This window comes from Gavia stellata, chromosome 6 (assembly GCF_030936135.1).
Source record: "Gavia stellata isolate bGavSte3 chromosome 6, bGavSte3.hap2, whole genome shotgun sequence".
NCBI classification, from domain to species: Eukaryota; Metazoa; Chordata; class Aves; order Gaviiformes; family Gaviidae; genus Gavia; species Gavia stellata.
The window spans coordinates 50768420-50912598 of NC_082599.1; the positions used below are offsets into that span (position 1 = coordinate 50768420).

Consider the following 144179-nt stretch of genomic DNA (forward strand, 5'->3'; position numbering starts at 1 on the left):
TGCGCTTGTGATCCTTGCTCGTAGTTTTATACATGCACTTCCATAAGCTATTTCAGATGGGAGGTGGAACTCTGGATCACCTACACATCAGTACGCTGAACGGGGTGATACGGATCTTGGCTTACAAGGGAAAAGGTTTTAACTTTTCGCAAATACTGAAGACTTCTCCTTTCACTCCTCCTAAATACATGCACATATACTACATAGTTTATAAAAATGTGCGTGTGTGTGTATAAATAAAACAAAACATATAAATGCATGCACAGAGAAGGACAAACGTATTTGGCACATGCAGTTGTAAACGAGGAATACGCACTTCACAAAGTATCTCTGACGGGCTTTAAAGTTAGTTTAAAAACGGGTGCAGAAAATCACATAGTGCATTAGGACACAATTACTGACCAAGTCCCTGCTGTTTGCTCTAACTTCGTAACACCATCAGGAAGACAGAGTACTGCAATATTGTCTTCTGTGCTGCTGGGCAAAGAGGTGACATAAACACCATGTAAACATGGTCAGCTATCACTCCTGCCCAGTATCCCTAGGTTAGCATCGGTAATTGCTGTGAGACTAATCCCGTGCAGCAGCAACGGTATACTCTTGTGCCTTGTCAGATTTATGAAGAAGGGAAGAAGGGAAAAAAATCTATGCTATTTGCAACAATAATAGGTTTTTAAAACAAAATTAAAAAAAAAAAAACAAACAATGAAGTGTTCCTAGTGATGCAGCTAGTAGTAAAACCGGGAAGAATTCTATCCGGTTTACTGTACCATTGTGTCTGCTGAGACTGTGGTTTCAGTAGAAGTAGGTTTGGGAACAGAGAGGCTGCAGGAAAGTTCGTCGACAGAAACTGAGAAACTTTGAAGTGTGTTTCCAATTACCCCTTGTTTTCCCCCCTTCCTCTTTTTCCCATCCCTGTTTAGGCTAATAGTCTTCCAAAAGCTTTTGCAGCAGCTCACACATTTCTTCCAAAGCATCCAGAGGATGAAACGATGCAAAGAAATATGGCCTACTATAAGAGCATACCTGATGCTGAGGAGCGTATTAAAGGCTTGGAGACAAAACCTTATGAGGTATGCTTTTTATTCAGAGTCTGGTCTTTTGGAAGTGTTCTGTTCCTTCTCCTACTGGCTGAGATTCCAGGGTCTCATTTGCTTATGTGTTGTCAGTTCTTACTCTTCTTTCCCTCTTGCTGTCTTCCTGAATCGTCTCTGTTCTGCCTTTCTGACGCATTCAGTAATTCTCACCTCTTGTGCTTTTCCCCGTTCCGTAAGTCACAGGAAATCATAGGCAGTGGCATACCTGAAAGCTACTGCATGCAGATCCCTACTGGAGCTGAGCAGGTGCCTAGAGTTATTCAAATGCACGAGTGCTGTAGGGGCACAGCTTAAAATAACAGGACATTATTTTGGGTTGAGATTCCAGTGGCAATCTCTACCAAAACCTGTGCTTTAGACTCCCACCGTTCCCTCTGTCCAGCAGGTGCTTCTGTTGAAGTGGAATTACATACTCTGCTCTCTAGGAAACATCTGGCAAAAGCCACTAGCCATCTGTATTTGGCACGTTTTAAGTCTCAGAGGGGAGTCTTAAGGGGCAGAGGCAAAAGGGTAGTCGAGGGCGGTCTCCCATCCCAGTAGTAACCGGGGCCGCCCCTGCTTAGCTTCCAAGTTCGGGCGCCTTAAGGGTAGCGTAGCTACACGCTGTCCCCCGCCACTGCCCCCGCCAGGATCGGCCTTAGCCCGCCCCGCCCCGGCCCCGCTTTCCCCACCACCGACTTTGCCCCTCGGCCCCGCACACCCTCCCGGGGCCGGGGCCGGGGCCGGGGCCGGGGCCGGGGCCGGGGCCGGGGCCGGGGCCGGGGCCGGGGCCGGGGCGGGAGCGGTTTCCCCCGCCCACCGCCCCGACCCCTCCTTCGGCCACCGCCCATCTGCTAAATCCACCAAGTGCCCCTCTTCTACTACTACCACATTTGGTATGCGTTCTCCATTCCTCTTACCCACCACCTTCCGAACTTTTTCAGTCTCAGCCACGATCCCAGCCCTCACAGACCATACTGGCATCCACTCTTCCCTCTGAGAAAGGTCTCCCAGGAGGCTCTGCTACTTTTCACCCAGCTTTAACCACCTGTGCATCATTCAATTGCGACATCTATCAAGGTAATCCTGATGCTCTGCTTCAAACTAAAGGCCTAAGTTATTTCCCAGAGCAGAACCTGAACGGTGGAAGGACCGCAGCTGGCAGCACCGCTTCAGCCCGCACGTCCAGCGGGCAGCAACCCCGGCCATCACCCCCTGAAGAAGGCAGCACAGCTCACCGCCCGGGCTGCAAGGGCAGGCACCGCCAGCCCTTCCTCAATAAAAAACAGCGGCGGCGAGGGCCCACCGCGGCGGCCGGGAGCGGGCAGGCCTGCTCAGGAGAAGGAGCCGGCCCCTCGCCGCCGCACCTGCCCCGGCAGCTCCCCCCTCGCCGCAGCCACAGGCCCAGCACCTGCGACCCGACGACCACCACCCGTGAACCACACATCGCTCATGGACTGAAAGCGGACCACAGTTAATCGTCCTCCTCCGGGGGCGGGAGGAGGCCCCCTACCAGCCGGGAGCCATGCCCGCCCGGCGGCCCCCCGCGCCCCTCAGAGCTCGGCGCCGCCCCCAACAGCCAAGGCGCCGCACGGCGCAGCCCCCCGGCGCCGCCGCGGAGCGGGTGCCCTCAGGGGAGAGGGAGGAGGAGGAGGAGGAGGAGAGGGGACTCACCGCCGCCCGGAGCAGCGCCGCCAAGCCGGCCAGCGGGAGCAGGAGCCGCAGCATGACGGACGGCGGCCGGCAGGCAGGAAGCGGCGGCGGAAGGGGCGCTCGTCAGCCCGCTGCCCCCTGACACGGCGACGTCAGCTGACCGCCCCGCCGGGCCGGGCCGGCCCTGCTCCGCCCCGCCCCGCCCCGCCCCGCCGCCTGCCCGGGGAACTGCCTGGCGCAGCGCGGGCATCCCTCCTTCCCACCGGCACCCACAGCACCGGCGCTCTGCCATCGGCGCCCGGCCTGCCTGCCTCCTCCCGCCCTCGCCTCCCGACACCTCCCAGCACTCCACACGCTCCACCCCGCCCAGCTCCGGGGACTCGCCCCCGCTCCTCAGAGGGGACGAAGGAAGCTCCCCCGCCACCTTGGCTGGGCAGAAAGGCCTCGCACACCTCCACCCGCCCCAAGGAGGTGGAAGATGCGTCTCCCGGTCTGCAGGCCAGCGCCAGAGGCGCTGACGCTGCAGACCGCGGCGCCGGCGGGACAAAAAGGAGCCGGGAGATGGCCCTACGCCCGTTTCCACCCGTGCGGCCCCTTTCCACATGGTGCGCGAGGAGGCTTTAGAAGGAGGACGACGAAATCCGGGCCGAGAGAGGAAGGGGAAAAAACCAAAAGCGGGAAGGGGCAGAGGCAAAAGGGTGTCCCGGGGCGGTTTCCCATCCCAGTAGTAACCGGGCCCGCCCCTGCTTAGCTTCTAAGTTCGGGCACCTTAAGGGTAGTGTGGCTGCACGCTGTCCCCCGCCACTGCCCCCGCCAGGACCGGCCTTAGCCCGCCCCGCCCCGGCCCCGCTTTCCCCACCACCGACTTTGCCCCTCGGCCGCGCACACCCTCCCCGGGCCGGGGCCGGAGCGGCTTCCCCCGCCCACCGCCCCGACCCCTCCTTCGGCCCCCGCCGCCGCCGCCGCCGCCGGGGGAGCGCTGGCCGAGCTGCGCCTCCTGGCCGGGGTGCTGCGGCGGGCCCAGTCCCTGCGGCGCTGCAAGCAGGGGCTGCCCGCCTTCCGCCAGGCCCAGCCCGGCCGCGACCTGCTCGAGGACTTCCAGCGCCGCGAGCCCTACAAGTACCTGCAGTTCGCCTACTTCAAGGTCAGGCCTGGCCCTTCGTTCCTCCTCCCCTCCCCTCCCATCTCCCTGTCCTGCCTCTGCTCCCCCCGCCAGCCTCGCCTCCCCAGAGTCTCGCCTGCTGTTCTGTCACCCTCCACACTAATGCTAGCACTGGAATGGTATTTACTTCTTACTCTTGGCTCAGACAAGACTGCGGACACACACCTCTTTTCACAGATTTCATCCTCTTTTTCTAGCTTCTGGTCATCCGTCTGTCCCGGATCTAGCTGGCGATTTTCTCCCTCCTTCTCACTGTTATCTTCTGTTCTCCAAATCAAGGTTCGTCCCTCATGCCATCCCCTCAGATACTGCAAGCACTTGCATTTCAAGTAAATGGGACATCTGTGGGGGAGAAAACAAGCTGAACTCTTTGGTTAGATCGCTGTTCTCCCTTTCAGAGATTCACTCCCAACATATCCCGGCGTACATTAACTGGGTTGCGTGCTTGCGCATTCTTTTGCAGAGCGCTGCCTGAAAACACGCATCTTCTTCACTGTTGCTGGGCCTTGTTGGTAGGCGTGCTGTTTTCTCATGAAAGTATTCAATGCTTTTCCCAAATTACACAAACAGAAGCAAGAAAATGTGTTCTCGTACAACAGGAACAGCACCCCCATGCGCAGTACCACACCGGCGTAATTCTATGATTTAAGGCCATCCCTAAGACCATACAGAAGAACTTAACTTTGTACATCAAAGCCTCTGCCCACACGGAAGAGCAGATCCCAAACGGGGGACGTTTCTTTTGAATACGAGTGGGCAGGCACTCCTCGCATTCTCAAAGCCATATACGGATACCAAAATGACATCACTACAAATGCTGCCATTTCTTGTCTCACTTCATTCATTCCGCCCCTGTGGTACATACAAAGTTTGCAATGTATGGATCACAGCAAAAATCATCCCTACTTGCTTTTTCTGATACGGTTAAGTAACTGGCAGGTAGGAATGTGAGAGAGAAATTGGAGAAAGCCCTCCCTCTCCCTTTAAACTGTTTTTCAATCACACTTGCAGTAGGTTTGTGCGGTGCAGTTCGGTGGTTTTGCCTTTAGCATCATTTATATTGCCTTTCTTACTAGATTGTAGTCCAGCTCCGAGCTCTTCTCACTCACTTGGGGAGTTCTGAGTGGGCCTTCTAGAGGTACAAACGGCCACGTACAAAGGGCTTTTTCCTGGCTGGTAGTTTTCTGAAGAAAGGAATGTCACTCCCCCCACCCCACCAACAGCATTTATAATACAGGAAGAAGGCGGAGGGAAAGGCTTAACGTCATGTTTTAGCGTGACCATGTGTTTATTCAGGTGAAGTTTTACCACGTCTTAGCTCCTGGGAGGAGATGTTTCTGTGCCGCTGCTTGCTCCTCTGGAGGGAGCTTTCTCATAGCCCCCGAGTTCACTTAGGAATGTGTTTCTGCAAAACCCTGTTGGTTTTTTTTTCGTGGTGAAAATTGAAACCGAGAGTGAATTGTGGACTAAGCAAAAATGAGAGACCTGTCAGCCTACCAACAAGCAGGGTTAAAGCATAAAGCACAAAAGAAACCAGGCATTTGACGAAAGCGCAGCTGAGATTTCCCTTTGCGTTTAGCGCTGTCTAGGCTGACTGGAAGCGCATAGTTTTGGGACAGGCAGGAAGGGCAGCTGGCGGAGTGCCAGGGCCGGGACACTTAGAGCAGCAGAGCAGCAAGAGCTCATGTCAGGGTTGAAGTTTTTCTTTGATGCAGTCGTGCCTCAAGTTTCTTTCTGAAATGAAAGGGTACCTTTTATGGATGCAAAGAGAAGACTGCATGTGCACATGCGCTTGTGATCCTTGCTCGTAGTTTTATACATGCACTTCCATAAGCTATTTCAGATGGGAGGTGGAACTCTGGATCACCTACACATCAGTACGCTGAACGGGGTGATACGGATCTTGGCTTACAAGGGAAAAGGTTTTAACTTTTCGCAAATACTGAAGACTTCTCCTTTCACTCCTCCTAAATACATGCACATATACTACATAGTTTATAAAAATGTGCGTGTGTGTGTATAAATAAAACAAAAAATATAAATGCATGCACAGAGAAGGACAAACGTATTTGGCACATGCAGTTGTAAACGAGGAATACGCACTTCACAAAGTATCTCTGACGGGCTTTAAAGTTAGTTTAAAAACGGGTGCAGAAAATCACATAGTGCATTAGGACACAATTACTGACCAAGTCCCTGCTGTTTGCTCTAACTTCGTAACACCATCAGGAAGACAGAGTACTGCAATATTGTCTTCTGTGCTGCTGGGCAAAGAGGTGACATAAACACCATGTAAACATGGTCAGCTATCACTCCTGCCCAGTATCCCTAGGTTAGCATCGGTAATTGCTGTGAGACTAATCCCGTGCAGCAGCAACGGTATACTCTTGTGCCTTGTCAGATTTATGAAGAAGGGAAGAAGGGAAAAAAATCTATGCTATTTGCAACAATAATAGGTTTTTAAAACAAAATTAAAAAAAAAAAAACAAACAATGAAGTGTTCCTAGTGATGCAGCTAGTAGTAAAACCGGGAAGAATTCTATCCGGTTTACTGTACCATTGTGTCTGCTGAGACTGTGGTTTCAGTAGAAGTAGGTTTGGGAACAGAGAGGCTGCAGGAAAGTTCGTCGACAGAAACTGAGAAACTTTGAAGTGTGTTTCCAATTACCCCTTGTTTTCCCCCCTTCCTCTTTTTCCCATCCCTGTTTAGGCTAATAGTCTTCCAAAAGCTTTTGCAGCAGCTCACACATTTCTTCCAAAGCATCCAGAGGATGAAACGATGCAAAGAAATATGGCCTACTATAAGAGCATACCTGATGCTGAGGAGCGTATTAAAGGCTTGGAGACAAAACCTTATGAGGTATGCTTTTTATTCAGAGTCTGGTCTTTTGGAAGTGTTCTGTTCCTTCTCCTACTGGCTGAGATTCCAGGGTCTCATTTGCTTATGTGTTGTCAGTTCTTACTCTTCTTTCCCTCTTGCTGTCTTCCTGAATCGTCTCTGTTCTGCCTTTCTGACGCATTCAGTAATTCTCACCTCTTGTGCTTTTCCCCGTTCCGTAAGTCACAGGAAATCATAGGCAGTGGCATACCTGAAAGCTACTGCATGCAGATCCCTACTGGAGCTGAGCAGGTGCCTAGAGTTATTCAAATGCACGAGTGCTGTAGGGGCACAGCTTAAAATAACAGGACATTATTTTGGGTTGAGATTCCAGTGGCAATCTCTACCAAAACCTGTGCTTTAGACTCCCACCGTTCCCTCTGTCCAGCAGGTGCTTCTGTTGAAGTGGAATTACATACTCTGCTCTCTAGGAAACATCTGGCAAAAGCCACTAGCCATCTGTATTTGGCACGTTTTAAGTCTCAGAGGGGAGTCTTAAGGGGCAGAGGCAAAAGGGTAGTCGAGGGCGGTCTCCCATCCCAGTAGTAACCGGGGCCGCCCCTGCTTAGCTTCCAAGTTCGGGCGCCTTAAGGGTAGCGTAGCTACACGCTGTCCCCCGCCACTGCCCCCGCCAGGATCGGCCTTAGCCCGCCCCGCCCCGGCCCCGCTTTCCCCACCACCAACTTTGCCCCTCGGCCCCGCACACCCTCCCGGGGCCGGGGCCGGGGCCGGGGCCGGGGCCGGGGCGGGAGCGGTTTCCCCCGCCCACCGCCCCGACCCCTCCTTCGGCCACCGCCCATCTGCTAAATCCACCAAGTGCCCCTCTTCTACTACTACCACATTTGGTATGCGTTCTCCATTCCTCTTACCCACCACCTTCCGAACTTTTTCAGTCTCAGCCACGATCCCAGCCCTCACAGACCATACTGGCATCCACTCTTCCCTCTGAGAAAGGTCTCCCAGGAGGCTCTGCTACTTTTCACCCAGCTTTAACCACCTGTGCATCATTCAATTGCGACATCTATCAAGGTAATCCTGATGCTCTGCTTCAAACTAAAGGCCTAAGTTATTTCCCAGAGCAGAACCTGAACGGTGGAAGGACCGCAGCTGGCAGCACCGCTTCAGCCCGCACGTCCAGCGGGCAGCAACCCCGGCCATCACCCCCTGAAGAAGGCAGCACAGCTCACCGCCCGGGCTGCAAGGGCAGGCACCGCCAGCCCTTCCTCAATAAAAAACAGCGGCGGCGAGGGCCCACCGCGGCGGCCGGGAGCGGGCAGGCCTGCTCAGGAGAAGGAGCCGGCCCCTCGCCGCCGCACCTGCCCCGGCAGCTCCCCCCTCGCCGCAGCCACAGGCCCAGCACCTGCGACCCGACGACCACCACCCGTGAACCACACATCGCTCATGGACTGAAAGCGGACCACAGTTAATCGTCCTCCTCCGGGGGCGGGAGGAGGCCCCCTACCAGCCGGGAGCCATGCCCGCCCGGCGGCCCCCCGCGCCCCTCAGAGCTCGGCGCCGCCCCCAACAGCCAAGGCGCCGCACGGCGCAGCCCCCCGGCGCCGCCGCGGAGCGGGTGCCCTCAGGGGAGAGGGAGGAGGAGGAGGAGGAGGAGAGGGGACTCACCGCCGCCCGGAGCAGCGCCGCCAAGCCGGCCAGCGGGAGCAGGAGCCGCAGCATGACGGACGGCGGCCGGCAGGCAGGAAGCGGCGGCGGAAGGGGCGCTCGTCAGCCCGCTGCCCCCTGACACGGCGACGTCAGCTGACCGCCCCGCCGGGCCGGGCCGGCCCTGCTCCGCCCCGCCCCGCCCCGCCCCGCCCCGCCGCCTGCCCGGGGAACTGCCTGGCGCAGCGCGGGCATCCCTCCTTCCCACCGGCACCCACAGCACCGGCGCTCTGCCATCGGCGCCCGGCCTGCCTGCCTCCTCCCGCCCTCGCCTCCCGACACCTCCCAGCACTCCACACGCTCCACCCCGCCCAGCTCCGGGGACTCGCCCCCGCTCCTCAGAGGGGACGAAGGAAGCTCCCCCGCCACCTTGGCTGGGCAGAAAGGCCTCGCACACCTCCACCCGCCCCAAGGAGGTGGAAGATGCGTCTCCCGGTCTGCAGGCCAGCGCCAGAGGCGCTGACGCTGCAGACCGCGGCGCCGGCGGGACAAAAAGGAGCCGGGAGATGGCCCTACGCCCGTTTCCACCCGTGCGGCCCCTTTCCACATGGTGCGCGAGGAGGCTTTAGAAGGAGGACGACGAAATCCGGGCCGAGAGAGGAAGGGGAAAAAACCAAAAGCGGGAAGGGGCAGAGGCAAAAGGGTGTCCCGGGGCGGTTTCCCATCCCAGTAGTAACCGGGCCCGCCCCTGCTTAGCTTCTAAGTTCGGGCACCTTAAGGGTAGTGTGGCTGCACGCTGTCCCCCGCCACTGCCCCCGCCAGGACCGGCCTTAGCCCGCCCCGCCCCGGCCCCGCTTTCCCCACCACCGACTTTGCCCCTCGGCCGCGCACACCCTCCCCGGGCCGGGGCCGGAGCGGCTTCCCCCGCCCACCGCCCCGACCCCTCCTTCGGCCCCCGCCGCCGCCGCCGCCGCCGGGGGAGCGCTGGCCGAGCTGCGCCTCCTGGCCGGGGTGCTGCGGCGGGCCCAGTCCCTGCGGCGCTGCAAGCAGGGGCTGCCCGCCTTCCGCCAGGCCCAGCCCGGCCGCGACCTGCTCGAGGACTTCCAGCGCCGCGAGCCCTACAAGTACCTGCACTTCGCCTACTTCAAGGTCAGGCCTGGCCCTTCGTTCCTCCTCCCCTCCCCTCCCATCTCCCTGTCCTGCCTCTGCTCCCCCCGCCAGCCTCGCCTCCCCAGAGTCTCGCCTGCTGTTCTGTCACCCTCCACACTAATGCTAGCACTGGAATGGTATTTACTTCTTACTCTTGGCTCAGACAAGACTGCGGACACACACCTCTTTTCACAGATTTCATCCTCTTTTTCTAGCTTCTGGTCATCCGTCTGTCCCGGATCTAGCTGGCGATTTTCTCCCTCCTTCTCACTGTTATCTTCTGTTCTCCAAATCAAGGTTCGTCCCTCATGCCATCCCCTCAGATACTGCAAGCACTTGCATTTCAAGTAAATGGGACATCTGTGGGGGAGAAAACAAGCTGAACTCTTTGGTTAGATCGCTGTTCTCCCTTTCAGAGATTCACTCCCAACATATCCCGGCGTACATTAACTGGGTTGCGTGCTTGCGCATTCTTTTGCAGAGCGCTGCCTGAAAACACGCATCTTCTTCACTGTTGCTGGGCCTTGTTGGTAGGCGTGCTGTTTTCTCATGAAAGTATTCAATGCTTTTCCCAAATTACACAAACAGAAGCAAGAAAATGTGTTCTCGTACAACAGGAACAGCACCCCCATGCGCAGTACCACACCGGCGTAATTCTATGATTTAAGGCCATCCCTAAGACCATACAGAAGAACTTAACTTTGTACATCAAAGCCTCTGCCCACACGGAAGAGCAGATCCCAAACGGGGGACGTTTCTTTTGAATACGAGTGGGCAGGCACTCCTCGCATTCTCAAAGCCATATACGGATACCAAAATGACATCACTACAAATGCTGCCATTTCTTGTCTCACTTCATTCATTCCGCCCCTGTGGTACATACAAAGTTTGCAATGTATGGATCACAGCAAAAATCATCCCTACTTGCTTTTTCTGATACGGTTAAGTAACTGGCAGGTAGGAATGTGAGAGAGAAATTGGAGAAAGCCCTCCCTCTCCCTTTAAACTGTTTTTCAATCACACTTGCAGTAGGTTTGTGCGGTGCAGTTCGGTGGTTTTGCCTTTAGCATCATTTATATTGCCTTTCTTACTAGATTGTAGTCCAGCTCCGAGCTCTTCTCACTCACTTGGGGAGTTCTGAGTGGGCCTTCTAGAGGTACAAACGGCCACGTACAAAGGGCTTTTTCCTGGCTGGTAGTTTTCTGAAGAAAGGAATGTCACTCCCCCCACCCCACCAACAGCATTTATAATACAGGAAGAAGGCGGAGGGAAAGGCTTAACGTCATGTTTTAGCGTGACCATGTGTTTATTCAGGTGAAGTTTTACCACGTCTTAGCTCCTGGGAGGAGATGTTTCTGTGCCGCTGCTTGCTCCTCTGGAGGGAGCTTTCTCATAGCCCCCGAGTTCACTTAGGAATGTGTTTCTGCAAAACCCTGTTGGTTTTTTTTTCGTGGTGAAAATTGAAACCGAGAGTGAATTGTGGACTAAGCAAAAATGAGAGACCTGTCAGCCTACCAACAAGCAGGGTTAAAGCATAAAGCACAAAAGAAACCAGGCATTTGACGAAAGCGCAGCTGAGATTTCCCTTTGCGTTTAGCGCTGTCTAGGCTGACTGGAAGCGCATAGTTTTGGGACAGGCAGGAAGGGCAGCTGGCGGAGTGCCAGGGCCGGGACACTTAGAGCAGCAGAGCAGCAAGAGCTCATGTCAGGGTTGAAGTTTTTCTTTGATGCAGTCGTGCCTCAAGTTTCTTTCTGAAATGAAAGGGTACCTTTTATGGATGCAAAGAGAAGACTGCATGTGCACATGCGCTTGTGATCCTTGCTCGTAGTTTTATACATGCACTTCCATAAGCTATTTCAGATGGGAGGTGGAACTCTGGATCACCTACACATCAGTACGCTGAACGGGGTGATACGGATCTTGGCTTACAAGGGAAAAGGTTTTAACTTTTCGCAAATACTGAAGACTTCTCCTTTCACTCCTCCTAAATACATGCACATATACTACATAGTTTATAAAAATGTGCGTGTGTGTGTATAAATAAAACAAAACATATAAATGCATGCACAGAGAAGGACAAACGTATTTGGCACATGCAGTTGTAAACGAGGAATACGCACTTCACAAAGTATCTCTGACGGGCTTTAAAGTTAGTTTAAAAACGGGTGCAGAAAATCACATAGTGCATTAGGACACAATTACTGACCAAGTCCCTGCTGTTTGCTCTAACTTCGTAACACCATCAGGAAGACAGAGTACTGCAATATTGTCTTCTGTGCTGCTGGGCAAAGAGGTGACATAAACACCATGTAAACATGGTCAGCTATCACTCCTGCCCAGTATCCCTAGGTTAGCATCGGTAATTGCTGTGAGACTAATCCCGTGCAGCAGCAACGGTATACTCTTGTGCCTTGTCAGATTTATGAAGAAGGGAAGAAGGGAAAAAAATCTATGCTATTTGCAACAATAATAGGTTTTTAAAACAAAATTAAAAAAAAAAAAACAAACAATGAAGTGTTCCTAGTGATGCAGCTAGTAGTAAAACCGGGAAGAATTCTATCCGGTTTACTGTACCATTGTGTCTGCTGAGACTGTGGTTTCAGTAGAAGTAGGTTTGGGAACAGAGAGGCTGCAGGAAAGTTCGTCGACAGAAACTGAGAAACTTTGAAGTGTGTTTCCAATTACCCCTTGTTTTCCCCCCTTCCTCTTTTTCCCATCCCTGTTTAGGCTAATAGTCTTCCAAAAGCTTTTGCAGCAGCTCACACATTTCTTCCAAAGCATCCAGAGGATGAAACGATGCAAAGAAATATGGCCTACTATAAGAGCATACCTGATGCTGAGGAGCGTATTAAAGGCTTGGAGACAAAACCTTAGGAGGTATGCTTTTTATTCAGAGTCTGGTCTTTTGGAAGTGTTCTGTTCCTTCTCCTACTGGCTGAGATTCCAGGGTCTCATTTGCTTATGTGTTGTCAGTTCTTACTCTTCTTTCCCTCTTGCTGTCTTCCTGAATCGTCTCTGTTCTGCCTTTCTGACGCATTCAGTAATTCTCACCTCTTGTGCTTTTCCCCGTTCCGTAAGTCACAGGAAATCATAGGCAGTGGCATACCTGAAAGCTACTGCATGCAGATCCCTACTGGAGCTGAGCAGGTGCCTAGAGTTATTCAAATGCACGAGTGCTGTAGGGGCACAGCTTAAAATAACAGGACATTATTTTGGGTTGAGATTCCAGTGGCAATCTCTACCAAAACCTGTGCTTTAGACTCCCACCGTTCCCTCTGTCCAGCAGGTGCTTCTGTTGAAGTGGAATTACATACTCTGCTCTCTAGGAAACATCTGGCAAAAGCCACTAGCCATCTGTATTTGGCACGTTTTAAGTCTCAGAGGGGAGTCTTAAGGGGCAGAGGCAAAAGGGTAGTCGAGGGCGGTCTCCCATCCCAGTAGTAACCGGGGCCGCCCCTGCTTAGCTTCCAAGTTCGGGCGCCTTAAGGGTAGCGTAGCTACACGCTGTCCCCCGCCACTGCCCCCGCCAGGATCGGCCTTAGCCCGCCCCGCCCCGGCCCCGCTTTCCCCACCACCGACTTTGCCCCTCGGCCCCGCACACCCTCCCGGGGCCGGGGCCGGGGCCGGGGCCGGGGCCGGGGCCGGGGCGGGAGCGGTTTCCCCCGCCCACCGCCCCGACCCCTCCTTCGGCCACCGCCCATCTGCTAAATCCACCAAGTGCCCCTCTTCTACTACTACCACATTTGGTATGCGTTCTCCATTCCTCTTACCCACCACCTTCCGAACTTTTTCAGTCTCAGCCACGATCCCAGCCCTCACAGACCATACTGGCATCCACTCTTCCCTCTGAGAAAGGTCTCCCAGGAGGCTCTGCTACTTTTCACCCAGCTTTAACCACCTGTGCATCATTCAATTGCGACATCTATCAAGGTAATCCTGATGCTCTGCTTCAAACTAAAGGCCTAAGTTATTTCCCAGAGCAGAACCTGAACGGTGGAAGGACCGCAGCTGGCAGCACCGCTTCAGCCCGCACGTCCAGCGGGCAGCAACCCCGGCCATCACCCCCTGAAGAAGGCAGCACAGCTCACCGCCCGGGCTGCAAGGGCAGGCACCGCCAGCCCTTCCTCAATAAAAAACAGCGGCGGCGAGGGCCCACCGCGGCGGCCGGGAGCGGGCAGGCCTGCTCAGGAGAAGGAGCCGGCCCCTCGCCGCCGCACCTGCCCCGGCAGCTCCCCCCTCGCCGCAGCCACAGGCCCAGCACCTGCGACCCGACGACCACCACCCGTGAACCACACATCGCTCATGGACTGAAAGCGGACCACAGTTAATCGTCCTCCTCCGGGGGCGGGAGGAGGCCCCCTACCAGCCGGGAGCCATGCCCGCCCGGCGGCCCCCCGCGCCCCTCAGAGCTCGGCGCCGCCCCCAACAGCCAAGGCGCCGCACGGCGCAGCCCCCCGGCGCCGCCGCGGAGCGGGTGCCCTCAGGGGAGAGGGAGGAGGAGGAGGAGGAGGAGAGGGGACTCACCGCCGCCCGGAGCAGCGCCGCCAAGCCGGCCAGCGGGAGCAGGAGCCGCAGCATGACGGACGGCGGCCGGCAGGCAGGAAGCGGCGGCGGAAGGGGCGCTCGTCAGCCCGCTGCCCCCTGACACGGCGACGTCAGCTGACCGCCCCGCCGGGCCGGGCCGGCCCTGCTCCGCCCCGCCCCGCCCCGCCGCCTGCCCGGGGAACTGCCTGGCGCAGCGCGGGCATCCCTCCTTCCCACCGGCACCCACAGCACCGGCGCTCTGCCATCGGCGCCCGGCCTGCCTGCCTCCTCCCGCCCTCGCCTCCCGACACCTCCCAGCACTCCACACGCTCCACCCCGCCCAGCTCCGGGGACTCGCCCCCGCTCCTCAGAGGGGACGAAGGAAGCTCCCCCGCCACCTTGGCTGGGCAGAAAGGCCTCGCACACCTCCACCCGCCCCAAGGAGGTGGAAGATGCGTCTCCCGGTCTGCAGGCCAGCGCCAGAGGCGCTGACGCTGCAGACCGCGGCGCCGGCGGGACAAAAAGGAGCCGGGAGATGGCCCTACGCCCGTTTCCACCCGTGCGGCCCCTTTCCACATGGTGCGCGAGGAGGCTTTAGAAGGAGGACGACGAAATCCGGGCCGAGAGAGGAAGGGGAAAAAACCAAAAGCGGGAAGGGGCAGAGGCAAAAGGGTGTCCCGGGGCGGTTTCCCATCCCAGTAGTAACCGGGCCCGCCCCTGCTTAGCTTCTAAGTTCGGGCACCTTAAGGGTAGTGTGGCTGCACGCTGTCCCCCGCCACTGCCCCCGCCAGGACCGGCCTTAGCCCGCCCCGCCCCGGCCCCGCTTTCCCCACCACCGACTTTGCCCCTCGGCCGCGCACACCCTCCCCGGGCCGGGGCCGGGGCGGGTCCGGAGCGGCTTCCCCCGCCCACCGCCCCGACCCCTCCTTCGGCCCCCGCCGCCGCCGCCGCCGCCGCCGCCGCCGGGGGAGCGCTGGCCGAGCTGCGCCTCCTGGCCGGGGTGCTGCGGCGGGCCCAGTCCCTGCGGCGCTGCAAGCAGGGGCTGCCCGCCTTCCGCCAGGCCCAGCCCGGCCGCGACCTGCTCGAGGACTTCCAGCGCCGCGAGCCCTACAAGTACCTGCAGTTCGCCTACTTCAAGGTCAGGCCTGGCCCTTCGTTCCTCCTCCCATCTCCCTGTCCTGCCTCTGCTCCCCCCGCCAGCCTCGCCTCCCCAAAGTCTCGCCTGCTGTTGTGTCACCCTCCGCACTAATGCTAGCACTGGAATGGTATTTACTTCTTACTCTTGGCTCAGACAAGACTGCGGACACACACCTCTTTTCACAGATTTCATCCTCTTTTTCTAGCTTCTGGTCATCCGTCTGTCCCGGATCTAGCTGGCGATTTTCTCCCTCCTTCTCACTGTTATCTTCTGTTCTCCAAATCAAGGTTCGTCCCTCATGCCATCCCCTCAGATACTGCAAGCACTTGCATTTCAAGTAAATGGGACATCTGTGGGGGAGAAAACAAGCTGAACTCTTTGGTTAGATCGCTGTTCTCCCTTTCAGAGATTCACTCCCAACATATCCCGGCGTACATTAACTGGGTTGCGTGCTTGCGCATTCTTTTGCAGAGCGCTGCCTGAAAACACGCATCTTCTTCACTGTTGCTGGGCCTTGTTGGTAGGAGTGCTGTTTTCTCATGAAAGTATTCAATGGTTTTCCCAAATTACACAAACAGAAGCAAGAAAATGTGTTCTCGTACAACAGGAACAGCACCCCCATGCGCAGTACCACACCGGCGTAATTCTATGATTTAAGGCCATCCCTAAGACCATACAGAAGAACTTAACTTTGTACATCAAAGCCTCTGCCCACACGGAAGAGCAGATCCCAAACGGGGGACGTTTCTTTTGAATACGAGTGGGCAGGCACTCCTCGCATTCTCAAAGCCATATACGGATACCAAAATGACATCACTACAAATGCTGCCATTTCTTGTCTCACTTCATTCATTCCGCCCCTGTGGTACATACAAAGTTTGCAATGTATGGATCACAGCAAAAATCATCCCTACTTGCTTTTTCTGATACGGTTAAGTAACTGGCAGGTAGGAATGTGAGAGAGAAATTGGAGAAAGCCCTCCCTCTCCCTTTAAACTGTTTTTCAATCACACTTGCAGTAGGTTTGTGCGGTGCAGTTCGGTGGTTTTGCCTTTAGCATCATTTATATTGCCTTTCTTACTAGATTGTAGTCCAGCTCCGAGCTCTTCTCACTCACTTGGGGAGTTCTGAGTGGGCCTTCTAGAGGTACAAATGGCCACGTACAAAGGGCTTTTTCCTGGCTGGTAGTTTTCTGAAGAAAGGAATGTCACTCCCCCCACCCCACCAACAGCATTTATAATACAGGAAGAAGGCGGAGGGAAAGGCTTAACGTCATGTTTTAGCGTGACCATGTGTTTATTCAGGTGAAGTTTTACCACGTCTTAGCTCCTGGGAGGAGATGTTTCTGTGCCGCTGCTTGCTCCTCTGGAGGGAGCTTTCTCATAGCCCCCGAGTTCACTTAGGAATGTGTTTCTGCAAAACCCTGTTGGTTTTTTTTCGTGGTGAAAATTGAAACCGAGAGTGAATTGTGGACTAAGCAAAAATGAGAGACCTGTCAGCCTACCAACAAGCAGGGTTAAAGCATAAAGCACAAAAGAAACCAGGCATTTGACGAAAGCGCAGCTGAGATTTCCCTTTGCGTTTAGCGCTGTCTAGGCTGACTGGAAGCGCATAGTTTTGGGACAGGCAGGAAGGGCAGCTGGCAGAGTGCCAGGGCCGGGACACTTAGAGCAGCAGAGCAGCAAGAGCTCATGTTAGGGTTGAAGTTTTTCTTTGATGCAGTCGTGCCTCAAGTTTCTTTCTGAAATGAAAGGGTACCTTTTATGGATGCAAAGAGAAGACTGCATGTGCACATGCGCTTGTGATCCTTGCTCGTAGTTTTATACATGCACTTCCATAAGCTATTTCAGATGGGAGGTGGAACTCTGGATCACCTACACATCAGTACGCTGAACGGGGTGATACGGATCTTGGCTTACAAGGGAAAAGGTTTTAACTTTTCGCAAATACTGAAGACTTCTCCTTTCACTCCTCCTAAATACGTGCACATATACTACATAGTTTATAAAAATGTGCGTGTGTGTGTATAAATAAAACAAAACATATAAATGCATGCACAGAGAAGGACAAACGTATTTGGCACATGCAGTTGTAAACGAGGAATACGCACTTCACAAAGTATCTCTGACGGGCTTTAAAGTTAGTTTAAAAACGGGTGCAGAAAATCACATAGTGCATTAGGACACAATTACTGACCAAGTCCCTGCTGTTTGCTCTAACTTCGTAACACCATCAGGAAGACAGAGTACTGCAATATTGTCTTCTGTGCTGCTGGGCAAAGAGGTGACATAAACACCATGTAAACATGGTCAGCTATCACTCCTGCCCAGTATCCCTAGGTTAGCATCGGTAATTGCTGTGAGACTAATCCCGTGCAGCAGCAACGGTATACTCTTGTGCCTTGTCAGATTTATGAAGAAGGGAAGAAGGGAAAAAAATCTGCTATTTGCAACAATAATAGGTTTTTAAAACAAAATTAAAAAAAAAAAAACAAACAATGAAGTGTTCCTAGTGATGCAGCTAGTAGTAAAACCGGGAAGAATTCTATCCGGTTTACTGTACCATTGTGTCTGCTGAGACTGTGGTTTCAGTAGAAGTAGGTTTGGGAACAGAGAGGCTGCAGGAAAGTTCGTTGACAGAAACTGAGAAACTTTGAAGTGTGTTTCCAATTACCCCTTGTTTTCCCCCCTTCCTCTTTTTCCCATCCCTGTTTAGGCTAATAGTCTTCCAAAAGCTTTTGCGGCAGCTCACACATTTCTTCCAAAGCATCCAGAGGATGAAACGATGCAAAGAAATATGGCCTACTATAAGAGCATACCTGATGCTGAGGAGCGTATTAAAGGCTTGGAGACAAAACCTTAGGAGGTATGCTTTTTATTCAGAGTCTGGTCTTTTGGAAGTGTTCTGTTCCTTCTCCTACTGGCTGAGATTCCAGGGTCTCATTTGCTTATGTGTTGTCAGTTCTTACTCTTCTTTCCCTCTTGCTGTCTTCCTGAATCGTCTCTGTTCTGCCTTTCTGACGCATTCAGTAATTCTCACCTCTTGTGCTTTTCCCCGTTCCGTAAGTCACAGGAAATCATAGGCAGTGGCATACCTGAAAGCTACTGCATGCAGATCCCTACTGGAGCTGAGCAGGTGCCTAGAGTTATTCAAATGCACGAGTGCTGTAGGGGCACAGCTTAAAATAACAGGACATTATTTTGGGTTGAGATTCCAGTGGCAATCTCTACCAAAACCTGTGCTTTAGACTCCCACCGTTCCCTCTGTCCAGCAGGTGCTTCTGTTGAAGTGGAATTACATACTCTGCTCTCTAGGAAACATCTGGCAAAAGCCACTAGCCATCTGTATTTGGCACGTTTTAAGTCTCAGAGGGGAGTCTTAAGGGGCAGAGGCAAAAGGGTAGTCGAGGGCGGTCTCCCATCCCAGTAGTAACCGGGGCCGCCCCTGCTTAGCTTCCAAGTTCGGGCGCCTTAAGGGTAGCGTAGCTACACGCTGTCCCCCGCCACTGCCCCCGCCAGGATCGGCCTTAGCCCGCCCCGCCCCGGCCCCGCTTTCCCCACCACCGACTTTGCCCCTCGGCCCCGCACACCCTCCCGGGGCCGGGGCCGGGGCCGGGGCCGGGGCCGGGGCCGGAGCGGTTTCCCCCGCCCACCGCCCCGACCCCTCCTTCGGCCACCGCCCATCTGCTAAATCCACCAAGTGCCCCTCTTCTACTACTACCACATTTGGTATGCGTTCTCCATTCCTCTTACCCACCACCTTCCGAACTTTTTCAGTCTCAGCCACGATCCCAGCCCTCACAGACCATACTGGCATCCACTCTTCCCTCTGAGAAAGGTCTCCCAGGAGGCTCTGCTACTTTTCACCCAGCTTTAACCACCTGTGCATCATTCAATTGCGACATCTATCAAGGTAATCCTGATGCTCTGCTTCAAACTAAAGGCCTAAGTTATTTCCCAGAGCAGAACCTGAACGGTGGAAGGACCGCAGCTGGCAGCACCGCTTCAGCCCGCACGTCCAGCGGGCAGCAACCCCGGCCATCACCCCCTGAAGAAGGCAGCACAGCTCACCGCCCGGGCTGCAAGGGCAGGCACCGCCAGCCCTTCCTCAATAAAAAACAGCGGCGGCGAGGGCCCACCGCGGCGGCCGGGAGCGGGCAGGCCTGCTCAGGAGAAGGAGCCGGCCCCTCGCCGCCGCACCTGCCCCGGCAGCTCCCCCCTCGCCGCAGCCACAGGCCCAGCACCTGCGACCCGACGACCACCACCCGTGAACCACACATCGCTCATGGACTGAAAGCGGACCACAGTTAATCGTCCTCCTCCGGGGGCGGGAGGAGGCCCCCTACCAGCCGGGAGCCATGCCCGCCCGGCGGCCCCCCGCGCCCCTCAGAGCTCGGCGCCGCCCCCAACAGCCAAGGCGCCGCACGGCGCAGCCCCCCGGCGCCGCCGCGGAGCGGGTGCCCTCAGGGGAGAGGGAGGAGGAGGAGGAGGAGGAGGAGAGGGGACTCACCGCCGCCCGGAGCAGCGCCGCCAAGCCGGCCAGCGGGAGCAGGAGCCGCAGCATGACGGACGGCGGCCGGCAGGCAGGAAGCGGCGGCGGAAGGGGCGCTCGTCAGCCCGCTGCCCCCTGACACGGCGACGTCAGCTGACCGCCCCGCCGGGCCGGGCCGGCCCTGCTCCGCCCCGCCCCGCCCCGCCCCGCCGCCTGCCCGGGGAACTGCCTGGCGCAGCGCGGGCATCCCTCCTTCCCACCGGCACCCACAGCACCGGCGCTCTGCCATCGGCGCCCGGCCTGCCTGCCTCCTCCCGCCCTCGCCTCCCGACACCTCCCAGCACTCCACACGCTCCACCCCGCCCAGCTCCGGGGACTCGCCCCCGCTCCTCAGAGGGGACGAAGGAAGCTCCCCCGCCACCTTGGCTGGGCAGAAAGGCCTCGCACACCTCCACCCGCCCCAAGGAGGTGGAAGATGCGTCTCCCGGTCTGCAGGCCAGCGCCAGAGGCGCTGACGCTGCAGACCGCGGCGCCGGCGGGACAAAAAGGAGCCGGGAGATGGCCCTACGCCCGTTTCCACCCGTGCGGCCCCTTTCCACATGGTGCGCGAGGAGGCTTTAGAAGGAGGACGACGAAATCCGGGCCGAGAGAGGAAGGGGAAAAAACCAAAAGCGGGAAGGGGCAGAGGCAAAAGGGTGTCCCGGGGCGGTTTCCCATCCCAGTAGTAACCGGGCCCGCCCCTGCTTAGCTTCTAAATTCGGGCACCTTAAGGGTAGTGTGGCTGCACGCTGTCCCCCGCCACTGCCCCCGCCAGGACCGGCCTTAGCCCGCCCCGCCCCGGCCCCGCTTTCCCCACCACCGACTTTGCCCCTCGGCCGCGCACACCCTCCCCGGGCCGGGGCCGGGGCGGGTCCGGAGCGGCTTCCCCCGCCCACCGCCCCGACCCCTCCTTCGGCCCTGGCCCCGCCGCTCTCCTTTCCCGTGGCGGTGACGTGGTGGCGGGGTGGCTGCCGAAGGCGCAGCCATGTGGCTGGCGCTGGCGGCGTTGCTCGCGGCGGCGGGGGCGCAGTACGAGCGCTACAGCTTCCGCAGTTTCCCGCGGGACGAGCTCATGCCGCTCGAGTCCGCCTACCGCTACGGCCTGGACCAGTACAGCACGGAGAACTGGCCCGAGAGCGTCAACTACCTGGAGGTCAGCATGCGGCTCTACCGCCTGCTGCGCGACAGCGAGGCCTTCTGCCACCGCAACTGCAGCGCTGCCGGGCAGCCCCCCGCCGCCGCCGCCGCCGCCGGGGGAGCGCTGGCCGAGCTGCGCCTCCTGGCCGGGGTGCTGCGGCGGGCCCAGTGCCTGCGGCGCTGCAAGCAGGGGCTGCCCGCCTTCCGCCAGGCCCAGCCCGGCCGCGACCTGCTCGAGGACTTCCAGCGCCGCGAGCCCTACAAGTACCTGCAGTTCGCCTACTTCAAGGTCAGGCCTGGCCCTTCATCCCTCCTCCCCTCCCCTCCCTTCCCCTCCCCTCCCCTCCCATCTCCCTGCCCTGCCTCTGCTCCCCCCCGCCAGCCTCGCCTCCCCAAAGTCTCGCCTGCTGTTGTGTCAGCCTCCAGTCAGGCCAAGCCAAGCCAAGCCAAGCGTGCCTGTCAGTGTCGTGGCAGAGGGGGACAGCACGGTGTGTCCCTGCACAGCCTCGATGGACGCAGGTACCCCGTGTGCGCAGTGCAGGAGAAGCTTTCTGTCCTGCTGACCTCTCGCCTGGCCCTTGGAGCGGGTTACTCTTGGGCTGTAGCCTCATTCCCCATCACCTCCTCCACACCAGTTTAGCCACCAATTGGTGTCCATCCCACCTCCATTTCTCCCCCTCCGTGCTCGGGCCCTCCAGTCCCTGCCCTCCCGGCTGCCGACTATGCACATCATCATCTTCTCCTTGGCAAGTCTTTCAGCCCCTTCCTCCCACCCACCTTGTGTGACCCACCACCATGTGCCTTGTCTTTTTCCCTGCTCGCCCATGTAGTCCCAATCCAGCTCACTCTTCACCAGTTGTTCCACAACTTCTCCACACATCCCCTCGATTAGCCCCTCCAGTTCTTCCCAGACCCCCAGCCACTGGACCCTGCCTCCTTGGCCTGTAGTTGTGCTGTTTCTACCTCTCATCTTTCCGTCTGCCTTACTTTCTTCTAACCTCTGAAACTTTTTCAGATCCTTCATGTCACCACTCTGCTATTGCAAGTGCTCATTGCTGCTCACTCTCACTCAGTGTGTCCATCTTCCTCGCTTGCTCTCTTCTGGTCCAATTCTTCTATGTGCAGCAGCCCCCGGCCTGTGACTCGCAGATACCCTGATGCCTGCAAAACTGTGGTTTTGTTACAGCCGCAGGAAGGAATATAGCGAAAATTGGCCACTGAAGTGCGACACTAATGCTAGCACTGGAATGGTATTTACTTCTTACTCTTGGGTCAGCCAAGGCTGTGGACACACACCTCTTTTAACAGATTTCATCCTCTTTTTCTAGCTTCTGGTCATCCGTCTGTCCCGGATCTAGCTGGCGATTTTCTCCCTCCTTCTCACTGTTATCTTCTGTTCTCCAAATCAAGGTTCGTCCCTCATGCCATCCCCTCAGATACTGCAAGCACTTGCATTTCAAATAAATGGGACATCTGTGGGGGAGAAAACAAGCTGAACTCTTTGGTTAGATTGTTGTTCTCCCTTTCAGAGATTCACTCCCAACATATCCCGGCGTACATTAACTGGGTTGCGTGCTTGCGCATTCTTTTGCAGAGCACTGCCTGAAAACACGCATCTTCTTCACTGTTGCTGGGCCTTGTTGGTAGGAGTGCTGTTTTCTCATGAAAGTATTCAATGGTTTTCCCAAATTACACAAACAGAAGCAAGAAAATGTGTTCTCGTACAACAGGAACAGCATCCCCATGCGCAGTACCACACCGGCGTAATTCTATGATTTAAGGCCATCCCTAAGACCATACAGAAGAGCTTAACTTTGTACATCAAAGCCTCTGCCCACACGGAAGAGCAGATCCCAAACGGGGGACGTTTCTTTTGAATACGAGTGGGCAGGCACTCCTCGCATTCTCAAAGCCATATACGGATACCAAAATGACATCACTACAAATGCTGCCATTTCTTGTCTCACTTCATTCATTCCGCCCCTGTGGTACATACAAAGTTTGCAATGTATGGATCACAGCAAAAATCATCCCTACTTGCTTTTTCTGATACGGTTAAGTAACTGGCAGGTAGGAATGTGAGAGAGAAATTGGAGAAAGCCCTCCCTCTCCCTTTAAACTGTTTTTCAATCACACTTGCAGTAGGTTTGTGCGGTGCAGTTCGGTGGTTTTGCCTTTAGCATCATTTATATTGCCTTTCTTACTAGATTGTAGTCCAGCTCCGAGCTCTTCTCACTCACTTGGGGAGTTCTGAGTGGGCCTTCTAGAGGTACAAACGGCCACGTACAAAGGGCTTTTTCCTGGCTGGTAGTTTTCTGAAGAAAGGAATGTCACTCCCCCCACCCCACCAACAGCATTTATAATACAGGAAGAAGGCAGAGGGAAAGGCTTAACGTCATGCTTTAGTGTGACCATGTGTCTATTCAGGTGGGTTCAACAGTGAAATTTTGCCACGTCTTAGCTCCTGGGAGGAGATGTTTCTGTGCCGCTGCTTGCTCCTCTGGAGGGAGCTTTCTCATAGCTACTGAGTTCACTTAGGAATGTGTTTCTGCAAAACCCTGTTGGTTTTTTTTTCGTGGTGAAAATTGAAACCGAGAGTGAATTGTGGACTAAGCAAAAATGAGAGACCTGTCAGCCTACCAACAAGCGGGGTTAAAGCATAAAGCACAAAAGAAACCAGGCATTTGACGAAAGCGCAGCTGAGATTTCCCTTTGCGTTTAGCGCTGTCTAGGCTGACTGGAAGCGCATAGTTTTGGGACAGGCAGGAAGGGCAGCTGGCGGAGTGCCAGGGCCGGGACACTTAGAGCAGCAGAGCAGCAAGAGCTCATGTTAGGGTTGAAGTTTTTCTTTGATGCAGTCGTGCCTCAAGTTTCTTTCTGAAATGAAAGGGTACCTTTTATGGATGCAAAGAGAAGACTGCATGTGCACATGCGCTTGTGATCCTTGCTCGTAGTTTTATACATGCACTTCCATAAGCTATTTCAGATGGGAGGTGGAACTCTGGATCACCTACACATCAGTACGCTGAACGGGGTGATACGGATCTTGGCTTACAAGGGAAAAGGTTTTAACTTTTCGCAAATACTGAAGACTTCTCCTTTCACTCCTCCTAAATACGTGCACATATACTACATAGTTTATAAAAATGTGTGTGTGTGTGTATAAATAAAACAAAAAATATAAATGCATGCACAGAGAAGGACAAACGTATTTGGCACATGCAGTTGTAAACGAGGAATACACACTTCACAAAGTATCTCTGACGGGCTTTAAAGTTAGTTTAAAAACGGGTGCAGAAAATCACATAGTGCATTAGGACACAATTACTGACCAAGTCCCTGCTGTTTGCTCTAACTTCATAACACCATCAGGAAGACAGAGTACTGCAATATTGTCTTCTGTGCTGCTGGGCAAAGAGGTGACATAAACACCATGAAAACATGGTATACTCTTGTGCCTTGTCAGCTTTATGAAGATGGGAAGGGGAAGGGAAAATAATCTATGCTATTTGCAACAATAATAGGTTTTAAAACAAAATAAAAAAAAAAAAACAATGAACTGTTCCTAGTGATGCAGCTAGTAGTAAAACTGGGAAGAATTCTATCCAATTTACTGTACCATTGTGTCTGCTGAGACTGTGGTTTCAGTAGAAGTAGGTTTGGGAATAGAGAGGCTGCAGGAAAGTTCATTGACAAAAACTGAGAAACTTTGAAGTGTGTTTCCAATTACCCCTTGTTTTCTCCCCTTCCTCTTTTTCCCATCCCTGTTTAGGCCAATAATCTTCCAAAAGCTATTGCGGCAGCTCACACATTTCTTCTGAAGCATCCAGAGGATGAAATGATGCAAAGAAACATGGCCTACTATAAGAGCATACCTGATGCTGAGGAGCATATTAAAGACTTGGAGACAAAACCTTATGAGGTATGCTTTTTATTCAGAGTCTGGTCTTTTGGAAGTGTTCTGTTACTTCTCTTACTGGCTGAGATTCCAGGGTCTCATTTGCTTATGTGTTCTGAGTTCTTACTCTTCTTTCCCTCTTGCTGTCTTCCTGAATCGTCTCTGTTCTGCCTTCTTGATGCATTCAGTAATTCTCACCTCTTGTGCTTTTCCCCGTTCCGTAAGTCACAGGAAATCATAGGCAGTGGCATACCTGAAAGCTACTGCATGCAGATCCCTACTGGAGCTGAGCAGGTGCCTAGAGTTATTCAAATGCACGAGTGCTGTAGGGGCACAGCTTAAAATAACAGGACATTATTTTGGGTTGAGATTCCAGTGGCAATCTCTACCAAAACCTGTGCTTTAGACTCCCACCGTTCCCTCTGTCCAGCAGGTGCTTCTGTTGCTCTGCAGTGGAATTACATACTCTGCTCTCTAGGAAACATCTGGCAAAATCTATTAGCCATCTGTATTTGTTGTCATCATATTGATTGGATAACAGCTTATATAGTAATCCAGAAATGTAGAGAGATCATTTACTGTATTTGAGTTTACACACAGGTTTCCATGGATCAGTTACTGCAGATTTTCAGTTCTCCCAATTTTTCAGAATCTCTTTGTCAGGGCTGTGAGAGCATACAATGGTGACAACTGGAGAACATCCATCTCAGACATGGAACTGGCTCTTCCTGATTTCTTCAAAGCCTACGATGACTGTACGGCAGCCTGTGAAGGCTCCCGCGAGATCAAAGAATTTAAAGACTTCTATCTCTCCATTGCAGGTGAGTGGTTAGGAAACAGTAAGAAAAGGTGTGCCAAAACTGCATTTCAGTTTATGCGTAGGATTTGCTACCAAAGTTCTGTTCCTCAATTTGCAGTGTGAAATGCACGTGGTGCCACCTGCTCAGTTTGGGCCGATATGAGTTTATTAGATTCAGTGAAAACTGCTTGAATTCTGGTTTCCTTTTTTCTTCTGACAGCCCTTATTTATGTTACTGAAAAGAAAATCAGAACAGAGAGTTCTTACATTAACATGGAAGTTGTGTGTCAGAATAAAATACACGTGCGGGTAACAACAACTACTCCCTCCAGCTAGCAACAGTTATCCAGACAGGTCTCTTGACCATCCTTTCCGTATGAGTTTGGCCACCTTTGAGGCTCAGTGGTCAGCCTGCCTTCAAAATCTGCTTTGTGGCTTGCATATGACTGGTCATACGTATCTGCTTTCTCATAAATATGACAAGTTTCTGTTGCCTATTTTTCATCTTTCCTACAGCTGAGTTTTGCTAACAGGTAAGATTTCTTTATTTTTAGTATTTGAATAGAAAAAGAGATAGCACCTTTTTGATTGCTGTCAAAATGGCGCATATGCATTTCCCGTGCTCTTTAGCAGCAAAAGAAACAAGTAATTTCTCCAGTGCTCTGGGCTCAGTGGTGTTGTCAATATTTGTGTGGGGAATGCCTGCATGTTTTCTCAACAGACTTAAAAACATGAAAAATCAACAGAATTTCCAAGTTGTCAGAAAGGAAACCAGGGCAACTTTTTGTCTTAAAGCCATCAGGTGTGTTGGTGAGGGGAAACTTGTGAAATACATTGATGCATAAATGTAAAGTACAAGAGGAGCTCTGCAGTTTCTCACAGTGCAGAACTGGTATCCACCAGTCTAGCTGACATGGAATAGCTATTGCAGGCTGTTCCTCAAGCCATGCTTTACTTTTGGGCAAAGCAGGCAGGTGCCTAGGACAGCAGATAAAGAGTGAAGGTCAAATCACAGTGGGTAAAGCGAGAAGCACAGGCTTACTTCCCCAGTGGGCCAGAGCCCTGACATCAGGATAACCCCCAAGCCACTGTAAAGCCTCCAGTGCCTGTGCTCAGCTGTGATTGGCACTTGCTGTCATCCTTCCTCTTCCTCCTTGGAAGGAGAGGACCATTGCAGCAGTAGTGGTGAGAAGGAAAGGTAGGAGTTAATGCATGATGTCATTAGGGTCATGTGCATGCATTTCAAATATTTTGTTCTTGAGATAAGAAAATTCAAATTTACTTGCAATGCCTGGGCTGAACTGTGCTCTTGCTCCAGGGAGATATATCCTGCCTCTGAGGTTTTTATTGCAGAAAGTAGATGTAGCAAAAAATGTTAACCGGAAATATTTGGCGATTGCACCAGGTATGTATTTATCCCCGAGCAATGAGTTATGTTTGGGAGCCAGCTGTCCTCATTGCATGGGACCACTTCACTGAGGAACTCGTGTCTCTGGCTTTAAGTGCTGGCTGGAATTGGACACTACTGTGTCTGGAGACTACACTGCTCTTGTAAAAGACAGGTCTGGTAATTTCATTTGGCCAGTTATTTTTAGTTAGCTTCAGCGTTCTTCGTGTTAGGAGCTGTCAGGGGAAGGGGCCTTTGCTGTTCTTTTGCCTTGGTCAGAGACTTGCTGCACAAGCTTAGGTAACTTGCTTTCACCTGCCAAATGTGGCTAACAAGAAAACTAAGCCTTTAAAATACTTCTGTTTGGTGGTGGTGTCTAATATCCTGAAAACTCTTGGAATTCTTTGATGGAAGGTTTTCATGGAATGTATTTTCTTGAAGCTAAGAAAACCTCTAGTCCTATGCCATTGTACCAAGCTTTTGTAGACTGGGTAAACTTGTGAACTTAAACATTTCTGGCTGAAAGTTGTTTTGTAGTGAGCAGCATATTCACATCTGTCTTCTCTTTGAGAACATCCAAACTGCAGGCACAAAATGTGGCCATCTCCTGGAGGTTTATTTTGCAATCACCTGCTGTATTTCTCTGGAACATCGTTGTACTTAGCAGCATATGGACCTTATTCATGCAATAATTTAACGAAATTGCAAAGGGTCTCAAAATTAAAAAATACAGCACTGTTAAGTTCACGGCTAGGAAGGAATGCGATACTCCAGAATACTCTAGATAAAACCCACCACCATAGACTGCCTGTAGGTGTCAGTGCAACATAACTGCTTAGTTCCCTGGAATTGCAGCTTTGATACATTTCAAGTCCAGACCACACTGATTTTTACAGAAGGGCTGAGTACCAGTACTTGATAGGTACTTCAGATGGAGTTGTAGATGCTCAGTGCTTCCAAGCAGCAAGGTAACAGATGCACAGGACCCAGGAGAGCTTTATGAGGCCAAATTTTAATGGGTAGCTAATGGGAGGGGTTGTAACAATTCACTGTGTGCTATCCATATCCTGTGTTGTTGTTTTCTTCCTTCTAGACCATTACGTTGAAGTCCTTGCATGCAAAGTGCAGTGTGAGAGTAATCTGACACCCATTATAGGAGGCTTTGTTGTTGAGAAATTTGTGGCCACCATGTACCATTACTTGCAGTTTGCTTATTATAAATGTAAGTAGTCATTTAATGTGCTTAAATAACATTGGGATGATGAGGGACAGTTTCCATTCATAATCTTTTCCCTCTAGTTGTAATGCTTTAGAATGTAAATAGTGGCCTCCAGAATCTGCATTTTAACCTCTTCTGGAACAGGTCTGAGCTGCCTGGCGTCCTTCTCTCCCTGTATAACTGTAGTTAACAGACTTGGGAGATAAATGTTATGTATAGAGCCCGTGCTCATAAAATTGTCCATGACAAAATAAATTGCTGAACATAAGTCCCATAAGGGCTGGATTTTGCCCAGGGCAGACCCCTCTGTTTTAAGTTACACATGGTTGTGACTGGTCTCCACTTGGGTGTTGGAAAAATGAGGGAGTTATAGAGTAAGTGTGATCTGATCCATCACTGCACTTCATTCTTTATATGATACCTACTGCCAGCACAAGTTGCTTACACTTTTCAGAGTTTCATATAAATGATAAATGTTCATATAAATAATACATGTTCAACATATGTATTTTAGATGTTTAAATGATACACGTTGACTCTTCCCTCTTTGTCAATTCTAGTACAAAGAAGTGGGGCGTTTTGATTTATTTTTTTGTTTGTTTTTTAATAAATGCCCCAGTGGGGATCACCACGCTGTGGGCTGATATCTCACTGATACTGGGATACCTGAGAGGGACATTTGGTTAGGATTTTCATAAAAACCTATCAGAGGTAAGTCGCCATTTCTGAATCATGGCCTTACCTGTTTCAGATCACAAAAATAGTATATCCTTTCTGGGAAGCAATTGATTTTTTTCTATGCAGCTGGTGGGGAGGTAGAAAATGGGTCCTGTTTCCATTGAGTTTTTCAGAGCCTAGGTAAGAGTAGGAATTTGTTCATTTACCTTATCTGGATTTTTTTCTGTGTGTTTATTGATTAGTGAATGACATGAAGAATGCAGCTTCTTGTGCTGCTAGTTACCTTCTGTTTGACCAGAAAGATGAAGTAATGAAACAGAACATGGTCTATTATCAGTACCACAAAGACAAATGGGGACTTAAAGAAGAGGATTTTCAGCCCAGATCGGTAGGTGAATTACTTAAAATGTGTTCAAGACAAATTCATATATTTCCCTGAAAGTCAGTGGGTCAGAGATTGTGAAAACAGGGGTTATCTATTGGTTCTGGAGTTAAAACACGTACTTTTTTATTAACGCCATAAAGAAAGTTGTACACAGAGAGGTACTATGTAATGTAGGCAGTGAATGTCATTATAGTTCCTCCCTTTGTGTTGAAATATACTAGGATAGGATAGGATATGATATGATACGATGACAAGTAAATTCATGCTGGTACTTGTCTGCCACTTATATATATTTATATGTTTTTCTACCTCGATAAATAAAGCAGCTAGCCCCTGAAATCTTCTGATGAAAAGATCACTCCAGTGACATTCAGGCTTTTGTCAATCACTTATTATTTGTGAACATGTAGTTGCCCACCTGCTTGTTATTTCAGGTTCTGTGTCCGTTGGAATGTGTCCAGATATGATAACCCCAGCTAAACCCACTTTCCACTTACTCGATTTAGAACACAGCTGGGTGGATGATGATGGGAAAAGGCTCACAACCATAATGCACCTAATTACCTCAGAATGATTGCTGCAAAGAACCCACAGTAAACATAAGTCCATCCAGCAATGATTGTGATCTGGCTTTGACAAATGACTCTAAAAATGGGTTTCTATGCTGTTCTTAAATTTCCATGTCCAACGAAATTTTACATATAAAAGCATCTTTGCTGTGTTTCTGGAGTCCTGCAGCCTGGACTCTGACAGTCAAGTTGGATTTTCTGTCATTTCTTGTTACCAGGATTTATGTCATGCAACTGAATTAACTGCTTTGTGACACCTGAGTGACTCCTTAGGCATCAGTGGTATGTGCTGTACCAGTAGTTAGTCATTAGCAATACATGTTCCACAAATTAAATTTAGTGCCTTCTCTTTCTCTTACGGCATGACTTCCCCATGGAAGAGTCATTTAAGTTAACCTAGCTGAAGCAACAGCAGGCACCTCACAGGGTAACGTTCCAGTTGCCTTTCCCATGTTGCTTCTTCAGACACCTCAGTTACCGAGACCTGCACTGGTCCAAAGACGTATCCCTTGATTCTTAATGCTGCATTAAGCTCAGTACATACGTGTAGTGCTTAAGTGACAGGCTTTATCTGTAGCAACACTGCAGAGCAGTTCATGTATGCACCTTATAGGTTGCACTGATTTGATAATTACATTTTCTGTCCTCTCAGGCCAGCCAGCCCAAGTCAAAAATACCACTCCATTTGAGTTAAGTGTTTTTTGATTGTGGACAGCTGTTGAGTTATGTGCAATACACCTTACCTGCACACTGGAAACCCAAGGCTGCCCTGCAGGGCCAACTGAGACAGAAGACAAAATGCATTTGATTCTTTCAGGCAGCAGCAGTTGAGTCTGAGCTCACAGGGGAAAGGGACCACTCCTTTATTGCTGCTTTTGGGAACAGAACTGTGCTTTATAGCAATATTGGAGACAATGTTTGATGGTGGTGGGAGTGAGGGGTAGCAACAATATAAAACTGCAAGCTACAGACAGATTTGGCATACATGCGCAGAGAGGACAGAACAAGGGCCCTACACATTAACTCTGAATGTTTCATTGATAACTTCTCAGGAGCTGGGGACTACAGATAATTTAATTTTTAAGTATAAAATATTAAATGCACACAGCTGTATTTTCTTGTACTTTGATCCATGTAACTGTGAACAAAAGTTGCTTGCTGTCCTAACCACTTGCCATGAAAACCATAATGCCTCTGGTTTATTTTCACAAAGTGGTAATGGGGTGACAGCAGCATTCGGCTTTGGCACCAACCTTTAGATGGTCTTTTGAAAGAGGAATTCTCCTTTTTTCCTCCCCAAGAAGAGTTAAACGCGATAATCAAAGTGGATTACTGTTGGTATTAACAAATATGAGAGTAGGTGACTGAGCTAAACTGCACTGTCCAGGCAAACGGTCGGGGAAGTGAGGAGGGACAGGTGGGTGATCGTGCAGAATTTCCCTAGCCCAGACTCAGGCTGGGGTGGTGAGTCATTATCATGCAGAATAGCTTAGTGTCTCTTTTTCCCAGAACTGCCTGCCGCCATACGCCAGTGCATAGGGAGACAGAGGCTTTCTCACGTCCAGAGCCCGCTGGAATGCAGGCACAGGCTGCTGCTCAGCTCTGGCAGTCTCATTCCTTATTCTCAGACTCGCCAATGCTTTGAAACATGAGAAAGAGGAGAGTGCTTTGTTCTTCTCACACCGGTGGAGCATGTGCTTAGAAAGATCCGCAGAAGACATTGGATATGCTGCTTGCTGTTTTGCTGTTTCCTTTCTCAAACATTTTAACCCCCCCTGGGATCTGCCTTCTACGAAGTATGCGTCTGACTTCACTGGAATAGTTTCAGGTGACACGTGATGACACCCCCCTGTCTTGCTACCCTAAAGTAACATAGAAATTCTGTTTTTTGATAGGAGGCAGTTCGATACCACAACATAACCACACTCCAGTTGGAAATGTATGAATTCGCAAAGGAACATCTGATGGATGATGATGAGGTGAGTTTTCTAGAGAGGAAATCGTGGTCAAAAAACCAGGAATCACATTAAAGCGAAGATGATACATAGATGGAATTCCAGGATTTAGCTAATATGGAAAAATCTTCTTGTAACCTTGACCAATTTATCATAAATCTTTCTTTTGTAAATGGAACATAAGAAACAAACCCAAAGAACATCACATACCATTTAAAAAAATATGGGCAGTATTAACACAAAGTTAAATATAATGCACTCAGCCCACAAAAAAAGAAAATCTACTTTCCAAGCTATAACACCAGGGGGCAGAGAAGTAGTATATATATTTAAACTGAACGTTTATCCGGGTTTTTTTTTTCTGAAATGTTGTTTAAATTAGATTTAAAGATCCTTATAATTTCATCCAGAAGTAACCACCTAAATTGTAATTTTTGTCAAAAAGTAGTCTTGTTATCTGTTATTTTTTTCTGCACAGTAACATTTTGGTCACCCAGTCTTGCTTCTTAAATGGTTGGAATTCATGGCCAAATAACATATAATGACTACTATTAGACTGGAAATATGTAAAGTGGATTTTTGTGCAAGAAAAGTAGTTAAATTGTTGAGAGGGTATTTATTTGTCTGCCACAGCTGAAATTAAAGTATAAATCATGGAGGCTTTGGATTGCCTTTTGTTTTGCTTTGTTTTCAGAACCTTTCATTTAAAGGTATAAAAAATCTTCAAATGATGGAATAGTTCATTGCTGGCATTGGCAAAGAGCTATGTTCAGTTACGGCATGGAGCAGGGTACTTGTAAGGAGCACTGCTGAGGTCTTTCTTAGTTAGAAAAAAGGAAGATGGCTAATGTTAAAAAATTAAATCACCTTCACAATTTTTATGTTATCCAGCACATAGGGAGAGATAATATTTTATAGGGGAGAAGTAATAACATGTCTGTGCTGCCTTCAGTATGCTAGTGACCTGAAAACAACTCTATACTTAAAATTCCATTGCCAGGTTACCAGACTTGAGGAAGACTTTCCATTGTGATAAAACTCCATGAAAGACAGTTTAATGAGTTTGTTATAAGGTTATGCTTAGATGAGGACTAGTCCGTATGGATTTTCATCAGGGTGGGAAATACCTGAGCACTTTTTTATATTCCCTTGTTGGTTTGTGCTTTGCCCATAATGTTTTCTTATGTTAGGCATAAACTTAATTGGTAATTTTTTCCTTCTTTCACATCTGCTGCTTCAAAACACAGGGATGAGTAATTAAGGAAGGGGAGATGCAGTCCGTTGTGAGGGCTTTCCCCATATGTTGTTACAAGAAGGGATTAGAGAAACAATCTTCAGCCTCAAGCACTGTGTATAGAATAAACAAGCGTTCATTTGCTGGCATTCATTCCTGTAGTGCATTTCACGGGTACAATTATAAATGACCTTGCAATCTGCAGGAGGGAAGTATAGTGGAAACGTTAATTAAACTTTTGGGCAAAAGGGTCAAGGAAGTCACATTACACTGGGTTATATGTTTGGGTTAAACAACCAAAATTACTGGGCTTCATCATGCCACAGATATCCCTACCCCACACTCTCATCCTATTAGGAAAGTTACCATTCTCCTCTCCCGAGGAAAAGCTGAAGGGTGTCTGTGCCCTCACTTACTAGGGATGAAGAACCTGGGAGGGGTGGAGGCTGCCCATGCCTCTGGCTTGGCTCTGGCTTTTGGTAGTGAACTCATAAATCCCTGGCTACCAGAACTCCTTTTTGGCTGCAGGAGCCTTCCAGGGAGTCCAGACAGAGCAGGAGTAGCACAAGGATAAAATCGCTACCTTGCAGTTTCTGCTATATGGGCAGGATCTGGTAGTGTAAGTGGAATTTTTTTTTTAATATTTCTCCTGGCAGGGATAGAGAAGTTTATTCTATAGGAATGCTGAAAACTGATGAAAAACCCAGATAAGGTGTTACAGTAAAAGCTTTATTAAAAATTGTTAAGGATGGAGGCAACCTCTCTTTTTAGTGCACTCTGTTTATTTAAACCATGTGCTTCTTGGGCCATAGGCCATACCTTTTGTGAGTTTCTGTGGTTCATGTTTGCTGTCTGTGAAGTTGCTTGTGGGCCATCAAGCCCATAAAATAATCTGCAGAAAAAAATCATTCTCTTTCCTTGAGTGAAGCAGAAGGATTGATGTGGCAAAAGGATCTCTTCCTATGTGAATATGTCATTATTCCCAAGTGGAGAATCTCACTTTATTCAGTGCTCCTGTATCCCAGATCATCCAAGTGTCTTTTTAAATACCAGTAACAAAGTGAGTGAGAACATGTGGCTTCTTCCAGTAATACATTGCAGTAATTGCAGAGGCTGGAACATGCAGTAATGATTTTTGCATATGTCACTACAAGAAATACTGTCCTGTTCATGTTACTTTATTAATGTTTTTCCACACGGAAATGAAAAACTCTGGTTCAAACATTTAACACAGTGGAGGTGACAGAGAATATTTGTGCCAACTAGCTACAAATTACTTTTTCTTAAAAGTAATTATTATTAAATATCCTTATAGTTTTCCACAGTGACATTAAAAGAACATTACACAGTGTTGTCATCTTAGTTGGCCATGGATAGTCAAGCTTTTTGATTTCTGTTCAGATGTGTAATGCATAAAGGCTATAATAGATATAACTCTTAGTATTGCACAGATTTAAATAGCAAACTGAAATGCCGTTAAGAGCCAGATACTCAACTAGTGGAGATACAACTTCAGCACTACACTAATTATATGAGACATGTTTGTGGCCCATAAAATCATCGTTCTTGAGGAATTTTTTTTTCAGGGATAGCTACTTAGCTGTTCTAAATTACATAAGAACCACAAGTATTTGGCTGGGATGATCCTACAATGTGATTTTTCTTTCAGTACTTAATCAGTAGGTAAAAAACTGTTGGCAGCTTTGACCCACTTTTTTGGCATCTTGTTCTTTTTATTTGTATATAATGTGTATGTCCATTTGCATAGTAGCTGAAATTCAAATGCGCTATTCCTAAGTGTGATGCAAAGGAGAGTAAGTGTTGAACTAATGTGGCTGGTGGAAAGAGAACATATGGAAATGCATCAAAGCATGGGGGCAAATAATAATCTGAATTCAGCCTAGTTTTCTGTGCAGGAATCGCTAACATATTTTCAGCTTTATTAACTCACTTTTTGCATATGTTCAACTGATTTATACAAGCGCACTCGTAACGGCAAGTTGTAAATGCAGACCTGTAAACCCTGCCCTGCCTGTGACCTCAGACCAACACGGCTGCAATAGCACCGCTACACTGGGAAGAGCTGGTGGCAGCTATTTCAGAAAGAGTTGGCAGCTAATTGGCATTATTATGGTCCCTGTTCAACATACACTTCTTTAAAGAAAAGAGAAAAGATTTTTCTGTCATTTCCCAGTGGAGATACTGCCCATGTGGCTGGCTTTCCAGAAGCTTCCTGCTTTCCCCTCTTGCTTCTTTACTGTTGGATGTGTATCTTGGTCAAAGATGTTCCTCCTTCCATTTAAACCACCTATCATGGGAAGCTGCAAGCATGGTTGGGCTTAAATGGCAGGATGTCCTCAAGTTGCCGGTACTGACATTAGGAGGAATTTCTACCTGCCCAGATTTTCTTAAGCTTCTGCGTGCAGCATAAAGCAGCCAAGACAGCGTAAGTAGAGCTCAGAAACAATGCCCCTAGAAGGCTTCTGTTTTCCGTGCAATGGGAGCAGTGTTGAAGTTGCTCTGAAACTGGGTTGACTCATGTTTTATAGGCATTATAAAAATGCTGAGAGGAAAGCACGTTTATGGGATTACTGTAAAATACTATTGTAATAACTGCAGTGTACTGCAATCTGCCATAGTATTTAGGAAGAGAACAGTTACATGTTTAGGATATATAATTAAGTATTTTATAAAAATTATAATAATAAATCGGAAAAAGATTTGAGAAAAGAAGTTAACATACATGTAAAGAACAACTAAGCTCTTTAAATATTAAAAAAAACCCTAAAAGCATGTGACAGTGGGTCACACTGTGGACTATCTGAAAATAAACAAGTTATGGGCCAAATAATTTTTCTGCAGAAAGAATTGAGGGATTCTTTTTTCCCCTGCTAGAATGCAAGGAATGTCCAGCTTGGTCTGTACCGCTCGTGGAGAATCTGGGATGGCTTTGAGGTGGTTACAGTGAACTCGCGTGTTTTAACTGAAGGTTAGATCAAGGAACTTTTTCTTGGTCAAAGGCTGAATAAACCTTTCAGGCTGTGCCACGCATTGACACATGCCTTACTGTTATCCCAAAATAATGTCGTTGCCCACCAAAATAACACTGGCCAGTGGGCTGTGTGGTGTGTGCTTGCAGGCTCTATCAAGCCTGTGGAGCACGTATCCTCCACAGTCGGCCATGTCAAACCTTTGTCTTCTCTCTTGCAAGATGGTTATTTATCCTTGAACAAAATCTGCTGTTTTTCATGAACCTAACTCCTTGTCACTACTCCCATTAGTTACTCAAATTAGTTACCAGGGCAGTTACTCATTAGTTACAGAGCAGCCCTGACCTCTCCTCACAGAAGGCACCCCTGCAACCTCTCCCACTACCACAACCTTGCCACCTCCACCCAATACATAAGGGAATCAAATCTGTTACTCTCACTGTTGAACAAGTTTCCAGTCATTAAGATCTTTGAACTTCAACAAAATCTGAATTTCTGCTGTGAAGGACAGCCAGGGGACATTTTGTGGGATAAATATTTTCCTTCTAGGTCATAGATTATAAGGAAACAAAGATCCAGCCAATTCTTCTTGCTCTGTGTATTGTCTCTTAAGGCTCAGTTTGTTGGATGAGTTAGGATAAAGGCTGTTTCATATTCATTTACTGATAATCACTCATGAAAGCATGTCCATAATAATATCTTTCTGTAGATCTTAATTCATTCTAGAACACTGTTATTTTAGTATTTTCTGTTACTTCCCTGAAGAACAGGCTATCCCACTGCAGTGCATATGGAATCCCTACAGAAAAGGCCATCAGCAGATCTGCATGGAAAGTATGGGTTATTGCAAGAAAGCTGTTTTTTCCCAGAACTTTTACAGTCCACACTGAGAAAGGACAGAACAGATTGTAGGTGGAGGCAATGAATGATTAATATTTGCTACACAGAAGGCAATGCTTAGTCTTTGCAACCAACGGCAAAGCGTCTGGCTTTGTCAGTGAGCAGTACAACTGCTACTGCTTCCTACTATTTTTAAATTATGCCGTCAAAAGAAAAGTTGGTGCTGGACCATCCGTCTCAAGCGGGCCATAACTGAGCCATGTATTGGTAGCTTTTCCTCTTTGCTGTTTATTTTAATAGCTGGCTAGGAGTCTCCAAAGTACAGATGTTTCTTCTAAAAGGTTGTGTTTTCTGTGTGTGAATGCAGCGTTTAATATTGCATAAGGAAGGGCCAGCAACAATCCCTGGCCCAATGTGTACCTTGGTCTTGGACACTCAGCTTCCAGTAATAAGTGAGGAGTTCTGCATTTTTCTCCTTTTTAAGACTTATTTTTTCAAATGCTCTAGCTTCACCTATAATAGTCCACCAATCTCACTAGCCTGGGTTATCTTGTTTAGAATTGACCAAGAACTCTGTTTCAAAATTATTTTATGTTATAATCCACCTACTCACGTACACTCTCTAAAACCGTCTTGAATTACTTACTTGGTACAAAACTTGTTCTTTCTGTTTGTGCCTCTGTTCAGATGTTAATCTAAGCCAAGGGTGCTCAGTTTGCATATCTGACAGATAATCAGAGGCTCCAGTTGATCAGATCAGCTTCTCTGATTCTTCCTACCACTCACACCAGTCTGGGAGCATTCCCCTGCTGCGGTTCGATATCATGCCTCCCGTATTTCAGGCTGTACCTGTCCCATCTCTTCCCATACGTCCTTGCTGTCACTCCCACTTTCCACTGACTGTCCCTGGATTGGGAGAGGGAAGAGGTTGGTAGCACAGGGAGGGAGGTCATGGGCTACCAGCAGAGCTGTTGTACCTGCAGCATGGACCTAGCCTCCAGTGCAAACCAGCAGGCAGTGACTGTGGACCGAGGATGTGCTTCACTGCAGCTGACCAAGCAGTCCACATGTGCATACTTTGCAGTTGTTGGCTGCCTAACTATCAGGCGTGTACTGGTCTGGAGGCAAATCCTTCTCTTCCCCAAGCTTAGTCAGACTTCACATACTGATTTACCAGCTACTAGCCAGACAGCTACATCACGCTTTGGACCGTATATTGCTCAACTCTGATTTATGTCAGCACTGTGTCTGAGCAGCGTATTTATGTAACCTGCATTAGAACTGGGTGGCTGTTGTTCCCTCTAGTAGCTGGCAGCAGAAAGAATTACGTGTTTGCAGCTGACTTTGCATGTAAGTTTGCTGTCTTTCCTATTAAGGCAGGTAGGAGCCTAAGAGCGTACCAGATAACAGGACAAACTCTGTCACACTGAATGCTTAAATCGTATCAGAGAATCATTTTCAGACTGCAGGTCTGCAGGCCAGCATGAAGTTATTAGATATCAGGGGGCAGGAAGCTTTTTCCCTGGAATGAACACCTGTGAAATATTTGCTGCCTTTCAGTCATGCAAAATGCATGATGTGGCGTCAAGTGAGTGCTAATGGGGCAAGGACAGCGATCAATCTGGTCATAGCTGCTAGTGTGACAATGTGATCAGCTCTTCTGATGTAGCATTATCACCTTTTCATTAGATTGCCAACCACAGTATGGACAACTTGCAAATGTTTTATATTTGGACCGTAAAGGTGCAGGCAAAAATATTTTAACTACAGGTTTTGTTTAACTGTAATCTGGAATTTTTGCCTTTTCAAAAATAACCAACATCCAGGCAATTATTCAGTTGCATTACATTGTATTTTCTGTACGTATATTGTTTCAGCAGCTATTTTTATATTTTTGCCATAATTCAACCTCTCTTACTCCCCAGTACTTCTCATTAGACCGCAACAGCTTCCGTCATACTTCCTTTTAGAGATCAGTTTCAGGCACTGGAGATTGCAGATTTCAGTCAATTTTTTTTTAAATACTGTTGCTTTTAAATATCCTTTTCCATTTAAAACTTGGGCTTCTTACGTGTTTCTGGATTTGAAAACATACCAGAATAAAAAAAAACTGAATTCTGTCCGGATCTTCTTTGTCTTCTGAAATATCCTACCTTATTGATGAACCTGACAACAATATGAATTGAATTAAGTTCCCATATGGTTGAGTTACCAAAGGTACAATATTGAAATCCCCGTGTCTTCCTTATCCTTAATTCTGTGTCATCCAGTCAGATCACAGACTCATAGAATAGATGCTTACGCCTTTCACCTTACCTCTCAGACTCTGACCTTTTGAGGGTTGTCTTTGCAGGTAGACCGAGGAGAGAAATCCTTTTTAATATCTTTTATTCTTTCATTAAACTATGATCCTGAGGTGTAAAAGAACCCATCTGATTTAGATCTGGGACCCTTGTAGTAGACACCTGTATTCCCAGTCTCGTAACGCTGTTCAGAGCTAGTGGGATCTGCCTGTCTGTAGTCCTTCAAGAGGCACCCGAATGCTTGTACCCACAGTTTTAGGAGCTGTGCTAGAAAACTTGACCTGAAGACCTCTGTGCTGCTGTTTCTGTAACTGTCAATTGCTTGCATAGTGACTGTTGGACCTAGTGGCTATTTTCTTCATGTGCATTTGTGAAGTGGTATTGAGTTCCTCCCACGATTGAGCTCCTTAGGCAATCAAAATACTTCTAACAAAGGAAAACGTGCAGAAATGTCAAATTCCTGTTTTCCAATTGCCAGATTTCCTGCAACCAGGAAGACAAGTAGGGAATATGAAAGTGCTGGCATTTTTTCTTGTGTTTTTATTGAATTGGATACTTAGATGTTTTGAACAAATTCAAAGCAAAATAAATTGCCATCCTTCAGGACTTGCTAAAACCACTTCATAGTTGCAAAAACTCAACAGTCTTTTAAGATGGAACTGTGAAGCAGGAAACAAGAGCAGCAGTTATTTCAGCCAGCTTTTATTTTTGTTTGCTTGGTTCTCATTAATTCTCTCCTTGCTAATCACACTTCCGAAAAATGTGATGTTAATATTTTTAATCACCATATCCATAATACAATTGTTGTATTCAAAATATAAAAAAAATCTCTATTTCCTCTTATTTTTTTTCACTGACAGAGGTTTTAATGCCCTTTCCTCATCAGAATAGAAAACTGTAAAATTTTGAGTCTCAAACTGCATGTGCCTGAAAGTTGCTGTCTTCCTAAGGCATACCTTTCTAGACAAAAATGTGCTTAAAATTTAATTAGGATTGTAAAACACTGTTTGCAGTCTTCATCAAGCAGACTCAGAAGCCTAATACAGTTCACAAAGACTTGGAATGGGGGGTGAAGGGAAAAGGGAGAATCAGCATCCCAGCAAGGATGACTTGCTTTCAACATGAACTGTTATAAATTCTCACTATTTTAAACATGAGAGGGAGTAAGAGCTGATCAGATTTTCCAGCAGAATATTTTTCTATCAGAAAGTGATGATTTGTGTTGGAAAAAACTTAAATGACATCTTAAGACCTTTTTAAAACATAGGTTTATGTCAAGAAAGGAAGGACAGGAAAGTTTAAAAAACACAGTTAAATTAAAAAAGTTTAATAGAACATTGTAGTTACTAGAATAAAAGATTGGAAATGTAACGTTGAGCATCCACATCTGTCTTACAGCTCAGTATTTGAGTTGTATCAACAAGTGAAAATACGCATATGCATTCCCACGAGGTCTCCCCTCTCAGGCAGTGGTGTTTCCGAGCTGTGTGTGGAAGGCAAACAGGAAAATACTAGTGTTACTGAGGGTGCCAGCAGATGGGCTGCTACAGTCAGTTCTGAGTAGTCTGAGACGCTGCTGCACATTTGCTGTTAGCTACTTGCTTTTCGCTATTGAAGGTGTCATCTTGGACTGAAAATGATTACAATAGGTTTTAGCTCGGTTACTGTAGCTTGGTTGACAAGGCAGTAAATTCCAGCTGGTGGGGCTGTATCATCCCAAAGTACTCAGGCTTTGACTGCAGGAAGACGTTTGACTATGGTATATGACATATAACTACGTCAGGAGTAGTTTAAATAAAGAAAGTTGGGTTGTTATGTTGTGTTGGTACCCTGTATTAGCAGAGTGGAGCTTGTAAATATAGTATTTTCTGGACTGAATCTAAACCAACATATTTGTTTCCAGTATGGAAAACATTCTACTATCTCTGGTTCTTTACATTTTTTCTGCATTGAAGCATGGCATGTGAAGATCTGTGGTTGAAAATGTAGAAGGTGTGTGTTGAAGGTTGTAACAGAGGACATAAATGGTTAGAGCAGACAGATGCAAAGCTGGGGTTCTACAAAACACTTTTGCTTTGAATTTTGAAGCTTTCTAAAATTCTTTAATGTTTTATGTTATTTTAACAATTTCTAAATTTAACAGGCACTTTAAACATTTATGCCTCTACTTTCTAAACTTGAGGATTTAATTGTCTATTTAAATACCTGAAAAAGTACAAGAGGCTTTACTGTGCAGTGTAACATTTCCTTCTTTTAAGGTCTGTATGTCACTGCAAGTACTTGTGCTACCCTGTATGGGCCATTTACTTGCATTTTATAGGCTTGTTGTGCTAGCTTCTGTATGAAGGGTGTTAAAAAATATTTAGAAGCCTATTATTACAGTTTGTGTTTTGATTAAAATGGTTAAAATTTTCCACTGGTTTTGCAGTACAGGGTTAACTTGTTTCTGTTAAATTTAATCCTTTCTAGGGTGAAGTTGTGGAATTCCTTGATGAGCTGTTAGAAGTAGAGGAAAAGAAGGAACCCTGATGAGTGAAAGCACCACGAAGTGTTTTACAAAAGTAAAGACTCGTCGTTGCTCCTTACTATTGTTTTTGGTCACCTGTAGTTCCAGTTAGATATACCTCAAAGCTGCTCCTTTAAGCTTCACCTTATGTCACAAGATCACTCCTGCACTGACTCTTCCGTGAGCATGGCTTTTCACTGTGCATTTACAGAATTGGTGCATATGGGTTTCCTCTTGAGCTTTCTTTCCTTTACACAAACACAACAAAGCAGACTATTTGTATTTTTGGGGCTAACACTAAGGTTCCTCATTTCAGTGCTGTTCCACTGAGTTATAACAGTACGGCTAAATTCCGAAGAATTTTTGTCAGATTATGAATCAGATTATGAACCATGGAAGACATAACAGTTCCTCTAGACTTTCTGACCTATGTATTGTGTTATTTATATATGTCTTTTTCTGTAATGATGAATAAAGCGATACTGAATCCCAGCGCACCTGAAAGATGTTAAGATACATTTAAATAGCTGAAATAAGATGATTAACAAAGCACAACTAGTGATCTTGTAAAAGTTGCTTAAAGAATTCTTTAAGCAGTGTTGATCTTTCTTAAAAACTTAATGAAATTCCATGATGTGAAACTGAGGTCACTTGGAACTGAATAATAAATCATTCCTTCTTCCTACCAGTTCTTACTCTTTCTGTTGAAACAACTTGTCGTTCCTGTGTGAGGTGGGGCCAATCTTGTATAAAACAGTGATGGTCGATGTATTTAGTATTCTCTTCTGAGAAAACAGTTTGCATGTTTTTTTCTGTCTTGCAGGACTATCTGCATAGTTTTCATCCAAAAATAAGTACAAGTAGAGACTGAGGCAATTTTAAGTGGAATCATGAAAAATATTTGCATGTGAATTCCTGACATTTTTATTAACTGTATGGCAGGATCCTATACAGAAGTACTTTGAAGGCCCAAAAATACTGTGTTAGAGATGAGTAGTGAATTAGTGCACAAGGGTACTGAAGAGCAGAAATCCCGTTGACCTCAGAGGAGGATCCAGGATTTCATCCTTTGCTTTCCTCTTTAATTTTTAAGGACCAAGTCCTGCGAGTGGTTTCATCCCATTTACATCAAGGGGAGACAAGAGCATTCATTGCCTTTATGACTGAACCCTAATTCAGCTGAATGGAAGTGAATTGCAAAACCAAAATCTGCTTTAGGTTTTTAAAAAGGCAAATCATGAACTACATTATCTTGCTGAGTTCTGGTGCTATAGCTTATATATGCTGTAGAAGTATATAGTGTCTACACTATTGAGTGTCTACAGAGAACAAGAAGGGGAATCCACAGAATCAGCTGTAAGTGTCCTCCAGCCTGTGAAAGCAATGAAACATTTTAAAATGTTAAAGTGTGTGTGAAAGATGTTTGAAGGATCAGATTGGGAGTTTTTTTATCTTCTTTTGTGTAAGTCACAACTAATCCTCTGAAGTCAATGGGCGGATCGTTTTATTCTCAAAATTAAAATCTAGCAAGAGCCTTTTAACTTCAGGAGATTTACCCAGCTCCACTTGTGGTAACAAGACCAGAATTTGAGCATACAGAGGGTGTATCAGATTTCCTTACACTTTTTGTTCCACACTATATTAGGACTCCATTTGTTGTAATTTTATGTAAGAATTTAACTTTGCTTTTAAAACTTAGAAGCAGTTGATTGTAAACCATCACTTACTTCCCCATGAAATACATGTATTATAATACCCAGCTGGGGTAGCTTCTCCAGTTTGTCGCTACTTTTTTCTCACTGGAGGTGCAGGAGCAGTTGCTGCTCTGGAGTCCTCTTTCATCCCTCTGCTTTCCAACCTGCATAGGACAACTCCAGATTTCCTCCTCGGGAACACAGCCATTGATGTTAAGATCATATGCCCGAATAACTTCATCTTTGATACTCTAGCTTTCGCATCCAGAAATCCCACCATTAAAGGGCATGGAGCTGGTTGGAGGTGGATGGGTCTATCTACATTGCCTTCATGTTACAACATTTTTCGTTTACTTTTTTCTTATTACCATTTACCAAACCGATGTAGGAGCTCTGCCAAGCACAGACTGTTACCTGGCTATTTGTTTCAGCAGTGCCTTAGCTCTCACGTGCCATCTGTAGGTACTGCAACGCAGAACCTTAAAAACTTCCAGGAGAGGTGCCTGTAATTCAAGTTCCTGGGCCCAAGGTTTTCTATAACTACACACCTCGTGTGGAAATAACACGTGTGCATAAAGCTTCTAATCAGATTTTGCCTGTTGGTGAAGCAAGTAGCATAGACTACAGTAGGTACAAGACGACAGAAAATCTGTTCCAGGATCTCTTTCTTTCCAGAATTATTTCTTTCCAGTTAAAGAACTCCCTTCCCCTCTCCAGCACTAATTGTCGGAAATTGCTATCATCTTTTTTAAAGTATGTGGTAAAATAATTGTAACATTTTCGTTCCACCGGTAAATACTGAGCACCAGACTTAACCTGTTCTGTGATTCATTTGAGTTAATGGGTTACACTGGGGATACATTTAGCGCCTATGAACCCTAATTTTTCCTCTTCATCAAATAATTATTCAACCATTCCAAGTCTCACAGGTATTACCAATTTTCTGGTAAGCTTGTGGTTCTGTCTTTAAGGCTTCCTTAGCTGATCTCTTTTCATGTTCAGTCATTTCCTCAGCTCTCGTCCTTACAGCTAAAGTCCCATGCCATTGTGCCTTCTCAGGTGGGGATTTCATTAGCCAATGATTTATTTTGCTTAAGCCTACATGAAGGAAGTCTGATGTCCTTTACCGTTCCATTTAACTTAAGGAGGCAACTGATACTCTTGCGGCCTCCTGAAATGGCACTGCAATCCCTTTTTCATTTTATTCAAGTGTTTGTGGATTTTTTTCTGGCTTTCTTAATTTCCACTACATATGGTCCCAAGCCAGTTCAATCTTAATAAGTACAAGTAGTTCTCAAAGCCTTGTTCTTTTCTAATGAGAAATAGCTCCTCTTCCAGTTCTTCAGTATTTATTGTGGCTTTTTTCAGCATTCTCAGGTTCTTTTGACTGATTTTTCTTTTCCTGCTGGTGTTGTTAAATGCCAACATTTACATGTGACTGCAATAAATTAGTGTCTTTTCTTCCACTTCTCTGATCCTGCCAGCTCTTCTTGGGAGGCTGCGGGAATATAGTTCTTGCCTCCCTTCTGCCACCCCAAATTCTTGCAGTTGTGAGTTGTCTGCCTCAGATGTTAGCAGCTTCTGCCTAACCCAATGGGATATTTAGATTTTGTCTCCATTTCTTTTTTTTGACAAGGCTTATGGTATGATGCTGATGCTCAGGGAAGCGTCATTTTGTTGAAGCCACCATGTTCGTGTGTCTGACTCGAACGCAGCGTCAGTACCGTGTGTCGGCTGACCCTGCAGATAAAATTCCTATCAACCTCGGTGGTAGTATTACTTGTTGTGGAGCTGTACAATTAAACTTTTTAACAATTGCTCACATTGCTAGTAACAAAGCTGGCTATTTGGGTAGCTGCTTTTGGCCTCCGATCCTTCTTTGTTGCCCACAAGCAATAATTCTGAGCATGTCATTCAGTCACCACTTAGAGGTTAAGAGCAGGTGAAGTCCATCTTTGTGCAGATGGCTAGTACAAGGGTCCGCACACAGTGCTAGTCTGGTGCTTGATCTCTTGTTGGATGGGGTCCTGTGTGATGAGGAACTGCTTGAAAGCTGTAGATTAAACTGAATCACAAATGCTGGCACGCTGAAGTGGGTATTTGGTTATGTGAAAAACAAGACTGCTGGCTGTTGGGACATTCTTTCTTAAGTAAGAACCAAAGCTTGGGCAAGGGAATACGTTCACAGGTTGGAAATCAGTGTATCTGACAGACTGTACTGAGTATGTAATCTTTTTCAAATTAATACCTGCTCTTACTGATAGTAATTCTTCATGTATTACCGGCTTCTTGCTAATTCATCCTCATAAATAGCAATATTCATTAAAAAAGGAAGAAGTGTGGTAGTGATTTTTCTGCTCAAAGTTTAATTCTGTTCCCATAAAACAGCATCGCAAGCTCCATACTTCTGTGTCTTGGCAATTCCAATAGCCAATAAAGTCAGCTACGAAAAACAAATACTTTTAGAATGATCAGTTCTGGCAAATTCAGTGGGAATTCAAATGTCCTGATGGGCCTTTTCATTCACCGTAGTGATTCTGCAAGCAGACTTTCGTTAGTTCTGTTGACAATGCATGAGCCAAAAGCAAATTCAAATTGCTCCATTTTCCAGAGCTTTACTGCTTTGGAATGCTAAAATACAAACCCAAAAGTTAGTTGGATGCTGTTCTCAATTCACCTGGAAAGTCCGTCCGACCAAGGAGGTGCCATTTCTTCATACTTGCCAGAATAAGTTTGAGATAGAATTAAAGGTGCGTCTCCTCAAGACAAGCTATTCCCCTGACAATCCTGTAGCATCTCCTGCTTTACAAAGCTTTTTCTCAATAGACTGTTGCCATTAATACCCACCCACTATCTTCACAACCTTTACAGTGAACTATTGTTCTATATTGATAATGAAGGCAGACTTACTTAGAAAATCTTTCAGTTTCTAGAGTCTTCATGAAAAATGGTTTAAATAGCATGCAAATTTTATAGCTCTGAAAACAGAGTTCTGATTAGACAAAGATTTGTTGGATTATAAAAGTACAAGTGTTTATTATGGCTGGTACTGAGAATAAACAGTTGCCTGCATATGCCAGCTACTATGGAAATATGTTTTTAAGTTCTAATGTGAGCTGTAAACCAAAGCTACTTCAGTTAAAAAAATTCAATACTTAAACTGTGGGGAGAAGTAGTCAGTGCCAGAGAAAACATTCCCATTTAATAATGTTTGAACATAGAGCTGTGATGCAGTTTGTAGCAAGGCAGTGAGAAAAACCCACAACTAATCCTTCATTGCAGCTGTCTGAACTTTTGGTTGTCTGCCATACTTTAAACAGCGACTTCTTTTTTCTGGTGACTCAAGACTTGAATGACCTAGTGTGGAGAGTTTAAGCTATATACAAAAAAGAAGTTAAGTAAGAAATAGCCAAAGTAAGTTGGGTTGCACACCCCAGCAAATCAGGGGTTTGTATCTTAAGTCCTCTTCAGTGCCTAGGAAAAAATATTAAAATAAATAGATACCTATTTATTTATTTATTTTTGGCAAGGAAATATTCAGCGGTTTAGACACCCATCACTCCTCCCTCCCCTGTTCTCCCTCCTTAAAGTACCGATGATATATGGAAACTAAATTCTGTAGAGAGTTTTGAATTTTTTAAGTCTATAAATGCTAACCTTTTCTGTAGAAAAACTTTCTAAGTTTTCTTTGATTATTTTTAACTTTCTCTTCCCTTTGATGTACCTCATGGGTAGGCCTTTTAAGCAGCATGAAGTAACAAATGTGCTTTTTTCCTGATTAATTCTTTTGCAAGGTAATGGAACTTGCTTACTTTCAAGTGGAAATATGGGGGTCAGAGGTGTTACTTTATGTGGCTACTAACTTTAAAGAAAAAAATTGGGGCTTTATGCCTTTGCCCTATTCTCACTATCACTTACCTGAAAAGGGATTAAACATTTATGTATTATCCTGAACTAGTGGTAACCCTGTAGCTTGAGAAGTCTTACAACTATCTAATAATTTCTTGTTACGACTAATTTTTAAAATGGTCCTTCAAAGCTACATATTCTGATCTTTCACAGCTGTGGATCGTGTTGTATCTTTGCATTACAAGTTATTCGATATAAAAACACCCCATAAATTCTTTTCACTGAAGGAAAAAAATCAATCTATGCTGGCTTCAATGCCCGTAGCAACAAATCCCCAACACAATAGCTTTTGAGGTACAGTATGCAATAAGGCAGTACAACGCAATAAACCATATATTGTCATCTAGCTGGCAAATGAAAGGACAAGCACAGAAATGGAGGGGGTTTCAGACTGAGAACTTACAGAATACCTAAAATCCATGATCCCAGTGTTTCTGTACAAAGGGGAGTAAACACCTTTTGGTTGCAACAGCTTAAACCCCCAAACACCGCCAGTAGCTTCGATGTTACACCACACAGTGTCACTTCTCAGCCTGCCTGACAGCAAATTTATACAGAGCTCTGCCCAGACGCAGCAGCACATGATCTATATGAAATGGGGACGCAATTAATAGGTAGTTGTTAATGAGGGAAAGGAACGGAACGGGAGGTCATAACACCAGTGAGCTGATTGTGGCCAGCCTCTTGTAATTGGTGGCTTCCCTAGAAGAGGATGATACATGACTTTTATCAGAGAGCAACAAATCAATCTCTTAATGTCTGGATGTTGCCATCACAAAATCACTCACAGTATTTCCCCCTTTCCTTTTTCCTTTCCTAATTTCAACCCACAGCCGGCACTTTCAGCTCGTGAAAGTAACTCATCCCCTACAGTATTTTGACCTTATAATCTTCAGATTCTGTATTTACTGTACTATATTTATTGTTTGCCATCCCTACTGCCTTTGATTAGCCAACTTTCACACATAAAAAATGGAGGTCTAAGTCAAACGTATCACTCATGGGCTGTTTATCACCATCTGTTTATTAGTTTTCCCAAACTCCCTGAATCATTCTGGTAAAGTGAAAACCATGAGTACAAACAGATGCTGCTGCAAAAGGGGGTAGATGGTCTTCTGAAGCAGAACCGGGCTGGCAGCCTAAGCTATACACTTTTCAGCTCATTTTTCTAATATCAAAAAGTGTCGTCTACAAGAATTATCCAAGTGACAGACCTATCTTTTCTCCATAAACGTGGGCAAACTGGATGATTTGCACAAGAACACACACAAGCGCTTCCTTTCCCTTTTTTTGTAACTTGATTTTTATTTAAATACCTCCAAAGCATTATGTTAATGTACATTTTCTTCTGTATGAATAACAAGTATTTCTAAGTCCCTGTACAATTTGTGTTTGTAATTTTATTTTGAGTCTCATTTTCACATGTTCAGTTCCTGAGCCAAATAGTATTGACTTTTCATTTTGAATGATGCTACACAGAACTGTAACACGTTCTTGTACCTTTCAGTTAAACAATATTTTTAATGGATGTTCCTGTGTTTACTTTTCAGCATATTTCCATGAGATTACAGCCGGTATGTTTTAGTTGAGTTAACAGTCTCCATAAAGTTGCTTAGTGCGAAATCCATTGGGTTTTTTTTTAAAACGTTACTGCATAAAAAAATAGTTTACAACAGAAATTCTAGCTTATTTCATAGTCTAGAATGCATTAAAAGCATAAAGTCATGCATATGTCAGAGAACACAATATTTACACATCTGTACAGTTTCTGTCCTTCTTATTTACTGTGGCTCTTGCCAGGCAACTAGATTCAACTCTTACCACTCTGAGGTCAAATTCTCCAAGATAACATATAGCCATCATCTAAAAATGCTTTGTTTTCCTTACCACTGCTGAGATTGATGGCTCTATGTATGACAGGCCCAATTCTGCACTCCATTTCATGAAGTCTACCTTCCATGGAGTTAGAGATGGTCACCACTGCGACTCAAGGCAGAACATGAAAACGGGTGAACTCCACCCAGTCACCTTTTCTTACTCCAATATTTTGATGTGTTGAACTACTGGCATATTTTGGCTAAGGCTGTACAATAGAGTGGCCGATAAAATTACTTCTGACCTGCAGATTATTTACAGTTGACAGTCTTTCTCCTGTTCCTTCAGAAAGGTAAGGACGAGTATTTCATGCTAAACTTACCAGAACTATGTTAAGGGATTCTAGAAAACATCCTTCCCTCTCTCCCTGTTTATTTTCAGAAATGTTGGAAACGGAACATGCTGTTGGAAAAGCCTCTGTGTTTTTACACCAACAAACACCCAGTCTAAAAGCCAAGTGTTTGCATTTTATCAACTGGACGCAATTTCTTTCTTTCCCAGGTTTGCTTTCTCTTTAAAACCACAATAAGCAGCATTCAAAATGGATACCCAACTCCCACAGCCAATGTCCACCCCAGATACCCCTCCAGCTGATGAAAGAGCAGAATGGTGAGAATCAGTCCTTCCACAGAGTTCATATGGCAGAAGTATTATACATGGCTTCAGTTGCCAGAGGTACTACTGGCTGTGAATTAAAATTCAGTATCTTGGTCAGTCGGATTCATGTTCAGAAAAGCAGCCGACTTTATATAGGGTTGCCCTGGAAAGTGCTTCATCACTGTCTGGCTCTGTAATAAGAGGCTATTCATCATAACACCTGGAATCAACGGTGCTCTGACTCCTCTCCTGCTGATACTCAAGGAAGAATGGCACTTACAGTATTCTCTGAATTCCAGGGAGACATCATGATTTCTATAAAAAGATTAGTATAAGAATGGCATTTCTTCACTAAGGCTAAAAGAACACCTTCCAGAAAAATAGCATAATGATCCAACAGTTGTGGCTTGTTAAATTCACAACATTGAAGAAAAGTACCTTAGTAATCATTGCAATACTATCCATTAAAGTATGGTAGCAAATAGTTTCTCTTTTTAAGACACGTCAGGTAATTATTTGTTACGGTGGTTTATCCTGACCAGCTTGGGCAGGCTCTAAAAAAGGAACAAACATCAAATGTGTGGTTGCTCCAAAAACATCTTTCTCCCCTTCTTCCCTCCTGCTTTCCCTCTTCCACTAAGAATAGACCAAGGTGGCCTGAACAGCCCGGACATTACATTATAACCAGGTAACACAGAAATTAATCAATTAATTTATTATTAATAGGAGCAAAACGTAAAAGCCGAACAAATTGTAGATGTACTACCAAGCACACTGGGTCCTGCTGATGTCTCCAAAAGACCCTTGTGATAAAAACGTACAGATTCTTTAGCTCTGAAAGGTCAAATATGCTAAACTGCAATTTCAAAAGGATGAAATCTTTTCTGTCTTCTATGTTCTTTTAGCATTCTTTTTTTCTTCTGCTTTCTGCACTGCTGGATTTTAGCATCCATGAGTCATGCGATCCTTCTAGCATCTGTGTGTTTTTTCTTCTGATTTCTAGCACCTCTGCCAAAAGACCCCTGGTTAGACTTTCTGCATTTCGATGTGCTGGTGGTGGTAGTGGTGGTAGCAATGATGTCTGGGTTGACACCTTCCATTTAGTTTATAGACAGAATTTTTCTGCTGCCGTTTTTTGAAAAACCACACAGCCAGTACAGCTGCAACCAGTAACAAGCAGAGAAGAATCACAATCACTGCTATGATAGCACCTTTACTTGACTTGGGACAATCCTCTCCCTCACATGGCTCAGAAGTGGGGACGAGCTTTTCACCAAGGCCTTGGGTGAGGTTTTCTTGCTCGGCTAATTCCTGGGATGATGTGTCAGTAATGATATCTGGAGCTGGTGCAGTAGTTGCTACTTGTGCTGGGTAGGCGGTTGTTTCTTTTGGTTCTGCATATGGAGTGTGATCGGAGGGGCTGACCGTCATAGAGGTTTCTGACATGGATGTTTTTAAGCTGGTGATTTCAAACAGCATCGTTGTACCGGGCTCCTGAGTCACAGTTTCTGGAGACGTAGTTAGGTGGTCCCATGCGGCATCGTCATAACCTCTGCTCACGCTCAAGTTCTCCAGACCACTCACTGATGTAAGTGGTACTGGTGTCTCTTTGGCCCCTTCATCATCTATCCTCGTTGTTGCTGCCACAATCTGTGTTAAACCTTCCTCTGGAGCTGGACTACCATTGCCTGATTTTCTTACTTCAACGTGATTTGGTTGGTCAGTTGTGAGGACTATGTCGTCTTCTGTTCCCATCGATCCATCAACTTTATCCCCCTCCTCTTCCTCATCCTCTACCACTTCTTGTGTAACTGGATAGCCATCTAACCATGACTCATCAGTAATGGCAACTGCATCTATTTCTGCCTTTGTATCATTAGTTGTGAGAATGGGTCCAATGGGGAAATCCTCACTGTCATAAAACATTTTGGCACCAGGTTCGTCATAGGCTGTCTTCACTCCAATGTGGTTATCACCTTCAGAAAACTGTGCTTTAGTGGAATCATCTGTCTCTTTCTCTGATTCAGGCTCACTGAAAGCCTCTGATGGAAACCAGAACAAGTTTTTTTGGCTTAGGAGTGACACGGGGGACTCAGTTGGTGCCCTGCTTCCTTTCTCAGAAGTGTCTGTGTCCTGAGTAACACCTTTGGTACTTCTAGTTCTTCCTTCCTCTGAACTTTTACTGAAGGAAAGCTGTTCTTGCTCCTGCTCAATTTCCTCTTTGCCATTGACATGTTCATTCTCAACAATAGGTATTGATCTGTCATCAGGAAAATTATCTTCATAGTCAATGTGTGCCTCAGTTTCATCTAGAAAATAAAAAAAAAAAAAAACAAAAGCCAATATTAAATTTCTCCAGAAAAGCGCTGGGCTCATTTGTGACAAGAAGCCAAGAATAAAGTTGCAATGAGGAGTGACTTTTAAACAGTATTTTTCTTCAGTGTTATTGTTTATTTGAAAAGGGGATGGTCCACCATAGGCTGATAGTCAATACGAAGTTTTAAAAAGAAATCAGGGTAGGTGTCAATGCTAACCACTAATAGCTTATCTTTCCAGATTTAAATATCTATAAATAACTTACTGTTTGCAGTTAGAGGACTTTCTTCAATTGCTTACTGTTTTCTCAAACCTTCACTCTCCCTAACATGATTCTTTTTGCCAGACTTGAGAAAAAATTTTCATCATATTCAAGTAAGAAGTGGGTGTGGAGAGGAATGTATAGCAAAAAGTTATCAATTACTAATTGGACTATAAAGAAAATAAAAAACTACAAGTTTTACAGCAACTTCATCCCTTTTGAGCCAGCTTATTTTGAAGGATTATATTCAGCACCTTATGTTCAATTTTTTATCATTACAGTACTTTTCTTCAATGACCGTGGTGTTGCAGTGATAAGACACCTGGGGCCAGGTGCGCTGAATGGTATTTCTCATTCTATGGGAGTTGTTCAGAGCTGCCCGAGGAAGACACCCCCCCTCCAAAGCTGACACTGAGTTCTGCTCATCTTCATCTGAAGAAGGCAAGATGCACCCATACCTGCAAGGATAGAAAACTCTGTCTCCAACACTTAAAGCCTAACACCTAGGTATCAAGATAGTATCATCTGTAATCAACTCACAGGCTTCCAATTATAAGAAATTAAGTGTTACCAAAAAGAAAAGAGAAAAAAAACCCAAAACCAAACTAGCAAAAAAATGAGCGCAACAGAGGGGCAGATGCATCACAAAGTTTGAGTTTAGTTTAGAAATACTCCCCGTGCCTCAACAGACCTACCACTCATAGCAAAATAGGCTTGACTCAAAACATGAAACTAAATGTCTGAATTTGAATGAAACCATGCATTGTAATTTATATTTCTTCTACTCGTCTAAAACCTTAGCTCAATGAAAAATTTTCCAAACTAGACAGGGTGGTTGATTTTCAGCTCACACAAGTTTTACTCCATAGAAAGTTGATGTAATCGCCGAGATTTATGCTGGCATTAAAAGTCCTAGAAAATAGTGCCTTGGGATATGGAAAATAAAACAAACTGAATCATGGTGAGAATTTTCCTTTTAAGAGAGTGTTTAGTCTTTCATGAAGACAGTGAAGCAATAGACCTGGCATGACATGGGAAACAAGAAATTAATAGGAGAAGCTGTATTACAAATCAATGCATTCATAAATCCTTATCTTTTTTTGCCTTTTTTACACTCAACCAACTTTGAATCACATTTTCATCTGGGGCCCACCTCAATTTCCGAATGAATCACATTCTCCATGGAGACTGCTTCCCAGACTTCTGGCAGAGCCATATTTGGTCTACCCTTAAGAAAGATCAGAAATATTGTCAAACCAGTCTGACCAAAACCACTTAGTGGTGATACAGCTCACACCAGCTTACTTTTTGCCAGAATAGATTAAGCCAGGTGCCAGAACAGTGTGAGTACTAGCAAAAGGTATTTTTCTTGGAATAGCATCCGGGTCTACCAGAAACCAAAGCAGTTACGCTGAGGAAACCGACATGTGCGACATCATAGCCTGCAGAGAGTTAACACCTCTGTGAAAGTTATCATGCTGGAGATCTAGATGTACTCAACACGTCCTCTCATCTCACAGCAAGGTTGTAGGGTGAAACCTGCGCACGATACAACAGTGCCAACAACGGACCTCTCTCCCTCCTAGTCCTGGTGTCCTCATCTCCTTGTGCAATCCTCTAGATACTCTCCGTCCTCTCCAAAGCAGGAAAAAACTTCCATCTGGTGCAAAGACAACTTAACAGACAAGGGAATCCAGCTCTCAGAGTGGAAAGCTTCCTGGTAGGACTTTCACTTTTCTATTTCATCCTAAAATCTTTTCCAATGGTATTTCAGACTTTTGTTAATGACTGGAGGGTACCTCTGAATACCAAAGCATTTTAGCAACCTATTTATGAAGCTCTGTGTGGCACAGGCCATTGCTATGTAGCACTTACAATAGCCATTAAATGTTAGCCTCACTTTGTCCCTCGTCTCACTTTCACCTAAGTAATTTTATACCTGGTGCTCTCTTTGTATGGAAATGGTGCCTCAAGCTATTTTGTCCTCTTACCATCCAGACTCCTGCTAAAGGTTGATATCTAGCATGACTGCTTCACTAAAGTCCAGTGTCTCAGGACAGCCTATAGGTGTCTATTGGATATATATGAACTGGAACATCGTAATGTGAGAACTCACCATTTACCATCTGTGATGGTCATTGTTTTCTTTTTTTGAGATGAATCATCACACCAGTCTGTCTTCACCTGCATGTCTCCTTTACCTCTGTTTTTGCCCCTCATTTACTTTTCTGACTACAGTAATCCAGCTGAGGATGAAACATTGATTTTTACGTTATGATGTTCTAAGTGCATGCACCCACAGCCATGAACAAAAATTACATTCATGTGCTTGTGTTGTTTCCTCCAGACCTATTCTCTAGTTAGCAATATGAATGGGCAGCTAGTATTCATCTTATTGACGAGTATGGATCATTGGTGAATGCTTAACAACCGTAGTAATACACTTTTTGTAGAATTTGAAGCTCTTCCCCTTTAGTGCCTCTCCTGCCATGTACTTTCAGCCCTTTAGAAGAAAGTCCTATGGAGGCACATCAGGAAAGAGCATGTGCTCCCAGGAAAATATGAGTCCTCAGTCTATCAGAACATATTAAGATTTTGTTGAACCGTCAATCAAGCCTCCATCAAACCTGCTGTCTTTGGGCCTGATCCTGTATGTATAGAAATGAATTGGTGCTTTCTTAATGTTCAGCTGAGGAAAGAAAAAGCCATTGTAGTCTAAAGAGAGCCTGAGATTGGAGCTCATTATGCACTGCTCGTCACCGCATAAGGGAGTCTTGTTCCTCCTGACAATCAGATTGTGGCCCAAGTTGTAAAGCTGCTATAATGTATTTTCATATGCAATCTCCTGTATTTGTATAGTTTATAGCAAAGACTATCAACATAACTAATGTTAGCTTATGGGATGCCAGAATGAAAGCAACTATTGAGCTCTCTAACCATCAAAGGAAATACAGACCCCCTTATTCTGAAGCTTTGATTTATATGATCCTGAATCGACTTACACAGTAATAATACTCTATTCTTTCTTCTGGGCTTCAGACCTTCAAATGGGGCTTGGACTTGGTATTTAGTGAGTTTGTGTTACCATGACAATCTTTTAAGTTAGCTGAGAGCTTGATTTTCCAGGAACAGATTGCACAACTTTTGCACTTCTTTTTGTTCACCTCCTCAGTACTTTCTTGAGCTTTCCAGCTCCCTAAATTTTAGCCTTGGTACTGAAGAGCAACAACCAAAGTAGATTCAGCTCCACCTCTTATCCAAATAGTTGTAACCTTTATTTATACACATTTTTAAAACAGCTAGCAACTGATTTAAAAGTGGTTGCCTCTTCCTTCCTATCCAGGCATGTCTGGTTTTAAGAAGAGCCAGCACTGAAATTAATTAGTCCAAGACCAAAATCTTTCTACATTCGGTCATTGTTACATCTTAGCCCTACCCTCTTCTGGCAGACTGAAGGATCACTGAGTTTTGATTCACTGTCTGAGGGATTACTGAGACTGAAACGAACATTTTACAGCAACAGATGCTGAAATGGCATACTACCAAAGATGTGAAGCTCAATTAAAAGGTAAAATCCTTTTAATTTAGCCTTGTTCTTTCTGGGAAGCATCCAGTCCTAAAGACCTTTCATCTTCTTCAACTTTTAATCCTAATGTGAAAACAGTGACCAAACATAGAGACAGGCAAAATGAAAGAGCCTGGTTTTCCACACTCTAGGATCAGTTTAATTTTTCTTCTAGATAACATATTGGCATCTGAGCTCTATTTTGAGTGTTGCTATTTTGGACAACCATAAAGTGCACTGCGTATTTTGTGGATGTATTTTTGGAGTACAGGAAGTTGAAACTTGATTCTATGTAGACCATCACCATAAACATTTCTACTGTATAAAAACATCGTTATTCTAAGAACTCAAACTAGTTACAGCAAACATTAACAAGTCGACATCTGTCTTTAAGGGTGGGAAGGAAAAGAGCATGTAGACCAATTTGCCTAAGATCAGGCAGATATGTGAACTACAGCATCTTGAAGAATTATCCAGTTGACTTGGATCAGGCACACAAACCCTCTTCTCTCAAATAAACCAGAGTACATGAGACAGAATTTGTGTTGCCTTTTGTCTTTTGCAACAGCTACAGGAGGGAGGATGATTTTCATTCCAGCAGAAAGCCTGCTAATATAAATAAACAACCCATCATAATTTTTTAAACTAATTTGATTTGGCAGAATCAGTTCATGCCAGATCGATACTTTACATTAATCTAATACAACTGCTCAGTGACAGACCTGAAAAGAGAACCAAAGTTTGTCATAACAATTGTTTTGACAGGCCATGGACATATTTTGTTGCTTATTTTATTTGTCTGTCACAACTCTCCCTTTGCACTGTCAAGGGGGGGAAAAAAAAAGCATTGCCAAATAAGATCAAAAGCCAGAGATATTTTGGTTTACTGTCCCCACTAAAAAAAAAAAAAAAAAGAAGAAAAATAATTAAATGATGCTGGCTAGTCATGCTTACAGACCACATGAATGTGAATCAATATAGTCTTGAAAACTCAGAAAACAATTTCTGAAGTTATGAGAATGGTTGAATCAGGCAAAAAGACTGGAAGCTGTAGATGAAGCTTTCAGAGGTGGTCAAAGTCAGCTGAATCCTCCTTACACTGAAATCAGAAGTATGGTCCTCTGTGTGGAAAAGTTAGACCAGCTCTGAATGCCCTAGACAAGTATCCAAGTGTTGACACAGGAGAGGTTCCTTAGATGTGCAGAAGATGTGACCTCTCCTGCCACAAGCTTATAGCTGAAAAAACCCCAAAGCAGTCAAGGGAAGAGGATAAATATATGACATTCTTCTTAGCCAGTTTTAGGGCAGAGATTTCGCAGCCATCTAATCTGCCTTCTCTTTGAGAAGCAAACTCTCAAGGACACAGCCTAATGCAATGCAACCCTGATCCCCACACTGAATGTCATTTAGCAACAGTCACTTTAGTCTCTGTGCCTGTGGGACAGCTACAGTGTGGAATATAGCATCTGCTTTCAGACCTTACTACAATGCCAATCTTCAGGATATATTATGCGAAACAAAGATGTTCTCTCCATAGAAATATAGAAAAAATGATAAACTGCAAAAAACATGTATTTCCCTGTTCTCTGCTTAAGGTTGCTTTGTTGGGTTGAATATCCCCGTGTTTTCAGCTAGAACAGAGCGTCTTTTCATGATGAGAAATTGCAGGAAACACTAACTATACAGAGCCACTTTTTTTCTTAAAAGGCATCTTGATTAAAAATCAGAGTCTATTACCTGGTGTGCGCAATGTACATTAAAGCCATTTGCAACATACTGTTTGCTTAATTTACAACATCCTTTATTGTATCCAGAATCCACTTAATATAACCCCAAAATTATTTCGTTCAGTTATGCCCATAGACAAGTTTTGCCACACATTTTGGATTATATGTGTATTGATGCATAATATGTATTTTTCATTTAATTTACGGATTTGCCAACTGTATAGTTGTGCTCTTACATCCTGGGTGCCAGAATGGACTGTATCTCTTCTAACTGGATCAAAACAGAAAGGAAAGACGATCATAAAGCTACTTCAATGAACATTTAAGTGCTATATTTAGACGCTGCTACAATGATAGTTCTTCAACTCCGAATATGCTCTAGGTGAGCAACTGGGAATGTAAAGCAGGCCCAATGCTTTTACACAAACACAAGAAAAACTCAATTATTGCTGTTTAGTCCGATTGGAAAGCTGGGCAGTTACCAAGTAGGACAGCAATACGCAACTGTAACATCTGCAAATCTCAGAAAGCTTCATGAAGCTGGATAAACTTTATCACTCTTTCACGGATGAGGTGGAGTAAGCAGCAGTGAGCAGTATAGTGATGTGTCCCTGGTCTCAGAGACAGTGCAAGATGTAGGAACAGGGCTTTGAAGATATCCCTGCTCACTGCAGGGGGGTTGGACTGGATGACCTGTAAAGGTCCCTTCCAACCCAAACCATTCTATGATTCTATGATTACATCTTTCAATCCTCTGACCGGAGTTTTCTCCCCGTGGTCCTATTGTGTTGGCACAAGAGCATCGGGACCACTTCACATTTCCAGTTGCTCACCCAGCGCAGATGCAGGACAAGGGAATGGTATCATCTTACCAGCCTCTAAACATAGCACTTGAATGTTCATTGAAGTGGCTTTACGATCATCTTTCCTCTGTTGTCAGCCGGTTAGGACAGAAATGGTCCACTCTGCCAACAGGGATATAAATTATCTGTTAAGTCCCGTCATTTAACTTTTGTGATAGGGAAGTTATTCTCTTGCCTCAAAGCACTTAAAAAGCAGTGTGTGTGATGACTTCTGGAGCACTTAATTAATAATTATTCTCCTCTCTACTATGACCCCAAAATATCTGTCAACTGTAAATCAGGTTTCTTTTAATTAAATTCCATTTTTTTGTTCATTTTCACTGAATTCTTACTTTTTTAAAAATAATGAATTCTAGCATCACACATTTCAGTTTTCCTGTAAAGCCTCCTTTCTTAAAGAATTGTGATCAGGAGGATTGAATATATAATTATTAACTGAACACGCACAGTATTTTCTATCCCAGGTCCTTAAAGTGTTTGAAAAACATTAATCAAAGGAAGCCCCTCAGCATGAAGTCTACATTTAAATAATTTTAAAAATCATAATCCACAATATTACATCTGCTCCAAGTTCTAGTGTTGATGTTTGTGATTTTACAGCCACACTTTCCTATTTCTTTTAAAAATATTTTTGTCTCCCCTGCGGCTATGTGAAAGGCTCAGGCAAAACTGGGGAAATAGACTATTTATCCAGGGAAAACAGTGAAACACACAGAACATAAATGGCTTGATTTTTTCCCTTCCTTACTCTGGTGTAATATAGTTTTATTTCTACAAAATAAATAGATAAAGTTAGTGATGAAGTTAGCATTTTCACTAACCTCAGTGAAGGAAAAAGAAGTATCAATTTGGTGCAGATTATAGGAGATTCCGACCCACTGGGTTATCAGATGTAGATACTCCTTTTTCCTTCTCTCCCTCCACGCTCCTCCTCCACCCCCTGCAGTATTTCCCTTAATCATCTGAACTGCTGTTTGTAAGAACAGTTCGGGAAGCTGAAATAGTTCAGAAAGATGTTGGAAATTTTTTTTTTGGTATCTCTATTCTATTTGGATAGTTTTGAATATCTGGTTCCCTGGTGCACAGACACGACCCGTTTCTACTAACCCATTTCTACTAACAAATTTGACCTTTTCTCAGCACTGCCTGGTGGTACATGTTCATGAGTGAAAATAACTCTTTGCAAGCCCCTGGGCATTAAGGAATATATAGGTTCTGAAATGGATATGCTAACTCCAGCCCATATAGATAGCTCAGCTATCCAACAGCTGCCCATTCCTTTGCTTAAAATTTATCTGTTTTCCAAGAAGTATTATCTTAAAGGTGTGAAAAAAATAGTAAGATACTCTCGTGACTGTTCTTAAATGTTGGAAAAATTGTGAGCTTTATGCATTGAGCAGAGTAACATGAGAAAGAGAATGAGAAAGCAGAATTCGGATTGCGTCCACATCTGAACTCATAGTACTATTTAGCTTATGTTTAAACAAGGGGAAAGTTAAAAGTTTGTTGCAGAATCTAACTAACATATAAAGGTGGATCTTCTTGAAGGCTGAAATTAAGGAAATGTCATCATAATTTCCCAGAGCTTTTACAATTTGTTGTTTTAATAAAAGCCTGATTCCTTGACTCAAGTTATTTGGTAAGAAAATCCACTTTCATTCCTTTTAATGGAAGAAATATCTGGGTAGCTACTGTTGTGTTTGGAGACAAAAATGAAAAAGCATGGTATAGGATAAAAATTGTATGCTTCTTTATTCGGGCAAATTAAAAAATAATACACTTTTTTTTAACTTTTCCATCTCACTGCTTAGCTCCAACCCAAATTGTATTTCTGCTACTCTGTCACAGACTTCTTCTGTGGCATGGGCAGCTCTCTGAACTTACATAGGTCTTTAGTCTTCCTAACCTGCCAAAAGGAAGCAGCATTTATCATATATGTAAGGCCAGAAGTTCAAAAGTGCTAAAGCAACTAGTAGGAAAGGGCTAGTAAAAGCTCAGTTCAGACAAACTAGCTTCTTACAAGCCAGTGGACAAAGTCTGGGGCTTTAAAGAAGAACAGCTATTGTATTACCCATTTTGCATCCCAAATAAAAATCCAAGAACACCTGAAGGATGGTCAGCTCAATTAAACCTAGAAAATATAAAGTGAGGGGAGTTGCGTATAGGTCTGCTGTGCCTTTGAGAGGTATTGACACCTGTCTCCATGGGGCCACGGCACTGCCATGGCATTTTAATCTTTTCTGTAAGGAGGATGCTATCTCAGGGGCCTCGGTCTGTAAGATCGTATGAAGATGTAGGGCTGGTCACCGGGTGATAAAGTCACGGGCAGCCTCAGCGTGTCTATGGTAAGGAAAGATGTTATTGGCGTGCAGGCCATGCTTAGTGCATGTCTGCAAAATGACGCCGGCTTTTCTCTGTACTTGCTCTACGTTCCCAAAGGCAAGAACAAACACCGAGTTTTCATTTCAGTAGCCTGCTCTGTAGCAACTCCGTGGCTTCATGTGAAAATAAACATAGCAGAAAACACACAAAACCTGCATCGTGCGCTCTATCTGGTAAACAATGTCTTTGGCTCACTAACGCTGCCTCGGCATGACTTTTGAACTACTCTGAAAAAAAAATCTTTGATATTTCTTGTAATGTCCGTAGTAATCCCTTTCCTTGGGTAAACAAAGTAAGTACATTGAAGAGTTAGTTACAAACCTCATCCAGTAACAGACTGAGTGCATGCAAGATTACAGACAGCTGATTTCCAGAAAGGGGCTGATTCTGATATTAAATACACAGAAGAAGGATCTTCCCAAACGTATTTTCCAGTAATTTAAAATTATGTTCAGTACTAAAGCAAAAGGGTATTGTGGGAAAAAGAAGGAAGAAAGTGGTGTAGAAGGCAGGAGCTGGATGATAACCCTGGGATAAGACTCTCTGTGAATCCCTGAAATGGGGTTAGCAGATAGGGAAAAAATAAACACGGCATAAAACATTCCAATTTTTTATTTTGAATGGCTCCTGCTACCCAGAAAGAAACTTTATGCTCATATAAATATGAATAAATTATCCTCCCCTGTGGTTTCCCGGAGATGTCCACCAAAGGGATTGTAAAAGCCCTGTTGGGCCAGCTAAGACATTGATGCCGTAGTCACCGAGACCTTCACTGGGACTGCACATAGCCAGGAGACAGCCCTGTAAGCCTGAAACCCTCTCAGTTGGGCCGATGGGAGGCTGTGACCTCCCGGAGGGATGCCGCATGTGCTGGGGGAGCTTACCTTTGACGCAGGCCTGAACCTGCCCGTACCACTCCCCGCAGCTGTCACAGAGCAGCGTGAACGCCGTCTCTTTGTTGCCCATGACGTACCCCTGGGCGCAAACGTACAGCAGCTCGTCCCCCATTTCAAAGCCAGTGTGGCCATGCAGGATGGTGTGGGGGAAGGATGGTGGGTCCCCGCAGGGCTTGTCTGAAAGAAAAAAAGAAATGAGATGGTAGAGACCTTGCAATAGCCTTTAAATGCAGTGCTAACAGTGGTGCCAAAAGTTACCCTGAGGACAAACTTACATATGTCCACAGAGCTCATACATCTCATCTGATTCACGTCCTTATCCTCCTTCATAAATATATAATAACTGTGATGTGATGTTACTGATGGGTAACAGTGATGCATCTAGAGGGGCTTTGTTTCCAACATGTCAGCCCAGGACGTCAAGCTACAGCTATCTTCTCTGCCTGCTTCTAAAAAGGCTAACAAAGGCTTGGCTAGGTTGGGACTGGAAAGCAAAAGCTTGGCCACAGTCATTTTTCTTAACTGCAGAAAAGCCTGTGAAATTGTTTGAGACTGGCACTTTAATGTCTACTACACTGCAGCAAGCAGGCAGAGGCTGAGCATGACCCAGTCCACGTTCACGGAAAGAAAAGGTCCAGGTGGACACCAGTCATTTTTCAGACTATGTCTAATCTTCTAGGCTTTCTCAAAATCCAAAGTTTCTTCCCAGATGCTCAAATTTCACCTATTTTAGCTTAAAGACACCCTAAAATAAATGGTGACGTGTGCTCTTCAACTTAACAACACCCGGGGTAACAGCTCTGCTCTCTGTGAGAATCTGAAGAGCTAAATTTATCAGGATATAAAATCTAACAAGATGTTTGATAATATTTCTGCTGACAGCACTAAAAGCCAGGAAGAAAAAATTACTTTAAACAATAACAAAACTGATTTGAGTTTTTTGTTGCATGAAAGAAGTGCAGAGAGGAGGCAGACAGACAGACAACCGCCAACACCAATGTCAACTGAATTTTAACTCTCTTTTTCAGGATCAAACAATCTTGGCTATTGTTGACAAGGTGGGTCAAGATCTTCTAGAGAACTTCTAGGCACTGTAGTTTCTCTTCTCTAAAAGGTCTTCCTTGCTCAGAAGTGCTCTTCAAGAGGGGTTTGGCATGTCCCCTTTTCCTCCAGATTTTTTACAGTCCCTTTTGGAATAGATATCTCTTGGTTACAGAAAAACAAAACAAACAAGCGAAAAACCTATAATGTAAGAACATGATTTTACCAAGAAACCCAATGGACAAAGTGTGCAGTGTTGGTACAAATAAACACTTCTATATTCTTTCTCAAATCTGGGATTTTTTCCAGTGGTTCTAGAGCCCTTCTTGACTGTGGAAGAAAAAAACAACTGTTCCACTTGCCAAAGTAACTGAAGATTCAAAACCTGCTTTTTTTCCTGATACAGAACAACCAAAAATGAAAAGGCTAATATGTAATAGCTCAGGAGTTCTGGTAATTAAACGGGATAAGGGAAACTTTGGGCCAGATCTGTGTTCTAGTATTGATCTCTCCTGTTGAAACAGCTTGCCTTGGTACGAAAGCCTGATTACTTTAGTTGGCTAAGCAAAGATTATGTTCCTTAGAAAGACTTTCGTTTGGAAGCTGAAAAAGCGACCTCCAAGACTATGCTCCTAAACACGCAGAAGGAGAAACATCTTCAGAGAGCACCCTTGCTACTTTGCTAGAGTCTGCTTTTAGGACAGCATCAGCACAAGATCTTACAAACAACATTTCCATTGACACCAACTCACATCCAGGGTTTTCAAGGGGCAATAATTTTGACAGAAAAGCTTTTTTCAATCTACTTTCTGCAAAAGCTCAGGCTTTCCTGCTTTTGCCCCAGGGACATTCTGCAAGATCCTTGCAAGTCCCAGCTGCAGCTTTTCCCATCATCTACCCACTTCTGACCCAGGCATAGGTAAATAGATGTTTATTTAGAAATATGATGTATTTATGTTGCCAGTTGTTTACCTTGTAGTGAAATGAACATCCTACGATAAATATCCGTGCTCTGTGAAAGTTCTTTTGGATCAGGATTTTAGAAATTGTCTGATAGACCTGGCTAACCACTTCTCAACCGGGTATGCTGAAAAACATCTGCCACTAATTTAAGGGACACGCTACTGAAGTCAAAGCTTTGAAGTCTATTCTCCGTACTGTACACATACATATATACTGTCCAACACCTTCAGAAGTTACTGGGAGTTATGCACACACATACTGACAGAAAAAACAAGCTCTTGAGGCTACACAAAGCTCAGTTTATGTACAGTCTTATGGAGGCTTGGCATCCGAGGAAGTGAGGAGCAGTTAGCAGCTAATGCCTTTCCTGTGAACTGGTCGGATGAATAGAGATTGATGTGGATGAAAGGAATAAAAAATATTTTATTGCCTCCTAGGAAGGCTACAGACCCCTACATTTCATGTACTTTGTTTATGTAGCTACTTCCATCGGTACAAATGGGAGCTGTGTATCTGCTCTGAGGGAAGTATTGATCCCAAGCCTGTATGGGACAATTATATGTCAGAGGGTATTCTTATCTACAAAGGCTTGCTTCTTAATCCTGTGGCCAGAGGAAGCAGAAAAGTAACACATTAGTTAAATACATTTACCTTATGGCAAACACATTCAAAAAGCACATTATAACCTTCCAGGAAAGAAGGAAGCTGAAAGGAGCTTTACTGTAAAATTTGGCAACGTGTGGTAACAGAGACTGATGAGGCCCTGAAAGAGAGATCTGGCTGATATGTGAATAGAAAGAAAAGGAGAGATTTAAAAGATGTCCATGGATGAACACTGTACATGGAATTTTGAATCTCTCATATGAGACTTCGTAAGGTCGTGTCTTTGCTGCAGAGCATATTGAGTGACAGCATGGACAAGGCGAAGTGAAAGCTGATACCGTGCAAAGACATACTCGAGTTCCTACATCCATTTTGCTGATGTCCTCTCCCGTGCAAGATGTACAGGAATTTTCAGGGTTGCAGCATCTTACGGCTCCCTGTTCTGCTGCAGTCTCAGTTGCTATGACAATTCCTGCTCAGCCTTTTGTCAAACCTGTTCTTTCTGGTACACGTACAGAAGTGACGCTGGCACAGCAGCTCAGCCAACTGAGCCACTTCTGGGGACACGCTTCAGGTTTTTGTCTGCAGCCTTTGTATCAGGAGGTGGCAAAGCATGGGCTTGTTTGGAACAACAGCCTGTGCTCAGTGCTGGCACTCAGGCCACTTTCTCGCTGGAAGAGAGGAGGCAGATCTGGGCCCCGAAGCGTGACAGAGGGTGTGTTGGCAGCAGCCTGTCATCCGGAGGAACAGCAGTGCTCTTTGCTCAGGTGACCACAGGGGTTGCCTGGAGTGGTGACGCTGGTAGATGAGGACTGGGCTCCTCCGGTGCTGAGCGGGTGCTGAACTCTCCATCTGGAGCACTGCTTTTCCCTCCATCTATCCTCCCATAAACCACCATATTTTCTTGGTGCTTGTTAAAGATGAGCCCAATGCACCCTTCCCAGTAGAAGAGCCTGATGCGCTTGACTATTTTGCCTCAGGACTCAAGCCCCATCCCATGGATCCCATGCTCTGCCTGCTTGTGCAAGACCACATCCTCAAACCTGGAAAATTGGAATCTGGTTCTGGGCATCGTGACCCTTCTTGAGTTTGCCACGGAGAGCTCTGGTGTCCTATCATCAGCTGCAAGCAGCAGACTCGGCAGGTGACCTTCTGGATGACACTTTATGAAGATGAGATGTTGCAAATCTGAGCCACATATTGACAGTGAGGTCAAACACCTAACAGGGCTCCATACATTGGTAGCTGACCTGCAGTAAGCAAGGATGGATTGAGTTACGCAGTGAGGCAGCAGAGATACATACATGGCAATGCGGCAGTATGCAGAAGAGCCTTGTGTCAGCAGTAATTTGACACAGACTGTCTCCTGGAATGAAAATCACCACCGCAGTCGATAAAGAACTCAATATACATGAGTGGAAATCAGGATAGAATCAACATCTGACAACTGAATGGGAATAAGTGGCTCAGCAAAGATATGTGTTGAGCATAGGTATGTTAGGGCTAGTGATGACTCTGGTTACAGACCTCTTACCAATTCAGTAACTATTTTTTACAAGAGACTGAAGACACCTCTTGTTAATTGACTTATTACATTCAGTCTTGATTGGTTTTTAGTAATTATGGCCCCTCTGAAGAGCATCTTTAATTCCAAACCGTGCATGGAAAGGAGTTTGTGACAGGTGATTTCTGGCAAAGAGTCGACCCAAGTCACTTTAAGAACACAGCACCCCTCCTCCCAATCCAGAATCCTCCAGAAGCATTTTCTTGATTTAAACTACAAGCATCTCATCAGTTTGTAAAGATTTTTTTGAGATGTCTTGATAAAATACCGTCTGCAGAAAGGACAGCCTAAGATCAATGGGAAAAAAATCAACTCAAAAAAGATGCAAACTTCAACTTCCACGCCACCTGGCAGAACTGGGAATCCACTGAAATCTGATTATCTACAATTGCTACTTTAACTGTGTACCATGCTCTGAAAGCTGACGTGAAACATCCTCTTTGACGTAAAACACCCCCTGTTACAAACACCCAATTCAGCGGAGTTTTTCCAGAGACACCACTGGAATTTATAGGATGTCATCTCGTCGTTAAGAAATTGGAAAACACAACTCTTAATGCTCAGCCCTATGAAAGATGAGTGCGGATGTTTGTTTTCCTTCTTGATTGCAGAGACACTAAAGCATATGGAATTTTTCTTCTTGGATAAAAATACTGAGTACAAATAGAGCACAAAGAACCCAAACTCAATCATAGCCAATATAAGTGCTGCTTGTAAGCTACCGATGTTAGGATGCCAATACCTCTTTCATCAGATAGGGCTTGTAAGAATAACTTCATTTATTAGTTTAAATGACATCACCAGGTAGCTGGAAATTCACTGTCAACTATATGCAAAGCTCTGGAAAAGGAAGCTGTAGCGATGAAAAAATTAAAAACTTCATATCCACAGCAAAGTGTGACAAATACAAAGAAATGGTTCAAATATTACATATAGAAAATTGCAGTTTGATTGCTCTTGTAAAGTACATTTAATATATTTGCTGTAAAGAAGACACTAATTTATATGTTTCTCACTGCTGAAAAAGGCAAACTGAAATATGCACATAAGCCATCAAGCTTTGATGAGTATATGGAGCCAGCAGTCATGTTTCAAAAAGTTTGATTTTCATTTATGCTGTATGCTACTACAAGTTGCTGCCTGTTTAGTTTTTCTATGGTGGCAGCACATCAAAGCCTTATGGAATAGAAATCTTACTTGTTGCCTGTAAATATCAGTGGGTCACCAAAATAAAGAACCAGTGAAACTTGGGCGCTATTAACAAAGAGATCTTCCCTTTGTTGCATTTCAAAAAAATACAAGAAAGGGAACCGAGAGGATTGTATACATATGAAACTGAATGGCATGCGGTCCTGCAAAAAAATAAGACCGGTAGGAAAAATTCCAGCTTTCTGTTTTTCTTGCTTTATCTCTTTTATACTTCGAGGTGTTTTCTTACGAGCTTTGATAGACAATAAATACACACTCTGTGGGCCAGATCTGACTTACGTGTGATACTCCATTTTCAGAATAGGCAGAATCTAATATATCTTTAGGTAATTTTTGGCACTCGGGGCTAAGAGAGACATTTTCTGATCTCAGCAGATCCTGAGCTGGTACAGAGTTGTCTTCCCGACTTTAATGGCTGCATAAAACATTTGTTTCCAAGAAACTGAGAAGACACATTTCTCTGTGCTGCAAAACCTGCAGCAATACTCACAGCATTCATAAAACATTACAGCTACATCTTTCCCTGTCAAACATAACTCTTAGTACCAATTCTCTGGAAAACATGACTCTTACTATCAAAGACTGCTGTGATTCTTCTGTGTGTACAGAAAAAAAATCCATTTCAGAAGCACAAAAAAAGGCATCTATCTCTCTCTTCAGGCTTTTTATTTGTAAAATCCTGTTCCTATAAGCACACCCAGAGCTCTTGCTAGCATCTAACCACTGCCCCGGCTGTTGAGGCATGCTGAGGTGTATACTTAAGCAATTCAGCTGAACTCATTCGCGTGCTAAATGTTAACTGAGTAAAGATTAATTATAAATCAAGCCCTAAGAAGGGAATTTTGTGATGGTTTGTACTAGAAGTTTCACAGTGGTTCAAGATGCCTTTTGCTCAACCCTAAGAACTGAAAATAAGAGTTGTAAAGAGTTACTATCATCAACTTAGTTTCTGAAGAAGAGAAGGCTGATGAGACTGATCCCTCTGCCCGTCCTCAACCTGCCAGTCTGTCTGAGCCTTTGGCTGATCTCAGCCAAGTCTGACAAAGAGGGAAAGCTGCTGAGTGCCTGCTCATTTTGGTAAGATGAGTTTAAAAGAGGAAAGAGCCAGAGCCAGGCGTCTTTTCCATTGGGATGGGCATAGGCAGGACTCAGCTCTTACCTGTTCCCACAAGCGGTGCTGGCCAGCCGATCGGCATTGCATACAGGTGAACAAACCAGCTAAATATGCTATATTCATAGCTTAGAGCTATGAATATTAGCTCTAAGGCAGCCACAGCACACGCTGACTCCTGCCCAGCCAGCCACACCGGGAGCCGGCAAGGAGCTGAGAGTGCCCTGAAGGCAGGGAGATGGTGGGTAGAGGGTGAGGTTAAGAAATACTGGAGAAAGAACTAGATGAATTTCATATGGGACTGCAGATTATTGGTTGGATGGATATGGAAGAAATGAAAAGGCTTGTGGTTAATGTGTATGCGGACATAGTTCTCAGTGGAAGAAACCTGGGATTTATCACTTTCAGCAGGGCAAAACAACTTGCTTTTTGTACTTGATGTCAATACATAGGTCTTAATACTAAATACATAGGTCTTAATACTAATTTATTACTGTATTATAATCAAAATTGTATCAATTAAAAGCAATGTCCACTTTTCTGAAAGAAAAAAAATACTTGGGAGGTTTTAAGTAAGAAACAAATAATTAATCATAACTTAGACGTGTAGTTATTAGCCACACACACAAAACAGCAGAACAGATATGCTATCTCTGAGGCTGTGGTGCGAGCTGTGTTGTTGCTTTTTACTGGATATTTACTTCCCAAAACTGAAAGTGGCATCCCTGAGGTGTAGGATGTTCTTTCATCAGTCAGCTGCTTCGTGCTGGCTTGTGTGTTACACTTGTGTGTTAAGGCTATTTCCTTTCTGGACTTAGCTCTTTTCAAACCAACTACAGACTAGGCTCTGCCACACAACGTCACTCAAGACTTTCTATTCAAACATCGACTCTGCATCCAAAATTTTTTAGATATTCAAAGAAGAGGGGACCTTATTGTCATCCAGAAATGCTTCTGTGTGTAAGGACTATTTGGTGAGTGTATTGGCACGATCATCGCATTCTGTCATCAGGAAACGCCCTGCCTTGTACCAAACAAGTTGTTCATAAATTGCCTCTTCTTTGCAAATGATGCAAATTTTCCCCTGAGTTTTAACTATGCAGTTTCTGAGTCCTATGTAGCACTCCTCTCCAACAAGCATTGTCAGACCATGTTCTTATCTTCACCTTTACTGCCCCTTTATGGTGAGCAGTAACCAAATGCAAAAGGCAAACACAGTTCCTTCCCCCAGATCCAGCATCTACGTGTAAGCTCAGACACAGCAGGTGGAGAGACAGGGGAGCACAAGGGCACAATGGAACAATAGTGGCCAGAGCAATGATTTCAGCATCCCACAGCTGTCCCACCCATCGCAAGGTTTTTTTCTCGAGGGGGGAATGATGACAAAAGAGAGATTTGAAGGAAAACAATGAGAGAGTTTTGCAGATGTTTACAGGGAGCTGCTCCTATATGTGAGGAGCAGCATGGAAGAAAGCACAAAGGTGCTTGTGTGACAACATTAGCAACTGGGTGACGGAGCTGGCATTGCTCATAGCAGCACGGAGCCTGGAGTTGGTATCACGAGGGTTATTTGAGAGGATGGTCAGTCAAACTCTGAGATTTTTGAATGACTGGGTGCACATCAAATATGCATCACCTCTACCACATTTCACTTCAACCATATTTTCATGCCCACTGCTGCCATTGACTCTTTATCAAAATGCCCCCCTGTGTTGTGAACTTACTGTTTCTCAGTAAATGCCATCTGCTTGCCCCTGCTTTTCTCGGAAACGAGACGTGAAACTTCACTGCGTACATCAACAATCTGTTTCAGGGGTTCCCAAATTTCTTTACACAATCCTGCCTATCAGTAACAATTTATTTTTTGCTTTCAGACTCCATTTTTGCTTGTGGATTCTGGCATTTGAACAACAAAAAGTTTAAGAATCAACTTAAATTGGAAATAATTTGGTTTTCAGAATCATCCATGTTATACCCAAGTCCCTAGCAGGCTGGTCTACACTTGTTAACAAAACCAAACCAAACCAAACCAAACCAAAACATTAAAATGGAGGCAATTAAGTTATCTGCATATAAATGTTGCATACTGACAGATATGCAACAGGCAATGTTTTGCAGTTGGAAGCCAGCTTTCCAAGGTACATTCAATTACAGTGCTGAGTATGGGAGATGCTTCAGGCATCTAAGTTATATTGGTGCCAGATATATTCTTTTCCATAAAGTATGTTCTCTGAACACCAAAATGGGTTCTTCCAGATCACTACTGCTGTTTGACCTTGCTAAACTGCAGCAAAGACAAAAGATAATGCAATTTATTTCCTGCAACCAATGTATCAGTTGGCTCACTTGGCGGGCGATTACTAGAAAGATTTATTCCTTAACATTCCCTCTTTGCCTCTCGGCAGTAGAAAAACTGAAGGCAAAACTTTTAATGTTGCAAGACAGCGATGACTGTGCATTATTTCAATAGTATATCAGTGCTGACCTTCATCCTTTACACAAAAAGCATCATATTGGTCATTCACAAAGGGATCGGTTTCAATTTTAACATCAATGGCTTTCACGCTCTGCTGTTTGCTGCCCGTCTTTCTGCATATAATTGTCCTAAAATAAAGAAGAAGAAGAAAAAAAAAATCAGAAATCTTCTGGAGTTGTACACACAGGTGAAATTTGGAGATCTTTTATCACAGTAGTCAGGCTTTATCCTTAGCTTAACTGTTTGAGTTGGCACATAAGGCATTAGTGTGGGAAGATCTATGAAAAAAGCCAAGGGAGAATTAGAAGTAATTAAAAAAAAATGTTTGCTGTAGATCAGTTCAAGGCATAGGAAGCAATTAAGAATGTTTATCTTATTATATTCTGTAATACTTCTAAACATCAGACCAAGTCCTAGCATATTTAAAGCCACATTCTGCTCTCACATTCCAGCAATACATATTCCCACCAATGGCACCTGGATAAAAATGAATAGAAAACTCAAGATTTGGTCTGAAAGATTATAAATCATTAGCTTTTTACATTAAAAGAACATTAAGGTTGCATATTTAACTGCTCAAAAGCTAACACAGGCAAGCTCAGAAAATTAATCTCAAGTTCTTGGAAGAAAAAGCTGCTATCTTTTTTTTTACAGTAATTCCACACCTTTGTTTAAACTCCAGTTCTTCTGGCTTGGTACTCAGCAGTACGTAATTGAACCTGTTACCCTTCATAGGCTTGAACAAAGCTAATATAGCTGTATTTGGTTTTACAACTCTGTAGATGCTGAACATCATAAAGGAAGAGATTACTAATTATCTCTTCTCTCAGCTGTACCGGCTGCTTAAAACTAACAAATAAAAGACAGTTTGTTATAGAAGACACTGGTTTTACTGTTACACTGAAGGCTACAAAGGCTGGGAAAGGGAATTCAGCCCACATTTTTGCAGCTGGATATTAATGGTGTGGGTTTTATTTTTTGCGGACGGCAGGTTTGTAGAAGTGTTGCACGGTCAGCTATTCTAGTGAAAGCAAGACAAAAATGCTTTCCAAAGAGGAGTCTTTCCAGTGGAAGAAAATCTACCATTTCGTATTGTGCAATGATTGAACTAGTTTTGCCATCAGTCCCATGCTCAATTTGGAGAATAAAATAAATGTTGACTAACTGCCCTTTCACTGATCATGGAAAAGATCCAGTGGAAACCAGTATTTGATCATGCACTTAAATACTATATAACAATTGATTTGCACAAGTGGAGTGAATTACAATTGTGCAGACCATCTTAATTTTGGCATGTGTTAGCTTTTGAGCAGTTAAACATGCAACTTCAATGTTCTTTTAATGTAAACAGACAAAAGCAACATGAAACATGCCATATGGTGGTGGTCATGCATATGTACCAGAATGGTTCCTACCACACTTCTGCTCTGGAAAAGTATGTGATGTCACACCCTACTGAAAGCCCCTTTACGATTTCAAATTAAATATGTTTCTTTTGTAAGGACAACACCCCTTGATTTTTTTGGGGGGGTCACTTGAAGGACAATATTTAAAATCAAGTTCTCTTAGAATTTAATGCATTTAAAGTCTGAGTCCTCTGAGTCCGTAATCAGGCACCTAGACAAAAGTGACTTTATCTGCCAATGCGAGTTCAGATGACTGGGAGAATCAGGCCACCAATTTTAGGAAAATTCACATATTCACATATTGTTCCACCAGGTCTTACAAGACCTAAGTGAACGAAACAGTTATGCCCCTCTTCAAAAAGTGCCTTACCAATCTTAATCTTTCCAATAATTACTCACTCACTTAGGTACCCAGATCAGTTATGCCTTGCAACACTGAGTAGACAGTTACTGACATGTCTTTAAAAATTCGTGCCTTTTGTCTGTAATTGTGTACTTCAGACTCTCCTAAAAAAAACCAGCTTTGACAATTGTTGCCATGATAAAATTCTGGTCTCTGAAAATCAGGCCACATTCATTTCTATGCTCAATCAAGGGATAAAATTCCTGATACTTGGAAGCCACTTTTGAAAATCTTATCTTGGATTTTCTGATTTCTAATTCCAGTTTCTAGCCAATATATTTTGCTTCTGCCCAAAGCACTGTAATTTCTCTATCATTTCTTCAGGATGCTAAAAAGTTATCTGTGGGTGACACATCCTTGGTATATCCAGGTCATCTCCAAAACAGGATACCTGGCTCACATGTAAGATTGTGTACTTGAAGAGCAAGTTCTTACTTTTTTTTCAAGTATTGTACAATGAATTACAAGTTTGTAGTTGATAGAACATATTGATTAGTTAATTAATTTCAAGAGCATTTCTGAGCTGCTATCCAATGAGACCAAACTTACAGAGGTGTAACCTGCACATAATTTTAACATTATACATAAAGAAAAGCTTTAAATGACATTAAGATTTTTGAAATTTATTTCTCACTAAACTTTCTTTCTACATGAAGTTTAAAAATTGCCTTTGCTGTCTATTTCTTTTTTTCCTACACAGACTAGATCCTGGTTAATCTTTTACTTAGGACTTTAATTTGGATTTTTGTCATATTAAAACTGATCTGATTAGAACTGCAAACATTCTAATGTAATTTTTCTGAGATGAAAGAAGTCATGTCTTGTAAGCATACAAAAAATAGACAAAAAAGAAAACTCTATTTCATCTCTCCCATTCCTCCTTCTCTGTCAGTAGTTTCCTACCATGAGCTCAATCTTGCAAGCTTTAAACATCTTCAGTATGCTGTTATTACTGTTGCTGAAAGAAGCTTCAAGAGTGCTTAGCATTTCTCAGTAGTGGGTCTAGCGATCAGACCTGCAGCACCTTTGGCATAGAAATGGTCTCTTTGCAGCCAGTAGGACGCCAGGTATGACTAAAAATATTCAATAATAGTCTTTTTTCTCTGAGTCCTTGAGGGTGGTTATATGTTTCCCTAAATCCTAAAATGCTAGGTTTTCATCTATAATTATAGATTAAGTACATAGGTACACTTTGTCTCAGTTCTAAAAGGTAGGTTTTGATGCTTTTAACTTTGTTAAATTTTTCATTTGAGGACCAAAAAGTAGCTATAAATTCAGAATTCAACATATTTTAAAATTTCTTCAGCAGCAGCATTGCCATGCTGAAATAAGAAACAAATAATTGTACATTTTTCCTACTCTTTCCAGCACCCTGCTGAGAGGTTGTGGAAATGTGTCACCTAGTTCGTTTCTTTACTATTTTGAATTGTTGCACTGGGGCATGCATCATGGTTGACAGAATGCCACAAAGTTTATACTTTTTTTAGGGATACATCCACCTACCCAGCCATTTTGAAGAATGTAGTCATGCGGAGAACTTTAATTCTGTTTATTGCTACGTTCATGTAATAATTGAACTTATACAGACTTGCTCACTACTCATCTTTTTAGGAGACAATCTGATGCTTAGAGCAGTGTAATACATGATTTTGTACCTTGTATTTAATAAATAGATGCAATTTCATTTTTCCTTCTGTGGAGATCTCTTATGAAAGTAGACGTGCTCAGAAGGAACATTCTGACTTCAGGCTGCAGGTCATCCATAATAATCCTCTGTATTTAACACATATCTGCTTGAAATATCCATGCATCCCTGAAAATTACTCTTACGCTGCCATGAACTCTGAAAAACTCTCCCTCCCAATCAAAGCATAAAAATCAATCATCACACTATCACTATTGCTATAGACAGCATAAGTACCACATACTATCAGTAAAGTAAAAAAATAGTTGGGAAAGGAGGGAGTTTAGTGGTGTTGACAACAGCCCCTGCTCTCTGATGGAAAGTGAGAGGTGCCTGATGGTGTTTCCTTTGGTTTCTTGACAAGCCAAGCCAAAAGCTACTGACAATCTTCTCAGTCCACTGCTACCCAGCCTAGGAGGACAACCTGCTTCATGATGCCTCTTCTCATCTCAAGTGAGAAAGCAAGAAACCACAGACACTCTGCACTGTGTTGAACCTTAGCTTAATTTCTGCTGTACAATTCATCCGATTAAGAACAATTAAGAGTCTTTCCCCTGTACTTACCCCAATAAAAAGATCAGAGGTTGGCCAAGCTGATCATTGTTTTCCTGGGTCATGACTCAGATATTGCATTTATCATGTGTGTGCATAAGGAGAAAATTTAATATATAGCACAATAACGTATGAACCAGACTTCCTAGAAGCCTTCCACTTACTCTTGCACTGGTTAATTTTTTTCTAATCTATTAACTAACCAATGAGTAATTGGTGTATTTTGCACTTGTCCTAATTTCTCTGTTCAAAGAAGGAAACATCAGAAAAAGCTGGCATGAATAGTATTGATTTCACAATATGCCGTGATATGCTATTATGTAATATATATTATTAATTATACCATAATGATATACTCAAGCCATAGTAATGATACTTAATTTTATATACTACATATATGCAGGTATAATAAAGATATATCTAATAAACACATAATATTTATATATAAATTATAAATTCTGTTTATAGTAGAATCCACTGGTACTTCTACTTTCTAAAACAACTACACAGCGATTTTGTGATACTTGAAAACTTTTCAGTAAACCCAAGTCAAAACACATGGAGTTAACAGCTGCGTTTATATGACATAGCATGATCCATCAGCACAGAAACCAGCAGGTGGGACTGGGATGTTTTGCAGTCACTACTTTATCTGCCAATTGATTGTAAGTTTTGTAGTCTCAGTCAATAAATTCACTGAAGTGAGTCAGAATGGTCTTATGACATTTATTCATAGTAGTATGAATTTGTGTATGAATATATTCCACTCAGAAGAACATCATCAACAATGTGTTAGCTGAGGCAATGTGAAAGGCTGGCTCATAACATAATATAACTGTAACAAACCTTCCCCTAATTAGAAAGTTAAAAGCTTCATCGCTTTTCTTAGTCAAGACAAATCTTTAACATCCTGTGCTAATTTTTTTCATGGGTCAGCTTTACCACTTGTGTTTCAGTAACTAGGTGAGAGGAAAAAAATCAGTAGTCTGGAAGCCAAAGTAGAGGATTTTTATTCTTAGTCTTTCCCTCCTGTAGTCTGGGAAACTGCAAATTATAAAGCTGGCTCTGATGAGGAATAAAATATAAATGACATGTTCACGATTACCGAAGGGAAGAAAACTTCCCTGAAAAGTCATGAAGGGGAGCACAGGTGGGATTTGGAAAGTCCATTGCCTGGGAACTATAGAGGCTAATTTTGGCTGGATGTGACCCAAAGAAAGCAGCTGCTAAGTGTGACATGAAGACATTCCAACAGCAATACTGCCACTGAAAATGTCAAAAGGAGATCTTACCAAGGCAGAACCAATATCCTTTAGATTCTTAAAAATATACACCAAAATGCAGCCTTTTGTGCTTAAAATTGTACATATGACTACTGAAATAGTAAGGCCTCTGTTCATTAAATAAATATGGCCCATTCATGCAGATTTTCATACTGTAGCCTAGTATGAAAGATTTTATATAGCCATTTTACTATAATATCGCTATGTACATATAATTTGAGCATTCTTAGGGCATATAGAGCAGAATCACGTTGCTTCCTGGCCTGGACTAGCTGAGTGCTCAAAGATACGGCAAGTGTCACTAAAAAGTTGGTTTTACCCGATTTCATTTTATGGGCTCCGATTTAATCCACAGCTTTCATAACAGATGTTATCAATTAGTTACCAAAGAGTTTAAAAAAAACCCAAAAATATTTACTGAGTGCTATTAATTTACAAAGAAGCTCAATTGTCAAACAAAAGGCTTTCAGATAGGACTAAACATTACAGAGACTGTAAAAAAAGGGAAAATAGGTGAAGTTCTTTTGAAAATTAGAAAATCAACCCCATTAGAACTACCTGGCAAGTTAAAATCCTGGTATTAGTTGCTCTTGTTCATTTGCTAAGAGTAAGCGTATCCCCCTTCTGCCTTCATTTTGCTAGGCTAAACAAACTGATCACCTTTAATCATTTTTGATGAGAGGTGCTTTCTTAGACTGATCCTAGTCTGAGTTTATCCATTCTGAGCTTAGACGCCAAGAATTACATTGCACTGTTGCAGGTGGTGTCTCACCTGTGCCTCGTTCAAGCCCTTCAGTACTGCCCTCTCACTCCTGGAAGAGCTGCTGGATGCCTTTCAGGAGGATTGCATTTCCTTTTCTTCACAAATTTTACATGAGTTATTTTATTTTACGACAGGCTCACTGCCGTCCTGCGTTCTGTGAATACACCCAGCTCTTTCTCCTGCTCTGCCTTTTCCAGCTGAACTGCTAGCTTAAGGCAGAAATTCCTATTAGTCTTCACGTAACTGTTATATTTCACCCCATTTCTATTACTCCATCTCTGAAGTCAGGCTTACCTTCCTGTTCAATATTGTGATTTTCCTTGGTCTTAACAATGAGTTCTAACCTTCTGGCACTAACTAAATTCACTAGCATACCCCTACCTTTTGTGCCAAAGTTTACTTAAGTTTTACTAAAGCCCTCAAAGTTTGTTAAAAAAACCTCCCAGTAAAAATACAATTTAAAAGTGCAAGTCCCAGCTAAGTAAATGGCTACTCTGAGGACTGTCATGCTACATTTGAGCAGATGGCGTTTCGGGTGCTTGTCCTAGCAAATACATCAAAAATTTATTTTCTTTTGTATGATGCTTTTCCTGAAAAAGTACATTTTCTAAAAAATTCTTCAATTACTGGGTGTCTGTTTTACAGGAACCGTGGTTGTCATACTTTGCCAATGCTGTCTTCCCAGGTTGTGCCAAGAAAAGATTCGCATCCCCCTCAAAGCTGATGCAAAGTGGCTCATGCCCACATTGCTCAGTGATATCATTCCTTGGAGTAAACTGGCCATGTCCATACGTTAAACTCAAGTCTCTTGACTGAGCTTCATGTAGAAATCCCCATTCCTGAAACACAACTACTTTGTTTTTTCTCTGCCTGAGACTTTCTGAGATGATTGACAAGAAACAATGAGAAGACAAAGTCATCTTCTAGTAGAGCATGACACCAGCTGTGGGCTGTGGGACTAGAGTTTGTGACATGAAGGTATTTCAGAGTGCAGGACCTCCTCAGACAGTTTCATAACCGATTTTAGCATTTTGAATTGGACCGTGTCCTGTCAGCTATGTCTGGATTTTTCTCTTGAAGGGAATTAATTGACCCACCTCATACTGACATCTGGGAGCACATTTGTATGCATTATCATCAGGCAGCAGAGCACAGCCTTGAAATAAACCAGAGAGCTTGCCAAATTGACATATCATTAGGACTGCTTCTCTGCAAATAAGCAAGTGGACATGTTATATAGCATGTACACCTGGATAGATTTCACGGCGCCCACAAGGCCAAGGGTCTACACACACAGATGGGAGGACTGGCACAGGTTAGTGATTGACCCTTACTTCATTCCTTGGATATTGCTTTTTTCTTTCCCAAGAAATGTGCTGTTGTTACCCTACTGCCAGGTGCTGGGCAAGTCCCATGCAGTAGGCAGAAAAAGAAGTACGTAGTCTTGTGAAATATCATTTCTGAGTCTTATTATAACATTTCCCACTGGTGTCATCTGCAGTGAGGGCCCTGTTGTGTTTGACACTGTAGAAGCATTCAATAGGAGTCAGCGCAAAACCCCAAGAGCTAACAAAAGGAAGGAAAAATAGAGATGAAGTAATTTTCCTAGCAGCAAACATCTGGTCTGTGGTCAGCCAAGAAAAGAACCCCAGTCTTCTGACTCCCACAGCAAGGCTTATTCTAGCTGACTGTGCTTGCTCACTCCAGAGTTATCCCCTCTGAGATAAATCCTCCAGGGACTGGGTAGGAAACAGCCCAGGGCAATTTCATGCAAAGGAACAGGTTGACAGCCCTGTAGGAGGTCTATTATAGAATAGAAAGTCTATGCAGAGTTTCAAAGCCTTTATAGAAGGGATATATGGCTTCATTCTTTTGTAGACAAATAAGGAACAGGACAGGGAATAGGACAGCTTCAGCTTTTCAGTCCTAGAAAAGTGATGGAAATGAGTAAATTTGCTATGAATATCTTAATATAAGCTGTTGAGGATGTTTGCAATTTCTAAAATAAATAGCTGCTTTCTACTATTCTGTGCACAGGGCTGATCACAAGAAAAATTGTGTCATGTTCATTTTCCAAATTTCAAAAACCCCAGAAATGAACATAAGACCCTACAGAACACGCTGCCCAGCGCTGCAGGACTTGACACAAGGTTTTCCAGTATGATATCTGAATTCAAAAGATAGCAGTGAGAGGCCTTCAAAGAACTCTGCCACCTTTTTTCATTTATATTCTGGCAGATTGCTTGCTGGTTTTAGTGACTCACTTGTCTGACATGCAAATAAGTCATAAGATTGTCATTTTAGCATAAATAGCTATTAGGGCTCATCTGATAAATGAGACCTGCCTAACGACATTTCATTTCCTGAAATGTAACAATATGTAATGCTTTATAAGTTACACATTTCAGGACTGACTTGTAAATGGTTTACTTCTGGGCTGCTGGAAGAAGTTACCCCTTATCCTCTTACCCCTATCTATTTGTCAGTGGCTCTTCTCTAAAAGTTTCCAAGTCCTCGGACCTGCCAGTGACAGCCCTGAACTCTGAACTGGGTTGGTCTGAACAACTGAAAGGAAGACAAAAAACATCCCCTTATGCTTGTGAAAGAGGCTCTGACCCAGGCTGCTCAAACCACAACACTACCAAGTTTATCGTCTCTTTGGATTTGCTGTCAGGGGACTATTTGTTTAAGCAATTTCCACCCTATATCAGTTGAAATGAATCACATTTGTCGAGACCTGCTGCTAGGAATAGCCCGGTTTTCAGGGACTGCAGTGGGTTAGAGAATGCAAGGTGAACGTCTCCACCAGCAGATTTGTGTCTTCTTCCACCAGCATCACTCTCTGCAGAATGATGGTTCTTAACACCCTAACTAGTAAGCAGCTGCTTGCCCACCCTGCTCACTTCTGGCTTACAATAGACAAGAGATGAGCACCTCTACCAGCACAGCTGAAGAGGCAACAGTCACTGCGGTGGATCAGTAAGAAGCAGGTTGGAGTGAGCTGGGCTGCAACAACCTGGTTGGATCCAAGACAGGATGTCCCATTACAATCTCAAAATCTTTGCATACTTACATATGGATACATATTTACTGATGGGTCATCAGAAATTTGACAGTTACCCAATAAGGTCCAGTTCTTCAGACTGAATTCTCTTCTTTGCCCATATGAGAGGTATAGCCCAGAGAGCGAGCAGTATAAACATGCTCATGCTGACTCAGCGATGTGCCTCAGTCATAACAGGAAAAACTCCCATGGGTTTCCAGGCCCTGATTTGGCTGTAAAAATAATAATAAGGACACAACAGCCAACAGTGATGGCTATATTTACTAGGAGTGGGAATTGTAATTATTCACTAAAACCATAAAATAGCCGTCAGAAGTGAACAAGTCACTGTCTTCTGCAAAACCTGGAAAATTGATCTAGAGGTGAAAAAGTCCTTACATCTCTGCTAGAGCACATGTTCAGTTTTAAGTCTATGTGGTGGAAGGAGGACTGAAGTGTCTCAGAAAATCTGCAACACTATAATGACTTCACTCACATCGTTTGTTTGTGTTTACTTCTACTGCCAATGTCTAATCCATTTTTCCTCAGGGGAAAGATTAGGATACTTTCCAGGCACCAAATAAATAAAACAAACCACATTCTTCCTGAAATTAGGAACTTCTTTTATAATGTTCCCTCCTATCTATCTCCTTTCTGATGTACATGGTCCAAGAAGATATGGGAGAATATTAGACTACAGCTCTGTGATCTGCACCAGACACCAGTCAGCTGCTGGGAGGAATCCAAGGTTTTAAAGCCAACCTATAAAGTCCTGAGTGGTTTTGGACCTGGCAAACATGAGGAGGTCACTTCTCTCCCTGGGCCACGCCATCCCGTTCGAAGATGCGGAGGTCCACCAAGATGAGTAGCAGCGAAGAGTGCTTTATTTTGGAAATAATTTTCCCTACTTCTGCAACCTTCCGAGCATGCTGTGAAGCCTGTTTTCCCCTCTCCATGTTAAATAAGTTGAGAAGAATATGGACTGAGGTTTTTCTGTTTACCAGCTATCCTTTATCCTTGCTATCATGTTTCCATTTATAAAGTAAATGCCCAAAGTATTGAATAGGTACCCACAGATATATTTTAAAAATTAACTAATTAATTTAGTAAAATATTTTAAGTCCATTCTTAATAGCTTTTCCATGCCTTTAATAATTTTTGAGCCCTTTTTTGACCCTGTATTAGTACCTTTCTTAAGATGTGGTAACAGTAATTCGTATAATATTCCAAATGAGGCTGTTACACTGACCTATATGTGTGTGTATATATATATGTATATATTTTTCATATTCTCCATTCCATTCCCTAAGCACTCTAGCAACTTCTTTGTTTGTTTGTTTGTTTGTTTGTCTGTTTTTACTACAGCTGCAGTTTGTCAGAGGTTTTCTTTGTGCTGTCCATAGTGATGTCTTCATATCTTTCCTGGGCTGACAGAGGTAAATCAGAACCCTGTAAGATATTTTCAAGTAGATTGCATATTCCTCCTGCATGTATTATCATTGAACTCCATTTGTCGTCATTTTGCCCATTCACCTAAATCCCTCCAAAAATCTTTATACTCTACTTCAGCTTGTCCAACTTGAATAACTTTGTCTCATTTGCATACTTTGTACTTGACTGCTCATTTCCTTCTCCAGAGCTGCCTTAACTAACGGTGAAATCAGTATGGCCTTTTTAGGCATTATACTTTTCCTGGTTTTCCCCAGAGTCAAAAATACCCAGTTCAGCGAACCAGGTAACACACATTCTGGTGCTTGCCCAGCCATGGGTAAAATAGTCCCAGAGTATCAATTCCAGCTCTGAAAAACTATTCTCTCTGCTGAAGCTCTCCAGTGAAGGTCAGATGTGGTGACAGCACAGCAATGGCATGCTGATGTGCCCCCACAACGTCCTTTCTGATAAATAGTTCTAGAGTCTTCCATATTAAGGACAGGTTTACTGGAGGAATGGAGTACGGAAAGTTGGAAGGAATGAAAACCCTTCCTTTCCTTCCCAACAGTATGATGATGTGTACATTCTCACATCATCCTGGTGTGATGTGTACAATACTCTCACTGTATCCAATTTTGATATTGAAGATATTCAGGGATAGGTCCACAACTGGCCTATGAATAGTTGTAGCTCCAGTGCCTGCAGTAATTAATTGAGGATCTCTCAGGACTAACTAGTGGTATTGCTTAGATTAAAAAGGGATGGTTTCTTCTCCTACCCATCAGCACTCCTTACTTCCATAATACAGAAGCTGTATAAAAGAACCTGTACAACAAATTTGCCATGCACTTCTTAGAGATGGATAGTTTTCCTGGCTCTTCAGCCTCCATAACATCTCAGCAACTGGCTTAGGAAAAGAATTTTTAGGGTTTAGATCACTGTCTTATATCCTGAGAGATTTCTGGATATTTTTTAATGACCAAAAGTACATACAAATACATTTTCAAACAATTTTTCACCTGGAAAAAAAAGGATCACTGGAACTAGTTGCTTTTGCTTGAAGTGGCTGAAATACTGCCTTTCATTAATAGTAGCAATTTTCTGTCCTTTGGAAACTTTACCACTAAAAATACACAAACACCAATGCTTACTTAAATAACTGATAATTGTCACAATAATACACTGAAGTTTGGGAACTTGAAAACAATATCTTGATAAAACAAAACTTTATCACCATTGAACATTGACAGTAGATTAGCTATTACCCTCTAACCTATGAGAACTTTGTAAAGCGCCTCAAGAGAATGAATATACATATTACGCTAAGGCTGTGGCTCGTAAGCCTGTTGAAGGAAAGATTCAAAAGAGAAGGGTCTTCAGATCCACTCCTGCTTCTTCTGGGCAATTCCTGTATGGTCCCAGCTTCAGTGACACAAGACATTTATGTCAACCCTCAGCTCCTCCATTTTGTTTTTTTTAAATTCAATTCTCTGTGATTTGGTCTCCGTCAAATATGAAGCCTGCCTACCTGTACCTGAGGCACTATGTGTAACGCGAGGCAAAGCTCAGCCTAGTGCCATGTCGAGTCACCCGAGCTACCTCAAATAATACAATTCAGCACATCGAGTGACAGTATCAGCTCCTTGGAGAGCTTTCTCAGCAAACTCTACCACACGTGCATTATCACATCTAAGTACACCTAAAGTCACGCCTATTTGAACATGCCTATTGTCTATTCAGACCCGCGTAAATAGCTGAGACGGATACGTGGTTTCCATGAGAAGCTCAGCAAACTGAGCTCAGTGTCCACAGCCCACAAGCTCCTTTAGGGCTCAGCACCCCTCTATAGGCCAGGTGGAAAGGAACCACAATGACATAATTCAGAAGGAAAGAGGAAGAGGAAATCACTTCAGATCTGTGAAATATGTGATCTGAGACTGATAAATATTCGTCTCCCTGCAATATTAGCTGTACAAAATTGATTTAGTAGAGAGAGTGGCACATTTAGTTATACGGCATGGTGCTTGAATTGTGGCCAGTGTTTTTCAGTAATATTTTTAGTCAAGGAGAAAAACTTGCTCGACAGCTGTCATTCATACTTCTCAGGAAGGGTTATGCTCTTGTCCTTACCCAGTGGAGGCACCAGCGAGCCATCCCGTGGTGCAGCCAGCGAAAGAACAGTCCAGAACAGCCCTTTTCAGTTCTTCTGCAGTTGCTAAGCGAGCACTCAGGTCAACACAAGCTTTCTCAGCTTCAGCTAAATCCAGACCCTGAGAGTTGTTCTTGGACTCAAGTGCAAACACTTTCCCTGCAGCACCAAGAAAGGACATGTCACTTGTCATGGTATTGTAGTCAACACAAACTCAACAAAAATATTGCAAATTATCACCAGATAAAGTCTTCTTGCTTTTACTAAGTTCATTTTAATGCGCAACCTACCTCTTGGAATGAGTAATTTTATCAACATTGTAAATACCCTTGTCTTAGCTTTTCTTTTAGTTTTGTTCATCAACAGAAAACCAAGTATGGCTAAGCCCCTGTTCGTTCCCAGCCCATACGAGAAGCTTGTCTTGCCTCTATAGGTCTGTGCTTAAGATCTGGAGAGAAAGCATGACACCCTCTCATATGCACATCCAGAGTCAGAACATCTCCTGTAGGCTATAACGCTGGAATTCATTACTAAGCATACTACAGTTACATTTATAACAACTACATCTATAAAGTAAGCACAAATCTAAAAGCCAGTATTGCAACTCACTCTTCCACATCAGAAATAGATTTATACTTATTCTCTACAACCAAAATTATGTAATTCTATGGCAACTTGTGCTAAATACTGCTGCAAAGCCACTTTGTTTTCATATCTTTCTGGAAAGACAGAGGGAATTTTTTTCTTAATGGAAGGCTTTTTTGAATGAGCCTGAGAACATATTTAGCATAACAATTTCTTGTGTTATTTTTATTTTCAGTTCAGTTTATTTTACTTTAATCTATCTAACACTGTGAAAGCTGTAAGGGTGAAAGTTAGAGGTTTTGGCACCTGGGAACAGGGCAGTTGGGGTTTTGGCAATAAAGCTTGAGAAGTTACTGGGTTATGGAATAAACACATTAGCTGGATGTCTCCAGAAAAAGAAATAAACAATGAGATAGTTTACAGTGCTGATGTTGAAATAGCCATAAGTGCCTTCTTTCTGAAGATAACATCCCTCAGAATACCTTCTAAATTTCAAAGGTCCAGATTTAGGTTGCTTGCAGGTGCAGGAAGACAACTTTTAAGCACTGTTCATTCAGTAAATGCCTGGAAACACTTATGTCTTATTTCAAGACTAGAGTAGTGGTAGTGGTTATATGCATAGCTTCCAGCACATACCAAGTGTTCACTATGTAGCTAGCTTCACACTCATAGGATATATTGACTAATACCAGGAATCCCTCAGACTGATTCAGCCTGATTCTGTACCAAGAGCCACCCCCACCGCATATTATTTCAACAAATTGGTAAATATTAATCTAAATATATGGAACTGATACAGGGAAGATTTTCCCACTCAGTTAACAGTAGTTGACCAAGGAATGCAACCCAGAAGCACAGATCAGTGTCCTAACCACTAGATTACATAGTCTCTTGCTTCCCAACTATAATCAGTACCATTAATTCTAATTAGAACAGGGGAGTTTACACAGACCAGTGAAAAAAGCAAGCCTCTACAATCCTGAGCACTAAAACTTCAGGATTCATTCCAAAATGCCCCAAATAATGCACGTGACTCTAATGTAGGCTGTTGTTTCCAAAGCCATGAATAGACATAGTGAAGTATGCATGGGGTAGGAAGAGAGAAAATATAAGCCGAAGGACGATGGTTTTAAGCAACAATTCCTAAGTTGCGGAACAACTTTCATTAGTACAGGTAAGCAGGGATTAAGCGTAATGCTTTACTGAGGCTTTGTTCCAAATAAAAACTTGTCCACATTCTACATTTCACAATTTGGCTGTCAGGATTGAGATGCATCATCAAAGACATACAGGGCAAGTTTGTGTAGCATCAGACTTAAATCATAAATGTTACTCTGACATAGCAGTAAGCCCTATTTTCCAGCCATTAGTATTTTAGTTAGAAGACTTAAAAAAAAAAGAAAACCATTAAGAATCGAGTTACATCTAGATATATTTAGAAAAAATTAAGTTCATCATTTAGTCTTTTTGCCAGTAAGACAATTACATTTTTAGAGGAGTCCAGCTAGCCAAGACTAAGGCTGAGACAGCTTTCCTTAACTACTGGTATGTGTTTGCTAGTACTTAAGATAAATTAACTTTTTACTAGAAACTATGAAGATGCTGGTTCAAAACAAACTCCTGTCCTTCGAAAAGGTATCTGGGATATCCAAATTATGTAGACAAATAGTTTTTAGGGTAAGCTAGGAGGGACTTACTGGTTGGGAAAATTATAGTGAACTGCTTTATAGGAAATTCTGGTTAGCCAGAAGTGGATAAAGAAGGCTGACCTGCTGACCAGACTGACCTGGGAATCTTCTCCAAAGCTTTAGAAGCAATATGGCCACCTGCCCAGTTTTTAACGCGTACCCTCTGTTTTGCCTAATTTCTTACTTAGAAAATATAATAGCAAGTAAGGTTCATTTATCTGACACTTGGCCAACGGAACAGTTGAATCCCCAGTATCCTGAGCTGTGTCACATTACTGAGGTGCATTTACAGGAAAAAAATATAAGAGCCATGCTAGCATGAAAATAGGAAAATACAAAAGCACATAGAAACAGGAAATTCCCTTAAATAAATAAGATTACAACACCAGAATTGAATTCTGCACCTTATTGTGGCACGGCTAACATGCTTGAGATATTAATGTACTGAATTTTTCTCACTTTCAATCACAAAAGTGGTATGATGTTCAAGCTTGGGATCAAAGGGTCCTGGTTAAATATTTGTAAAATTTATATCACTGCTAGTTGTAATGAAAAGTTTTTTAATAAGGTTTGACTGATGATATGACAGACAGTTTTGGTACTGGGCTTGTGAAAGATTCAGATGGTATCCCCTTTCTCTCTAGCACATTATGACAGTGTGGAGTAGTTGAAATCAATTTTCTCTGAGATAATATCAAGAGATGTACTGTCATTCTGTTTTAACTATGCAATTTTAAATACGAGACTGTTCTATATTTCCATAAGGCACAGGATGAAGGATCATGTCTTTGTGTTTATTTGTGTGAAGAATGTAGTATGTGTTTGGTTGTGGTACCTTTGAACAGCCACCACGTTTGAGCTCCCTCTCAACTCTCTCCCTTCATTTCTGCCCCATAACATTTGTTGCCCATAATGTGATGATGAGACAGGTGGTGTGGAAATTTGTTCCCAAAACTCTACGTACTTTTCTGAAGCCTTTTTAAACAAAGCCAGTCCCTTTGGTTTCAAGATCAAGCTAAAAATCCATGCAAAGTAGTCTTTCTCAGGAGGCTTAATGCAAATCTTGAGTTTAGCAGGTTCAGAATGAAAAATGTCCTTGTCACAGCAAGTTTCTTCAGGTTCCCCTTTGAAACCAGTGAAAAAGTTTTAACTTCAATGGTAAGACATAAATGATAAGACATAATTCTTCCAAGTGTTAATTAACAGCTGGATTCATAGTTCTGAAGAAAAATTCACACTTGAAACCAAAAAGAGTCTTTCTTTAATAACTAGCCTATATTATATTGCTAGCCTCTACCATAATCTGATCACTATAATTACAGAACATTGATTATATTTTGATATATTGATAAAAGAATAATTTTTATTATTGTTTGGCATAAAAACTTTGTAAACAAGCAATAGCTGAATATAGTTTTTACTTAAAAGTACCCCAGTATATTCTGATTGAAAACATACCCATAGAAGCATAGATTTCAAGGCTTCTAGGATTCACTGTTATCACCTTGCTTAATCCCTGCATAACTAGACTGTAGATTTCCCCCAGCAATTCCAACATAGAGTCCAAAAATTCATGGTTGAACTAGAGCATGTCTTTTCAAAAGGCATCCAGTCATGATTCAATGACTCCAAGTAATGGAGAATTTACAGCACACTTCATAGTAAACTGTTCCAATGGTTCATTACTCTCACTCCACCTTATTTCCAGTTTCAAAATTTCGTAAACTCAGCTTCTAACAACTGGACCTTTTTATGCTTTCGAGACAGAAAAGCCATCTACAATCAAATATATGGAAGTGCAAAAAAGGGACGCTTCAAAAATAAAAACAGTCCAAAACCCTTTTCTTCATACTTTCAGGAATCTCAGTGGAATTAGCAGAATTTTCTTGGTTACCAAGAAGACAGAGTTTGGCTAATTTATTCTAATACAGTAACAGATATAACAAGTTCTTCTGAGGCATACAGGGACAGTTCAAAGCCCACTGAAATGAGTTCAAAGTTCTCCATGTCTTCAGCAGGATTTGCATCATGCTTGAACAAACATAAAACTGCATAGCCAAACATACTTTGAAATAAAAATGTCTCTCACAAATAATATAAAATGAAAGCACTTTAAAAGGCATGCCCAGTGTGCTAATCTCATGACATGATACTTACTAGTTTCATCAGTTTCAACAAAATAAATGTGTGAAAGATGTGCAAATGTGGAGTCTGATTTATTTTTACTTAAATGTTAAAAACTTCAAATTGAGGTAAAAGAGAGCAGAGAAAGGGAAGGTCACTTCTGTACTTGAAGAGCAATTTAATTTCCATTTCTATGGCTGTGTGTAACAATGGCCTTGATTGTAATAGTAAGGGTGGAGAATTCAGTAAAACTGTACAATTACAGACAAAGATTTGGGTAATTACCAGTTCTGCTTAGTGTTCATGAATGTAGAGTTTATTTCTGCGAGAAACTAAAGTGAATAATGTCGTATTTAATTCAAATTCCTTAAAATCATCAGAAAAATAGCAAAATTGAGAGGTCAGCTTTGAGTTCCTCCTCAGCTAAATTCAGTTTGAGTGTAAATTTTAATTTTACTACATGCTTTAGGATCAAATAGTTGGAATTGTTTATGCATTTATTTTTGCAACATACAAGAACATGTGCTGTTTTGCAAATGGGAGCCTGAAATGCTTAGACACCTGCTACTCAAATGCAAGTGTCTACAGAGAGCAGAAGAGAAAAAGCATACTTTTTTCCTTTTCTTTACAAAAAAGGTGCAAAGCAAGCCAAAGGAAAGAGTATGGTAGGTTTTTTTCCTACCTTTGACATCAGACATATCTGGTTCTAAGTCAGAAGTATGTATACATGTAGACGTGGCATTGCGGGACATAGTTTAGTGGGCATGGTGGTGTTGGGTTGATGGCTGGACTTGATGATCTTACAGGTCTTTTCCAACCTTAATGATTCTGTGATTCTGTGATCTCAGAGCCTCACCTAATTGTGCCTAGCTTTCTGGATTCAGAATCCTTCCACTTGCAACCTCTGCTGTCACTATGCATGGTCACTACCAGATGACTGTCTTGACCAATAGGTCTTCCATGTAACCCAAATTTAGCCAACAGACCAACTCCACTCTGGAACAATTAGTAATGTTTTGCAATTAGCACCGTTCAGGAGTGTCTTAGTAAGGTAGATTAATCACCATAAGTCTCTCCTGATGTGCTCTGCCTCAGAGCAAGTACCCTGCAGAAAAGTATGGTTTGTATGTATGCCTATTTTAGCAGCTATGAAAAGACAAAAGAGGGAGTCAAAAAAAGCAGAAGTGACTCCTGTGCAGGATGCATGAAGCCGTATCTTTGCGCAAATGCAAAGGAATTTTAAAAAGCCTGCTTTCGCACTGGTATAATCAAGACCCATCACGATAACCTACATTATTCTCCAGTAACTTCACTAACAGTAGTGGCACACCATGGTACATCAGAGCAGCAACAAGCCCTTGAGGAGCCTTCTGTCCATCTGACCCCGACCTCAACAGCTATGAGCAAGCGCATTTCAGTCGTAAAAAAACTGCAAAGCGAAACCAAGCTATCTTTTATTTCAGCATTTACCTTGGTCTTTCTGGAGTCTATCTATCTGCACTACAGCAATACGTGCTGTGGTAAATACTAGTCAAAAGAGATCAATTAAGCTTCGAGGCTTTACACATACACCAGACCTCGATGGTCTCCAGTTTTATTGCCTGCTTTCTGTCATTATTTATGTGCGAGATAACAGAGCAAAAGTCTTCCTTAGGGAAACATATTGTAACCAGTTTCAGAGGTTCGCCTGTAACAGGGGCCAGTCTGAATTTCACAGCATTTTTACAAGGTGAATTCAAAATCCCTTCAGCGGTTTGCAAAACAGTCAGTTCCTTCTTTTAGTTAAAAATAAGAAATGCACACACACATATGTGTCATCCAGAATGGTCCTTTGGCACTGAAGTGACATTTGCATGTATTAGAGAGCAGCACAATTGTAATTTCACCTACAACTTACAAAAATGAGAAGGTGGTTTCCTGTCTGGATCAGTCCAGAATCTGTTATAAAATAAAGTATTAATCCTGTTTCGTACTCTCAGATCTTCTTAAATACATAAGCCTACACGTAGTGGCAAATTTTAAAGTTCACAGAAAGTGTTTTCTTCTTTATCAATGTATAATAAGCTAGATAGTTTATAGGACAGTGTTACAGTTGTTTTCGTGAATATTAATATTAGAAGAACACACTGAAGACCATGTTAATAGAGGACTTGCACATTTTTCACAATGATACATAGAAGTTAAATAAAAATGGAACCTACAGTATTATAATAATGCTCTACAACTGTAATGTACTTCAGATATTCTACCCTTTAATTCTTATAATTGCTTTACTATGTGTGAAGTAAATTTGACAAACTGTTGAATGATAAATAAAATCTGTCATGAACTCTGCCTTAAAATTATCTCCAACATTTTTTCCCTTTCTCTTTTAGAGGATGTCTGTTTGGGAACCAAGAAGATGCCATTAATTCTATAGAAATAATACAAATTGGAAGGTGCTCTTGAAAAGACAAGGGAATTCTTCAGATGAAGCATTCTTAGCAAGGGAAATTAATTATTCCTGTCCTGTCCCCTTTTCCTAAGTTCTGTGGAGAACCCTCTTTCATAGGTATGCATTTTTTTTCTTCATTTCAGAGGCATTTTGCTAGGGAAGGAGTATTGCCTAAAACCGGAATCGCAGTTTTGCCTACTGCAACACAGTGCAGTTGCCTGACACATTTCTTTTCCTTTATTCTTAATGAAAAGTAATTTTCTTCAAATTTACAAGACAGGCTCTGTTGTATAAATGGTATTTTACACAAAGTGGTAGAAACATACAGGCAAGATTAATTTTCTCCCTTTCCTTTGCCATACTTTGTCATCAGCTGAAATAAATTTAGGTTAAAGAGGAAAAATACTCCGAGAACAAAAAGAAGAGGTTTTTATTGCCCTGTAATGTTTAAGATCTGTTCTCTGGAATAATGCAGCAAATGGATGGTAAAGGATTAGTGTACCGAAAAAAAAAAATCCTGAGATCAGGCATAAATCTATCGCAGCTGTGAAAGTGAAAAAATGTGGCCATTCAGCATTGCTGTCCCAGGAAAAGACACAGTTGTTTCAAAAATAAATCATATTTTTGTGAAGGCAAGTTGGTCATCATTACTACAGGCTTAACCATAGGCTACTGGAAACTTTCAAGGGATGCAACTATTCAGGATTATCATCGGCGAGTAAAAAGTCCCATTTCAGAGTAACTGGTAGCTGGTGCTTCAGCCAGATTCATGTCCTGATCAAATCCCTCAGCAGTGAAGTGCAGACGAAACTCAAATGCAGAAAGGTGACCAGTTGTCTTCAGCGTGTGTGGTACCGCACAGAAAAGGTTATAAGGAAAAAGCCTTTGACTTCTTGTCTTCCCTTCCTCGAGTACCTGCCTGCATAAATTGATGTTGGGGGGCACCTGAAGTGGGCAGATATAGAAGTTCTTTGGAGAAAAGATACTTTTAATTATAAGGAGAGCTCTCCTAAAATTAAGCTGAGTCTTCTTATTCATGTTCTGGCTTTGTTTTATTTTTCTTATTTCCTCTGGAAAAGTTCACTATCCTGTCATTTTGTTGTAATAAAATAATCTTAGCCTTCTGGGATCTTGTTTCCTTTCTCTGCTTAACCCCAGGATATTTGTAGAGTCTCAAAAACCTCTGAATCAGACGTTTCCTAACCCAAACTGGGGCGTGTATTTAAGTTTCTTATTAAAAAAAAAAAGTGGGTTTTTTTTTTTTTTGCAATAACACATTTCAACATACAGCTCTCATTCCAGCCATAGCAACCCAGCCCAAACTGAATGGGGGACTCACCATCAGCCTGAACAGAGATGATCTGAAGGATGAAGACGACAGATCCCACGCCCTGAAGAAAGGTGAGAGAGAATCTCTGAGAGCCTGAAGCCATTGCCCTGCCGGCACAGCCCTCAGCCGCAGGAGGCTGGCTGCCGAGGCTTTTTCTCTCTCCTCCTCTGCACTTTCACAGCGGGGTCTGCGGTGATGATTTCAAGGAGCTCTTTCCCTCGGCAGGATCCTGCGTCTTGGGTTTGCACTGAAGGCGGGAGGGGTGGAAAAAGAAAGAGGGAGGGAGAGAGGAATCCTTGGCTTGGCTAGTGTGAAGGGGAGGGGAAGGTGGGGGGGGGAGATGTCCAGCCAGCTGGGGTTGGGGAGCGGCTTTATCCAGCCCAGTCTGCAGGGCAGTGCACGCAGAGACCCGGTGTGAAAAGTCACATTACTCTGTCGGTAAATACCTAATGGATCACAGTGGAAGAAATGTAAAAGCCAGGAGGGAGAGAAAAGGGGGGGGAAGGACAAGCAACGAGCAGAAGAAATCCCTGGCTGAGAGGAGAAGGGCAGCTAGATAGCTGGCACCGGTACCCGGTGAGTTTGTGGGCTTAGCTGTGCACCTCCGGAGGGATGGCTTCAGACGTGGGGAGTGTTTTCTCTCCGCAACACGAAATCAGCCAGCGGTACGCTGCTGAGGGTTGCAGGTCAGGGGCTGCTGCAGCAAGAGTGACGGTCTTCAGGTAAGGGTTGAGGAAAGGTGACAAATGGCGTGGGACGCTGGCGGCCGAGCCTCCCTGAAGACTGGGATTGGGATGGGTTAATCCTGCTACTTCAGATCCTGGGTTTGGAATGGGCATGAAGAACTGAAGGTCCAAACGGGAGTCTGTCAGCTGGTCTCCATCAGCGCTCCTGGTCCAGATTAATGGGTTGGTGCTGGTCAGGTTTGAACGCTCTGAAAGCAGCTTGATGAGGGGTGTTTCCAGCTCTCACTAGCACTTACAGCACTGACATCTGTCCCTTTTTCTCATTCCTCCTATATTTGTCCCAGCACAACTCAAAAGAAACCCCCACAATAAGAGGAAACATACTGGTGGTGATGCCAGGATTTATTTCACTAAATATATAAACGGAATAGTTTTGTGTTGCTGTTGGAACTGAGCAGGGCTCAGAAATGTTGTTTTCATATTCCCATCCTATTTTGCTTTTATTTCAGCTTCTTAAAATTTTTTCCCTTAGAAATTCGAAGCTGGGCAAAAAACGCTCAGTCTGCTAGGAACTCTGAGCCACCAGGAAGAGAAGTAAGGACCTGACCCTCCCCACCACCACAGGCCCCGGTGTCCTACATGGCAAGGTGCTGGTAGGCAGTTGCAGGCATCTTCTGATAATGATGAACCTGCCCAATGTTGTTTTCCATCTGACTGAAATGACTCAAGCTCAGGAACTTCTGTGTATGATGCTCAAGGAAGCAAGTAACACCATAATACTGGAAGCTTTAAAAATACTTATGTTTGATGAATTCATGCAGATAATGCTCTGATCCCGTTGACTTTTGAAGAATTGTTGCCTTCTTCCCCTTCTTTACACCCATGCACAACATGTGAACATACATGCTGAAAGCTTTCAGACAGGTAGCTTTGAATTTTGTGTTTATCCAGAGAATAGAGACGACAGCAGGTTTCTTTACATTGCCTTGCCAGCCTAACTTGTAAGGAACACCTCCAGAATTAGAAGGAAGGGCAGTTTCTTGCTCACTCCATCCTTAACATGGGACGGTTGGCGTAATGTAGCTACGTAACTGCATTTCATTTTAACGGAAACTGTATGCTCTGTACGACAGAAATTAACATATAACATGACAGAAAAGAAAACAGAAAATTGTAGTTTTCTTTGAATTTATTTGTGTTTCTTTTACTGGTGACATAGCTAATGGTATAAAATGCAGTTTTAACTCTCTGATACGGCAATAGTTCTACCCCTATTTTAAAAATCAGTAGACACAAAAAGATGTTTAATCTATACACTTTTAGTGAGACAGCAAAGAGATTCCATGAAACAGGGTAGGTATTGACAGCAAGACGCACAGCTATTTATAGATACTTGACACGATCACAACAATAGCTGCAGGTTTCCTTGACACTTTTCATAGGGCTGATGACTTTGTTGGCCCTTTGCTGTCCTCATGAGTTTGGGCAAAGCAGTTGGGGGAAAGGACAGTATCTGCTGGATTTCCATCTAAAATTCCAAAGGTCTGTTGGATTAGTTTTGCTATAATTGGATCATTTCCATGTGTTGATATATGTAAAGGCATGTTGCCACTCTGGCTTCTGTCTTGGAAAAATCTCAGCTTGTATTCTTCAGTAGAACATCTTACTGATCTCAAAGAATTACAATAGACCACAGGATCTGTTCCTTCTTGAAGGCATGAAGAGTTTGTAGAATGACCTGGCTTCTTCTTGTCATCCCATCTCAACTGTAAAGTAAGTCTGTAAGTGTGGAAAGGTAAGGACACTTTACCAAGTATTAACTCCTAGAAGGTAAGTACCTCACTGCCAAACAGTTGTCCTTTCAATCTAATATTTCTATCGGCAAAAATCCCTGCTCCTAGTGTATTTTGGACGATTTGCATAAAGCTGAACAGATTAGGTTTTGTACTGAAATTATGTACTCATTGTTTTGCATTGAAATCAACATTAATCAAGCAAAAATCCTGCCTTTAGATTTTGGGCTTCTTGGAACGAAAAACTCAAAATGGGATCTGGAAGTTAACATGGTTAGAAACTGATATAACCTTTTGATCAGAACCTCTGGCATTCATAGCACTACAACAACACATTGGTCAAACTATTCAGTGTATGATGTACAACGTATTATGACAGATTACAAAAGATTAATTGTATGTGCAGCTTTACACAACTCATAGATCGTGCCTTCCTTGGGAGTTTTGAATGTGCCAACGGTGATATTTTATAAAACAGTGCTTCACTATATGCAAACTTTTACGTAGGGAATAAGACATGTGAAGGCACTGGGCCATAAAGTATGTACGTACACATAGGAATGTACACACACAAAACACTCATGCGTTGCAAAGCACAAAATAATGGTTTGGGCATCTAGTACCTGAAAAGCATCTATATACATTTACATTTGGAATATGTCATTCAAGTTAGAGTGGATTTTTAGTACTAAATAAAACACCTAAAAGAAATATAAGTGAACAAAGACACATTTGAAAACTGGAACATCCGTATTTACAATAGAGATTATTGTATTTGGTCTCTTCATATCTACTACTAGGAATATTTACTTTCTGCCATTAAAAATTTATATACTATAAACATTATAGATGTAAAGGCTCCAATTCTGCAAATTCTAACACATGATCTTAAGCCTTTGCAAGACAAGGACCTAGGATCCTAAGGCCTTGAGCAAATAGACACTCTCAGAAACATTTGCTATCTCAAGCCAAGCTGCGCAGATGTTGGCACATTTGTTAAAGTGCTGCAGCTGGCAAAGAATCTGGTCTTTGAAGAATGCTGGAAAGTCATAGGAAAGGTCACTTTTCATATCAGAATAAAGCACAATAGAAATAAAGTTTCTCTTCGGAAAAAAGATACCTCTCTGTCACTAAAGCATGAGATTCTGTTCAACTTGTTTCTCTGCATAACACAATAGCTTCGGATGTTGACAGTCTGCATAATTTAGCTTGAAGAACTGAATTTAAATGGAATATAGGCTTTAGGTTTACTTATCATCCTAAATTTTAATTCTTTTTTTAAAGAAAGAGATCTGCATTAATGCGTGAGCAAGGTGGTGACGAAATTGCTCTAACCAGCATGATTATTCGAATTTATCATACAGTCTGGAACTTCTGAAGTACTGTCTCCAGATGAAGTTGAAAGGAGATAAATACAGAAATAACTGAGGCATACAGCTTGCTATGTGCCCTACAATCAGCTGCAGAGCCTGCATAAAATGATGGCACTACTGGCTAACTCCATAACCATCTGTGGTGATCCATGCCCAGGTATGAGTTATCATATCAAAACTTTCAGATACCAGTTGATATATGTAAGCGTCATGAAATAGCTGATTTCCTACAGGCCAGACATGATGGCAATGGCTCTCCCTAGATATAGTGGTGAGAACTGTGGAAACCCAGAGGATTTGGCTTCTGTAGCTTACTAACGTGTCAACTTCTAAGTCTGCACAACCTCTTCAGACTGTCTCTTCACATATAAATGGAGATAACCAACTTTACACAACCATTCTGATACACTCTTAGTAAATCAACATAAGTTTCTTTATCGATACCTTTGTAGAATCATACAATTATTACAGGGGATGTCTGCTTTCCTGAAGTCTATGACTTGAGCTGCTGCTAGAAACAGGACATAAAGAATTATGGCTCAGCTTGCCGAGCACCATGTAAAGGGATCTGAAATACCTAATAGATGATACAGCATTTACATACAAGCACTGCAATGACTGACATACCCTAAAGGACATGGAGTCTGTGTGACTGAGAGGCAGGCAGGAAACCTTGGTAGTACTGTACACCTATTGTATTCATAGATAGTACACCTACTGTACACTGGGATCCAAACTCATTCTGCAGCTGTATCCAAGCTTCTAACCCCCAAAAGCCAACTGGAAAAGGGCAAGAAAAAAGAGGGAGAGAAAGATTTCTTTGTTTATAAAATGTGAATTATTAAGCAACAGTAACGGAGACAAACATTTTTCAGTGTCTGGCAGTCTGCAACAGTCTACTAGCTGCAGGGAACTTTTTATTTTATTTATACAGAGTGTTTGCACCTAATTAAATGAAAAAGTAGAAATGTATAGAACTACCTGAAAGTAATTCAGGGAGCTGACAAAAAAATAAAAAATAAAAAAAAAAAGGGAAAAGTCATATGCCCCACTTTGTGGGTGGTGTGTTGAACACAGGGACCTGTGTCATGGTGCTGCTGACCCTGAGAAAGAGTGTGATTCTTACACTTACATCATGTTATGTGGGGTCAGGCGTTGTCATGTGACAGGCCACGACCCTCATATAAATCATTGCCATGTAAACTGTAAAAATCACACTTCATTTCTTGAAGACTGAACAGTCTCAAGAAAAGAATGAAGATATCTGGCCATAAAACAGCAGACACAACATTAGCGATATACAAAATTAACTCCATTTTTTTCCTGAGGAACAGAGGCAAACCAAAGGTCTGGGTGGTTTTGGTTGGCATTATTTGGCCAGGGGGAGGGCAATAATTTTCACTTTCTTCTAAACCTCGCAGCAGTTTAATGGGTGAAAATTATGTAGCAGTGTAAAAAGGTACTGAAGTTTAGCCAAACAGTTTCTCTTTGGTCTCTGTCGGCATCTGTAGAAGTCTGGGTAGAGACAGAATCTAATACCTTGCCTGGATTTCCCTCTTCAGCCTGAAGATGAACCACTCCCATTTCACAGTTTCACCCTCCTTTTCTCACACCCTCTAACTTTCACCAGCCATGGTCTTCAGTTAGATGAGAGAGCAATTAAATTAAATTCAAGGCTCCCTGCATCTACCTAGTTGATAGCTACCGACTGCCTCATGCTGGGGACATGCGACATGAGCAAGCATAGCATGTAACTCATCTTCCCATTGTCCCTGGGCAACAACCAGAGAAAAGACAGTTCCTTTCCACGGGGTCTCACTGATGCTGGGAGTCTCCTCTGAAGCAGGGCGCCCACACCAACACCCATACCTGCATCAGTGGGGTGCCACGCAGCTGGCATTGCTCTGAGATATACTTCACCTGGACACCCGGGGTCTCAACGGGACCAACAAGCAACAGCTGAACTTCAGCATTTATCACAGATCCCCACACCTTCTCCATCCACCCCCACCTTGAGTCACTCCAGCTGTCCGTGAACCCCATTGCACGGAGACCCAGGAATACTGCAGGGCCAGAGCACCTGCGGTAGGAAGAGTTCAGTTTCAGCAAACTTGTTATGTGCCACCTCTTCAGCGCTTCCCCCGACACGTGGCACTTGGCAGGGAGTTGGCTTCCCGAGGCAGAATTGTGCTCCAGTATCTCAGACTTGGTTTCCAAAGCAACACGTCTAGTCCTTCCATTTGCAAACAGACCCTTGCAAATATGGGAGAAGGAGGCGTGCAGAAAGCTGGAAACCGCGTCTCTCAGAGCTGCAAACGCTCGCAACCAGGGCCATGGGGAATACGCAAGGCCATGGTTGTAGTATTTGTCATGCTTCCAGCATAGCAATTAATTTGCCATTTATTTTACCAGCCACCTAATATTTTGGCTTTCCTGTCTAAGCCTGCTTCTCCAGCTATTCCCTAAAAGTTTGTTTAACTGCACTATGACATATGTTCCCTGTGCCTTCAGGCACCCTTAATTTCTCACTAGCTGCGAGCTCTGCCCTCTAGTGCTGCATGTGACTCAGGAACTGGATGTTGTGTTACAGACTTGTGGCTTTGCCATAAAGACCAGCTGGTGTTTAAAAGCTGACTATGCTAAATGGTCAAAAATCTACATGTTGACTAAACTGACTTGACATTTTTTTGTGCCTCCTGGGAGCGGGTTACCAGTCCATTTGTAGTCATTTAAACACCAAACCTCTGAAATACAGCCCACCAAAACCCCACCATTTTACAATATCAACCAGTTCGACTGAAATTTATTTACTGCATGCTTATGCGGCTCAGCCTGTGGCTCTGATCTGCCCCACAGGTTCCCAGCTTCTGGAGATGTGACCAAGTGCCCCTTTGAGCAAAGCACAATTGAGAAAGTTCTTCACCTTAGCGTCTGGAGTTTGAGGTCAGGGCGGAACGAACGACCGAGCAAGAGAGCACGGGGCTCTGATGAAGCAAAAGGTTTTCATGGCAGGCAGTCACAGCAACCAGACATGGTATAGTCATGAAATGTAAGCTGTACCTAGGCACCATGTTTCAGCCTGGACACTTTGCAGTTTGCAGAGCATGTGCAAGAACTTCTGATAGTGCTTTGCACTTAAACAGTAGTATTTTTAAGTAGAGTTTTATGCAAACGCCAAAGTGCTGTGTTTTCCTAATTCCACTTAGGGAAAATGACATGGCTCAAACACACTGAAGCAGTTAGGTTAATGTCATCATGTTTCTTAAGCAGCAGAACCGAGTACAGGGAGATGAAAGCGTTGCTGTTGATATCAATCTTTGAAATGCTTTCCCTCCTTGCACAAGCTGGGTATGCCATTACTAAGGTCACTATAACTTTTTGGTAAGACATTAGAGAATACGAGAAAGGCAAATGCTGAAGAAGCTTTGAGTCTTTCTTGTCATAAACACTCATTCATATTTGGGAAGGAAATTCCCTTGCACACTCCCCATCTTCCCTTCCTCCTGTTAGCACACTTAGCTTTCACAGCCCCATCCCTTTCACACCTCTCTCTGATCTCTCCAAGATCGGCAGGTACTTGAGGAAAGTGGAACTGAGCATCTGGGAGTGTAAAGCTGTTGAGTGATATGTGTAGGGTTTTATTCAAAGATCGTTGGAGGAATTAGCATGACAGAGAGCAGATGGAAAAAGGTAATGCAGATGCAGATGGTACCAAGCTACTGTGGGAGTGTGGAGCACTGAAGCATGGAGAGGAGGATAGAAAGAAAAAGATCAAGCTCTGTAGCTCTTAGGCTGGGGAAGCCTAATTTCTGTTTTCTCAATCCCCCACCTACAGCCCTGCCCACAGTGTGGCTTTCCATCTTTTCAGAAAATATGTTTATCAGGTTCCTCTCAGTCTCTTCTCCTGCATCTTTTCTGCATCTTTTCTCCAACTCTTCAGCTTCTGAGTCTCATGCTGACATTTAGCTCTTCCAGGTGGGGGGAAGGTTGAAGAAGCACAGCCAGATTTGCTGGACAGACAACAGGGCCAGGAAAAGCGCAGCTGATTCAAAGCCAGCGTCAGGGTCATATGCAAGGTGATGGTTACCAGGCGTTCGGAGGTATGAGCCGGGGGCAGTTGGGTTGGGCTGTATGATGATACTGAGAACGTTGTTTCAAAGAAGATCAAATACCTAAGCACCTTACAACAGCAGACCTACCCACCATCAGTTTTACAGTGGCTAGGTTACGCTTTGGGAACACCATCTTGCATCTTCTCCCTTTCAATGCAACACTTCTGTTTGTGTCAGGGAAAGTGGATCCACAATATTCACACCGTATTCACACTACCCGCCAAATGCCATCCACAACATTTGAAGTTCACTACACTTCCATCCTCGCAGTAAGTCCAATCGTCAGGACTTGCCTAACACGTAAATAGCTGTTAAAGTACACCCTACAAGCCATAATGACAACTGGGGTTGGGCAACAACTGCACCAAAATCAGTAACAGGTCTTAACAGTCTGTGAGTTAATGTCAGCCCCGTGAACCAGTCAGCTCTTGCAAATGGGTTTGTGTTGAACAATGTGAGAAATTGTAATTGGTGTATCCACAAATGTAAGGGTGCTAACATTGCAACCATCAATTTTTATTACCCACTACAAAAATAGTAGTGGATTATTATTAGCTAAAAAAATACTGAGAATATATGTATGTTGCTACATTAAATTTGAACTGACATCAAAACATGCACTCTTAGCAGTGGAAGTAGCCAAGATATTTTTGATATTAAAATATTTGTTTTAAAAAGAAAATAAGTATTCTCCCTCATTTGGTAAAAGAAAAATCAACACTGTGTGTCCTCAAAGAATTGATCATTTTAGCTCTATAAGTAGAAGGAAATTCGTAATAACTCTGGATTCCCAGGCCAGTCCAGGGGTGAATATTGCTATTGAGGAGATGACTAATATTTTTTTTTAATACATAAATCATATATTTCATTTGCAAATGAAATTGAACCCTGTCCTGAAGTTTGGAACATCTGCAATTTGTAATTGTACAAAGAAGCTGGGAGAACTGAAGCAAAACAGAAGCTTTTTGTGCGTACGTGCGTGCGTGCGTGCATGCACACACACATGTGGGGGTGGGTGTGCTCGTGTGGGTGTATGAGAAAGAGGGAGGGAGAGAAAAAAGGAGAAAAATTTTCATTATTTTTGCAGCTCAGGACCTGGCAGCAGGTGATTTCCAGACATGATTCTAATGTTGCAGACCTCATCATATGCTGATACCTCCAAAAGTAGATTTGTGGCTAAGGCTTCCCACTTGGAGAACTTTAATATTTTTTCTGTGTGCCTCATGAATTTGTGATATGTTTCAGTAAATGTATGAAAAAGACACTCTAAAGCATGAAATGAAGCTAGATTTAAAGCTCAACATTTGCCAAAAAAAGGTTATGGAATAGGAAGGTTAATTAGTAAGGTATCTGATAAAATATTTGAATAAATAAACCAGTATTTAATTATACAATAAATATTATCTAATTTCAGTAGCTGAGGCATTGAGGACCAAGTTACTTTACTAAAGCCAATTTTAAATCAGCAATGAATTATTGACCAATACATAGTGCCTAAAATAAGACCTGCTTGTTCTGGCTTGGTCTATGGTCATAGCATATTTATCAATCCATCTTTTCTCTTTACCTGACTGATCTTTTTTGGTCTCTTTCAGTCTGTTTGTTGCCCTTGTGGAGCACAACCAATGCTTACTACTAAGACAAGCAGTCTTAGGGGAGGAGAGATGAGTGCATGAGAGCAAGTGCATAAATGCAAGTGCAAAGATTCTGTGCCTCTGAATGCAACAGAGAGAAGTTTATTTTTTCAGTGTTTCAACCTTCTTTACTGGTCAGAGTTGTACCACGAGAGCAACCTTAGCTTCCCATCCAAGTCATGGTATCAGTGCTTCTATGGTTACCCTTAGACTTATCTGTCTTCATATTCAGCCCTCAGTGAAAACACTTCTATCCAGGTAGATCGTACAAGGAACCTTCTTTTAATTTGGGCTTTGCATTTGAAATCTGGGGAAAAAAAATCCTGACATTTACACTAGATTAAATATGGCTTACAAACTACAACAAAGGTAAATCCAGCCTCCTGAACTATATAACTTATTAACAGCTCTTCGTTCCATAGGGACACAGGATACATGGAGTGGCTAAACAGGGACTAGACATGACACATCTATTTCACAAGCTGTAAGAAAGAGTAGCTGGATACAAAGAGAGCATGTTATAACCAGAAATCTTGCAAATTCAATGACAGATTTAAAAGGAGATGGGAGGCAGTTCAATGTACATTAAGTAGGACCTCTCAAATTTTTGGGGCAGAGAGAGAAATGTAAAAAAGTCTAATAAACGACAGAGCAATGAAAAGACAATTCTACATCAAATGAAAGGGATAGGAATGCTACAGGAGACACACTAGCAAAAAATATATAGAGGGATAAAAGGGCAAGAAATTCTGAAAATAAGAACAATCTTCTACTTTGAAGAAATAGCCAGACTTCAGTGTGTTTTGCTGAATTATTCCTTCAAGCCTTCTGAAAGTCAGGCATCACAAATACTCAGGCTATGGTAAAGCAGTCTGTGACAGCCCTCAGCAGAGTTACATCCCTGCTAAAGAAAACAAATTTTGCAGATTTAATTTCAGACCTAAGAATTTTAAGTGTCCCTCCAACCCAACACTCTTAAAGATCTCTGAATTTCAAGTTAACTTTGCCCTCTGGAAGACACATCTATGCAGAACAACATGAGTGTGCAGCATTTAAAAGCTTGAAAACACCTGGTCTCCAAAGGTCTACATGCTGCTGCCGCTTTGCTTTGGCGGGGCTAATCCTTGGTCAAATATTGGCACAGCTTCCAATCATTAATTACAAATACATAGCTATTTATAGCCCTGATAGCTTCCAGAGCCCCAAAGCAGCTGCCACACTAAAAGGATAGGTATATGCAGAATGGTGTTTCCTGTCTGTTTGCTTTGCTTTCTCCTCCTAAATCTTCCCCATTGTGAATACTGCCATCCTCCTGCTTCATCTCCGTTTCCACCCTTGCCTTCCTTTCTCTGTTTTCTATTTCATCTATTAAGTTGCTGCCCCTCCTTCCCCAACTCTCTCTTCTTGTGTTTTTATTTATATTAACTTGTCCACTTTCTTCTTTCTCTGTCATCCTACCCTGGACTACAACAAACAAAATAAAATATGAGGGGAACAAGATGAAGGGTTGCAACTCCGGTTATTGCACATCTCATGCTATCTGGTATGTGAAGCCTTAGCATAGGGCTGGGGCTCGACTTGAGAAATTGTAATTTTTATTTGGAAAAGAGAAAGCAGCTTTCTAGTACACGTGGTTTCTGAGAAAACATTATCTGAGCGTACCCTGAAGGCTAAGAAACCAAAGGCAAATAAAAGGAACCTCAAATTGATTATTTTTAAGCCAGAACGCAATAAAAAGGAACTCCAAATTGATTACTTTTAAGCCACCCTCATCACGTATGATTTTGGAATACTTAACCTTGGCAGTACTGCAACACGGATCAAGTGTCGGATTTGCCAAAAATCAGTCTGAGCTTCTTCCATACGTTTGCTTCCTCTTCTACTCTTACCTATTAGTGCAGGATTTTTAAAGACTGACTGTTTGCAAATTAGCAAAACAGCAGTGTGCACCCTGAAAAACCTGTGAAAAGAAGAAGTGGCAACCGAAACAGAGAATAGAGGAATTTCGTGACTGCCATGCTTCCTGCTTTCTCAATTCCCAAATGAGGATGGGCTCTGAGTCTGGCTCTGAAACCAACACACTCTTCTGCCTCGTTTTTAGGGCTGGTCCACCAGGCCACGTGTCCTCTCGTGACCACAGATAGCAAATAATGACAAAAATGAGCGGTAGTGTGACAATGCAGGCAAGTGGTGAGCATTATTTGTCCTCAGGGGGTGAGAAGAGAACATGCTAAGCCACAGCATCATTTTCCTCTTGGGTCTGGGGTGTATTTGGTTTCCTTCGTTTTGCTTTGCTTTGCTTTTAATAGCCTTAACGACGTCTCGGTAACGGCTCAGCTTGAATAAGAAACTTATCCAAACTTGACCAGATCTTTGTGATCGATGAAAAAGTATTTAACTCTCATCAGCTTTGCATTTTCTGTTTTGTTTTGTTAGGAGAGGGAGCAGCAGCATCAAAAAATTACAAAAGTTTGACGGTGTTCCCTGTTCTCAGTTGTTTCTTTCTGTTTGTGTAGCTAAGGTGTCTGGCACCCTGGTAGGTATCACAGCATTTCTGGTTTGATTAACACAAGTTGTACTGGAAATACCACATGTCATGCTCCTCTCTGTGCAGCTACTACCTTATTTTTCAATCATTTTCAGGCACGAATTCACCTATTCCACTCTACGCTGATCTAAAGCTCGGAAATCAGAAATTGTGGAATCCATAAAGGAAATAGCATACAAAGAAGAAAAACAGCTATTTACAATTATAGCGGCTGGGGTTTTTCCAAGAAATTCTGATTTTGTGTATTCCTCTGCCCACGGTGTTTCAGTTTCTGCGGTGGACAGTTTGATGGATCTGAATTGGAATGACGTTCAACACAGAAGAGGCAGAAACAAGTGCAGAAACCTTGACAGTGTTGGCTGTTTGCTGGTGGTCAGGATGTGGAGATGAATCGACAGCGTAGTTCAGGACATGGCGAGTTACGGCTTAATTGCTGAGAGTGAGCCATGGAAGGGATTCAGCAATTCCTGCCCAAACTGAACCTAACACAAGAGCTTTATGGGTGTATCGCAGAGATGTGTGCCTGCTATGAATATACATATGTCATAAGGAAGCCGAACGTTTCTAAAGTCTCAGCATTGCTAGGAGAATGTAGATTCAGGTTCACCTTTCCAGAAGTGCATCATGCTCTTTCTGCATGTTAACATCAGCCTGTTCCTCCTCTATGTGCAGGCACACCTCTCTCTCTCCTGAACCTTCTTGCCATTTTGAAGATGTTGTGCTACTGAGTAAATGGGGATAAAACAGACTCTAAACTTATCCTGGCTCTTACGTGAACTGCACAGGAAGATAAGGTGCTTAAAATGAGCAGTAATACGTGAGGATGAATGGTGCATTTAGGAGCTGGCAGAAACTGGCTTTTGAAGCAGCATCTTTTTGAAAGTCAAAGGGTCTCAGAGATACAGCCAAACTATTAGAAAAATTCCTGACTGTAATGCTCATTTGTCCAGTTCATAAATCTGCCTCTCTATTCTTCAAAGTGCCAAAAGCTATCTAGCCAGACATCCAGCTTTTATAAGACAGTCTAACAAGCTGTCTGGCTCAATTAGTGGAACTCTGATGGTGCTCCAGATTTTCAGTCAGCAGACCACTTTGTAAGGAAAATATCTACTTGCAGACCCTGTTCCCTTCCGGTACCGGTAGCTTAATCTACCATGTTATAGTTCTAAAATGTTTTTTTTCAATGAACCACAAGAAAGACCTCTGCAGTCCATCCACACACCACAGTTTCAGATCCTTGATTCCTCAGCCTTTTTTTCTTGGCCTTCTTCACTGTAAATGGTGGAAGCGATACTTTCTATGGTCTGGTTGTACATAACACGACGTGAAAAAAAAGCTGCATATTTGGTTATGACTGAGAAATTCTGAGTACAAAAGTACTCTTTGGGATTTCTTCAGCCTGAGTTCACTCTGTACTTGGATGATCCCGTAACAGGCTGTTCTATATGATCACAGATGTAAATGGCCCCACAGAAGCTGGGCTCTATTACCAAGTTAGACTGTATATGGTTATGTTTAATTGCTGTTTCCACTATAACTTCTGGTAAAAAGCTGGTATGGCTCAGTTAAACAGAAGCAGCCTTTATAAAAGCACAGTTAGGGCTCTTCATCAATAAAGAGTAAAATAACCACTAATATTACAGATTTGTTGTGATGCCTCTTCCTGAAAAATTAAAATGCTTAAGAAAGTAACCTTTTTTTTTTCCTAGCTGACCAATTAACCTGATTCTTCAAGTTTTACCTTTGGCAGTCAGCATACATACAGAGAGATTCTCTTTCTCTGCTGGCAGTCAAGGGGCAGAGATGTTTTCACCTTCCCATATTTCTACTGTTTGCCACTAATGGCTTCAGCAACATTCCTACCAGCGCTCCCAAGTACCTGGCTGCTTTGGTGATCCCTCACTAGTGATGTAGGTGTCAGTAACGCAGCCACATAGACAAGACTTCAACGAACAAAATCCAAGCAGAAACCTGACAAACTGGAGTCTCAAAGTGCATTATTCCCCATCATTTCATGCACTTTTTTTTTTTTTAATTAGCCATGCAAAGCTTATTCAATTATGTTCTATTCTCTGCCTGAAAATTGACAGTGGTAAGATTCTCAGTCATGCAAAACATGAAGAAAAAAGGTAAATACACAATGGGAATGCAATGTTATTAGAGCTCTTATATTTTCAGGATTTACTACATTTCAGCCCACAAATTCAGCAAAACCATATAGATTCATTTTTGTCTGTGTTTAGTTTTTGGATTTCGACCAACCTCTAGCAATACAAAATGAATCCAAATAAGATGCTACTTCTATATACTACATGGTTAACTTAATTCTGTACAAAATTTTTAGCTAGAAGTGCTTAAAATGTAACACAACAACTTATCATCCTATATGAAGCAAATATCAGAGAAGAAAAGCTATTTTTAAACTAGTTGCACTGACTTCAACACATTTTAGAGCAGGCCTTATTTTCATAAACTTCACAAGTTAATATGCTATTTTTATGAGAGATAATCATCAGGATTATGTGGAAAGACGTTGGCAAAATAACACATACAGTAAAACAATTCTCAAAATACTAGTCATTATTCTCAATTATGTTTTCTATTTGATTGTTAAACGCCAGTCTTGTTGACCCAGCAATATACACTTGGCTTTGCAGCCACTGTTGCTGCTTAGTAATGTCATGGGAAATCCTATGCCTTTGAAACTCTATGCAAATCATCTAAAAGGAGCCAATGTTAACACTCAGGCTGAATTAGAAAATAGGAAAATACACAAAGTAAGTAGTTTAAGGACAAAGTTGTCTCCAGCTAAAATTAAGCACTGATTCACAGTGACATTATGAAAACACTAAACTGTACATTAAAATTCCTAAACATCGCTGCTATTCACAACAGGCCAAGGCAAACATTCGTTACTTCTGTGTCTGAGAGTGAATTTGTAAGTTAGGAAAATGATGTCAGTATAAAAGAATTCTAAACTAATTTTATCTGATTGGCAAGTGAGTTCAAGTACTGAGATACTAAATAAATATTTGACAGCACCATTCCATAGTATAATTTATTTCACATATGCCCTAAATTAAAAGGAAAGCTTTTCTAAACTGCAAGCAATTTCCAGGCAAACCACTAAGCAGGATGATGGTGATGGCTGCCATTGTGTCATGGCAGAGCACATTCTTACCCTTGCAAAGGTCACCAGAGTTTCGAGCAAATAATCAAAACCACAAGGCAGAGAATGGTACAGTAGGTCCACTTTTGTCACACTTGTGACAGGGAATATAAATTTATACCGCTGAGCGCTTCTGCTCATGGGGGAGGAGGAAACAATGCTGAATGCCTGACCTTGTATTTGTGTCAGTAGGACTACCACTATGGATAAGGAGTTCAGAGTTTTGCATAGCAATGGGCATTGCAGGGAAAGTTCATTCCAGCATGATAGGGCTGTTCTTAAGATCCTATTTAAATCTATGATGTGTCTCAAAGGGTGTGTGGAAATGTGTTATTCATGCAACGACCAATGCTCAAGGGCATAAGAAGGCACAGGGAGAGACACAAGAACTATTAGATGTGATGCACAAAGAGACCCAGAGCTCAGAAATCCTTTCAAAGAGAAAGCTGAGATACAGTGTGCACCATTTTTTTTGTTGTATGCTGAAACGGAAGTTGCAAGAGGCACTACACTTTCAGGTCCCCATGGTTTTGGAAAAGGTAGGTCTATTCAGTGGCTCCTACCAAAAGTTTCTACGAAAAGCTCTGTTATTTAAGATTCAAGAAAAGAAGGAAGAGTTTCACATCATTGCAAGGATACAGAGCTGCATTTTTTAATACTGTAATTATGGAGATAGATAACCAACCTGTGTTAGACCTTGCTGAAATGCTAGGGTCAAAGTTAGAACTGAAATTCCCTCAAATTGAGAGACTGTTATGCAGAATTTTTATTTAAACCCCCATAGAGACAATAAATATCTGCAAAGTTCAGCTGGTTTATATCCCAGAGGACTTATCAAGGGCAACGTTCATAACTAATTATGAGAAAATATAGGTAACACTTATCTCAAATGCAAGCCTTACCTATACGTAATACCATATTATTTTAAAATACTACAATGTACATGCTATGACAATGGTTTGGATGTTAAATGCAAAACAAGAAGTATTCAATAATAGTTATACTTATAAAACAATCATCAAAAAATCTGTGCTTTTTTCCCTGTTACAGAAAAAGGAGGAGAGATGTAGACATTTATCAAAACACAAAAGAAGTGAAATGGAAATGAAAACTCAATTTACATGGTGAGATTAAATTCAGAATTCTGTTTTTCAGGTTTTTATAATACCTTTTATGTTTCCTGCTTCATTCTCTTCCATAACTTAGAGAAGCCTGGAATATCTACTGATTATCCTACAAATCATGAAACCTTAATTAATATACCATTAAAATACTTGAATTATTAAAAGGAAAATTAATACGGACAGTATTGGAGGTTCTACATTAATCTTCACTCTCGATCTAATTATTTATATCATACATTAATATACATGCTCTCATCTTCTTGACGTACTTTCTGTCATGTACACAGGGTCCTTTTCTTTCTAGAGAGTGCTAATACAGAAAAATGCATTTGTTGTGAAGCTTCACTAATACAATACAGAGTCTGTAGGGCACTTTGGCATTGTTCTGGATGAAAAGCATTTCATGCACGTAAGCTGTGTCATTAAAAAAACAATTTGGGAGATTAGAAAGAGTGAAAGAAAGAAAGAAAATAGTGGTTCTGAAAGAAAATAATGGTGCTGGGAGATTAGAAAGAGTGAAAGAAAGAAAGAAAATAGTGGTTCTGAAAGAAAATAATGGTGCTGGGAAGTCAACATTTTATCTTCCTAGGCTTACAGTACCACATAATTACCAGTGTGAAGCAGCTGTTCACTTTATTTATCACTGCAAAATAAACTCTCTTTGTGTGCATGTATGTTCTGTTGCACTTTGGAATTAACTCCAATTCATGGCTATCGAAACACCAGCAAAAAACATTTTCTAACAACATGTGGGAGGAATCAGAAAGTTGACTCACAAGTCAGTACTTATTTAGTTACCTACGAGCCTTGTTTCTCCAGAGGTCTCAATATCTTCTTTTGCAATTTCTCCTGTTTTAAAACCTTTAGCCTAAATGTCCGTGCACAGATGCTACACACGCAATCTTATGGGCAAGTACACGTGCCCCCAAACTGGGCACAGATTGCATACAACTGTTGGGTTTGTAGATGTTTAAAAAGGTATTTGAATGACAGGTTTAGGTAATTTCATGTACAATTTGTAGCAGAAGTTTGGACTATCTGTATTATTTCAAACTGCAGGGAAATTAACAACTGCTACATTTAATAGTATCTCTGAGAATATGAATGTGTGGTATAAAGCTGTAGCTTACTGAATGACTACAGAATTTTTAAATAACACTGCAATTAAACAGCTACTGTGATGCCAATGTAGTATTCCAAATTATGTCAGCCTAAATTGGTGAAATTAAATTAAATATATTACAGCTATACCTGATTCTGACCACACTTGGTTTGAGCTAAAGTGTGACACATCCTGACATCAGACTAGGTTAAGTGCCAGTCCAGAGCTGACTTATTCTTTGGTTACTAGAAAATGGACAGAAAACACTTTATTTTCATCAGGAAATAACTTGAATAAAGGAAAAAAAAAATTGTCACCACAATAACTCACTGTTTTCCATGTAATATTACTGAAAAATACATCTTTAGTAGGTGAAAGATTTTAACATGGGATCTAAAGACAATTGCACTGCTCTTCTTTCTCTGATCTTTAATTACATTGACTTTCTCTCAGCTTTTCCTCCCTCATCACCTCCTGTCATGATCCTAGCGCAGTGCTGCGTTGTCTGTCAAACTGTACTAGTTTCTCTTCTGGCCTTTTTCTGAGTGTGGGCTTCAATTTCCTGCTGATCTACACAGTGCCTGGAGAATTGGTTTGTTTTGAAATGAGGTTGGTTTACCACCCCGTGTTGTAAATGCCATTCTAAACAGTGCAAACACATATGTTGGTTTGGCTTATCCGTGTCTTTCAAATCCCCAATGTTATGCTCCAGTAAATTTTACCACAGAACCTTTGCAACAGGCACATTCCACCCACCCAAAGCCTAATCCTCTACAAATATGCTCATGCAAACATCTTGCTTCTCGGTATCATTTTCTAGTTCATTTCTGTAGTGTGGAATGGTCATTCTTGCTGTCAAGTGTCATTTTCATCTGGAAAGGGTAAAACGACAAGCAAAGAAAAACAAATATGTCTACAAAAATAATGATTGATAAAGCAACTGGAACTGATAATGTTTGTTCATTAGTAATTTCAGATTCCACAGCGTGCAACAAGGGTGTGAAATTAAGATTCTCAGACTTTTCCTCAGCTGAGGAAGAGCAAATGATAGAACCAAAGTGACTGCTGAGGGAAATTGTTAAGATAGTCACTGCCTCACTTCTGCCTCACTGAACAAGGAGCCTGCCTTGTTTGTAGACCCAACACATACAACGCACATACTTCTGTGCCATCCATTACACAAAGGCTGCAGCTCATCTGGCAGTATCTGCAGCCCTAGACTATCTTACCCTTTCTTATGTGTTGGTTTTACCCTGTCTGACATTCTGCACTCCGATGAACACTGTGTTGCAGTCTGAAAGATTTTAAGGCTAGTCTAAAATCATGGCTACCTTCCCAATTGATAAGCTCTATAGGGCTGACTCTTGAGAAATGTAGAGACTTCTGGTGTTTCCATTTGAGTTTTTTCTTCCAGCAGCCTATCTCCCGAATCCACACCTCAACCCCATACTGCTGCAGTAGTCAGTGAATGCCAGGAATACAGCAGGAGGATGACCATGGATAACTCCAGTGCAACCATGTAAAATCAGAGAGAAAACATCAGGAAGAGATAATGCTGCAGAATGTTATAAAAGGAGTATTTGCATGCACAAAGTAATTTAGTTGGTATGTAAAAAACTTTCTCTACCTTCCTCGCATAAGATTAGCTTGTTTGCTATCACTTCAGGACTGATACTTTTTCTCAGAACAGAATGGAAGAGTATACTACATAAAGTCACGGTATACATTATTGGTAGTAATAGCTTAGCATCAGTCTCACACTTTAAACAACGATAACTCTCCTTGAAACTTGCTATTGCTTCACCCAGCTGTCACCACTCCTCTGTATAACATTTATTTTTCATCCATCCTCATTCTCCTCCAAATTCTGACTTTTATCCCCACAGTTTCAGAGATCCTAAGCCTGCTCATTTTCTGACTGGTTTCTGCCCTCAGTGTTAGCCAGACTGTGACTGATAGGAAGAGGAAACACATAAGGCCAGTCACTCTGCTGCAGAAAACATACACAATGGATGCCAGAAATACACAGGCTTGGTAATATTCCTATAGATGAACAACATAGGAGGTAAAGCACGCTCCAGCAAGTGACCTTAAATAATACATTAATAGACGTAAGAAGGGAGACATGGCACTTGAATTGACTAGCCATGAGAGTATGAGACCTGGCACCTAACATCCGCCTTGTCCATGGATGCCACTTACAAATATGTTTCCCCGAGTGGCAGGCGACGTTCAGGCTCTTCAAGGAACAACCTGGAGGATTTCTGTTTGCCTTCTCCCAGTCATGGGACATTACTGCCATGTCAGATGGGACCAACAGCAGCTATTCAAGAGAACAGGGCCTCTCCACCACAGAGTACATCATTTTATACCGCTTAGCACTGAATGTAAAATGTTCATGGACTTCCGAGGAAATCTTAAACCATGCCAAATCTTGATCCACTGATGTCAGTGTCATCTTTCCAATGGACTTAATGAAATTGGGACCTTGTCCCTAGACTAATTAAAGTAATTGTCCCATTCTGTATCTTTGAAAGATTTGCTCTATTTGAGGTACATTGCATGTGTATTTGTTGTAATTCTGGAAAATTTTTACTCCTGCAAAGAGCTTGTCCTCCAGAAAATTAAAACAGCATCATAATCATGTACCAAAGAAGTATGTATTGCAATGGATAACCTCTACGAAAGCAGACAGCATTTCACTGATAATTTCTAGAAATCCCTTGGGATTGCTTGGCTGTTTCTATTTTCTACATAAAGTATAATTAAAAGAAAAAAATTATAAGTGAAATTCACAGCATGAATTCTTGAACTAATTTCATTGATGTCAGTAGAATTACAGTGGAGATTAATTTAGTTCTGTGACTGTCAAGGAAAGAAGCTGTTAAGGTTATGGATTTTTTTTGAGGCGCCTTTATTTTTCTGGTAATGAAAGAACACAAAAATATATTCTGTATGGATTGATATATCGTCTTAATAACATATCCCATCTGAAATAAGTATGATTCACCCTTCATAATTTATTTTTCTCTTCACTAACGTGCTTATTACAACAGATAGTTGAAGGGTTGCCATTAGGATTTTGTCACCATTTGATGTAAACCAAACTGAAAGTTATTTTTAGATCTCATGTATTCAATATTTAAAATAGATTTCCTACATAAAAATGCAGAGATTATGGAAATTCTTTAGAAATATGGTCTTGGCCTTGTTTTTGCATGTTTTTCTATGTTATTGCATACTTTTTTGGATATGTTACAGTATTTCCAATCAGCCGTTAGTAATAGGTTTAGCAGTTGTTTCAACCTCCCTCAAAATTCTTGTTCTCATTTTTATTCCATAGAAGGCAATTTAGGGATCCATCTGCAAACTCTTGCTATCCAAAGCAGTGCTTGCTACCATTAATAGTCCTTGTGAAATCAAAGTAGCAAGTACTTTACCTAGTAACGGGAGTCTGGAGGATTGGAGCTTAGGTTGCAAATGTTCGTTTAATTTTGGGAGGACATTCAGGCAACCCATGTTTCACACTACAAGTGTACACCATGTTCTGTAACTCCTGCTTTCTAGTTCTAACACTGCCTCTGACCAGCTGTATATTGTTGAACATAGGCCATACTGTCTCCATGCTTCAGTCTACCTGGATTTGGAATGGAAACAAAAACTGTTCCTGCACATTTTGGAACAAAATGCTTTGTTAGGTAATTTGAGAACTAACTGTGACAGTGACAAAAGTACACCAAGGTCTTCAGTGGAAATGTACCCTTCTGAAGGTCCATGAAAAGCAAAATTTTCAAAAAGGTCTTCCCCTACCCTTCATTTCTATGTGGGCATAGAAATGTCACATCTATAACTCCCACTTAGTGTTTCCGTAGCAGCAGTTATCTAGTGGTCCCACTCAGGGGCCCATTACACTGAACACTAAAGAAGAACATCCTGACAGCATTAATATTTATGCTTCACTTTGTCCATATAACTGTGTTTACCTCTTAAGGCATCTAATTTCAGGTCCCCTATGCAGTCAACAGGGAGCAGGTGGATTCTTAACTTCTCACAGGTCATTATAAAGGGAATCTGTTCTTCTAATTTAAGTAGCTAATTTAGATGCCTAAAACTCAGCTGTGTCCAAAACTGTGCATTGAAGCAACTGAATACAAACAAAACAAAACAAAAGCCTCAGGCATCCAGTTCAAAGTGGTAATTTGGGAAGGAATCGTCACTGAAAGGAGCAATGAATGACTCTAAAGGAACCAGAAGACTGTATAAAATAGGTATCTATGCTATTTCTTTGTCCAAGTTCCCTACCGTTCTCCAACCTTTTGTTGGTGAGCCAGACAAGAAGGACCTCTCTGCATTTAAGTCTAATCCAAAGTCCAATGTTTCACAATGTTTGCTTTTTCAAAGAATCAAGCACATTTTTTACATTTAAGAAATCACAAATAAGAAATGTATGATAATGGCAATGGCAGAGGCATGAAATATCTGTTATGTTAAAGCAACAGCATGTATTCCAAGTTCAGAGAAAGCAGACATGCTGCCAAGGCATTTGACCACAATCATTTTCATTCTTCATTTAAAATTCTAGTATTTATCTTCTCTTCTGCTTTTATCCAATAAAACTCCATTCAGGTTTCTACGTGATAAGACAACACAGATGCAATGATTTTTAGTTTACCTGTCCAACAAATAACTACATTAAAAGGCTTTTATTTCACAGTTGTAAACTAACAAACTTTGCAAACTAATAGTTGCAAACTATGAGAAAATTCCAAGATACAATGTACAGCATAGAACGGGTTTATCAAACATCATTTTCAAACTGCAGAATCGTTGGATGCTGTCACACACTTAATTGAAACTCACATTAGGTCTACTAAACCTTACCAATAATTTGAGTGCAACAATCCAAAAATTTTTGTCTAGTACTTTTATGCAAATAAATATACATACATTTCCTCAAAACACAAAGCTCAAGCAAAAATCTTTGCAAAATATCTTTAAGAGTTCACATTTGTATCTGTTAGTGAGTGGCTTACAAATGTCTGTAAATTAAAAAGAAAAAAGCAAAAAGCACAGCAGCACAGTGTATGAGCAAAGAACTTTATCACACTTTGTAAAGCGTATCCTATTCCATCACTGCTTCTGTCATCCTAATATGTTTCACATGAATGCAATAAATGGGAACTAATTCAAAGAAGTATTAAACAGTAAGTTTTATTGAAATTTATTTTGACACAGGCAGAAGATTAGGACAGGCAATAAAATACCACTCTACTTGTGAACCTAAGTTTTATTTTTATTTGCAACCACAGAAATCTTACTACAGTGATTTTATTTCTCTAACTTTGACTTCAGTTTTTTGAACAGAGCTCTAAGCCAAATATACTAGGCTACTGGGGAAGCCATACATAGTCAAACTGATACCACAAGTCTGTACCACATGGGAAGTTAAGTCTATATCTGTGTACTGTTGATAGATATATGTAACAGCAGTTAAACATATGTACTATGTCCCTGTCAGGAACATAAGTCAACTTTCCAAAATTTTATCAAACTAGCTTTCCCAAACAAATGTCTTCTAAGGGCAAATGTGATAGAAATCTCAACGCTTCTTACTTAAACTAGAAATTAAATTAAAAACACCTGAGCAGAGATCCTTCTGCAGGGCAAATGAAAGTGTGCTCTGAAATGCACTTTAAATGTACCATGTTAAAAGAAGTACATATAGAGAAAATTCTGGAGGTGGATACGGAGGAACTTCCATAGCAGCTCTCTGTTTTCGTGCTTACTGAACTACTTCAGCAGGTGAGGATAACCAATCACATATGTACTTCTAGGACTGGTGCCATGGATTATCAAAGTCTCACACACAGATAATAATTGTCAAACATTGCCAACTCATTATTAGTTGAGTGATTGTGATAAAGTTCAAAAGACTTTTATCTGGTTGAATTCTTGTTCTTTGTTTGTATAACATAATTCACTACCGCAAAGATTCACTAATACAGAACTGAGTTTAAAAGCACCTCTTTGAATTTTTCTGAAAGAATGGGAACCTAAAGGAAGGACCAACCTTGACCTCACAAAACTAGAAAACAGATGTTATGGAAATGTCTTAAACAAAAAGCTGCCACACATCTTCTTTTTCTGACTGAAAATACTGTCTGGTTGACACTCAGAAGACTTCCTTATTTGTCTGGGATATCCTGATGTATGGCAACATGATCAGAGTCACTGTACAGGGACTACAACCAGGCTGCCATGCGTTAAGACCTGGGACATGCCCACAGATGTGCATATGCACAGAACTTGGTGACTTTAGGGAAACACAGACATGACAGTCCGTGTATGCCCAACTGCCCAGGCATCTCCAGACTTGCATATATTCCCTGCTTTCTGAACTTGAAAGACACTGATTCTTCTGCACTTCCTGTGGCTTCATTTGAAATTCCCTATGTATATATTTTTGCCAACTGATTACACACCTCAGAATTAATAGAATAATACAAGTGGGAAGTGACTTCCAAAGGTCACCTAGACCAAACTTCTGTTCAAAGCAGAGCTAACTTCAACTTAGAGCAGGTTGCTTGTGGCCTTGTCCAGCCACGTTTTGAAAATCTCTAACCGTGGAGACTCCACTGTCTCTCTGGGCCATGTTCCAGTGCTCAGCCACTCTCATTGCCACGATTCTTCTCCCTATATCCAATTGGAATTTCCCTTGTTGCAACTTGTGACCATTGCCTCTAACTCTTTCACAAGACATCTTCAAGGAGAGTCTGGCTTCGTCTTCTCTACAATCCTCCTTTTAGGTAGTAGAAGACTGCAATTAGATCCCACCTGGTCTTCTCCTTCTCCAGACTAAACAAACAGCCAGTGTCTCCTTGCCTGGCCTATGCTGCAGCCCGCAAACACTATAGTGGCCCTCACTGGATGCTCTCCGTTTTGTGAACATCTTTCTCATGACCAGGACCCAAAACTTCTCACAGTACTTCAGATGCAGTCTCACAGGAGTTGAACAGAAGGGTATAATCACTTCCCTCAACCTCCAAGCTGCTCTCTTGCTACTGCAGTTTTTGTTGCTGCCAGGGCACACTTCTGCCTCATGTTCAACTCGCTGTCCACCAGGACTCCCAGGTCCTTTTCTACAGAACTGCTTTCTAGCCAGCCAGCCCCCAGCCTGTGCTTTTGCAGCAGGTTGCTGCATCCCAGACAAAGGACTCTACGTTTGCCCTTGCTAAGTGTTCTGAGATTCCCATCAGCCCATTTCTGCAGCTTGCCAAGGTCCCTCTGAATGGCCATCCTGCCTGCCAGCACATTCCATGCCTCTCACGATCCAGGAATGAAGTGGCTGAGGATGCACTGTGTCACTTTGCCAGGTCGCTGGTTTAGACCCCCACAAATCATCTGGGTAGGGAGGCTATGGTATGTGCACTACTAGCGGTATAAAAGCAACTTTTGAAAAGGCAACAGCACCACAGAAGTACAAATCCTGGCACAAAGCTAGCATGTGCTGGTGCCGTGCTCGGGGAAGAGAAACAGATTGGGAAGTCTTGATCTATCAGTTCTTACAGCGTAGTACGTGAAAAGATGTGTCAAACATTAAAACATCACTTGTTTATGCTTTAATGTGAACGTGTACAGCATACCAAAAAAGCATCCCAGAAACAAGATAAACTCCCTTGACCATTTTCACTCATAATGGCAATTAACAGATGTGGACATTCTTGTCACAATCATTTAACTTAAGGAAAGATGAGCTCCTTCAGATCCAGTGTAGTCGTATAAAAAGTTAACCATCTATAACCATTTTCCTACACACTTGTAGTCAAAATCCTTCACGTTTCAGTTGTGTTAACAAGATCCTAAGTCAGCTCTTCATCAGTCTCGGTGCAAGTTAGCTCGAAGCACCATCAAGTAAGCTTCACGAGCCTCTGCTATGCTGTGGAAGCAAGAGCTGTAATAAACAGCTGGGAACTGTAGCATGCTAAATTTGTAGTGGCCATCCTCTGGGATGTACTTTCATTTGACTTGGTGAGGCCGCACCTCGAATACTGTGTTCAGTTTTGGGCCCCTCACTACAAGAAAGACATTGAGGTGCTGGAGCGTGTCCAATGAAGGGCAACGAAGGTGGTGAAGGGTCTAGAGTACAAGTCTGATGAGGAGCAGCTGAGGGAGCTGGGGTTGTTTAGCCTGGAGAAGGCTCAGGCGAGACCTTATCGCCCTCTACAACTACCTGAAAGGAGGTTGTAGAGAGGGGGGTGCTGGTCTCTTCTCCCGAGCGAGAAGTGATAGGACAAGAGGAAATGGCCTCAAGCTGTGCCAGGGGAGGTTTAGATTGGATATTAGGAAAAACTTCTTCACTGAAAGGGTTGTCAGACACTGGAACAGGCTGCCCAGGGAGGTGGTTGAGTCACCATCCCTGGAGGTATTTAAAAGACATGTGGATGAGGCGCTTAGGGACATGGTTTAGTGGTGGACTTGTCAGTGTTAGGTTAACGGTTGGACTTGATGATCTTAAAGGTGTTTTCCAACCTAAACGATTCTATGATTCTATGATTCTCTAAAGGGAGATGGGGAAAAGAGAAGGAAAGGTGTAACAATTAGGTTATTTCAAACCAAATTCCTTCCGCCAGTGAGGCAAATTCCTGGGAAAGCGTATATGTGCATTTGTAAGCACATGCCCACTGTTAAGAAAATCTACCCACTTCTAGGCTCAAGGGAGTCCAACAATCAAAGGACCACTGTAGAGGAAGTTACTGCACAGCAAGTTTCCTCCTGTGCTGAAAAGGTTCAGTTACTGCAGCCTGGCAAGGTTCATAAACAACGTACATGGGGAAGTCTTCACTGATCATGGAGTGAAGTTGCGGAAAGCACGGATGGGTGGAATCCAGAAACAAACTACTAACCCACCCCTCTCATGGATGGCACTTGTTCATTTTCTCTGACAAGTATTTAAACTATTTTTCAGTTTATTTATTTTTTTTTTTTAAGTTTGGTAAAAAGGTAAGTAAGAAGGGAATTGGGTCAGCATTCAATGAGAGTCTAAAACAATTAGGGGGAACTTCAGACAGTCAAGTTAAAAGGTCAAGCTGTTGGACATAGATCTGCAGCTTACAAAGTATAAAACGACATCAGTAATAACTTAATCAGTCATTCTAAAATGACCAGTGCAAAAGCATTATCTAAAACCTTAATGATTTTAGAAGAATGATAAAATTAGAGCTAGCTGGAAATTTTTCGATTAAACATTTTTCATCAGACAATACTGCTGTGGATTGGTTGAAAACAGGACACCAAACATGGATATAGTCTCTTAACACTTCAGATGTGTATACTGAGACATTCCACAGATGGGAAATGGAGAAGACAGACCAAGATGTATACACTTCTGTACACATTTCTGAAGTCTCATTTCCACGACTAGTTGCTTATTTGACAAAACTCAAGCCAACCTAGAGGGTTTTTTTGAGTAAGCTTTTCTCAGATTTTCAGGTGATACCACAACATAAACAAAAAGGAGTCCAGAAAGTCAGTAGTGCGGCACTATAACATCATTAGCTGGTCCAGATCCAAAGATACGGATTTCAGTCTTTCACATCCTAAAGAAATACACAGGTGGCAAATACTCGGCTGTCTTCTCTTTCTGGGGGGATGAAACAAGGACCTTTCTTTCCTACAGTCTTTTTATACATAAAATATTGGTTCAAATCTATTCTGTAATGTTCCGCTCTCTCCCACAGTTTTCAATCAAACAAGAGCTGATGTTAGGCCACAGAGAGTCTACTTGCACATTTGCCTCTTGTCTTGCCTCCCTTGCACAAACAGATCCTGATTGGGCTAATTATCCTGAACTCCTTTTCATCGAACATGGTTATTATTTTGTAATGTCCCTTCTTTTTGCAAAATCAGGTGGATTTTTTTCTTTTTCTTTAGGTTGCTGCAACTTGAACAGATTCTAGCTGCCTAAATTTCTTTCTTTTTTCTGTAGTGATAGGACTATCTGTCACTATCTTTATAATACAGTCTGGAGACTTGCATTGAACTAGGAAAAAAAAATCATGTGATAATAATTTTTTTTTTAATGTGAATCAGTAGAATTTAGAAACTGCTAGTCTGGGCCTTCTGCAATTCAGCTGAACATGTCTAAATTGTTTATACATATGTCCCATTTCTGAGGCTTCCTTCCTTACTATACAAACTAGATCAACTGTAGGAACCGGGTCATTCTCCAAAATCTGGAGAGTATAAGCCAGTAGATTCAGAGATGTGCCAACAAATGGTATGTGCATGTACCAACTATTTCCGAGCGGGTTCTGAGAAGGGACACTTTCGTAAGAAACTATTTTTTACTGTTAATCAAACCAGGATGTTTCATTCCTTAAAGGAATGAATGCAGTCTGTTCCAAGTAGCAAACTCTTGTTATTCTACAATGGCCACTTATGTTTCTTAGAAATCTGAAGGACTGAATCAACATAAAACAATACCTGCTGGGATAGTTTTTTCTCTCCAATTTTTCCCATCTCCTTGGTTTTACATGTGCTATTGTAACTGCTGAACAGATGTAACCTGTAAGTGTGCTATTAACAATATTGTATTTGGCTTTGACAATGGTTTTACGCAGAGCGTTCGCAGAAGCAAGCTGTGCTTTTACTGACAGCATGCATCGCTTTAAAGCGCTTGGCTCTGACGGACAAGCTTTTCTGGATTTTTCCGTAGCAATTTAGGATGTTACCATCCACAGTTATCCACACTCGTGGTTGCAACAGGAGCGACTGTGTGCTCAGGTCGCAGCCCCTCTGGTTTACAAGGCAGTATCTAGGACTAAACACGTTGCCAGCGGTCACTTTGCCTACTACGCCAGGCTGCAAACTGGAAGAGCAAGGGGCAGCTACACCCGCACTAGGAACACCCAGCAGACCTTTAGGAGTGCACGCAGCTGCACCGGCCCTTCCTTGCCTACGAGCACACAGGCCACTGTAAACGCCAAAGGCCGACTGGTAAGGGCTGCCAGTCCCTTCCCATCGGGAGGAAAGCCTCCCCCACCGAGCAGACAGGCTCGGGACCTGCCAGGAGCACCGCCAGGCCGGCCTGCCCGAAGCCGGCCCCCCTTCCCGCCGCCGGCGGCCCCTGGAGGTCAACGTGCGCCCCCCGCCCGGCCGCCATGTCACCGCCGCCCCTCAGGGCGCCACCTGAGGCGGGAGGGAAGGGTCGGCAGCCGAGGGGGCGGGGCGGGGCAGCTCGGCCCCACCGCGCAGGGGCGGTGCCGGTCACGTGGGCTGGCGGCGGCCCCGCCCCGCCCCAGCTCCGGCAGCGGCGGCGGCGGCGGCGCGCGCGCAGGCGTTGCACCTGGCGCCCTCCTCGGGGCTCCTCGTCGCCAGGACAACCGGCCTCGCCGCGGCGCCTCTGCCATGGTGAGCCTGCGGCCCGGCCCGGCCCGCCCCGCCGCCCCCCCCACCGCCGCCACCACCGGGTGTTAGGGGGCTGGCCCGGCCGCTTGGGGCCCAGGGCGGGGAGCGGCGGCGAGGCGGAGCGGGCAGGTGGCGGGGCGGGCGGCGCCGCCGCGGGGAGCGGGCGCTGGCCGGGCCGTGTGGAGCGGCCGCGGGGTCGGGCGGCGGGCGGGCCCCTCACCCCCAGGGGAGGGTGGCGGCCGGGGCAGGCGTAACGCCGGCGCTTGGCGGGCGGGGGTATGCAGGGTACGGGCGTGCCTGCACCGTGGCGGTGCGGATGTGGTGCTGGGCGGGCGGCCCTGCCCGGGGAGCGGGGATGTGTCTGCGGGGGGCTGTGGCGGGCGGTACCGTCCCCCGCTGTAACGGTGGGGAGGAGGGAGTGTGTCTGCGTGTCTGTCCGTCCAGAGCAGGTGGGGCGCGGTGGGGCTGCGTTGTCCCTCGCTATAGCACAGGTGGGGAGAGGACATGCCTGCGTGCCTGTGGGTGAGGTGCCATGGTTGGAGTCTGCTTGTGTGTAGAGCTGGTCAGGTGTGGCGGGGGTATGTTGTCCCCCTGTATAACACAGGAGAGAAAATGAGTGTGTATGGGTGTGTAAAGGGGCTGGGGCGTGATAGAGGTGTGTCGTCCCCCGACATAAAGTGGGGATGAAGCTAATGTGTGTGTCAGTGCACAGAGCAGACGTGGGGTGTTACAGCGTGGATGCATGGGGTGCTGGGGTGGGACGCTGTGCTGTATGCTTATGCCTGTGCAGTAAGCCAGGGTGTGGCCTGGGATGCGTGTGTATAGCAGATGTACGGTGGGACATGGGGGTAATATTACACCTCTGTCAGCGTGTCTGTGTGTATCTGCTACGACTGGGGCTTCGGATGTGCATGTGTTTGCGTTGTAGCAAAGATATGACATGTGCAGGGACGTGACGTGGCATCGTATGTATGTAGTTGTGTCTGTATACTGCTGTCTGGTATGGGCTTGTGTCTGTGTGTGTATATATAGTGAACATTGGGTGTGGCATAATATGTGGATATTTTTATAGGTATGTATGCCATGGGTGTGGCAAGGATTATTTGTGCTTTTATATGTATGTATCAGATACAGCGTATGGTATTTAGGGTGTATAGAGTGGCAGTTGCTTATATGTGTAAGTATGCATGGCTGTGATGGTTTATGTGTGTGTACAGATGCATTTATAAATATAACAAATTTGTGGTATATACGTGGTGGGCACGAGGTTTGTTGCACCTGTGTGTAGAGATAGTGTGCCGTGGAGCATATGTGTGTGGAGGGTGCAGCAAAGGAGGAAGAGTGGTTGAGGTTTGCTCTGTGGGGAGAGTATGTGAGGATGTGATACAGTATGTGTACGCAGCGAGTGGTAGGGGAGAGGTGCATCATGATGTTTGTGAAAGAAAGATGACAAGGCATGTAAGGGGGAGTGAGTAGGGACAGGCATGGCATGTTTGGAAAGGATAGTGGTATGATCCCAGTTTTCAATTACAACTTAAGTGTCTGATGCCTTATTGCTTCCCAGTGATAGTTTTATGCAGGAAGAAGGCACAGTTGCTACACTTTCACGCGTGGGGAAATGAACAGTGTTTTACGGCAGAAAATCACTTTATGTGTTTGTGTGTGTGTAATGATAGTAGGTTTCCTGTAGCAAGTTCTGGGGAGGGAGAGGGAGTGCTCAGCCTTGCAAAGGGAAGGAGTATATCCCTGTGGTGTTGTAACTTTTCTTTCTCTTCTTCCTTTGCATGAAGGCTTGTTCGTGCTCCTTCTCTTTCTTCTCCTGCACTTTGTCTTCTGTTCCTTCCTGATTCTAGCCTGTATGTTTTGAACCTAAGCAAAACAACCTTGAAAACTAAAACATGAGGTGGAACAAAAATACAGATAGACTGTGTGGGGATTGCAGTACGCTTCTATGTAGAATTATGTTGTGTTTGGTTTGCAAAGGTTTTAGGATGTATCTTGTATTACTACAAGATACTATTAGGTTGTATTACTACAAGGAGGAGTAAACATCAGTGAATGAAGTTGCGGATGATGTAGTATTGGTGAAGTGATTATGATGCGACTTAATGACATGTCCTACTTCACATTAGTACTCCATTACGCATCTTGCCATATCTTCTCTGATACAGAGTATCTTAAAAGTCAACTGAATGAAATGGATTTAGCTTATGTTCTAAACCTAGGAAAAATTACAGACTGAAAACAAAGAACAAAATATTTTATAAACTGTTTCACACTATAAGTAAATATTTTCCATTTACCAAACTCCAGGCATGGATTTTTTCCTTCATGGTCTGTTTTGACATTCCTATTAGATATGTTTAACAGTCTAAACTCAGCAGATGTAGAATCTGCAAAGCAGCACTGAATTATTGCTGTAACTGCACAGGTAAAATCTCAGAAATTATACCAGATAAGCTTTACTGCTGTGCAAATTCTTATATTGGGCAGCTCTGTATTTGCACTTGACAGCTGATAAGAAAAGGATGAAATAGCATCATTTTTTAATTGTTTTCATATTTTTCAGGTATTTTATTTAATGAATGCCTATACTTGGATTGCTTTCTGTTTTAGGGGTAGTCCTGTTTAGGTTGTTCTTTTCCTCTTAATTCTTCATAGCTGCATAGTTTAAAATTCAAGAAAGGTGAGGAAGGAATTAATTTTGACCAATTAACACCAGACCTTTTAGTATAGGGAATATCAGTGTTCCTACAAATCAGAAAGACCATTAGCTTATTGCTTTCTTATTTTGACAATAGACTGGAATATTTACTCATCTTGGTTAAAATTAGGGATAACATGGAGCTAGGAGGTGATAAAAGTTTAAAATAAAAGTCATATTTTCTCTGAAGCATAGCAGCTATTTTTAGGTTAGTGTAGAAAAGTAGTACTAACCTTGGCACTGTGACAATATCGATCTGAATGCCAGCAGAAGGCTACACATTAACAGTACTTTAGCTGTTTTGTCAATTAGAAATCAGAATAAGTGCACTAATTTCATATAAATTGTTATAAACTTGTGTAATAGTTCTGGTATTGTTTCTACTGAATCAGAAATACACATAAACGGGCTATGCTAAGTAGGACAAAACCAGATGAAATTGTGAAACCAAAGAGTTCTCCCTCACAGTTCAGACAGTAGCCTGGAGCTAGTTTAGACAATAGCCACAACATTCACTTGCATTCTTTCTAATAACCTTTTTAGGAAGGTGATCCATATACTCCATATATTTCTTAATTTTTTTCTCTTTATGCTTTAGCACAATGCAAAACCTGTTACAACTTCTGATCATACTTCAGCTATGTATTTTGGGTGACTTTATTTGAATGTGACAGGGCTGGAGTCCAGCTGTCTGTCTGAGCTTTTACAAAACAGCTTTCCCACTTGAACTTTTAACATGGGGTGGGATGTTCTAATTGTTTGTAAAGCTTCTGAGAAGGAAGACTGTAAACACGGAGTAACTTCTAAATGGTGAAAGTTGGATTTGCATTCTTAAAAGTGCAAGAAGTCTTTATCCATTGTTATAACAGAAAAAGGTACACATAAGGCATTAAAAGAGTGTAATGATGGACTTTAAATTTGCAGCATACTGGTATCTCCCCTGTCGATTTCATGTTTATTTTTCAGGATCAAGAAATTACTTGTATGTCTCAAAGTTTAAACCAGTTGTTCTTGAGCTTGAAGATTTTTTTTACTAGTAGTTTGTGAAGATCAAACCTTTCTCTCAGACTAGTTTTTCAAAAAATGTACTGTGCTATGAATGTCTGAAAATATGTGTATATGGTGTGATTCTACAAGGCTGAGTGAAACCAAATAGATTATTTTTGTGATGAGATTAATTTCATTACAGTCCCTGTGAATGATGTTGTGATGGAAGCTGCCTTAGATTCTATTTCAGTATGTAGACTCTCAAAGACTTTCAATGTGTAGACTCTAAGTTACTTGAATGGTCAAAGGGCAGTACGTTTCTCAGGTGTTTTGAACTTAGGCTTTTGCAAATTGCATTTGAGTGTCTGATGCCTAAGGAGGGATTTGTTATTTACCTGGTCAAGAAAAAGAAAGCATAGAATCTGCAAGATGCATAATTTTTGCTGACTCCAATGACCTCCCTCTTATCGCCCGTTCCCTGTCCCCCATCCCCCCAAAAAAGCCCCAAGCAAAACTAAAGTATAAATTTAAAGTGTTTAAATGGACTAAAATAATTTCTGTTGGGTACAGAGAGGTAATGGAAATGCAACAATAGTTGCATTGTTTAAAATACAAGGCACCTCAGCTGATACAATCAACTACAGCCAATCTCTTGAATTATTCCCTCTGGGTTGTTATCTCTGCCTTGGAGGAACCACTGCACTTGTGCTAAAGGAGGGCTGGAACTGGAAATGTGCCCTTTTCTGGGCTTACACATTTATGACTACTTGGAACCACAAGCTGCTGCTGTGTAGCCCACAAGAAAGTACTTAAAATTTGGTATCAAGCTGCTACCCTTAAAATTTTGGCCATACTTCATGGTATACTCTCTTTTTCTATCCTAGTGTTTTCTGGTGTTTTCCTTCAGACAGAAGGAAATAGTAAACTCTGTTTTCATTGGATTTGATTGCTGTTCAACTGGTTAACCAGTATGTTCTGCAAATTTAAATCAATAGAGAGACAAGACATCATCAAATCTGCATAAATGTGAAACTCTACCAGTATATCAAGTTTGTCTGTCTTCAGAGGTTGAAATTGAGGTCAGAGCTTCACAGAGGAAAGGCATTTCCATATCATGACTTGATGTTATGTAGTAGTTATCTAAATATTAAGGGGAAAAGTGTCTGAATGTGCTTGTAGTTCTGAAAACGGTCTATAATCTACTTCTTAAGCAAAAGTAGCAAGGTTATTTTATTTCTGCAGAAATTCAAGATCCATAAATTTTGGCAAATACTTGCAACTAAGTGAGTGTCCAGTTTCTCTTCTAAATCTCAACCTCTTACCTGTCTTGGAACAGTTTGAAAAAGATGTTTTGGAAATGCTGCTATGATGCTGTTTCCTTTGAAGTCATTTATAACTGCTGCTTGTAATCATGAAGAGGTACCTAATTTTGTCTCTTATAACTGAAAGCTTTTATTACTATACACTACATATATGGCATGTGCAGCCGCAACACAGATTTTGTGTGATCTTTTTCTCTGGTTCATACTCTAGGGAGATTGCCTTGCAGAGAAGGTTTGCTCTTCATAATAAAGATTTCACACTCTTGGTACTAGGAAAAACATTAGTTCTGACGTAGTGTTTACGATGCAGATCAAGCACGGCTTTGAAATGGTCTTGTAGAAGCTATAGAGTAATTTCTGTAATGAACTATACCTTTTATGTCTCAAATGTATTTTTGAAGAGCAGTTGGGGGAGAAAATACTAGTACTCAAAATTTTTGTTTCACAGGTGCTTAGAAGAAGGGATTCTGCTTCAGCCATGCAGTTAGGACTTAGCTCAAACTGTAAATGAAATTATAGCTTAAGTACAGTAAAAAAAAGAATTGCCTTTCTGGATGTGGGATTGTGTGGCTGGAGGGAGGACTGTGTCAGTCCAAATCAGAATGATGGAAACTCCTGGGGAGATGGACCTGCAGAAGAATCTCAGTGTGCACACTCTGGAGGCAGATTTTGGGTCTTCATTGTCTTGCCATCAGTGTGTTAGTTTGTATGCTAGCATTGGAGACTGGGAATAAAACTTAGCCATATGTATGGCAGTAAAAACAACTATATGCAGAAGTGATGATTCAGAGGAGGAGTTTTGAGAAGTGTATGCCTAAGGGCTCTGATGAATCTGTGACGTGGATTAAATTTGGATGGCTGAGACTGAACGGCTATCCCTAACCAAGTACTGCTGCATTAAAACAAATGGACATCAGCTTTTCTCTCAGTCTGATTTTTCAGAAATGTATCATGCTCTGAATGTCTGAGAATGTGTATTATACAGCATGATTCTACAAGACTGCGTGAAACCAAATGGATTATTTTTGTGATGAAACAAATTGTAATTTGAGCACACAGTCCCTATGAATGTTGTCATGGAAGCTGCCTTTGAATCTATTTCAGTAGTTCTGCGTAGAGTCTCAAAGTTAACTTGTGTGGTCAAAGGGCAGTACCTTTCTCAGGTGTTTTGAACTTAGGCTTTTGCAAATTGCATTTGAGTCTCTGCTTGATGCTTAAGGAGGGATTTGTTATTTACCTGGTCAAGAAAAAGAAAGCACAGAATCTGTATGATGCATAATCTACCCTTGTGATGGGCTACAGTCAACAACTGCTTCATCCATCTGATTTTAATTTTCTGCCACAGGTCTGTTGATCTCCAAGCCTCTAAAGTAGATGATACAGGTTTCCCCATGTTCCACTTTAAAGTGATTTCTAGATTTGACTGTTAATTGAATGCTTTATTTTGTTTTTTTAGGAATAATGTCTAAATGCTTCATCACATACTGTTTTTATTTGGAGTGCATAATCTTAAAAGAAGAATAATGGATAAATATCTGAAGAAGGAAATATTCATTCTTGGTTTTTTTTAAAGAAAACAAACTGAAGAAAAGATTTACCAATCAGTATACGACTAACAGATGATGAGGGTAAAACTTTGTCGAACCTGTTTTTTCAGCTGTCTCTTTATGTATGTTTACAGAATATACAGGGATACAATTAACAGCATTTTCCAAATTTCTTAGTGTTTAAACATTAGTTGTTGGATTTATTTTTTTTCCCCTGAACTGAACCAGTCTCTAGTCATGAAAGATTAGGTAAGGGGTAGTTTATTTCTCTGTGTGGTTCAGGTTTGTTTTGCCATCTCTGGCAGTGGTTAGAACAAGATGCTTTAAAAGACGAAGTCTGAACTAGGTGGATCATAACCTGAATGGAGGGTTAGTCTTCCATGTAGCTCCTATCTCAGAGTAACATGGGGGAAGCAGAACTTGCAAACCCTTTTTTGCAAATAATAGGGTAATGCCTGTTTCTTTTGGATAGGTATTGGGTCGAATCTAATATTGTCTGTCATGCAGGCTACCAAACATCAGTTACATGATAGCAAGTATTGATAAAATGCTATCTTTCAACTGAATTTTAGGCCTGCAAGTAATTAGGTCAATCACTAATTCTGCAAACCATTAGATTTCCCTTTCATAATTTTTAACAAGTTAAAGTAGGGACTATCATGTCAAGTCAGTCTGAAGTGTTGACCTGGTACAGAAGAATTTATGCGAGTTTGTTCTGTGCCACTTTGGTTTGTATCAGAATTTACAATGAATTAAATGTTTAAATAAATCTGCATCACAGCAGCTTAAATAACAGTGCTTGTAAGACAGCAGTATGTGAAAGTATACTTAATATGTGGGGCTAGTTCAGCGGATTGGTGTCTCTTCAGTGACTTTGTAGGAGAAAAAGTTAAGTCTTGCATTAAAGGATGGGCAGCTCAGTGAACAGGTCAGGCTAACATGTTAGGCCTTAATACCTTGGCTGCTTGCAGTAATTAAGTCATACTCTTGAAAGGCTTGATTGGTGATTTCCAGATATGTTGTTGGCAGTAGGTGACTACCCTTCTGAAAAACACACAGGAAAGGGTGATGTGAGCTATTTGGTCCATTGAGAATGAGCTGGTGTGCTCAAGAGAGCAGGCAAAGCAACCTCCAAGCACCTCCTGTGCCGTGCTAAGAGGCAGTTGAGTTGGAACAGCCAAAGGCCTTGAGATAGAGTTGTGCAGCTACAGACATCAGCTCTGAAGTTCACAAATGACCTTGATCTGTCACCCAGTGAGAACAGGGCCTTGCAGAGCCAGGCTGATACCCTCCAGTAAAATGTGAATGATGTGGTGTGAATACCAGTGCTGGCAAAACAAGAATGATGGCTCTTCTGGAAGAAAACCAAGCAGCAAAGTGGGCAGTGTGGCCAGCTGCTTCTGCCTGGCAGGTTTTATTATATTGGACAGCACTTACTCTGGGAGAACTTTAAAAGCAATATGGCCCTTATAGACAGCCCTTAGGTCAGTGGAAGGCATTATGGAAAGACAGAGAGATGTTCCCAGGTGTATTTGATCTTGTTCTCTGAAGGTGAGCCTTAGCTGTTTAAGATGACCAACACAGTAAGAACAAAAAGCTTTCATATGAGGTGTTAGTTGCTTTTGATCAGTCAGTTTGTCACAGTGCTGGAAGAGAAAAGATCCTGAGGAAAGACCAGTGCAAAAGATCCAGTGGGTATTTGGCAGCAAGGAGGAAGCTACAAGCCTACTGAAGACAATGCCCTGGGCTCTGGTAGAGGGAGTCCAAGGAAAAAAAGAGGTTAGCGACCACAACAGACCATGATGGCTGCGATTTTAAAGTGCACAAAGTCAAAGCCTGAGACAGAGCACGGTGAGTAGCTGGAGCATAGGAGTGAGAGCCTGGAGGGCAGATAGTATCTTTGTGTTGAAATAAAAGAATTTGCCAGTCTGTCTCTGCTGTAGACGAGCTTGGTTCGAGATGGCATCGCCTTTCGAGGTTCACTTTGGTGTGTTGTAATTTTATTGATTAAACAGAAAGCTTTACTGTGGGTTCTAATATAACACCAGCCCTGTGCCGTCAGCTGTTGTGTCTTTGATATCACTTATTTCAGTTCTGTTGGCAATGCATATCCATTCGCCTAACACTCCTTTTGTTGCCTGGATACGGTTACATTGGTACTTGCATGGTGTTAAATGATTCTGCCAGTCTGGCTAAGTCTAATGCATTATTTGTACATTTCTGGAGGAAGCGCCAGCTAGCAGCAATTCTCTGACCATTAGAGAGCACTTTGTAGTGTAGCATGTGAGATAATCCAGAATTTATAGTAAAGAAAGATTGTTTTCTCTTTTATTCTTTCTCCTCCATTTTTCTGCTGTATTTAAGTACAGAGATTTTTAGGGTACTATCCATTACTTCAGAGTGCTCATGAACTGCTCTGGGTAGCAAAGCTGATCTGCTGGTTTTCCTGCTGCTATAGCAAGAAGCAATTTCAGTAGCATGGTGAAGGGGAAATTACACAGACAACAATTACCCGTCTCCACTTAGGAAGAGAGATGTGCAGCAAGCTGGTGGGTTTTGTGTTTGGTAACAAAAATCTGCACATCAGGGGAGCTGAATAAAACTTTAGTTTTATTTTTTCAGGATTTTCCTTTAAAACATCTTGTTCTTACGATGCCTATTACTGCATAAATAATACTAAATAAATACTGTTCTTGCCAGTGAAAACCTGGAAGACTTGATGCTTTTCACATATGGCAATATTTACAATTTAACTAGGATGTTTGCTCTGTCAACCATAGGAGAAGGAAAATGTATGGATTTAATTCTGAACTACTGTCTCCTTTGGTGACAATGACCCAACGCTGGGTTTTATTCCCGACTTGATACAGATTTCAGCCTTGTTTTCAGTATATATGTCTTTTCTTTTTGCTGATGTTCTTTGGGGTCTCTCAGGCTTCGTCTTCCCTCTTTCTCGAATCTGTATTTACCCATAATTATTCGCTTTAGCACGCTACTAAGCAAGGCTATTTTTGAGAGTCTGGCTTTTAGTAACTTCTAATTTGAGAAGTTGACAGGCTGAAAGTCCTTATCTACTCTGATTTCAGTGGAAATTAGATACATAAATCTCTCTGTGGAACTGAGCCATAATAGCTGAGCTGCTAACAAAAACTGTTTCATCTGTAGAGAAAACAGTCCTCTTCAGCAGAGGACTGAACAACAACTGAGATTGCGTAATTAAAAAAACCTAAGAACTATCAATGAAATTAGTAGTATAACCTTATTTTGATCTTGAAATACTAGTTGAAGTGAATTTCTAAATGTTTTAGATAAGCATGATAAACCAGGATGAATAGTCCTTTGTTTCTTTGTAGAGAAAAATGAGCATAGTACAGTTCTTTGCCAGACTGGGTACAAAACCACAAAACTGCAACTCCATCTGAAAGATTTCTTCAGTAATTCTGGTGAAAACAGGAGAGCTTTATCACTAACTGTTAGACCAGAAGAGAATAATATGTGGTGCTTTTAATGGTGGCAAGCTAACTGTGGTGTACCAAGAAGTTATTTTCTAGGACTAGTGGCAATTAGTATATTTAATAATATGGAAGGGGAAGCAGAACAGGGAGATTATGCTTTTTGGATTTGACAGATTTACACAATGGATACTTTATATAATAAAGAGATAAAAAAAATTAAGTGGTAGTTACTGAAGAAATTCAGTGTAAGCAAGTATCAGGTCGTTTTTTAAGGAAATACTCCCTTTTTAGCTCATTATAACCAGTCTTTCAAAAGTACAGTGAAGATACCACCAAGAGAGGTCAGTTAAGGAATGTGAGAAATGGCTCAAGATTCAAGTAATAAGCAATTACAGTTTTCTCTCGTGGCTTTTGTTTTGTTTGTTCTTGCATTTCCTTTAAGAATGTAGAGATTTTCTGCATCTCTTCTTATGTTTACAGGAAATACAGAGCTGGTTTTAGAATAACGTTTATTACATATGTTCAATCTCACCTATCCTTTTTCCTTGTGCACAGATTTGTCTGTTGTATTTTGGGTTTTTATACAGTTAAAAACACACTTCTCTAGAGTTTGAGATACCCTGTCATTAACACAGTGAAACTTGCTAACAAATGCAAAACCAAAGAAAGAAGAAATATTCTTTCTACATCCACACTATTCTTAATTGTTCTTTTGTATTATTGTATACAGGTATTTTGAGGGCATGTCGTTGTCAGCACTATCTGTAACTGAAATAATATTTGGCAGGATTATTAGAATATTTTTAGTGATCGAAGACTTCCTTGACATTGTTTTTGGTGGTTTTTTTTTACAAATAGAAACAGAAAACTAGAAGTTATGCAATAAAAATCAAGTAAAAAATAAAAAGGACGGCACTGTTTACTTCAAAGAGTAATGTACATACATAATGTACTCAAGGTATTTATTTCATTAGTGGAAGTTTTAGATTACCAGGAAATGTTCAAGAATAAATATATTATCCTGTTTGCACCTTCTCTCTTTTCTTTCTGCTTGCACACATTCAAAATCATGTTACAAATGTTCATCTAGAAGATGACTACCCCAGGTATCCCGGCCTGTTCTTCATTTGGGGGAAAACTAGTGTTGAAGAGCCTTTAAAGAAGTCTCTCTCTTCTTCTGAGATGCAAATGCAGTATGAGTCTGGAGTCAGAGTAAAAGACTGTTTCATTTTTCTAAATATTCTTATTCTGTAAGAATAATACTTTATTATAACTATAGCTAATGTATACAAGAACACATAAAACTTAACTGTTTGAGGGAAAACAGCTTTGAATCTGTTTGTGGCCTCATCTGTGACTTGTGTAGCAGGCATGATACCTTGTGTGTCTGGGCAAGTCATGCGATTCTCATACTCAGTAGTAAAAGCTGCATTTTTTTAGTTTTAACTGGTATTCCTAAATGCAATCCTATTAGTTATATCTGCTGTTATGTATTCAAAATAATTTGACCGTGCAACTTCAACTTAAAAGTCTAAATATCTCTCAGATAAACATACAGAGATTATAAGCCCTTTTCCCATAAGAGTTGCCAGTTTGGTTGTAGGTTTAAATTTTCAGCTTGGTCTCAGTAGAAGAATACTTACTATTCCCAAAAGTCTGTGCTATGATTTGTAGGGATTTGGCTTTTTAATGCAGGAGTTGATGAGTAGTTGGAAATACTCAAAAGTCTTGAGCACACATTGTAGCTTTTTGTATTAAATAGTAACTTGCTCGTACCTTACCAACTTAAATGTTGTGTCACCTTCACACAGTGAGTAATGTCCATGTTACTGTACGTCTGGCAATCTACAGTGTAAAGAAAATAACAGCTTTTGTACTGGCAAAGTGATGATACACATGTAGACTAGTAACAGTCTACAAAGCAGATTTATTTAAAAATATATACTTATGCATGTAAGTGGGAAGTGTATGCTAGGTGATGTAACTCTTGAGGAATTATCTGCAACTATAGAATAATTATGTTAAAAGAGGATTTTTAGTGTTCTGTGATACTGAATGTTCAGATTCCGGACCAGAATTAATGAGATCTAAGTTCCCTCATTTGTTTTACCACAGACCTTGTGTGCTCTCATGGAGGTAACTTCCTTTTTTGCAATGTAATTTTTTTTAAATCTGTAATGCACAACAATATTTCCCCACTTCGCTCTTTAGTGATCTTAAGTTCTATGAGGATTGCATATGTGTCTCCTTTTTCTGAATGAGTGCTGCAATAAACACAATTAGGCCTATGTTTTGATTGTTCTTCTAAAAAATACCAATATATATTATTGTTTTCAGGCTATAAGCTGCAAACTGTGAGTAGCAGATAATATTAAAATGGCATACATGCAGGTAATTCATAAATCTATGAATTGCCAAGCTCAGAAGCAGTCAACCAGTTCTAAAAGCAGTGTTGATGTACATAGCGTATTTCAGTGTAAAGGCTGCAGATACTGACAGCAATGGGTATCGGATGTAAAGCAGAACCAGAGCAAACCTGAACCTGTGGTCAGCCATGTGGAACTGCTTAAAGCCAAGAATGTCTCTCTTCTGAAGGAAGTAGAAATGTCCTGTTGAAATATATATGCATAGGTGTTTTACGCTTTGAGTGTCTACAGTTGCGAGTCTGTGAATAATTGTGCTGCTCCAGTTGCAGGAAAAGGAAGCTTGATTAAATTTGTTGGCCCTATTGAAAGTTGGCAGTTTTATTGTTCTTAGATGTGTGGATAAGTGTGCACAGAGGTGGTGGGTGAAGAAAGTGGCTTTTGCTGTTGTGTCAAAACTGAAACAGTAATGTGCAGTTAGACCTGAAATCAGCCTAGGATGTAATGGAAGATGATAAAGGTTGACAGCAGCCAGAAGGAAAAACAAGTTTTCTAATCTTACAGTATTTTTTAGGGAGATACTTTCAGAATTCTGGGATGGGTACTTTCTGCTGTCTCCCTTCTTTTATGTAGACCGAGCCAAGCTTACATTCAGCTGTTTTCATTCTTTGCTTGATGTACCTTTTTTCAGAACCACCTCTTGTTGAGCTTCCTTTTTTTTATGGAAAAAAAAGCAAATAGTTACCAAGGATGTGATATGTGTTGATGGTAGGATGGACAAGGGCCAATACCCTGATCCTTGAGTCAGGAACAGCATATTCTTAGTGAAGGGCAGGGGAAGGATTTCTTCAGTTGTTTTTCATGCTTCTGTTTCATGTGTTTTTCATATTTATCTTTTAGCATTGAGAAAACTCAGCTATTTTGGATCCCTCTTTCTAGCTTTTGTTTCTGGTAATGTGGACAGCGAATGGACTCCATAAAGGTCTTCTCTGTACAGGGGAAGTGATTGCTTGTGACTTTGACTTCCTCCAGTCTATGCCATGGTTCCTTAAATTCTAATTCACCTTCTGTTTTGTTTATTGCTGTGTTCCTCTGGCAAAATTTCTCAAACTTAAATATTTACAGTAAGTTGTAAGTCTGGTCAGTATCTCCTTTGTTTAGTTTTTTCTATTTAACTCTTGACTGATCCTTTTATCCTTTTGCAGAAATGTTTTCCTATATAATCTTAGTATTGCCTGCTTTTTCCCTTGGGCATTTTCTTTCAGTGTCTCCACTTTCTTTTTCTTAGGAGTTACGTTAGTAATATGAAGTTCTGGGTGAGGCATTTTCAGTTTTTCTTGTAGCATTTCTTGAGGTGCTTCACTTGCTTATATAGCAGTTGCTGTCGTATCTGTGGCAGTAAATTCTTTAAATCTTTAGATTATTATATTTTATTCATATACTTGGGCCAAAGTATTTACACTGTAGACAGTGAAGGAAGGGACCTGAATAACTGGAAAGTGTCCAGTTTCTGTTTTCTGTAATGGGACAGTTTTAGGACTGTGCAACTAGTGTGTGTTTGTATGTGTCTTGCTATTGCTAGAAGTTTCACTACTGCCTAAAATACTTCTTTATGGGGTGTAAGTGTGGCTTCTGATTGCTTGTTTAATGATTATTAAGTTGCTCCACAATTTTTGTGCAGTTAAATCTTAGCACTAGGGAAGAGCAGGTGTATGCATGGGTGTGGCCCTGTTGGGTATATTGAAATAATTTTATAGTATTGCCAACTAACATGTTGAAAACTTGACATTAACAGTAATTATAAAAGAATTAAGCACCGAAGTGAAAAGACTCTCTAAAAGCTGTTTTTCTCGTTGGTCTTTTTAAATGATGTTTTTTCTTTCTGTTTCTAGGTTTTCTCAAATAATGATGAAGCCCTTATTAACAAAAAACTACCCAAAGAACTTCTGTTAAGGTAATTCTACATAATGTGTTAAGGAGTAAAAACCTGAGGATCGTACATTGCTTGCATGGCTTATAGGCTATCAAGTGCTATTCATTCTTTCTTAAATCTGTCTTGAAATAAATAGCAGCATACCTGACTTTCTTGAACTTCTTGTCTTTTGGTTAGTCTTGATTTGTTTTAATGTGTTCAAATTATACTATACCATGGAAGATGTCATTGAATAGTGATCTTTTCCTTGCATATCAGAAGAAGTGAAATAAAATGTCCAAAAAGCTTTGGTGTACAGAGTAGTCAGCTTCTCCACGCTGCACAATGTTTTATCTGTCTGAAGAGCCTATAATCCTTTCTCTAATGTAGTCACACTCTTCGTGTCATGAACTTTGTTATAACAAAATAAAATATAAATTCAATTTCAAAGCTTTCAAAAAGTCACTGCAGTGAAAAACGCTGCCCGTTACCTTTACTGCCAGTCTGTGTTATATAAGGTAGAACCAACAGGAAGATTTTTCTTACTCCAATCATTCAGCTAGTCATAAATTTCATCAGCTTGCTGGTGTGTGAGTAGATCACCTTTGCAGGAGTTAGCTACGGTACCAAGATCAGTAAGTTCAGCCCATGGTTGAAACACTGATGGATGTCTTCATGCTCTCATCTTGTTGAAAGTTGATTTCAAGCAAAGTGTAAACTGCCAGATGTGGAGATACTGCTCAGCTGGATGTGACCACTTCAGAGCTGGAACTGAACCAGTCCAGCAACGTCTTCTGTACCTGCCTATACGTTTGTTATTTGTTACAGCTCACTCTTTGAGGGGAGGGGGAAAAAAAAAAAGGTGTTTGCTTATAATGGTGCAATTATGGTTTTCAGTGATGGTGTTGTTAAAACTGAGCTTATGATTTCTTCATAATACACTAAAGAGATGTTTGGGTTAGCTTGTATGTATGTTATTGCTTCCTGTTTGATTTGAAGTGGGAGAATGTCTCAGATGATGGTATTTTGCATCTTGTGTCTGAAGCAAGTGCTCTTAAAATGTTCTGACTTCTGTTAGTGTCTGTACTATCACAATGCTTTGTTGGTGGTATTAAAGAAGCAGTCTGCTGTTAAAGGAATTGAATTTTAAAAGGATTTTAATTTTTGTTGAGAAATACTCGTTCCATATGGTGACAGTGTTGTAAATTAGACTTGTAGAACTGTTTAGAAAATGTGGTTAAAAGAGACGTGTCACTGAATGATGCCCTGAACAGAAATTCTAATAACTTTGCTTTGTTGCACACAATGCCACACATAACCCAAAAGACAAAAGTCAAAATAATATGCCGCGTCCATAGCAAAGAATCATAATCTGCAAGCACTTCTTTTCTAGCAGTAGGACTCTCCAAATATATGTGGAAATGACTGTCCTTTTCACTGTTATGAGTGTTAAGTATCCCATTTATGTAATTCAACAGAATTTGTTGATATGGTTTAGACAGTGAAAAGTATTGTGCACTGAGATAGTAAAGACATCTTTTGAAAGAACTTATTGATTATGTAGTATGATTCAGTTTTCATTGGAGGATAAAAAGAAAGTATCTGTGAAGCTATATAGATATTAGATTCCTAAATTACTGTGCCTATGCTAATTACATGAGTAGCATCTATAAAATTAATGTGTTGAGGTTTGCTGTGATAATTTCTGCATCTAACTTCTGAGTGTCAGTTCCTTGAAGTGTGTATTCCAACACCAAATTTGGTAAGTCCTTTAAAAGGTTATATAGGGAGTAGCTTGTTTGTTTCATTGAGCAGTATGTTTATTCGAACATATATCTTACTGTAAAGGACATTTTAAAGAACTTGGCAGGAAAAAAAAACATGTGCAAGTAATTGGACAGTACCAGTGGCTTAGCTGTTAGCCCTTGTATTCAAGATAACTTCTTACAGAGCAACTTGGAGGATATATAGGCTCATCTTGGATTTGACCAACTGAAGAAAGGGTGCAGCTAGGCACTGCCACTACACTAACTATTGTGGCAGTGTATAAAGAAGCCTTTTGCATGGTTGAAGGGCTTCCTGGGGCTGGAATGGCAAAATAAAATAGCCCAGGCCAAGCATACACAGAACCGATTCAGCCAACCGTCTAGTTCTTGTGCAAGCATGTCCTCTTTGCAATTGCACAGTGATCTATCAGAGTAGCATTGCAGCTGTAGCCAGGAGAGTTGATGATCTGAGAAACTGAATTGGGACAGTCAGCTTTCTCAGTAAAGACCATGATGATCTCATGCTGAATGCTGTGACTCGCGTGATGGTCTGCCCATAGCCAGAGAGAAATAAAGTCCGCATTTCATGACACCCACAATACTGTGCTGACCATCAGGGCTTTGGAATGGAGATGAAGGGATGGGTGGGAGAGATACTCTGTGTAAACCACCTCTTGAAATTGTACTGCTGCAGAGATGAACTCACAAGGCCAGAGGCAGAGTATGTTGGAGAGAGTGTTATGATGGAACGTGGGTCTGAGTTCTCATCCCTGCAGAGTGTAGATACCTACAGAAATTTAGGGGTAAAAACCTGGCTGTCTAAAGGATTATCAGTGGGGAATTTGTTTTATGCTCCTGCACAGAAATGCTTTTGTAAGACTAAGCCTGAATGTCTTTCAACACCTAAAACAATTTATGCTAGTGCTGCAACATGTTTTAAAATTGTCTTGCCATATGGTTATGACAGGAGAGATTAAATATTGCTGCACTGAGTGTAATTAATATCCTAATTATTTTTACTATCTTAACTATGCAGTCTACCTTTTAATTAAAAGGAGAGTAAACTACTTGCAGCGGAAACATTTTGCTCATAGTGCCAGAACTGAATAGTAAATACTGTTGAAAGTGTCATCAAATGCACTTAGCTTGTTGCTTGCTTATATCAGATATGTATGAAAACTGTTGGAAAGCACTACAGCTCTTTTTTTAAAAAAACCCATAATTTGACACATGGAAAAAGAGTGGTTAATATCTTGTTACAAATACCTGGAAATGAAATGTAAACACAACTTCTTCTATTGCAAGAATGGGTCTTGTTCTCATTTGCATCAAGTATTTAAACTTCTGTGATCTGACTATAACAAGCAATCCAGTTTTTTGAGAAAACTTTCGAGGTAGGGACACCTTCCACTAGACCAGGTTGCTCAAAGCCCCATCCAACCTGGTCTTGAGCACTTCCAGGGTTGGGGCATCCACAACTTCTCTGGGCAACCTGTTGCTGTGCCTCACCACCCTCAAGGTGAAGAATTTCTTCCTAATATCTAATCTAAATCTACCCTCTTTCAGCTTAAAGCCATTACCCCTTGTCATATCACTACCTGACCTTGTAAAAAGTCCCTCTTCAGCTTTCTTGTAAGGTTCCTTTCAGGTACTGGAAGGCTGCTATAAGGTCTCCCCAGAGCCTTCTCTTCTCCAGGGTGAACAGCCCCAACTGTCTCAGCCTGTCTTCATAGGAGAGGTGCTCCAGCCCTCTGATCATCTTTATGGCTCTCCTTTTGGGGGCCCCAGAGCTGGATGCAGTACTCCAGGTGGGGTCTCACGAGAGTGGAGTAGAGGCGGGGAATCATCTCCCTCAACCTGCTGGTCACACTTCTTTTGATGCAGCTCAGGATACGGTTGGCTTTTTGGGCTGCAAGTATGCACTGCCGGCTTGTGTTGAGCTTCTTGTCAACCAACAGCCCCAAGTCCTTCTCCTCAGGGCTGCTCTCAATCCATTCTCTACCCTGCCTGTATTTGTGCTTGGGATTGCCCTGACCCACGTGCAGGACCTTGCACTTGGCCTTGTTGAACTTCATGAGGTTTGCATGGTGCCCCCTCTCAAGCCTGTCAGGGTCCCTCTGGATGGCATCCCTTCCCTCCAGCGTGTTGACCGCACCACACAGCTTGGTGCCATCAGCAAACTTGCTGAGGATGCACTTAATCCCACTGTCCAGGTTGCTGACAAAGATACTAAATTACTGTTATTAATGATCTAACAACCAGAATTAGATTGGAAGGTTTTCAGGGCAGTGTCATGTCTCCTGCATATTTTCCACAGAATATCTACTACACTTGTAAGTAAATAACTGAAACCCTCAGCTTCCCAGGCAAGAAGCTCATTTGAAATTATAAGAAACCAGAGGTTATTTGTTCCTTCTCAAGTAGACCCAGATAACTAGGCAGAGAAGGAAGAGGATATCTGACTAATATGGACAGTGGTGGTTTTGAAGAAGACCCTGGTTTGGAGGGACCAGATATGCTTTGAGGTAGGTAGAATAGCTTGAGTGGAGAGAGGGAGGCGTTTCATTTGTAACTTTTTCTGTTTTATGGGTATTTATTTTTATTTGTAGTATTGGAGTAAATTTTTTTTCCTGTGGAAGAAACAGGCTGCTTTTAAAAACTTTGATTTGTAGTATTGTTCAAGCTAAATAAAATGATCACCCCTGTTAGCTGTTGCAGTGCTATTAGTTTGCCAGTTGGCAAGGAACTCTTTCCCCTCTGCTGTTATATATTACAAGAAGTGAAAGGTTGAATAAATGCTCAATTGTGTGATGTTCGAGTAAGAATCCTGTGGAGTTATTATAAATCATGTAATTTAAACAGTGTTTTCAGAGAATTGTAGCTTTATTTTTTTTTCTTGTGTTTATGGAAAAGCATCATTTGATTATACAGTACATTACTTGTGGATTTGTATTGGTATCTAAAGTTAATAAACCCATATCTATCATCAGAAGAATCAGAAATCAAGTCAGAGATAGACTATTGCAATTTTCATGGTAACAACTTTTCCAGTAAGATGTCACAGCCTTGAAGATGATCATATTTTTCTTTTTTCCTTGTAAATTGCTGGAAAAAACAAATGGATTTTTAAAATTACAGTATGAGTTTGAAAATCATTGGAAACAAAAAAAACTTAAGTGAATGTAATTAATATTAGAACGTTCTGTCTTTCCAACAGCTTCCAAAAATATTTTTTTATGTTTTGTGCTTGATAAAAAGTAATAAAGTAGAGGTATAGCTGGTACTTTTGGCATGTAGAAGGACAGACAACATTTGTTCATTTGTATTTTAACTGCTAATATTCTGTGCTATAAGATTTTGCATAAAAATGGCAAGCTTCAGAAACAGAGATGTTTATTCCTTTCGGTCGCTTGAACCGTTTTCGGTTCCTTTCTGCCTACAAAGTACCGACTTCATAAATTGTACCACAAATGTAGAAGTTATTATGAGTTCTATAAACCATACTTACTGGTTGTGTGTACTTGAATAATAGGTCTCAGCCATCAGACTCAAAATTTGAGTGTTCAATCAGATTCAAAAGAGGATAAGCAAAGTTTTGGGACTCAAATTAGGAGGGGAACCCAGGAGCTGTGTTCCAGCAGCAGCTTTTCTTGTATGCAAGAATATGCAGCTTGTGAGTTGGCTAATGAAGTATTACCTATGTTTTCATGTTTCTATTCTTTGTTTTTATTACTGCACGCTGCTTTTTGCTCAGCTTTTAGTATGTTCATTATTGTAGAGAATTAAAATTACCAGAAGCTTAAAATTAATTGTCAAACATAGTATTTGGTATATTTGAAGTGATGCTTTACCATCTGTGTGCTTAACTGTGGGGGAAATAGAAAAGAAATACAGCAAAAGTTACAACAAGGAATTGTCGTAATGCCATTGGTATTTCTTAGCTAGGTACTGTAGGTATTTAAATGGCCTACCATCGCTGTAAAATTTGGCTGCTGTATCTTAGCGTACAAAGTATCGACTGGTGAGTCAAAGAACTGAAAAATATAAACATGTATCTGGAACTGTTCTTAGTTGGTAAGAATTTTGTAAGCAGACAAACAATGCATGTATTTTGAAGGGGGGGAGGGGGAATTTATCATCTCAAACATGATTCATTTTCCCCACTTCAAGGATAAGTATAATTAAATAGGGCAATATTTCACCCTGAGTAGCTAAGACTGCTGCTCAGTGTCTGACGATCTCAGAAAAACATCCCAGTTTTATAATGCATATGCAGTCTTTTATTTTTATTTTAGACCATGTTTTGCATCTCTTTGAAGTCCTCTATAGTAGTCTGCCAAGCGATTACAATATAGCTATTTAGAATCAGAAACAACCGAATTGATACAAGTACATGAACTGCATTCATACAGATTATGAACTGAATTGATTGTATAGGAGTTGCTTATGAAAGTAAAACTTACTTCCTTTCTGTATATTTACACAAATCTACAGTTTCTATAAAGGGAAGTCTGATAGCGCCTTGTACTTTCATTAAGCAAGTAGTTTGATTTAGCATGCCTGAAATACATCTGTCCAAGGAATTAGTGCACAGCAGCTACCACACTCCAGTCTCACACTAACTACTCAATACAGAAAACTCCTTCAGATAAGGGTGAGGGAAACATATTTGTTGACTAGAAATATGGAGACTAACATTGACAGGAAGCAAGCAAGAACAATACAACTGATAACAGCATAGTATCAAATCCAGACATTCCTGTGGAGTCATATACTCATTTCCAGTGGTCCCTACCTCCAAAAAAGTGATCAGAAAACCAACCGAGCAAGTGATCAGAATGAACCACAGGCACAGGTTGTGGACAAGATAAAGCCTCTGGAAAGTGATTAAATGTTTTGATCTTTAGCTAGGGAAACAACAGAATGGTAATTCTTTAGGACTATTTAAGACTTAATGGGTATTTTCAGAATTCGTACGTGCTTTAGCAGCCATTGATAAATAATATCACACTACCAATACTATTTTTATTTGTTTTATCATGATTTACCCAATGTTAAAATGCATAGTCATTTAGTTTCTCTGTACTTTCAGCCTTCAAGGTAGTGTATCTAACTTCAAGATACACTGAGAATGCAACAAGTTGCAATTTTGTGATTAATCAGCTTTTGTTAGAAAATTTTCCAATTATTCTGAAGTAGGAATGGGTTTTAAAACTTTCCAGTGATTTACCTCAAATTCAGGACAGAACTTTTGCTCTGAGAAAACAAAAGTCTCAATAGCTTGGTGGTCAGCCTACCCTCCTCAGAATTTGGAAGAGGTCTCATGTTTTACACTGCTACATGTATTGTTTGTCTGCTTATGAAATTCTTGCCAAGATCAGTTCCAGATGCAAGTTTATATTTTTCAGTTCTTTGCCTCACCAGTTGGCACTTTGTACGCATTTTCTGGGTTTATAGTATGAGATGCTGAACACTTGCAAATGTTTGTATGATCAATTAAGTTTGGCCTTTTGAAACTGGAGTAAATACCTGCCATCCTCTATTTAATATGTTTAAGTGATTTGGTTTTGTTCACAAACAAATGCAAGAGTAAGCTTAAAACTGAATATTTTGGGCAGAGATGTTTCAGATGGAATTCCTTTAAAAATGTGAGTGAGAAGGTCTAAGAACACAAGCAGAAAATTGCACGTTAGTGCTCTTGTATATTGTGTTAATGCAGAAGAGGAGACTTGGGAATGGAAGAGTTTTTTTCTTTTTGTCAAGGTGCTGAGTAAGATTTGTGAATTGTGAAAAGGAAATACTTTCTTTAATGTTTCTGCTTGAACAATTGGGACTTTCTTATAAATGGAGTGCTTCGGCATTACCTGGTTCAAGTACAGATATTATCTCTCACTAAGAACATGCTTGTGACAAAGGATTAGTCACACTGGAACAAACAGAAGTAAATAACAAGCATTTGAAGCAGGAGTAACAGCTAAAGGGGATATAGCAATGACTTACACAACTCTTAGAATCATACATTACCATTTATTTTCTTTCATTTTGTTTTTCTTTTATTTGCTATTAAGCTTCTCTTTAGAATCTGTTCTTTAACTAATCAAGACTTAATTCCATTTGGAGCTTTATTTACCTTGAAACTGGAGTCTTATTTAAACTCAGTCTCTTGACTAACGAAGTATCAAAGCCAAATGTTCGGAAGTATCAGTGATATAAAGACGTCATGCTTTTTATATGGAGCATGGGAGGCAGAAGGGGAAATGGTTTTTTTCCTCATTTTCATGCTAAAAGTGCCATCAAAACATAAAGGCAATTCAAAAGATACTTCAACTCCCTAAAAAAAATAAATATTAATTTTGTTAAATATTGATGCTAGACAATACTAAATACTTATACTTTTTTTGTCTGTAACTCTTCAAGTATTTACGGAAGAGGTGAGCTTTCTTATCTCTGTCTTCCTGATGCAGACACAGGCATCAAGAAGAGAAATCCTTTGTTCAAGGTCATCCTCCAGGCCAGTAGCAAAGCTACAGGTTGGATCATGTCTACCAAATCCTAGTCCAGCGACTATCCAAAGTTTCCATGAACTTTATGGCTGTAGTGGTTATGGTTTATGGAGCATCCCTAGGCTGCATACTAGGAGGGCATCATGTTGTTTTTCCACATCTCTACCTAGCCACTAGCATGCAGTGTGGGTATGGTTGATTTCTGGCTGTTTGGTGCCCAAACTATATAATCCCTTCACTCATGGAAAAAGATAGACCGTAGGATGGTTGGAATGGCCAGCAGGTTAGATTGGGACTGTGGACTGCATGTTAAACTACTCTGAACTAATCATTAGGCTCCTTTTATTTAGTAAGGTGTGTTATAGTTGCCAAATTTGTACTTCATAAAATTACTTCATAAAAATAAAATTTATATTAAAAAAATTATAGAATAGCTGAGGTTGGAAGCGAGCTCTGGAGATCATCTAGTCATGTATGTGTTGCACTTAGAGACATGGTTTAGTGGTGGCCTTGGCAGTGTTAGGTTTGTGGTTAGACTCAATGATCTTAAAGGTCTTTTCCAACCTAAATGATTCTGTGATTCTAACTCCCCTGCTGAAAGCAGCGTCAGCTAGAGCAGGGTTCTTGGCATTGTCCAGTCAAGTTTTGAATATCTCAAAGCACAGAGACTTGGTAAACTCTCTAATCAACCTGGTCTGGTGTTTGACAACACTCCCAGGAAAAAAATAGAAGTTTTAAGTGGAATTTCTTGTATTTCAGTTTGTGTCCATTGCCCCTTTTCTGTCACTGGACACTACTGAGAAGAGTCTGGCATCTTCACTTCCTCCTGTCAGTTATTTATACACACTGATAAGATACCCCCCCAAACCTTCTCTTTTGAGGCATGTTCAACATGGTGCTCACCAAGAGCCCCAGGTCCGTTTCTGCAAAGCTGCTTTTGAGTCAGGCAGCCCCAGCCTGTATGGGTGCATGAGGTATCCTCCCCAGGCTGTGTCTCCTTTCATGAATTCCCGTCTGCCCATAAGCAGTAGTTCATTTCTCATATATCAAATGCTTTTCTGTAGATTAGAAATCTTCAGCTGACCCCCATTTTTCTTTACAGAATTCTGTCTACTGATTGATGCCTCAAAAG

At 42.4% G+C, this 144179-nt stretch overlaps 2 protein-coding genes across 2 annotated transcripts; one reads left to right on the forward strand and one right to left on the reverse strand.

Moving 5' to 3' along the window:
- The first annotated feature begins 20698 nt into the window (after positions 1 to 20698).
- On the forward strand, positions 20699 to 42337 carry CRTAP (cartilage associated protein). The gene is made up of 7 exons (XM_059819081.1): positions 20699 to 21139; positions 24623 to 24772; positions 25398 to 25569; positions 28028 to 28156; positions 29074 to 29219; positions 31681 to 31764; positions 41577 to 42337. The coding sequence occupies exons 1-7, from the start codon at positions 20699 to 20701 to the stop codon at positions 41634 to 41636; spliced, it is 1182 nt and encodes a 393-aa protein (XP_059675064.1). The 3' UTR covers positions 41637 to 42337.
- Positions 42338 to 50714: 8377 nt separating this feature from the next.
- Positions 50715 to 91644, reverse strand: SUSD5 (sushi domain containing 5). Its single transcript, XM_009808857.2, has 5 exons — positions 91551 to 91644; positions 83362 to 83539; positions 70676 to 70794; positions 61688 to 61876; positions 50715 to 51997 (listed from the first exon to the last, which is right to left on the reverse strand). The coding sequence occupies exons 1-5, from the start codon at positions 91642 to 91644 to the stop codon at positions 50715 to 50717; spliced, it is 1863 nt and encodes a 620-aa protein (XP_009807159.1).
- Positions 91645 to 144179: the final 52535 nt, after the last annotated feature.

Bases quoted from the DNA above. Each gene is read 5' to 3' on its own strand.
- CRTAP (XM_059819081.1), top strand. From the start codon at position 20,699: ATGTGGCTGGCGCTGGCGGCGTTGCTCGCGGCGGCGGGGGCGCAGTAC. The intron at 21,140-24,622 runs GTCAGGCCTGGC...ATCCCTGTTTAG, and splicing joins TGCAGTTCGCCTACTTCAAG to GCCAATAATCTTCCAAAAGC. The intron at 25,570-28,027 runs GTGAGTGGTTAG...TCTTCCTTCTAG, and splicing joins CTTCTATCTCTCCATTGCAG to ACCATTACGTTGAAGTCCTT.
- SUSD5 (XM_009808857.2), bottom strand. From the start codon at position 91,644: ATGGCTTCAGGCTCTCAGAGATTCTCTCTCACCTTTCTTCAGGGCGTG. The intron at 70,795-83,361 runs GTAAGGACAAGA...TCTTTATTTTAG, and splicing joins CTCGCTGGTGCCTCCACTGG to GACAATTATATGCAGAAAGA. The intron at 51,998-61,687 runs GTAAGCTCCCCC...TTTATTTTCTAG, and splicing joins GGTTCAGGCCTGCGTCAAAG to ATGAAACTGAGGCACACATT.